The sequence below is a fragment of the Rhinolophus ferrumequinum genome, chromosome 18 (assembly GCF_004115265.2).
Source record: "Rhinolophus ferrumequinum isolate MPI-CBG mRhiFer1 chromosome 18, mRhiFer1_v1.p, whole genome shotgun sequence".
Lineage (NCBI taxonomy): Eukaryota > Metazoa > Chordata > Mammalia > Chiroptera > Rhinolophidae > Rhinolophus > Rhinolophus ferrumequinum.
Window position 1 is genome coordinate 40,592,714 of NC_046301.1, and position 121,378 is coordinate 40,714,091.

The 121,378-nt window shown below is 40.2% G+C and overlaps 1 protein-coding gene and 1 non-coding gene across 3 annotated transcripts; both read left to right on the top strand.

Annotated features, from left to right (window-relative positions):
• The first annotated feature begins 35,651 nt into the window (after nt 1-35,651).
• On the top strand, nt 35,652-111,447 carry ADRA1A (adrenoceptor alpha 1A). Of its 2 annotated transcripts, none has more exons than XM_033134266.1 (3): nt 35,652-36,963; nt 104,498-105,027; nt 109,388-111,447. In XM_033134266.1, the coding sequence occupies exons 1-2, from the start codon at nt 36,081-36,083 to the stop codon at nt 105,013-105,015; spliced, it is 1,401 nt and encodes a 466-aa protein (XP_032990157.1). In that variant the 5' UTR covers nt 35,652-36,080; the 3' UTR covers nt 105,016-105,027; nt 109,388-111,447. The 2 variants fall into 2 exon arrangements, with proteins under 2 accessions (XP_032990157.1, XP_032990158.1); XM_033134267.1 differs by having other exon boundaries at nt 104,498-104,883.
• On the top strand, nt 58,170-58,274 carry LOC117038594 (U6 spliceosomal RNA). The gene has a single exon (XR_004425687.1). It is a non-coding gene; the product is annotated as a U6 spliceosomal RNA (small nuclear RNA).
• Nucleotides 111,448-121,378: the final 9,931 nt, after the last annotated feature.

Below are 121,378 nucleotides of genomic sequence, written 5' to 3' on the forward strand. Positions count from 1 at the left end.
GATAACAGAAAATCCTTCTGGACATAGTGACATCAAGGAACAAGGGCTGGCCAAAGGTGGCACATATATGGAGTGATAAGTCTGACTCAACTGGACAGGCTGGAAAGTGTCTAATGTTAGTGGGAACTATCTTGACATAGAAGGTCAAGCTGGCTGGAGCCCTGTGATTTACTCATGCAAGTCCCTCAGAGGAGATAATTAAGACTCAGAGTGTGAAATGATTTGCTGAATTCACGTAGCCACTAGGGGAGACAAGGGGCTTTCTGATTCCTAGCCCAAATCTCTCCACATCTATTCACATCCCCCAGTGGATTAAATTGTGTCCCTCCCCCCGCCCCAAATTCATAGCTTGAAGCCCTAACCTCCAATGTGACTGTTGGAAGTAAGGCCTATAAGAAAGTAGTTAAGGTTAAACGAGGTCATAAAGGTGGGGCCCTATTCTCATAGGATTAGCACCCTTATAAGAAGAGACACGAGGGAGCTTGCTGTCTTGCTCTCTTCCCCAGATACACACTGAGAAAAGGCCACGTGACGACACCATGAGAAAGCAGCCAACTATCAGCCAGGAGGAGAGACTCACCAAGAACCGAACCCTGCCAGCACCTTGATCTTGAACTTTCCAGCCTCCAGAACTGTGAGAAAATAAATGTCTATTGTTTAAGAACCCCAGTCTAGAGAATTTTGTTCTGGCAGCCCAAGCTAAGACACTGCCCTCCCTCCTGTGCACTGCCTCTTGCTAAAACAGGAGTCATACTGCTAATCTATGTGGCCGGGGGGTTGTGTCAATCACTAAGAGGGGAATAAGAAAAAGAAATGGGCAGTGAATGATCTCTTTTGCAGGCCTAGCCATCTTTAGTCAGCTCACATTCTCAGACATAACCTTCACAGGTGACTCACTCAACTAATCCTGGTGGCTTAGTTTTGACATTTACAACAGCTGCCAGAATCACATCTACGTGAACATTTCAGAAGAGATTTAAACAGTGCTCTCCTGTTGTCCTGCTCTTTGGGCATAAGCTGGATATGAAGGTAGGGGCAGGAGCAGTCAGGGAACGATGAGCTGTTGTTTTCATTTTCAGTCTGTTGGCTTCCCAGGGTAATTCATCCAGTGCGAAGGCAATGAAGCATGGATTTCACGTGTAATGACACAGACCCAGGTATATTAACCCAATTATTTTATTAAATGACTTACAGAAAATTTCCCTTATCTGGTGCTCTCATATTACCTTTTCGTTCGTGAAACTGAAAAAGAAAACTGGAATCCCAATGGCATTTTTTAAAGAAATAGAACAAAAAATCATCAGATTTGTTTGGAACCACAAAAGACCCCGAATAGCCAAAGCAATCTTAAGAAAAAAGAACAATGCTGGAGGTATCACACTCCCTGAATTTAGCTTGTACTATAGGGCTACAATAATCAAAACAGCATTGGCAGAAAAACAGACACACAGACCAATGGAATAGAATTGAGAACGCAGAAATAAACCCCCATAAATATGGACAGAAAATTTTTGATAAAGAAACAAAAAACATACAATGGAGAAAAGACAGCCTCTTTAATAAATGGTGCTGGGAGAATTGGAAAGCCACGTGCAAAAGAATGAAACTGGACTGCTATCTGTCACCATGTACCAAAATTAATTCAAAATGGATCAAAGACGTAAGCATAAGACCTGAAACAATAAACTGCATAGAAAAAAACATAGGTACTAAACTTATGGACCTTGGGTTCAAAGAGCATTTTATGAATTTGACTCCAAAGGCAAGGGAAGTAAAAGCTAAAATAAATGAATGGGACTATATCAAAGCTTCTGCAAGCAAAAGAAACCATCGACAAAATAAAGAGGCAACCAACTAAATGGGAGAAGATTTTTGCAAACAGTGCCTCCGATAAAGGGCTAATATCCAAAATATACAAGGAACTCATGCAACTCAATAACAAAAAAACAAACAACCCAATTGAAAAATGGGCAGAGGACCTGAAGAGACATTTCTCCAAAGAGGACATACAAATGGCAAATAGACATATGAAAAAATGATCAACATCACTAATCGTCAGAGAAATGCAAATAAAAACCACAATGAGATATCACCTCACCCCAGTCAGAATGGCTATCATCAACAAGACAAATAGTAACAAGTGTTGGAGAGGCTGTGGAGAAAAAGGAACCCTCATCCACTGTTGGTGGGAATGCAGACTGGTGCAGTCACTATGGAAGGCAGTGTGGAGGTTCCTCAAAAAATTATGAATAGAATTACCGTTATGACCAGCAATCTCTCTCCTGGGTATCTACCCAAAAAAATCTGAAAACATTTATCCATAAAGACACGTGTGCTCCAATGTTCATTGCAGCTTTATTTACAGTGGCCAAGACATGGAAACAACCAAAATGTCCTTCGATAGATGAATGGATAAAGAAGTTGTGGTATATATACACAATGGAATACTATTCGGCGGTAAGAAAAGATGAAATAGGACCATTTATAACAACATGGATGGATCTTGAGAATATAATGCCAAGCGAAATAAGTCAGACAGAAAAAGCAGAGAACCATATGATTTCACTGATACGTGGTATATAAACCAAAAACAACAAAAGAACAAGACAAACAAATGAAGGGACAAAAACTTATAGACACAGACAATAGTTTAGTGGTTACCAGAGGGTAAGGCGGGAGGAGGGTAGTAGATGAGGGTAAGGGGATCAAATATATGGTGATGGAAAGAGAACTGACTCTGGGTGATGAACACACAATGTGATTTATAGATGATGTAATACAGAATTGTACACCTGAAATCTATGTAACTTTACTAACAATTGTCCCCCAATAAACTTTAATTAAAAAAAAAAAAGAAAACTGGAGACTCAGTTCGTATTTTAAAAGAATCCATGCCGGTAAAATATTGGCATTTAAAGCCTGGGTTTGGGGGTAGGAAAATGGAGGGATTGCACTGGAATTCAACTCAATTTGCCAGTGTTTATAAAATGTAAATGACATGCAAAGCACTGGTTACCTTGTGGAAAATGTAAGAAAATCTACAGACAGCTCTCTGCTGTCTAGTTAGAGATATGTATAAGACTCAACAGAAAGCATTCAGAAGCTTTCTGAATGTGGAGATCAGGCAAGATGATATGTATACAAACATCAAATTGTTCCTCCCTCATTCCTACCGAATGATCATAGAGATTATTAAGAGATATCCAGTGCTGCAGCTCCAATAGGCCAGAAGTAATGAAGAAATTCATATATAGTGAGATGGGATTAAATGAAAAGAAAGAACCATCTACTACATGCTGCCTGCCCAGAAAGCCAGTGGTAGAGAAATCAGCAAAACTGCATAAAAATTTTAGGATGCAAATGAGTGAGGATTGGTTCTGATGGGCTGTGGGGTGACGTGCAGGGAGATGGAGTGAATTACCTGCAATATTCAATATTCAGTATGATATTGAATATCTGGGTGAAACATTTCCACTCTCCCAGCACTTGTGGGATGTTCTACCGAGCTGGAGCCACACAGAAGGTACACATCAGGGACAAGCATTAGGGGAACTATTCCACTGGGGATTCAGCACAGGGATGGAAGGTCCCTGCTGGGATGCCTCGAGCCCTGGCTCAGGCTTCTAGATGCTGTACAAAAACGACTGGTGTTGAAGCAGGGCTGGAGTCCTGGCAGCAGGACCTGCAGCAAAGTAAACCAGAGAAAAAGAAAAGCTGATCTGTCCTTCCACTAGACTGAAAGATTGAGAAAGAGACAAAGCTATCCATTCTTAGATAAAGTGCGCGTGCGCGCGTGCAAACACACACACACACACACACACACACACACACACACACCACCCCATGAAATCCTAACTCTATAGGCCAACCTAGAGCAAACCTGGGCCTCTCTCCTGAAGAGAGAATAAACAGAATGTCATTGAAACCATCATTATTTCATAAGAAGAGGAACAAATGCCATCTTCTGAAATCCACAGTTATTATCAGAGACAGGAGCATTTTAAAGAAATTGTGTGATCTTTGCTCTCAGTTTCCAAGGGCACTGCAAGTATGAGATTAAAGTGGGTGCTCATAAAAACATTATTTGAGATCAAGAAAGAGAGAATGGTGATGAAAATGACAATTTTTAAATTCAAAGATTCAATGTAATGTGAGGTCGCTGAGTTAGATACTCTAGAACAGCTAATCAGTGAAGTACAAGCTTGAGAAAATACAAAACCCAAAATAAAAATCAAGGAATAGACACTGTAAAGACTACAATCTCTGATGATAATGCAATAAAATTAAACAATAACAAAAAAATTCACACAAACAAAAATATTCTCAAATGTCTCTTGGATATAAAAGGCAATGTTCTAAATAATTCCAGGGTTGGTTAAAGAGATCAGTACCACTATGACTGACTATTAAGATTACAATGACAATGAAAACACTACATACATCAACATTTATGGGATGCTGCTAACGTCATCCTCAAATGTGTGTTCTTCCAAAATTTCAAAGAACAAATGATTCCCATGTGGTAGCAACTATTCCAGAACACAGCAAAAGACAGAAAACTTCCCGATTTGTTTCATAAAGCTAACATACTCTGATATCCACTTCTGAACATGATAGCACTGGAAAAAAGATTACAATAAATACAAGTGAATAATAGTCAGCAATTATTCAAAAAAAATATTAGCCCATAGTCAAGGAAGGCTCAACTAAAGAAATCAAGGCTCAAAAAATTGGAGAACCTATTCACATAAACCACATCAATAAAGCCAAAGAGAAAACTCATGACAGTCCAATTAGAGGCAAAAGAAAAAAAAGATTAGATAATATTCAATATCTGTCCCTGACACAAACTTTAAATAAAAAGGTATAGAAATATTCATTAACATAATACAAATATTTATCTCAAACAAACAGCCAATATCATACTTATATAAATGTACTGAGATACGTTTGGCATTTTGTAAAGAAAAACAAACAATTTAAATAGTGCAATTTATAATACCATAAAATTACATTTTATGTATTTTATGCACTGTATGTTAATACATTCGCTATGTATTACTATATTACTGTACTGGGTTAAAAGCCCCAAGCTATACAAACTTATTTTATGGGCATTTTAAGAAATTCCCAAGGTTTAATTTTGCTTTTATTTTTGTCCAGTGCATTCAACTTTAGCACTGAATGTCCCCACCCACTATAGGTGACTCCTCTAGCATTTTGGCTTTGCCTTAGGAATCCATGTGTTCATCTTTCACGGATTTCCCAGGAACCCTTCTACAGTGGCTTAGCCCATAGCAGTAGTAGTGACCCTCTGTATTCACAAAATAATAGAAACCTTTAACCAAAACATTTCACAAAACTAGAGCATGACAGACACGCACCTTCTGGTTGTCTCTCATTTTACTTCAAGGGAGTAGCCGCTACGAGACCTCTTTTCACAAAACCTAATCAGGGCTAGGTTCCATCACAAGGGTGGGGCCATCATGCCCTTACCAAAAAAGAAAGAGACACAGGATCTCTCGCTCCATGTGAGGACACAGCAAGAAGGCAGCCATCTGCAAACTAGGAAGCAGGCCATCACTAGATACCAGATCTGCCAGCACCTTGATCTTGGACTTCCCCACCTCCAGAACGGTGAGAAATAACAGTCTGTTGTGTAAGCCACCCAGTCTATGCCATGTTGTTACAGCAGTCTGAATGGGCTAAGACAACACCTAACACACAGTAAGTGCTAAGTAAATGCTGGCAGCAACTCTCATGTAAATGTCCTGCCTCTATATTCTAGCATCTTAGAGAATGTCTCCACGACATTATGTCTCTTCCTGTACCTGCTTGGTTTGTCTCACCATGTCCATTTGTAGCTCCATTGCCATAGGTCTGGTTTTACCTCTCCTCAATCTTTTTTGCATTGATGCCTGATTTGGTAGCCCATTTGGTTCTTGATTCTTGCTTGCCTCTGGCAGGTGTCTCCTGACTCCAGGACCAGTGGCTGCAAGACTAGCTCTACACTATTCCCACTTTCACCCTCTGGCTCCTGAGACCTGAGCCTTAGGAAGACCCTACCTCCTAGGAGGCAGTTTAGGCAAAATATTTTGTACAAATTGTTACAACATTCATTTACCAGCAAAACATTAGAAAATGTAAATGTCCAACAATTGGGAATGTATAAACAGGTCATGGAGCGTTTGCATGGTAGAATATTAATGCAGCCTATAAGAAATAAGTTAAAAAAAATTTTAACAAAATGAGAAAAATGTTTGTTACAGTCAGAGTATATTAAGAGTAGATTTGGGGGGAAGAGGGGTCACAAAGACCTGTGTGTAATTCTGGCTCCACCATTCACTCACTATGTGACATTCAGGAGGTTGTTTCACCTCTGTGAGCCTCAGTTTCCTCAGTGTTAAATGGGGATAGTAACAGCCCTCTTAGGGCCATTCTGATGATTAGATTCGATAATATATGTAAAAACTTTAGCAATCAACATAGTCCAGTAAGAAACAACCTCAAATTCCCAGTGGCTTAAAAACAGCAAAAGTTTACATCTAGCTCACATTGCAAGTCCATCAAGGGTTGCCTGGGGGCTGTGCTCCAAATCACCCTTGATCAGGCGCTGAGGCTGACAGAGCCTCTGCTGTGTGGAACATCACCTGCCATCATGGCAGAGGGAAGGAACTTAGCAAATCACGTATTTGATCTTAAGTTTCTGTCTGAAACGTCTCGTGGCTATGCCTGATTTCAAGGAGCAAAGAACTGCAATTCTATCCCATGTGCAAAAGGAGGAAAACCAGAAGTACAGGCAAATAACACAAATGACTATCACGAGTCCCTGTGGCAGTGTGGCACCTAGAGGGTTTCAATAATAAATATATGTACATAACGCTATGCATGTTTACATGGAAACATTTTAAATGCATATAAGTGAGAACAAAATATGGTACCATTGTAATAGCAACGACTAAATGATCAGGTTATTGACGGTCCTTTTCTGCTTCTATATTTGTTCTGTAATTATTAATTTTACATAATGGGCCTATATTATTTTAATGAAGATAAATGAACGAGTCTGATATTTATTACTGTTCATGTTTCGTTGTTTTCGTCAAGTTTTTAAAGGCCTAAATGAATTTACAATTCATTCTTCCCTCTCTGTTAACCACAACTCTGGGAGGTCAGCTGTTCGGATGATGAAGGTCTAACCAGGGCATTACTAGTGGTGAACAAAAGGATATACAAATTGTAGGCAAAAGAACAAAAAAAGGATATAAGCAGACTATATGTAGATAGCACTAAGGATTCAAATGTTTGACTGATAGCAAATGACCAACTATGGAAGTTACAAACTACTACAAGTGGCTTTGTCATAATGAGAATCTTGTGTAAGGAGCAGACTCGTTCCAAATTGTTTGATCAAAGTTTAAAGTCCCCACAAAATCTCATCTTATTTTTGTTCAATAAAATCAAAAAACATTAGAGTCTTTGGTTAAAATATCCTTAAGAAGCATATTAAAAATTATAGCTTTTGTCATGGAAAAATGTAGCCAAATGTTTTTAAGAACTCCCTTAGGACTGAAGAAACTCAAAGCTTATATCTAATAAAACAGAAACTACTTTAAATGATATTGCAGATTTAACGTTCTCCATTAAATTTCTCCCCATTCAGCAAGGAAAACATTTTCTTTGTCTCCTTTTGTAGTGATCAGCCACTGACCTTGCACTCCAGTCTGACTCCCCGAAGAATTGTGACCCCAGAATCTGGGGACAAGAGCTAGGCTAGCTGCTTTGAGTCACAGCTGTCTGAGCCAGAGATGTCAGTTTTGTTCTGTTTTGTTTCTTACTGAGAACGGGGTTATTGGAAAGGGGACTCTGAGTTAGATGGTGTTTACAAACCAATCCAAGGCAGTACAATATTGCACCTGTACTAATGAAGAGGATATAGGCTAATAGCTTATTCGTCATCAAAAAAATTACTTTCAACAACTTAATGTCACGTAAAAAAAAAAGTGGAGGAGACTGCTTTGTACGAAAAGAGAATTTTAAAGCATAAAAACACAATGAAATGTGCAGACCTTAATTGGTTCAAATAAACCAAAGGTAGAAAATATCTGGGGAACAACTAGGTAAATTTGACTAAAGACTAGGTATTAAGCAATGTCACAGAATTGTTAATTTTATTAGTCGTGATAACAATACATAGTATGGTTAAGTAGGCAAATGTCATTATTTAGGGGTGAATGTCAAGATATCCGTCATTTTAAAAAATTAATTAAAAAATAGATACAGCAAATATAGTAAAATGTTAATAGCTATTGAATATAAAGAGTATTTAGAAGATTATTATAACATTGTTTTCTACTTTTCACTATGCTTAAAACTGCTTTCATTATAACAATTTTAAATTTCCCAGTGGTAGGAACATGAGAATACATCAATAATATCAGAGGCCTTTAGAGTAGGAAAAGATATTAGAGAATATTTATTTCAACTCCCTCACTTTGGAGATGTGGAAATTGCTGCCTTGCATGACTGACAAGTTACCTAGAGCAACATAATTAGCTGGTGACAGAACCTAAAGGAGAAACCAGGTCTCCAGATTCCCAAGTACAAGCTTCAAATTGCATTACAGTATTTAGATTCTGTCCCACCTACATGACTTGTAACTAAGCCAATAAAGTTGCCATTTCAGAGCCACCAAGTCCACCTTTTCTGGGCCATCTGCTGTGGCCTTGAGCACCATCCCCATAGCTGTCTCTGCCAATGTTACGGAATGGCAGGAGCTTTATGAAGAAACACCATCTCTTTGCCAAATCACACCTCGGATGCTGCTCCCACCAGCAGTTCACCAGTGAGAAACTAGTATAGTCCCCTCTTCCACCTCTCAATGCTTAGGTCCTACCAGAGTGAAAGGAAGATTTATTGTCATTTGTAACAAAGCAGATTTCCTTCAAAAATGCTTTACTCCCAAGAGATACATTAATTGAGCTATATTTGCATTTCTCTAATATAGTGACTCTACTTTTTATTTATTTATTTATTAGGACATGAATCTGTGAAAAGTGTTAGCAATGAATAGAAGAAACGACATGAATCAAATGGATGCTGTTGTGTGTGTTTTGGTTTTGGTTTTTTTAGCAGGAAGGAAATGCAAGCATTCAGGCAGGTTATCAAAATTACAAAATGCCTAAAATTATAAAAACAAAATTGGTTACACAGTTCATACTGATAGAATTAAAAGTTGTAAATTCAGTTCTCATTTCTCATTCTAGATTTACAATATGACCTTCCTTCCTTCTTTCCTTCCTTCCTTCCTTCATGCATTCATTTTTATAGTCAGAGTTACTGAAGGTAAAATAGTTGAAAGATTACGGAAAATACTGCACTGAGAGAGAGAGACTGAGATACTAAAACATTACTTTTATTATGCCTTTACCACAAAACTTTCATCAACCTAATGCTGTCTTTTGGCAAGGAATTTTAGCTCCCTTGTCTCAATTAGGGATTAGTTTCAGCTGTGGGATTTTTTCCTACTTTCTAGTTAGATTTAGCTCCTGTCCTCAGACCTGTGACACCCAACAGGCAGCATATAATAAAGGAAAACAGAAATCACCCTTTGTCTCAGAGCCATCCAACAATGATGAGGAGTCTGGCTCTGGACGGCTCTCTGGGATGATGGTTCTGAGCCTCATCTTTCTGCTCTTTCCTGCTTTCACTGGCCTCTTGGGACTTCCTTCCTCAGCTGTCAGAACTTGCATCAGTTTCCAAACGTCCATCTCCTGAACTTTTCCTGGTCCTAAACCCTCCTGAAAACTGTTTCACTGCTCCTTGTGCTCCAACATAACAAGAACACGTCATGGTTGAAAACAACCCCCATCCCCCAAATTCTAGAACTAAAAAATACAATAACCAAAGTTAAGAATTTAATTAGTTTGGAATTTATGCACTGTTTTACTACTATTTTAGTGGTTACCCTAGAAATTCACTAATTTAAGTGAATATGTTTAAACAGTAGATTATACACAGTTGAAAAGAGATAATTAGTAAATAGCATTTGGGTCAGAAAATTCTATGAAAAAAAGCATAGCGTGACAAAAAGATGAAATAAAGAATAGTGTATGTTGGAAAGAGATAGTGGAAGAGATGTTGGAAATTCAGTAAATAGGTCTAATATTCGAGTACAGTTGACTAATGTCCCAAAAAGAGAGAATGATGCTGACACAATTGAAAAGATAATGAATAGGAATTTTTCAAAACCAAGAAAGAGATCAATCTACAGATTTAAGAAGCTCAGTAACAACAAACATTTGTTTTCTTTTGGTATCTATGGGTTGGGAATCTGGGTGTAGCTCAACTGGGAATAAATAAAAAAGAAACCCAAACCTAGATGCATCACAGTAAAATTGCAGAAAACTAATGGTAAAGAAAAAAATCTTAAAAGCAGCAAGAGGTGAAAAGACAGACTGCCTTCAGAGGAGTTACAGAATATAAGCCTACGTCTCAGTAGCAATGTCAGAAATCAGAACAACAGAACGGAACACCTGCAAAATGCTGAAAGAAAATACCTCCCAACCTAGAATTTTATACTGACTGGAAATTCCATCAAGGACAAAGTTGCACTAATGACATTTTCAGATAAATAAAAAGGAGATTACTTGCCCCCAAAAGATCATACTAAAAGAAATCCTAAAGGAGGGTCCTTAGGCAGAAAGAAAGTAATCGCAAACAAAACGTTGGAAATGCAGGAAAAAAGGAAGAACCACATGGATAAGGGTAAACCTAAATGCGCACTGATGATACAACAATAATAATGTCTTGTTTGGATATTATATATATTAATATTATTAAAATAAGTGGCAACGATGACATGAAAGTGAAGAGAGAATAAAAAAAAGCAAAGTGTTCTCAGGTCCTTTTACTGTTTCAGAGGAGGCTAAAACAATTAATATTAGCCTTTGATAGGTCAAGTATACCTGCTGAATTTCTAGGGTATCTTTTGAAGGATCGTCAACCTGAGTGGCCCACGCAAGCTCTGGAATTTCAGTGTAAGAAAGCTTTTCATGACTCATTTTTGGTTGCCATTCTCTGGGATTATTAAGATGCCTCATAAGAGGGAAAGAATCAAAACCACCCAGGTCTCTCAAGATTCGAACTTAGGGAGCCCTGCTGTGTTAGACCAACACAGAGGGAACTGCTTCTAAACTCATTACCATGGATCTTCGCAGCCCTCACTCAGTTCCTTGTTGGCTGTTGACGGGAGGCCTGGCTCCGTTCCTTGCTCCACAACACGGCAGCCCGAGACAGAAGCCACAGTCATTTTGTGACTTAACTTCACAAATGCCATGCCATCACTTACCATATTCCAGTCATTAGAAGCGAGTCACTGGGCCCTTCCCACACTCAAGCGCAGGGGATTACACAAGGGGATGACTGACTACCAGAAGGCAGAAATCATTGTGAACTTTTGTAGACGCTTCTCACCACAGGGCTAGACCAGTACCATCTCCGTACGGAAAGGACAGCAGCCTCTGTCTGCAGAGAACAGACTCTCAACAGTGACACCCTGTGACATCATGACACTGTGCAGCAGGGAAGATGGTAATAATAGGAACCACTATTTATTGAACATTTACACCAAGCAAACACTGATCTAATCAATGTACAGTTTGTCCTGAAAAAGAAATGGCTGCCTCCCCGCAAATTCGTATGTTTAAGCCTTAACCACCAATGTGATGGTATTATGGGGTGGGGCCTTTGGGAGCTAATCAGATGTAGATGAGGTCAGGAGAGTGAAGTCCCCTTGATGACCAATTGGTATCTATAAAAAGGAAGAGAGACCAGAGCTCTTCCTCTCCACCACATGGGGAACCAGCAAGTAGGTGGCTGTCTACAAGCCAAAAGGGTTCTTACTAGACACCAGATCTGCTGGCACCTTAATCTTGGACTTCCCAGCCTCCTGAATTGTGAGAAATAAACGCCTGTTGGTGAAGCCTCCAATCTATAGTATTTTGTTACAGCAGCCAGAGCAGGCTAAGTAAGATACATGTATTAACTTATTTAATCCTCACAATGACCTAAAAAAGATGTGTTATTATTATCTATATTTCACCATTAAGGAAAATGAGGCATCGAGAGGTTAAATAACTTGTACAAGATCATACAGCTAGTAAACGGGGGCGTTGGCATTCAAACCCAGGAAGTCTGGTCACAGAACCCGAACCTTCCCCCACTATACTCCACTGAATGGAAAGCAGTGTGAGCATACTGAATGGACACTAATGTCCTCCCTTAAAACTGTGTAAAGCCTTGGGGTTTGGGAAAATTTGGGGTAGGGAATAAACACAAAGTTATCCAAATTCCTTCTAATATGGTAGGTGGGGGCTTGAATGTTAACCAGAAAAGTAAAGAGATACGACTGTATCTTTGCCTGGAAAAGAGCTATGAAGTGACTTGCTTAAGTTCACAAGCTAACTCTAGGGGTGTTTATCTTCTTTGGCTCGACCTTCAGATCCCTCTGCTTTTGGGTAATTGTGGTTTATCTCAGGGAGCAGGGAGTTTGAAAACTCCAGGAGAGGCCTCTACGGAACTCTGCAAAGATTAGCCCAAAGAAAGTCCTCAGAAGACAGCCAGCTTTCCTCAGTGGCTTTTGGTGGTCAGTTCTTCTCTTTCCCATAATCATTCTGAAAGTATATAATAGACAAGACTTGCCTTACATGAAAAACTGCCATAAAACCTGACTTGGAAAGAACTGATCTGAGTCAGATATAACCTAAAAACAAAGGAGATTTTTCAATTAGCGCCTCTGAATTTCTCCCTCTTTTCAAAGAACATTCTCTTGCAGATGCCTCTGCAGCTGAAGTCATGGTCCGTCTGTCAGTCACCACCCCTGTGTCTCCCTCACAGTACAAGCCATTTGCAGCAAGCATGGCATGGGATAAGCTTTCTTACAAAATGGGACTGGAACCTATTTGCATTTCTTCCTACAAATCTGGAAATTCCAAAATGTCTTAGATTAGTTTTGCTTTTACGTTTGAAATAGAGTCTGCTTCCTTTTCCAACTTCCTTAGTTCCATGTGGTCTTTCCTGAAGTGGAGGAGATTCTTAGTGGGCACATGCTGCACCCAGGAAATACTTGGGTGATAGAGTGAAGGCAGCCTTTCTCTGAATGCTTTGTGTAAACCTAAGTTTCCGTTGGCCTAAAAGGAGAATGACTATTTCCAGTTGAACTTGGCCTGGCATCCACACTTTCTGTTTCTCTGGTTTTGATACCACTGCTCCTTCTGCCAATTTCTCATAATTCATCTGGAAGCCTGTGACAACTCAAAATGCCCTGATAGCCAAAGTAACTCCAGAGCGTGAGAGAGTAAGTCTGTAAGCCCCAGTCAGCAACATCCAGGGACGTGAGGGTAGTTTAGATCGAAGCAAATGCCCCTTTTGGAATCACTGAGTATGGAGGAAAATAAATGGCAATGGGTAGATTTGTTTTTGGTGTCGATGATTATTTTGCTCCAATGTAAAGCAGACACTGTGACATCTAAAAATGAGTGGGCAAACCTGTCAAGTGCAAAAGCAGAACCAGCAGATAAACTTACACTTGCACGTGATTCCAAATGCTAAGAACAGAGCCACCCCATATAGCTATCACATTAAAAAATGTATCCATGTGCCGGTGCCCCAAGACGTTCCTCTGCCAAACCCTCCCACTTTCCCACACTCACTTTGATTGCCCGATGTGGATTGCCACTGGGCTCCTTGTAATTTTCTCAGGCTGACACAGCAAACTGACTTGCTAGTTGCCAGTGCCTGTGTAAGGTGCCATTAGGCAGTGGTGGGATTCATGGTTCAACACGTAATCAGAGGCTTACGTGCTTTTTGGTGTTGGTGAGACTTACCTTATTTGTAGCACTTTCTTAGGTCGGAATGAAATGGCCTGCCTCATATACAGTATGTTCCAAGGAAATGTAGAATTTTCTGGACCTCCACTGACAGATCCAGGCATACTCAATGCCAAAAATGCATTTATTTATTGCCATTAAATTTCTCTTTAATGTCTATAACATGTTAATGCAATTAACAGTCTACCCCCTGGCCAGTCCATGACGTCCTGTGGGCAGCTATAATGTTATTCATCTTCATATTCCTAGCGTTGGCACAGTCTTTCACGTAGCAGGTATTCCACCAGATTCTGTGGAAAAGCCATCTTGAGCAACTATACCTTTCAATTATGAGTCCCATATTAAATCTTTTAAATGATAGCTATAATAGGCTAAGCAAACATTTCTAATAGAAAGAAACCTATTCAACTCCCTGATCCCCTCTACATTCTCTCACACCACTGCTCTGGATGAGAACGTGAAAATGGGAAAACCACCCTGCTTGTGTTCTCAGTATTGAAAAACACTCCTTAGACTATCACCTTGACGTAGAGCTCTAAGTCAGACATTCCAAATGTTTTTGGGGAAGTTTAAAAATATAGGTTGACTCCAAAATTGCTCTCATACACACAGTGTCAAAGGCACACAGCCAGCCTGCCCTTGGAGGCAGAGCCTGGTGGAAGCCAGGACTGAAGGAATTACCCTTTTCCACTGGGTCCAGTTCACCAGCTTCAGAAGCTACATGAGTCAGTTCTTAGAGACCTTCTGGGAGGCACGGGCCAGAAGTGCCCTAAAAACAGCTAAAACCATTCTCCTCTGAAACTCGTTAGCCTGTGGGAGCATTTGCCAGCAAAGCTAGTACCTTCAGTTGTGCCTAATACAGACCAAGCCATAAAACAGGGATCAGCAAAATCTGTGTGTAAAGGACCAAATTTTAAGTATGTCTAGGCTTTGCTGGTGTGGACGGAAAAGGGGCCACATGTTAAATCTGACAAGTTCAGGAGACTGAAAATAACCACATAGGATGGCATGAACATAAAAATTCCTAACTACCATATTTCTAATAAGACTGGGTCTTATATTAATTTTTGCTCCAAAAGACGCATTAGAGCTGATTGTCTGGCTAGGTCTTATTTTTGGGGAAACACGGTAAGGTGGGCCCTGGTGGGAAGTCATATCTTTAGTCTGTAGCTTCCTTGACAAAAATCAATCTCTACCTTAAATGAGTCTGTCTATTGTCTTTTTGCATCTAGGATAGCATGCCCTTGGAATGTCAGTAATCCTTTTTTCCCAGACCAGAGCAGGAAATTTCCTCATTATTCCTTCATTATTATTCTTGTCCCGATTATCATCATTACATGCTGTAAAAAGTGAACTATTAACTATCTTGTATCCACCTATGTGAAAGAAGTACTTGTCTCTCCAATTTACTTTTATCCAATCCCAGAGATTTCCCGGCTTTGCTTTCTACCTCTCCCTTAATCTACCACCAATGGATTTCACGTAACCCTCCTCCTTTGAGTCTACATATAAGATAAGCGGCAAACCGCCATTTTTTGGAGCATTTTCTCAATCCATTGAGATTTTGCTTCCTGACAATTGTTTGTTTGGCTCAACTGTCAGTTTGGCTCAAATAAACTTATAAGCTTTCTCTTAGGCTGGATGTTTTTTCGTCGGCACTGGTCATGTGTATATCAGCAGCATATTCTTCTTTATTTATTTTTTGTTGACAAACCTTAGTAAGATGAAAAAACATTCTTAGCTGTAGGACATGCACAAGAAATGAGGCAGGGGAGCTGGATCCGGCCCACAGGGAATAGTTTACTAACCCTTGCAAAAGACCAAGTTGATGGGATACACATTAGCATTATTCTTTCACTTTGATGATACCTCCAACTCAACAATAAGTTCATTTTATTTTAGACATTTTCTTATTGAAAAGAGTGAAGATTTAAGTTTAGAAAACCTAGATTTTTTACCTCTAAGTCATTGTTTGATTTGGGCCAGCTCACTCGACCTCTCTAAGCTTCAGTTGCTTCATCTTAAATATGCGGGCAATAAATGAGTATCTTATAGGGTTGTTCAAAGACTCCAATGAGATAATGTATGTGAAAGTTTTTTGTAATCTACAAATTCCAAGTGTTTTTATTTATTTATTTATTTATTTATTTATTTATTTATTTTTATTTTTTAATTTTTTTTTTTTTTTTAAGGAGGACGCAGTTCACAGTGCAGGGATCAAACCAGCAACCTTGGTGTTATTAGCACCACGTTCTAAGCAACTGAGCTAACCAGCCACCCCATATTTAAGTGTTAGCTATTATTAACGTTATTGAACTCCTAGGAAATAGAATTATTCTGATGACATTATGATTTAGTTTGTATATATACTGTCCCAATGATAGAGTGTGGGAAAATCCCAAAGAAATATTTAGTTTGAACTATAAATTACTAGAAAGCCTCAAACTTTTCTTAGAAGCTAGTATTTTGTTTGCATGGGAAATTACTTATAAGGAAAAGAAATTGTCGTTTCCTAACTTTCTACATTCAAAGAAGAAAAACTACAAAAGAAAAAAAAAAATTTTTGTAACAAATATTTATAGAGATCCATTTTCAAATGCCAAAGATTTTATCCTTCTGAAGTTAAAGCAAGTGAAGACTAATTTCTTTCGAAAAAGAGAAATTGAGATTTTGCTGAAAACTAACATACTTTGGTCAGGAAAAGAGGCATGTTCAAATGCTATTGGCTGGTTGTGACCACAATGTTACCTTGTCTAATACATTTAGGAATTGAACAGCTGTTAAATGTCACCAAATTTTGGTGACAAACAAGACAATAAATGAATTTATATTTTTCCTATGAGACTTTTAAGGTATTTCTCAAAAAAAAAAAAAGTTATTTAAGAATGTCAACAAATGTGGTAAATGGTGATAGCAAATAGTATGTCCACTTCCAAAATGCATATAACTAATTATCTCTAATTCCTCAGTCTTTCTTTTTTAATTCTTAGCATCTGACATCAAGCCATACACTTCTTTTAAATAGCTTTGAAAATTTTGACATTTCAGTCTCCTGGTTCTTGATTCTCTGGTTACTCCTCTTTGAAAACATGTGCATTGCCCAACATTTTTTGATTGACCCCAACTCTCAGGGCTGTTGTCCATCCCTCAGACAACAAAATCATTCATGCTAATAAACAGCAGTCTAATAGGCCCATTCCCATTATATTATAAGGTATATGAGAACAGAAACTTTGTCTTGTCCCCTGCTAAATCCCTATGTAAGGAATATGGAACATGGCTCACAGCAGTAACTCCCAGTGCTTTAATCACCATTGTATTTCCGACATTCTATCTATAACTCTGCATTCTGCCACTAGCACACTAGCAAACTGAGTCAACAGATCCAGCCACACTTACCACTTATCAGCCACCTCACAAATCTCTCCTCCTGACTCCCTTCTATTAATGGCACCAATGATTTTGTTGGTCTCTTAGAGGTAGCCTACTCCATCAAACAATTTAATTGCTAAGTAATTATCAATTCTGTCTCTTCCCCCCCCCCTATTTTTGGCTTCTAACATGGGTAGAATGACAAATAACATCACATATAAACCAGGACAACGTTGAGAGTAGAAGGGAGTGCTAAACCAGATGGGCCACCAAGATAATAGCATAAACCTGGGCAGTCCTGAGGAAATGAAACATATAGTCACCTTAGCTATGGGCCAAGTACTATGCTAGAAATAACACATAATAGAAAGGTATATGCCATACAAATAGTTTCTGTCTCAGCGAAAGTAAGCCTTATTAGGGGAGATAAAATAAACACAAATAACTATGAAATTAAGTACAAAGTGATAATTATCAACAATAATATAAACAAAATTTTGGAAGTTTGAGAGAGGTTAATTTTAGCTGGGTGTACAGCAGGTCCTTGAAAAATGTTGTTTCCTTCAGTATAGTTTTGTTATAACTTTGATGGGGAAAAAAAAAAAAAAGATTCCCAGCAGGGCCTGCGTGTGGACTTTGCACCTTCTCCCCATGTCTCTGTGGGGTTTCTCCGGGTCCTCTGGTTGCCTCCCTCATCCCACAGAAGTGCGCGTTTAGGGGAACTGGGGTGTTTAAATTGTCCCCGTCTTAATCAGTGTGGGTGTGTGTGAATGCGCCTGTGATGGAAGGTTATCCTGTCCGGGGTGGGTTCCTACCTTGTACACTGAGCTGCCAGGAGAGACTCCGGGCACCCACAACTCTGAACTGGAATAAGCATTTTGAAAATAATTGCTTGACTTGTTTTTATTCATCTTTCTTAAACGTATGTATAGCTCACATTTATTTCAATGTTTAATATTAGAAGGACTCTAGAAATTTCACTCCTAGGTATACACCCAACCAAATGTACCAATAGACTGGTATAAGGATATGAACAGCAGTTTTATTCATTAAAGTAATTCTTATATCCATAAACAGGAGAACTGATGAGCACTTTGTGGCATATTCATACACGGATTATTCTAGAGATATGCTGTCTAACACAGTCGCTACTAGCCCCATGTGCCTATTTGACATTAGATAAAATAAAAATTTCAAGTACTCAGTAGCCATATGTGGCTGGTGGCTACCACATTGGGCAGCACAGAAAATAAAAAATTTCTATCATTACAGAGGTTTATTGGAAAGCACTGCTCTAGAACCTTGAGAAGAAATGAACTAATGCTACATGCAATAACAGGGTGAATCTCCCAGGTAAGGTTGAATGATAGAAACTAGACACAAAAGAATATATACTTAGGATTCCAATCATATAAACATTTTTTTAAAATGGTCAAAATTAACCTATAGTCTTAGAAGTCAATATCGTAATTACCTTTGGAGAGGAAGGAGACAATGCAGTCTTGTGCCATGTAACAATGGTTCGGTCAACAACAGACCACACATACCATGGTGGTCCCTTAAGATTATAATGGAGCTGAAAAATTCCTATCACCTACCGTAGTAATATAGCAACTGTCTGAAGTCGTAAACAAAAGCACTCCTGTTTTGTGCTGTCTCAGTCTATCCATAGTCAGGCTATCAGCTAGTAATGCCAGGGAGCATACTTCTGGGCTAAGTGAGCTTCCCACAGGCTTCTCCCCTTTCTAAACCAATGCTACAACTAGACCGACCCTTGTGTTTCTTATTACCATTACAAGCTGCCCTTCAACAATAACCATTAGGAAACTTTAAAGAAGAAAAAGAGCATATTACTCACAGGTTCTGGGGCAGAGGAGGCTCACCGGGGGCACACAGCCCAGGGAAGATTGGAAAAAGAAAGAGCACGCATGCGTGTGCACATGCGCGGATGCACCTGCACCAGCATCTGCACCTGGGGTTCTGCTTTTATTGGGATGGGGGTGGGGCCTAGGGCTTCCAGGCCTCGTTCTTTATCGGCGAATTTAAAACATAAGCTAGAATTTAAAGCGTGGAAAGAGCCCAAACGTCAGTTACCAAAATCAACCAAGATCTCTAAAACAAAGGAGCCCCACTCAGGGTAGAGAGGGGGCCTGGCTCTTTATCTAGTCCTCTGGCTGGCAATGTGATTATTCGAGATAGCCTTCGTGGAAGTGGACGATGCCTCTTTGAAGTGAATGCCTGAGGAATCAAAGCTTAAGTCAGGCATTACAAAAAAGAGAAGCTCACTGTCAGGGCTTACTCTACTGTTACATGTTTGAGAGGACACTGGTGTAAACAAACCTACTATGCTCTCAGTGGTATAAAAATATAGCACTATAATTATAGTAGTAAGCTATGCCATCTAGATTTGTGTAAGTGCATTCTATGGTCTTCACACAATGATGAATCACCTAATGATGTAGTTCTCAAAATATATCCCCGTTGTTAAGTGGCTATGACTGTAACTGGGAGTGGTCATGAAATGTCGTGCTGGACTTCTGGTAAAATTGTATTTCTTAATCAGGTAGTTTACTTGCTGAAAATCTATTTAGCTGTAGTGTACTTAAGATTCTACTGTTTGTTTTTGATATAGGTTATCCCTCAGTAAAATTTATACTTAAAAAATAAAGCTAATAAAAAAGATAAATCAACATAAATTTCAGAAATCACTTCACAAAAAGATAGTTAAATGACCAATAAACATGAAAAATTTCTCAACTTCATTAGTAATCAGGAAACTGCAAACTAAAGCCACAATAAGTTATTTCTACATACATGCCAAAATGGCTAAAATTAAGAAGACTGAAATAACAGAGACTCTTCTACCTCTGATAGGTGTGTAACTGGTACACCAACTTTGGAAAAGCCTGTATCCATCTCTACTAAAGTATAATATTTAGAATTTATACTTTGCCCTGTGATCCGGGCCTTCCACTTCTAGGAAATATAGCCAATGGAAATTCTGGCACATGTGCACCAAGAGACTTTTACATACTGTTCATAGCAACATTATCCACAATAGCTAAACACTGGACAAAGAAAAAAATAATAAATTCTGGTTTATTCATACACTGAAATACTATAAAGCAATGTCAATAAATGATCTACATGATTTATAGGAAACAGTATGATTAAATCTTACTAATATAACCTTGAACCTAAGAAGCCAGACATTGAATATGTACTGTTTAACTGATATAAAGTTCAAATATAGGCATGAGTATAAAATGAGACAAAAAGATAATGGTTACCTTTCAGGAAGAAGGTAATTTCCTATGAAGGAGGTTTCTGGGGAATTGGCAATGTTCTCATTCAAAACTTGGGCAGTTGTGATAATCCATCAAACTGTACATTTACAACTGGTGCACTTTTATGCATATGTATTTTGCTTCAATTTAAAAGTTTAAACAAAAAATAATAGGTGAGAATTGTCAGGAAATAAAGAATTATATGAGTTTTCACTTTGAAAGACCACAATAGAATCCAACAGAATAGAAACAAATTAACATTTTATGAAACTGCAGAACAAAAAGGTTAAAATAAAAGCCACTAGAGTGATAAAAGCCTCCTTACAAGTAAGTGCCAATTAGATTGATAAAATCATCAGCAGCAAAAACAAAGAACAGCAGAAAAAGGATTAATCTTCTAAAAACTAAAGAGAAAATAATGTGAAAGTTTATTACCAATAAAACTGTCTTGATTTCAAGAGTAAATATGAAATAAAGATGTTTTCAGGCATACACAGATTAAGGAAGTTTCATATCGCTTACAAATCTTTTGGGAGAGGACTATTAAAGATTATACTTTAACGAAAATAAATCTATAAATAAGGAGATTTTTTGTCTTCTCGCTCATCAATATGTTTCAGCTGTCTAAAAGAGTGACTGCTACAGAGGGAGTTCTCAATAAACATTTATTGAATGAAGAGGAAAAGTCAACTCAGAGGAAAGAACAGATGGCAACAAGCAAAGTGAGGAAAAATCAGAAAATATGCTGATAAGCTTAATTATACCTATTAATTGTTAATTTTATATTTAAAAGATGGAATTCTAATTATCAACAATGAGAGATTGGGAAGTGTAGCTCAATGGGTAGGTAAAGCCTGCTAAAGTGATTGATTTTAGGAGAACGAGAAACTCAGCATAACTTTAGCTTTTGCTTGAAAAACGTATTTTTAAATAGAAATGACAAAAATTTGATAATAACCACTAACAGAATAAAATATATATATATATATATAAATTTTCAAATGAAAATTAGATGGAAGAACACAGAATAACTTCATCAATAAAGTAGAAAGAGGGAAAATGGGAGAGGAAGAGGAGACAAAAGTGGTGATAATCAGAAAGCAAAATAATATGATTGAAATAACTCCAATTTTGAAAACAGAGAAATGAATACAAAGTATGATTATTGGATATAACAGTTTGTCCCTATAATTCTGACATGGGATCACTCTGTATTATTTCTTACAGCTACATGTGATCTACAGATACCTAAAAATAAAAACTTTAATTAGAAAAACTAATTAGTTAAAGAAAAATCTTGATGAAATTAATGTATAGTTAGAACTTAATCATCTGTGATTATAAAGCATGTGAATAGATGAAACTTACCCACTAAAATATAGAACTATCAAATTGCATTTAGAAAAAACAAAGCTTTATAGAAACTACACAGAATAGTCTTATAACAAAATGACCCAGAAAAGTTAAAAATAAAATGCTGGAAATAAATATGCTAAAATAAGGCTAATGTTCATTGGACACAGGGACCCCTATACACCTATTACATCAAACCATTAATTGTCTTGTGAAAATTTTACCCAGCCTTACTAACTTTAGATCTGCTTGATCTTCTAGTTTCTGACATGTGAACTAAGCCTTCCACTATGATTATGGATATAACATGTTCTCCCTATAATTCTGACCGTTACTGCATTGCATATGTTGATGTTATAGCTAGGTTCATTACAACTCATGATTATTCATTTCATAATATTCTGCGTTGAGAGGCAGACCAAGCAAAAGTCCCTGACACATCATAATGTGATATTTCTTTATTTTTTTCTGTCTATAAATAAATATCATTCCTCTATGTCAACAAAAGAAATTTTGAAAATTTAATAGGGAAAAGACACCATTTATAATAGGAATAAGAACTCTAAGATATCTAAAAATAACTCTATCCATAGTCATGCAAGATGCTTATGAAATATTGTTTAAATAGTATAGAAAAATATATTATGAGTAACAGGAGAAATATACCATTGTAGCTGATGGGACTGTCACACAGAGGTTAATTCTCTACAGATTAACTTTGCAATTACAATTAAAATTCCAATAATATTTTTGTTGGAAACTGACAAACATTAAAATTCAAATGAGATTTCTAGCTTCTGGTAATGGTGTAGTATTTTTCTCATAGCAATCCTTCTGAACATAATAATTATAAATACTGGAATATATATGTATATGAGGTCTGAGAATTAAGTTTACGAACTCATCCTAGAAAAAGTGCTACATACCTCATTGCTGAATATCACTATGGTCACCTTCGAAGTATTCCCCTTGGGAAGTGCCTAGTCCACTGTTTAAAGCAATTTTGGAACTCTTTCTGGAATGAACATCAGAGCTGTCGGCGTATTAACCTTGATGTCCTGAATGTCATCAAAATGACTTCCCTTCAATATTTCCTTTATTTTTGGGGGGTAAAGAAAGAAGTCACTGGGGGCCAGATCAGGTGAGTAGGGAGGGTGTTCCAATACAGTTATTTGTTTGCTGGCTGAAAACTCCCTTACAGACAGTGCCATGTGAGCTGATGCATTGTCGTGATGCAAGAGCCATGAATTGTTGGTGAAAAGTTCAGCTCGTCTAACTTTTTCATACGGCCTTTTCAGCACTTCCAAATAGTAAACTTGGTTAACTGTTTGTCCTGTTGGTGCAAATTCATAATGCATAATCCCTTTGATATCAAAAAAGGTTAGCAACATCATCGCAACAAGTTCGTGAACTTAATTGTCATACCTCATATATGTATGTATACAAACACACCAGGGTGCTAAAAAAATGTATACACATTTTAACAAAGGAATACAAGTCATTTTTTTGGTACCCCTGGTATACAGTGTGTATGTGCCTGTGTGCATGTGACTGACACATAATTTATTCTCATCTGTGGTAATTATGTTCTATGAAGTCACTGCAAACACTGAATTAGCAAATACTGAACCATTGCTACTACAGGAAATGTGGACTTAAGTTTCTGAAATCTTCTGGTCACATTTTCATCAACTGATCAATATGTAACCTTGTTGTATGTGTATTTCTGCACAAAGACATTTTATTTAATATATATTATTGATTCATTAACATTGACCTCATGGCCCAACAGTACTCGTGGGGCCAAGCTTATCGAGCACATGTATTTTCTCCATAAACCACATCACAGCCTTCTTGAGCTTAGAAACACTAGACAGCACTTTTAACCTTATGCTTTGGGGTCATTTTAAATTATTGCATCACCAACAAAAAGCACAAATATGTGAAAATGTAGCACAAAAGAGACCACAAAAGGGTACTTATTTAGAGTATGAGAGCTGAAAGAAGAAGGCAGACATCAACTGAGAATATGCACGTAGAGCAACTCAACATTTTTTGATGATCTATGCAAGAATGTGAATGACTGCAAAATGCAATGAACATTTATTTAAGGGTGATAAATTTTGGCAAGTAGATGTTTCTGCAAATCGTGAGGATTGACAGTCTACATATACCCTATTTGAAAGACTATAGAGGGACCAAAAAAGGGCTGAAACTGGAAGAAAGTTCATCTTTGAAAGATGAAAAGTGCACCAGGTGAGATTGTGTATCTGTGCTGTTTTGCCTGGGGCACATCCCAGTCATTGATATATAGGGTGACAGAAATCTCCAGTTTCATTTGCTTTAGGTGTCAGAGGACAGAATTCAAAGCTGGCCGAGCAGGTGGCAAATTAAGAGGGGAAATCCCCAAGAGAACGCAGCCACAAAGGTAGGCGCACCAAAATCTTCATTTAAAATCTGCTCAAATCCTTGGCTGAATGCTGAATTATTGGTATACAGGGGAGATTCCAGGGAACTCTGTGAAAATGAAGATGGAAACTAAAATAGCTGAGAGGAAATTTCAGCTACTGCCCACTACAAGGGAGACATAGCTTAGAACTGGAGTCCTGGCAAGTTAATTATCTGCTGGAACAAAAACCAACACTCTTCACAAGAGTCCTTAAAAATGTACCAACACAATGATCAGCATATAATAAAATTTACTGGACATATAAAGAAATATAACAATGTAATATTCAGAGGGGACAAGAAACGGTGGATAAAAACTAATCCCATAATGACCAAGGGTTGAAATTACCAGAAAAAAAATTAAAACAGCTATTGTAAATATATTCAAGCTCGTAAAGGAAAATATAATCACAATGATTGAATAGGTGAGAGAACTTAAAGAAATCAAGACTATTGGGGTGGTCGGTTAGCTCAGTTGGTTAGATCTTGGTGCTCTTAACAAGAGTTTGATCCCCACATGGGCCACTGTGAGCTGCGCCCTCCACAACTAGATTGAAACAACTACTTGACTTGGAGCTGATGGGTCCTGGAAAAACACACTTAAAATAAATAAAAGTTTAAAAAAAGAAAAGAAATGAAGACTATAAAAATATATAAATGGGAATTTTAGAAATAAAAAAGTACACTCACAAATTAAAAATTGCTGGATGGTCTAACAGCATATTGGAGATGGCAGAAGAGTCAGTTAACTTGAAGATAAAGCAATATAATATTTCTAATCTGAAAAGCAGAGAGAAAAGGAGTGAAGAAAATTAATGCAGGTTTGGAGATGAGGGAAACACCACCAAGTGAAGTGTTCTAACATACCTGCAATTGGAATCTCAGAAAAGGAGAGAGAGAGCATGAGGTGAAAAAATTCCTTTGAAGAAATTTTCCCGAAGATAGTGAGAAACCTACATTTACAGATCCAAGTAGATCAGCAATGTAAATACAAACAAAACCATAACAAGACACATCATAATCAAGCTGCTGAAATCCACAAAGAAAGGGAAAATCTTAAAATCAGCTAGATAAAAAACTATACATTATCTATCTAAAGACATTATCTAAAGAATGATATACATTATCTAAAGAATGATATAAATTTGCCTGACTTCTTGGACACAATGAAAGTTGGAAGACAACAGAACATACTTACTCTGGAAAATCATCTTGGTCTGTTACACATTTTACAACATTTGCTCCCAATTAGAATCATAGTTTAACCTTGCTCTTTTGTCCCTTTTATCCCTATTATCATACTGAAAAGGATTGAATATTGATGTAGTTAACTGTATCAATTTTTCTCAAGAATTCTATTTTTGTGTCTTATTTAAAAACACTTCCTAAATCCCAGTATGAAAATGTTCTCATGCATTTCTTTTTGTTTAAAATTTTATTTTTACATTAGATCTTTAATCTAGCATTATTTATTTTTGTGTATAGAGTGAGATAGAGCTCTAATTTGATTTTACCTTTTCTGTGTGGAGAGCCAAATGTCCAAGCACCAATAGGACTTTCATTTACCTTTCTTCAATTAAATCCTTCTCATTGTTCAATCTTTTTTTTTTTGCTTAAACCCTGACCAATACAGGAAATAACCAAATGAGTACCTCACCAAGAAATTTAACCAAATGAGTATTTCACCAACAATCATTTTGGATATTGTAATTTCCCAAATGTTTCCATTATAATCATTGCCTTGACAAAATAAATAAATATTTAACGAATAAAAAAAATGAAAAAGAACAAATAAAAAGAAAAAAACAAAACAGGGAAAAAGCAAAAAGAAGACAAAATACAATCATTGCCTTGATTATTCATTTTGCTTTTTATATGGGAACTAAGAAATGCAAATCTAGCTGTAAAGGAAGGCTAGGGTTCTTACCTTGAAGTTAAGTTTACATAGCAAGTACAGTTTTAAATTTCATGTTTTGGGGGCAGCCATGAAAAGAAGGCTAATGGAGAGCAAACTTCTGACACTAGTCTAAGTATTTAGTTTGCTTCAAGTTAAAAATGTACTTGCTTTCTCATATTTGGAAACTCACTTGCCACTGAAAATATCAAACAGATGCTCCGAATCCTCAGCTTGCCATTTTTTCCCCAAAATTTTCTGTTGATAATTTAACTCTTCTTTCCAAGAATTCCCCAATAACACATTGGTACTTCTGATAAAATCGATTGGCCTGCCTTCTGACATTTTTTTTTCTTATGGGCTTGTTAGAACGTTCCTAACTGGATTTGTTTATTACTATAAGGGAGTAAACAATATTGATTAAGGTGTTTCAGAAAGTGGGGGAAAAAACACAATAAAAATAGTTTTGTTTTGCTTTTCCTGATGCTAGACAGAGGAATAACACTATTTTATCAATTTCTCCTATGTCTCAATGAAGACAACAAAACTGCATTAATGGCAATTAAGTTAACAAGACTGAATAAAAATTCTGAATATTGATCCAGAACTTATTCTTCAATAAGAGAGAAGAGATACTCTCCTTTTATGAAGACTTTAGAGTAACCCTACATTTCCTGCTAAATTGCAGTCAGAGGAAATTAAGGGACCTCTTGTTTTCAATACTTACTGTAAGATTTTCATTTTAAAATAATTTTAAAAATTAGTGCAGACTCTTATCTACTTCGTATGGGTTAAATTCTGTCCTATCAGAAATTCTAAGTGTAGAAGGAAAATTACTAGGGTGGAGAGAAATAAGGAAGCTCCTGTAGGTTCTTTCATGACCAATCTGACCGTGGAGAAAAATCACTGGCCAGTGAAATCCTATAAAATATTCACACAATGTGGGCAGATTAGGTTCTTAGGTTCCCAAAGTATAAATAAATAAATACGTTCTTTTTGTTGATTACAGGGAACTTATGTGGAGAGCTTCTCTCTTTATGTAAATTCATGAAGACAAGAAGAAACGTCAATTTAAATTTAAATTCCTGTGAAAGGAAGAAATGACAAATATCATAAAGGGCTGACATCCTTACTGTATGTGTTAATTTTGGTCCTCCAAGAAGCAGACACCAAGACATGATTAATTATACAAAATATGTATTGAGGGAAAGTCCTGTGAAGGAAAAAGGAAGAGTTGGAGGAGAGCCTTCAGACTATGATTCAAGTCAGAATCTTATGAAGCAGAGGGGAAGGAAGGAGGATTGGGAAAGAGTCAGACTGTTGTAGTTATAAGAAATTTTTTGCCAACTGATGGAGAGTCCTTGAAATAAAGTCTCCCAGAAATCCCAGTGATAACCAGCCTGCATTAAAACCTCTGCCATGCTTAGCCACTCGTTGGGAGCAGCCTGTAGGAAGTGTGGCACAAGCACTCGGAAGTATCCAGAAGGACAAAATCTGGGCTGTCAGTCAGTTATGCAACAGGAGATGGGAGGGGCACATTGTCTTGGCTGCTATAATATATAGAGTTCTTACAAACCAATAAGATAAAAGGGGAAACACCACTATACAAATGGGCAGTAGACATACCAAATTACCTATTGGCCACTCAAAACCAATTTTCCCCTTGCTATGTTCTTCCCTGCGTTGCAATGGCTAGAAGAATCTCTATCAGCAGAATTCTTGGTGATAATTCACCAATGAAAGGAATTCCTGTGAGATTTCTGAAAGTAAAAGAGAAGCAGAAGCCAGTGTTCATCCTATAACAGTGTTGTGCAGGAATGAAGGCTTCAGCCAACAGTACGTGTGAGGTTTTACCAGGAGCATCTGGGAGTCCTGCATGTTACTGATGCTTCCATCAGCTGAACTCATTATTGTGATTTCCTGATATTCCTGTACTGCCAGGTTTCCTGAAAGCAAATAGCTTCTCCTGATCTGTGGCCCAATCTTTCACTGTCTCATAAGACTCTAATTCCTTGTATTAAATCACTTCCTGTTTGAAATACCTGCAGCAGTTTCTGACTAAATCCTGACTGATAGAAACATTGACAAACAAATCACACAAGAATAAATAAAAATGTCAAATAAATGTATGAAACTATATTCGTAATTAAATAATAAAAAATTATAATGAGATTTTTACTTATTAGATTGGCTGAGGTTTATTTCATTTATATACAGAGGGTGTCAAAAAAAAGTATAGACATTTTAAGAAAGGAAAAAAAACTGTACTAAAATTGTAATACTCAACATATACTGATAACAAAAGATGAGTACAAGTCACGTTTGACTTCTGCAATTACAAGAGGTGTTCAAAGTGGTTACCATCAGTGAAATTCTAATACAGTTTTTTTCTTTTATTAAAGTGTGTATACATTTTTTTGGCACCCTCTGTATATTCATGTATTTGTCTATTTTATTATAAAGACTCAAGGTTGTCAAGAAGGAAAAAATAAAAAAGGTTCTGTAATGCACTATAGTTACAAGTTTATACTTTCTGTTTACATTAGTAAAACCTTTCTAGAAGGTGATATGTATTGTAACCTTTCAAATGTTCATAATTTTTGATCCTTTAATTTCACTTACAGAAGTTAATCTTAAGAAAAAATTACAGTACAACATTATATATATTTATCACAGTACAAGTTGATATTTTTTAAAAAATCTAAATACTGAGTATAGCTTTGCTGAATTCCCCAGTATTTATACAACCCTGTGAAAGTTACTAAAAGTCAGTGGGTTTCATTTTCTATATCAAAAAACTCTGAATAATAACAACTAATCACACAGAATTGTTTTGAGCAATAAAATCATTAACGTGTGAAAAATAGCAAAATGCCTAGAACATAAAGTTTCCAAGGTAGAGATTATGTTTTTTTTTAATCCCTAGAGCCTAATAAATATATATATATATATATATATATATATATATATATATATATATATATATACACACACACATATATATATGTAGTATATTATCACAATTCACCTGGAATACATATTCATGTTAAGAGGAGTTTTTTTGGTCTTTGGTATTATTAATTTAAAAGTATTTCAATTTATATTTAGAATTCTGAAGGTGATATTTAATGTTTAGAGTGTATAAAATATCCAATATTTATTACAGTAATATTAACTGATTATATCATGCAAACCTTCAGTTATCTTAATCTTTAATTGAACAATCTGGATTAAAGTTTTCTGTATCATGAAAAAAAAATCTAAATACTAAATATCCAAATACTTAAATTTATCAACATGTACAAGCAATGGAATTGCTGTGCAGCTGTTATAAATCAATTTTGACAGAAATGTAATAATATGGGATGTGTTCATAAAATAATATTAAATGAAAAAGCAACATATATAACTGTAAATACAGTATGATCACAGTATTGTATTTAATGTATATATATATATACACACATTAAATACATACATATATTTCATCTAGCTATGTACATATTTCTACGTATACCATTTACACACATGGATAAAAAATGGGAAAATGTACCAAATATTTAACAATGGCTGTTTCTCCAATGGTAGAATTACAGTTAAGTTTTATTTTTACACACATCTAACTTTTCGAAATGTGCTATTATGAGTGTGTATTTTATAATGAAATACAGGTCAATAATCATTTTAATGTGTTTATGATAGTACATCAGCAGGTGGAGACGAGATAAAGAATGTCTACATTTGGTACAGATATTGATTTAGGTGTTTCACTTCCCTTTCAGATGATATTTGACAAAGGTATTGAAAGAATCTGATTGCTGTGCCTCAACTGACGTTTGCTATGCCAGAGCAAAGTTTTATCGTTTTGAAGGAATAATTTACCTGATCTAGCTATAGGCTGACTTGACTCCAAATTCCCACCCTAACACACTACTGTGTAAGGATGGGATACCACAGCTCACAAGACTTGGAAAAAGTTATTATCTCAGGGAGATGAGAATGAGCTGGAAGAATGATGCCAAATACAGAATTATCTCAACCAAGGATTCCTTCAGCAGTGTCTGTGTCAGTAGGCAGTTTTGTGAGTTCAATAAAGGATTAGAACACAATGTTTGTTTGGAGAATTTTGACTTGAGACTGTGTCAATATTGTTCTGAGCCACGTTTTTCATTTTTTTCCCACTTTAACTTTTCAAGCCCTAGGAGAATTAGTTGAAAGACTAGATCTTTTTGGTGAATATTAGCATTAAGCCCTCTACTTTGTCACTTGCAGTGGTAAGGCCCAGAAAACAGCTCCTAATCCCATTGCGGATTGTCTTCTAAGATAATAATTGACGGATTCTGAACTATTTTTCCTGAAAGCCTCCCACATTTAATGGCTTTCTGACTTTCTCACTAATCACTAACAGAGCCCTGCTGGTCAAAGCTATTGGGTGTATGATTATTGCAAACCCTTCTTCTCCAATTAGAATGGTTCCTCCAATGTCTCTACACACACGCACACACGCACACGCACACACACACACACACACACACAGAGCTACTGTATAGCTGTTGTTGACTTCCTTACTTTTGTCTACCAGACTAAATGCTGCTTATCCTGCAAGCCCTCAATCAAGCAATCCCATGAGCCATCCCGGAACCTCCCCTACAGGGGATTTTTCAACTTGCATTACACCTGAAGTCTACAGACTAGCTCCATTAAGTCCAGGCAAGAGGACCCCTGCTTTGGGTTTTGCGCTTTAGAGAGCCAACTCTGATTCCCTCTGGATGTGGCCCTTTCCATGGGGCAAAGATTCCATGAGACTAAGGTAATAATAGCCTTGCCTGAAATCTGCACCTTCCCTTATAGATCATGCTCTCAGACCCAGAATCTCCTGCCCCAAATGGCCACACAACCACTTTCAGAGCCTCTAGGCCTTTTTCCTTGGCTCATCCTCTCAAGGGCAGACCACATCACAGGTGTGTGTACCCCGAGGCCCAAGCCAAGGGACAGCAGCCTGGATGTACAGACTGAAGTTCACACATATTTGCATGGCCCTTCAAGATGTGGGACTAGGGGGCCTGAGAAGAAAAGGAGGAGTAGCCATTGGCCAGGGCCAGCTCTCCCTGTCCACCATGTTGGGTCACTCTGATTACATCAGTGGCCCAGGCATAATTCTCAGGTCATTTTGCACATTTCTCCAGCTGAATATATCTGTCTCATGTTAGATGTGGAATTTGGACCACTCTGGTTTAGAATTGTGTTTCACTTTGAAGTAGCACACAAAATGAGCAGAAAAGGAGGATTGATAAGCTTCATGAGCTATAAACTTACTCTGGCCTAATAACCACCTAGGTTTATTGTCTCCCTTTAAAAATTAGGAAACCAAGGCTCAAAAAAGCTGAGTTTTGCCCTGGTCTGGTAGGAGGGTAGGGCCAGGATCTTTATGACTCTACTCTCTATTCTTCACCTCTCCCCTCTTCACCTCTCCCCATGGGACTAACTCAACACTTTTGAACAACCATGTCAACTGTTGACCTTAAACAAAAAGTCAGCCAGATATTTCTCCAGCAAAATGAGTTTCTTCGGGAGGAACAAAGAGTTGCAATTTGGAAGATGCGACCACGGCAGGCCACGTGCAAGTCTCCTAATACAAAAAGGAAACTCTCATAGTGAGGAAGAGAAGTTGGGAGGGCTATTACAAAGATTTCTCCCTGTTGTGCTTTGTGACTGATGTAGGGCCTGAGAGCTCCCCCTTCTGGCCTCCCTACTTCATTTTAAATGAGGTTTCTGTTTACTAATTGATTAAACTATTCTTTAAAGAGTAACCAAGAGAGGGATAGTTTGCTGTTTATGGGTCTATGTGGGGGTGGAGGGGGGGGATTGGTTCTGGGAGTTAGTTTCTCAGAGTGATGTTTACAGGCTGAGAGCTGATTTGAAAGACTTACCTGACAGCATATAGGCTAGAAATAAGGAGCCACTCTTCCCAATCTTGGCACTAGATAGTTAGTTGTGGGGGGAGGGGAGGAATTGTGCCTACCGCTTGTTTTTTGGGGGATGGGGGGCTGGGAGTTCCAAAGACTTTTGTACATATTGACCTTGCAGAGCAGAGCAATTTTCAGTTGCATTTCTTGCTGATAACCCTATTTCCCTTATCTACCATGGAACAGATCTTAATAGAAAACTCACATTTGTCGTATAAGGTTAATGAATATGAAACTAAACAACAATATATTTCTCTGGTGGATGGATTTCTGAAGAACAGACATTATAAACACATTTGATGATACAATGTAAGAGTCGTAGGGCATTGTAGTCCAGACTTCTCCACCTGAGGAAACTGAATCCCGAGACAGCAAGTGATTTAGTAATTCAAGGGAATCCAGATTTCCTGTCTCCTCACCCAGTATGCTTTTCCTACAATATACAATTCAATTTGTGGATGAGCAAGCCTTTTGTGTATGTATTTTTTAAATAATATTAAAGTCAAATAAAATGATATTAAAGTCTAATCAAATATGACAAGTGTGGGTATTACCCCTATGGACAAGGGGCGGGGGGATTGTGTACAAGAGAAGTCTAAATATTAGGTCTTCAATGAAGCAGGGCTCCCTGATTCTCCCATGGGCATTTCTCCAAGGCATTTTGAGGTATGTTGCTTATAGAGCCTTCCAAATAGCTCCCTTGGAAAGGTAATAATATTAATAAACTTTTGTTCAAGGGAAGGAGTATACCACTGCTCAAAGTTATCTCTTTGTTACTAGGTTTAAGGAAATCTAGTAAATATTTTAAGAACAGTGTGGTTTGTCTGAATAATAAAGATGAACAAAGATGACTTAGGAGGTGGGAATCAGAGTGGAGAAAAATTTCTAGCATTTTCCCCCAATATTCCAAAACACATATGGCTTTATTCAATCGTAAGGCAAACAGAACATGGAATTTACCAGAAAAAAAAGTAAATAAGACTGGTGATGTCAGCTTTTCATACTCTATTAACTAATCAAAGTGAATTAAAGAGAAGTAACTCTCCTTTGAAGGATACATTTTCTTATGAAAACTGGAAAAGAATGGGTGGCATTTTTTAAACACTAAACCATGTAAGAAACTACAGCAGGACTATAAGGCTTTTTAAATCATTTGTCTAAAGAAATGAGAGATGGATCACGTTCAATAAGGTTTAGATATACTCACTTTATCTTCCTGGAAATATAATTTTATTACAATCAGATTTATTGAATTTTATCTGATTTTACTTGCATCTTAAAACATCTGCAAATAATATAATTTACCTGCATATTTGTCATAACAATATGCTTCTTCCTGATTTTAACAGAAGTTAGTGCAAGCGTTAATCGAATCAAGCTGTTCAAAGGGGCGTTTCTTTGAACACACCACACATAGTAATTAATACAGCTGGCGAGTGTCGGTTTTTCTTTATTTTTAAAATCAGATCATTTAAAGAAGTTATTTACTACAAATGAAAATTCCCCGCCCCCCATACACCTTTTAAAAAGCAAAGTGAGAATCCAAGGCAAGAGGGGGAAATTTTACCGCTATGCGCATGTGCTCGTGGTGCCGCGTACCCGGGGAACTGCAGGAGATCCGCTGCTCGCTGGGCTCCTGCCGGTGTTACGTCAGCGAGAGCCGCAAAGTTCCTTGCCGTTCTTTGCTCCTGTCTGGGAGCTGAATATTAAAAGGGTGAATGTGGAGTTGTCGGTTAGCTGTATGTTTTTTCTTTTCCTATTTTCATTCTTTGTTTTAAAATCTTTAGGTAAAGCGATACAGAACCAGTTGCTTAAACACATCAGTGGTGGAGGGGTGAGTCAGCTGGTGCAAAAGGACCAGGAATTGGTTCCTGGGAGAGAAGGTCCCCTCTCCCCACAGAGAGGAGGCGACAGGGCTGCTCCTGGGACCGAAACCCCGACCGCTCCCGGCCGCACGCGAACGGGTGTCTCTGCATCCGCGCTCCAGGTGAGTGCGCGGGGCGCGGGGACCCAGCAGGGCGGGTGGGTCAGGGCAAATCGCCCTCGGCCTCCGGTGAGCGGAACCCCCACTTTCCCCGAGCGCCTCCAGGTTGTTTTCACCTGTTCTGCCACCAGCATCTCCATGCCGTCCTGTTTTCCTAATATATTCTGAGAAGTTACCTCCTAGTTAACAAGTGTGCTTTTTAACCCCGTATTTATCGCCCCGAGGTAGGGAAAAGGGGTTTCTGCTGGTGCCTGCTTTTACTGGCACCTGTGAGATCCTGAACGTGTGGTTTTCACACTAGCCTTTGCCTGGATGTCACGCCCCGGCGCCTAACCCAAAGGCACGATGGGTCCCCACTCGTCGCACTTCTGGCTGAGTTCCTGTGGTAGAATTGCCGCGGTGGAAACCTAGGTTTCCTACGCTGGCAGTGGGCGTCTCGTGTTCGCTGGCGCGCGGGCTTGATTTGTACGCCTACAAAATCCGCAGTGACTACCACTTGCAAAGCCCCTTCTGAAGAGTGATACTTCTTCCCATCCCCCATACCAGCAGCCCACCTGGGTTGGCTCGAGGCTCGAATCCTCCGGGACCATTGACCCCGTGGTTTGGAATGGAATCCTGGACAGGCGCTCAGACCTCGGGACCCGCCAGGCTTTGCTCAGGACCTGGCTCTCAGGACAGCTTGGCTGGTAGACAGACACGCGCGCTCCACACACCCAAGTGTGAATTCCTCCGGCGCGAGCGTGCGTGTGGCACTGGCCCTGAGGTCCTGGGTCGCAGCGGTTCCCCCTCCCCGGCCGGCCTCTCCAGGTGACTGCGAAGCAACCTGTACAAGTGGCAACCGGTTAGATCCTCCGGTTTCCACCGGCTCAGCTCGGTGCCACACACTTGCCAGCCGCAGTCTCGCCTCGTGGGTTTCGGAGATACTAATTTCGCTGTGCAGCCGCGCGACACACCGTGGTCAGGTGCTGCAGTTTGGGCTTCATTTGCTTGGGATTTCCACCCCGCCAGAGGCGGCGCGGCGGAGCGCACCAGGGCAGCTTCCCAGCCCCGGCACCGCGCGTGGTCCCCTCTGGCAGCTCCTCTGCTGCGGCAAGGCCAGCCACTCCGGGACTGCAGAGTCCGCGGGGCTCCCAGCCTGGTCCGACCCGTCGAGCTCGGCACGTCCTCGCTCCTCAGGGCTCCTGGCTTACACCCTGCCTTTCTCTTTGCGCTGTTTCAGAAGGACGCGGCATGCAACGCTCCGCAGCCGCCTATCTTGGCAAACATTTCGCATCCATATCCCCTGGCCTGCGCGCCTAGCAAGAAGCTGGATCTAGCACGAGTCCACGGCGGGCCAGCCACACTGTGGATAACTGCGGGCCAGAAGAAGTGCCCAGATGCCAACGGTCCCCGCCTTTGAGAGTCGATGGCAGACCGGTACTTGCTTGTGGTTTGGAGGGAGACTGGCACTGGATTTTTGAATTCCAAATTACGTGCAGAATGCTGAATTTTCTAATCAGGAGGGATCAGACAGTGCAGAAAACCGGACTCCGGTAATTCTGGGAGTGCGTTTTGCAACGCGTCTCCTCCAGCTTGGCACCAAGCCTCCGATCCGCGGGGAGTTGGAAGCTGCGGCCAGCGCAGCGGGTGGAGGAGGTCCGCGGGCAGCCCCGCGCACCCCTGGTCATGTCGCCTTTCATGCCCTGCCCCTTTGCGTGGCTTTCTGAGGGTTTCCAGGGCTGGCCGGGGTTGCTACCCACCCGCGCGCTCTCTGTCACCCCCAGCCAACCCCAGCGGGCAAGGCTCCCCCGAGCCGAGACCTTTTGACTCCCTGGTCCCTCACTCCCGCCTCCGCCCCCGCCCGGGGGTGGCCCTGGAGACACGGAGCTCGCTCGCCCAGCAGAGACCATGGTGTTTCTCTCTGGAAATGCCTCCGACAGCTCCAACTGCACTCACCCTTCGGCGCCGGTGAACATTTCCAAGGCCATTCTGCTCGGGGTGATCTTGGGGGGCCTCATCCTTTTCGGAGTACTGGGGAACATCCTGGTGATCCTCTCCGTGGCCTGCCACCGGCATCTGCACTCGGTCACTCACTACTACATTGTCAACCTGGCCGTGGCTGACCTTCTGCTCACCTCCACCGTGCTGCCCTTCTCCGCTATCTTCGAGGTCCTGGGCTACTGGGCCTTTGGCAGGGTCTTCTGCAGTATCTGGGCGGCGGTGGACGTCCTGTGCTGCACCGCGTCCATCCTGGGGCTCTGCATCATCTCCATTGACCGCTACATCGGCGTGAGCTACCCGCTGCGCTATCCCACCATCGTCACCCAGAAGAGGGGTCTCATGGCTCTGCTCTGTATTTGGGCGCTCTCTCTCGTCATCTCCATCGGGCCTCTGTTCGGCTGGAGGCAGCCGCCCCCAGAGGATGAGACCATCTGCCAGATCACCGAGGAACCCGGCTATGTGCTCTTCTCTGCGCTGGGCTCCTTCTACGTGCCCTTGGCCATCATCCTCGTCATGTACTGCCGGGTCTACGTGGTGGCCAAGAGGGAGAGTCGGGGCCTTAAGTCCGGACTCAAGACCGACAAGTCGGACTCGGAGCAGGTGACTCTCCGCATCCATCGGAAAAATGTCCCGGTAGGAGGCAGCTCGAGGTCCAGCACTAGGAACAAGACGCACTTCTCCGTGAGACTCCTCAAATTTTCCCGGGAGAAGAAAGCGGCCAAAACACTGGGCATCGTGGTCGGCTGCTTCGTCCTCTGCTGGCTGCCTTTTTTCTTAGTGATGCCCATTGGTAAGTCTTTACAACACCTCATCTTAGTATTTAGGGTCTTCCCCCTCAGCCCCTTCTGCTGCTCGACGCACAGTCGGGGGTTGATGATAAATGATCTGCACTTCAAACGGCAAAGCTAGGAGGGCAGTTAGGAAAGCCTCCCTTGTAGAAAGGTGAATTTTCATTCCCTCTCTACGCCAGTCTCCTTTATATTATGTCCTATGGCACTTTTTCAACTACTGAAAGTAGCTTCCAACTGATACAGATTAATTGGTCTCTTTAATAAGAACACCAACTTTTCTCAATGCCTAAAAGTATGGGTTTAATTTAAATACCTCCTTCTTTCAAGTCCCAGAGTCTCCACCAGGCACCTAGGCAGGGGCTGTGGAATGCCACTTGCACCTTTGCTTCTATGGACCTCAGCTTCTCTTGACCTAAAAATAAGCACCATGCTTATTCTGAACAAATGTGTAATTTTATTATTAGGTTAAATTATTCCTAAGGGCCAGTTATAATGGTCTGCTTATGCTTTATATCTGTGTTAATTTTATATTCTGGATTCAGTGTGGAAGAAAGCATGGTGAACACTGACAAGAAAAAAAAAATGATTTTATGTCCTAACCAATTTAAGCTTTAAAGAATTCAACATAATGTTTCCAGTAAACATTTTTTCCCTTTATTTTAATAGTAAGTATTAAAGCAAACACTACTGTTATCCAAAATCATTTGGGAAGTTGCCGATGACACTGTTTGAAAATAATACAGTAATGCTACAAATCCAAATTTTGCAAATGCTAAATTAACTGTTGTCAAAACTAATTACTCATTAGAAGTATCAGCAAGCTGATCCGCTTGGAATAGTCATCTATCCCTGAAAGGCCTTCGTGGGATCCCAAAATGGTTGTTTGCTATTTTTAGTTTGTGAGCTCAAATATAGGCCCACACGTTGGTTATTCACTAACTCTAGAACACAAAAAAATGTGATAAAAATTTATACAAGTCTGTTTCTGATACTTAAGGGCCAAATTTAAGTGCTATGTACTTAAAGTACTTTAATTTGCAACTGTGTGTAATGAAAGCAGCTATTGTTTTTTGAAGGCCAGCTCTGTTTCAGACATTTGACAAAGCTTGCTATTTCACTAGTCCTCTTAACAACTCAGTGAGGTATACGTTCTTATCCTGAAATCACAAATGGGGGGAAGGAATTCTTCAAGTTCTAGAGTTTCACTGTCTAATTCTATAGCCCCATGTGGCTATTTAATGTGAATTAAAATTAAAGAAAATTAATGTTCAGTTCCTCAGTCCCACTGGCCACATTTCAATAGCCACATGTGGCCACTGGCTACTGTTTTCGACAGCAGAGATACAGAACATTTTCATCATTGTAGAAATTTCTGTCTGACAGGGCTGCTTGAGAGGCCCTTCCAAGTCCACTAGCTGACCTTCCATTAAGCCTGCCCATTATTCTTGCTTCCTCTGCTCCTGAAAGTACATCAGAGCTTTGAATTTACTTAAATAACACTCTTTACCTGAGCCACTGCCTGCTTACCTACCTTTCTGCATGCTAATTCTTACTTCCTCCTGAAATTCACACATTTGTTCATGTATCTATTCACTTGTCAAGTATTTATTGAGCACTTGTTCTAGACACTTAGGATGAAGAAGGCAAAAAGTCCTTGCCAGTAAGATGTTTGCATTCTTTTGTGGGAGATAGCCATAAACAAGTAAATGTGTGCCAAGAATTCAGGATTAATAAGCACTATTTAAAAAGTCAACAGAATAAGAGGATGGAGAGTAGTACAACAATGGGAGGAGGGTGGTCAGGAAAGTCCTCTCTGAAGAGGTGATGTTTGAGCATACACCCGACTAAAGTGAAGAGCAAGCTTGCAAAGTTTGGGAGGAAGAGCTTTCTGGGCAGAGGGATCAGCCAATGCAAAGATGGGAAAGAACCTGACTTGTGCAAGGCAGAGCAAAGAGGCTAGTATGGCTGAACTACAGAGACTGAGGGTGAAGACAAGTTTGAAAAGAGCCTGAGGAGATAGACAAGGTCAAAGTAATGTGGATTTGTTGGGTCAAAATAGAATTTACATATTATTCTAATTGTAACGGGAAGCCATCCAATCAGAAGGTTGTAAGCAGGTGAGTGGCTGGTCTTAAATTTTAAAGGATCATTCTGGTTGCTGGGTAGAGAGTGGGCTGTTTGGGGGTGAGAGTGGAAGCAGGGAGACCAGTTACAAGGCTGGTAGAGAAATCAAGGGAAGACAGGTCTTGATGCGCCCACTCAGGTGAGACAGGTGAAGGTGGTGAGAAGTGATCACATTCAGCACTCATTTCAAAGGTAGGGCTGACAAATTTGGACATAGGGTATGAGAAAAAGAGAGGAATTGGAGATAATTCCCAGGTCTGGGGCCTAAGTAATTGGGTAAATCATGCATTTTTACTGAGATTGGGAAAACCAGAGAATGACCGGGTTACAAGGGGCTGGTGGGAGAGTAAAGGACGAGTGTTTATTTCGTATAGCCTATGTTGAAAGGTGTCCATTAGACATCTAAGTAGAAATGCCCTATAGGCAGTTAGATGTAAACTGAAGCTAAGAGGAGAAGCTGGACTACAATATAAACGCGGGCACCTCAACATATTTAAAGGCACAGAAATGGAAGGATCTACAAGAGAAAGTATATAGAGAAAAGAGAGATAAGGACTGAGCCTCAGGGCATTCTGATATTTGAGGGTTGGAAAAAGGAGGAGAACCAACCAGCAAAAGAAATTGAGAAGGAGTGGCCAGGGAGGAGAGTGTGGTGGTGCCAAAGCCAAATGGAAATGCTTCAGGAAAGCAAGAGTAATCGGCTGTGTCACATGCAGCTGCCAGGCCAAATCAGAAGAAGACAGAATCAACATTAGATTTGGCCATGTGTTGGCCCATGCAGATATGAAGAGGTCCTTTGAGGATAATAGTCTCAGTGGAGTGGTGAAACAACAGCCTGGTTGTGTGCTTTCTAGAGAGAATGGAAGATGCAGACATGGAAATGGTGAAAATAGGCAACTCTTTAGAAAGGTTTTGCTAGACAGTGGAGCAGAGAAATAGAGTGTAGCGGAAAGGATCTAGAGAGAATTCTCAAAGGTGGGAGAAAAGATATCATGTCTATATTCTGATGGGAATGATGGTATAGAGAGATGCTGGTGGTATAGGCAGGGGAGGAGAGGGGATTCAGTGCCCAAGTGGAGGACAGGGAAGTGACGAGAAAACACAGTGGAGGGGGAAAGGTAAAGATCTCTTCAGAAAGTGTTTATGTCCTCAGTGAAATAAGTAGCAAGATCATTGCCTAAGAGAGAGGAAGGAGTAGGAAATGATGATGGTTTGAGGAGCCAAAAAAGATGTGAAATATTAACCTCTGAGGTCACGGTGTAAATAGATCATGGAAATTTAGCAGAGTCACCAGGAGGTCCTTTTGAGACTTACGGTCATAAATTTAAAGTAAGACCAGTCAAGAAGGTTGTGTGTGACAGCTGTCACAGGTTGTCTGACAGCTAGGATTCTAGGGACGGTTACTGATGACTGACTTGATCTTAGGGACCCCAGTGAAGAGAGGATGTTTGTGAAGGGACATAAACTGGATCGAATGAGGGGTCATACTGAACAGGTGGTGGAAGAAGCTCGGGTGATGATAGATGACCAGGAGTTTGGGACTTTGGGTGGTGACCGAGTGATTAGTGGGGACATGAGCATAATGGATTGGGTCGTGAGTCCTCTGGTGAAAGGGGTACTGGTCTAATCAAAGCATCCCACTTAGATCTGCTCTCTTGGGGAAGATGAGGTGAACACGTTATGATGGAGAGGAGTTGCGATAAGACAGGAGCACCCAGAATCACTAGGCTTCCTTTAAATCCTAATGTGGTGTCACAAGAGGAAAATAGAAAATTTAGAGTTAACTGCATCCAACCAGGCTACTCAATAGGGCAAAAGACCCCTAAACCTACCAGATATGTGGTGCACAATTTCTTCTTGACACCAAATAACTAAGAGACTATATCTTCCAGGATCTATTGACTGTATAATAAGTACCAGATATTGAGTTAAAAAGAATACAAAGATGAATAAAGCACATTCCTGGCCCCCAAGAGCCTCACAATCTAGTTAAGGAGACAAATTAGGAACAATTATCACAAGTTTGTGAGATTGGTCCTCAACGCACTATTACAAGTGCTGAGGAATATAACAGTTCACCCTGTCTGGAGGTCACTGTGGAAGCTTCTAGAAATATCGCTGTTAACTGAGCAGGGACTTGAAGGCTGACTACTTCTGTGGGGCCATCAATGACATTTTATTTGTTTTTAGTAAACATCTCAAGTACATTTTTCATGAAAAGGTGAACAGAAGAATAAACATGCCATTATATTATCATATACAAGGGACATGAGCTCTTAAGCACAACAAATACTCTCTGGGGAAGAAGAGGTTATGGGTCTGCTCTCTAGGTTGCCAGAACAGCGGGATTCGAAACTAAAACCAGGGCAGAGATGAATGTAGTATATAAAGCTGAAAAGTGAAGTACCCACGTGTGGAAGTCCTGGCCCAGGATAATCAGGTGAGTGAATAGTACTCTCCATTTCATCACCAAAGGCTGTTCCTCTATACAGTGACAAGGCTGTCTGCTCCCTGTGTCCACACACCCTCCCTCACCAGCCCTTCCTCACCAGCTGTGGACTGACTAGTGTGATTGCAGGTAGGAAACTCACTTGCCTGCTCTCGAGTCTAAATCTTGTAAGTCTTGTTTTCTCTCTGCATCCTAAATGTTTGGTTGAAATTCAGAGCCCCTTCGTGAGAGGGGGAATCACATTGGAGGTTGTTGTCAGTCATTTATACCTTGGAGTGAATGTTTTCTAACAAACAAGTTTGATCGTGGAGATGAAGAGAGAATCTGAAGGTGTTAGCCTTCAACATATGAAAGAAGGAAGGGTGAAAAAACGTGCATCCTTTTGTCTAGAGTCCACTAGTTCCAGAGGCAGTATGTTGGGTGGAAAAAGTGTTGGCCTGAGATTTAAACCAAGGCTTTCTTTTTCATAAAATAGGGGCCATGATAAAAGGCAGTTGGTGATTTTATCAGACTTCATATGATTCATAGACCATCACCGACATTTGTTGACATGAGGATGTTGCCATGAGCAATGGATATCCCTGGAGATCTGGGAAAGAGGGATCATTAGAGAAAAGGGGGTGAAAGAGGCAACATTTACTGAACGGGTAGTTATGTGTCTGGACATTGGATACATTATCTGATTTACATACAAAATAAGCATGATTATTGGACCTGGCCATTATTATTAACTCTGAATCAAAGGAGGCACCATTGGGCTGAGCTGTGACTCATGTAGACATACAATATTTGAGAATTATGTTAAAATAAAAAAGACAGTAGACAGCACAGTGGTGAGCAGGGAGAATATGTTTTAAAATGGAATGTTTTGGGGCGGCTGAGCTGGCAAGAGGCTTGTCAGGTGGAAGCAGTGAGGCAGAGAATAATTCATTTATTCATTGAGCAAAATTTCACTGAACATCTACTATATGCCAGGCAGCAGAGAACCACTGGAGATGAAGACAAACACGTCCCTGCCCTAATGGAGCTGAAAATCTGCATGACTAAATACAGAGCAAAGTTTCAGATGGTGGTATACGAAAAACTGCAAGGAAAAAGGGCAAGTACGTGTAGAATGACTTTGACTCTTGTGGATGCTCAAGAGATTGTGTTTCTTGCCGCACGTACAAAGGGATGAGAGCCCTCCCTGATTCCTATGGAAAAGGTTGATCTCTTGGAGATAATGGTGTGGATCTCTAAGAGCCATTATGATTTTAAGATAAGAGACCAGTTTTTCAGTTACTCTTGCTACACCGCAAACCATCCCAACACTTAGTGTCTTAAAGAAACACTGTTTTATGGCTGGCGATTCTTTGGGTCGGGGATGAGTCAAAGCCCAGCTCATCCAGCTGTCAGGGCTGGCTGTCAGAATTGGGGGCCTGTCTTCCTGCAGGGGTCTAGACCAGCTTTCTTAGAGTGTGGTAGTTCTCTCCAAGAGAGCCAGGGGCAGATGCTGCCAGGCTTTTGAAGAGCTACCAAGACCTGGCCCAGTGTCACTGCTGCCTCATTCTGCAGTGCAAGCAAGTCACAAGGCCCACAAGTCAGTAGGTTCAAGGAAATAGACTCATTTCCTGAGGAATGAGCAATAGAGAGCTGCATAGAGGGGAGGGGGCGGGGGTTACTGTGGCCACCTCGCACCACGTCTACCTCACAAGTATATTAAATAGCAGTTCTTTTTTATTTGCCTGTTATTTATCGAGAACTTCCTATATGCTGGGCTTCGTGCGATGATGCACTGACTAAAAGCAGTTGGGGTCCTTGCCTTCCTGCAGACTTCTAACTATCATGGGAAGACAGACATTCATCGGAGAATCACAGAGAAATCCAAAACTATGTGCAGAGGATGTGGGTGGTGCCTTGAAAATATCTCCGGGCATAAGGCTGCCTGTGCGCAGGGAGAGCAGAAAAGCCTTGCTGGGAAGGAGGGCTTGACCTATGGAGCTGAGATCTGTAAAATGAAGAGGCATTCAGTGGCTATAAGGCGGAGGGAGGAAATGGGATGGGCCTAAAGACTCAGCGCTGGCCTGACAGTCGTAAGGAGTTTCCACGGCCTGTGTGGCCAGAGCCGAAAGGCTAAGAGATAACTGGTGTCAACGGAAGCTGGAGAAAGAGGGTCCTGATCAACTACGGCTTTGGAGCCATTTTATGAGTTTTTGTTTTTATCCAAAGACGACCAGGAACAGGGATGACATGATCAAGTCTGCATTTCAAAATCTCAAAGGCTTAGTGAAAAGAAGACTGTGGATAGACCAGTTGGGAGACCTTTACGCAGGACAGGTGAGAGAGATCCTGCCAAAACAATCCTTCTCATATGCCGTTGAGAGCATTTATTTCCGTGAGCTGCCGCAGAGTTCTGGAATGCCTCTTTTGTCACTGCCTCCAGAGCACATTTACAAGAAAACCTTTCGCTAATCGTAAATAGTATAACCAGACTTGGCTTTAAATTAATTTTGGCTCTTTCCACAAGAGGAGTCTGTCAATGAAGATTTACCATCATATTCAAAAGCATGTGCTGCAGGCTCAGAAGACATCTACCATACGTCCTAACAATGCTTTGAACAATAGCTGACTCTTTCAAATCAGGCTGCAAACAGGCAGGTCATTACTTTGAAGGAGACAACGCTTGGTGACTGAGGCATTGTTGTGTTTGTGACTTCATGGTCTCAGGTTTGGATGTGAGGACATTTTTCTAAGGCCTTTTCCTGGTCTGGAAGGTTTGCTGTCTTTTAGCCCTGCTATTTGGTTTGCCAGCTGGGCACTTGCATAGCGGCTCCTCATTTTTAAATTGCATATGTTTTTACTATTTGAAAAATTTTCCCCCACATTTTTATGAGTAATTTATATTTTGCCTTTTGTGATATGAAATTGCTTGCCTGTGGTTTTGGGCCACATTTTACAAAGCTAATGATTTTTATTTATTTTCTATTTGTAAGCTCCTTTTATACATTGAAGTTACTTAGTCATTTTTGGGTAACTCAGCCTTTCAGATTTGCCTTTCAGTGAGCCAGGGCTCACATAGCTCCACGGTGGGGGGTGGAGAGACAGGAAATTAGGGCGCTCAGCTGACCCTTCATTTTGATTTTTTGTGTCCTGCACTGGGGAGGCTGGTTCAGTCTAGTGACTGGTTCCTAAGTACTAGTCACAGCCATCACGCTCTTGTCCCCTGATGAGTCTGAGGCTGCTCCCTGGGGACCACTGCAGCTGTCCTTACAGCTACAACAGACACTCAAGGTTTGTCTGTGACTCCATTTGCTTCCTGGCTGGGGTAACACCTGCTCTGTTGCCATTGGCCAGGGAATCAGTTTGTTCTTCCAGCGCCCATGATCGTCTTTCACAAGCTCCTTTGCCAAATCCTCAGCAACTTTCCGTCTCTGTCTCAAGGCATGGAGAGCCCTGTGTGTTCCTTCTACACCACACCATACATGTGCCAGCCCAGGCTTGCTCTCTGCTCACCTACATCGCTGTCACTTTAACAGATGTGGTAGCCCTTCTGTGTCATCTCCCAAAATGGAGAGTGGGAAAAAGCGACTTCACCCCCACCTTTACCTTCTTAAATACCTCTATAGTCCTCTTTGAGAGGAGAGCTCACGACAAACACCTGGCTGCCTCTTTCCACTGTCTCTTTCTCCATTTTCCCCACAGTCTACCTGGGGAGGGTAGATGCTCCTGTTTCTGGCTAAATGGAATCTTCTGAATCATGTCTTTCTCCTTGCCAGAGTGGTGTCCACTTTTTATGGAATCAAAATGGCAAATGGATTGCAGGCAGACAGAGCTAGGTTTACTAAGAAGGGAATCGAGATGAGGAGTATTTAACAGTATTATAACTCTTATACCTATTTAACAATTATTTTTCCCATTGGGTTTTTTGCATTGTATTGTTTTTGTGGCTTTTGCCAATATATGGACATTTAAATTTTTTTACGTAGTCACATATTTTAATCTGTTTTTTCATGGATTGTGCCTTCTCAGGGATTTTTGGAAAGATCTTTCCTGATGCAAGTCAGATAACCTCCGTTTTCTCTTAGTTCTTTTAGAGCATCATTTGTAATCTACCTGGAATTTATTTTTGTACGTTGGTAGGTAACGTCTAACTATATTTGTTTTGAAATGGTTAGCCAGATATTCTTAAAAGACTTATTTAGTAATCTATCCTTTCTTGTCTTATTTGGAAAACCACCTTTGTTATAGTAGAATCTTGAATCTATTTTGGGACTCCCACTTGTGTCCCTTTTATCTGTCTCTTTAGCATTGGTGACTCATTATTTTAATTACTGTAGGTTAATAATACATTTGAATATTTTCTGGTTTAAGTTCCCTGGATGAATATTCTTTTTCAAAATTATCTGGTCTGTCCTTGCATATTCATTCTACCAGAACAATTCTAGACTCATTTTGTCATGTTATGCCCCTCCCCCACGAACACCACACACACACACACACACACACACACACACACACACACACACACAGAGTCACATATTAATCATGTTTTAGGATGTATAGATTAATTCAAAAAGTGACATCTTTATCACACTGAGACCTCCTGTTAAGAAATACGACATGTCTCTCTATTTGCTTCCCAAACTACTTTGGAACTATTGTTTACAGTTTACTTTCAATCACACTTACTAACATGTGCTGGAAAACTGATTATGACAATGACAAAACTGATTATGACGATGGGAAATGCTGCTTTGGTATTTCGACGTTAGATATGACACTGATTGTTGGTTTTAGATTAATACACTTCATCATTTCAAGGAAATATCTTTCTATAGTTTATAGAACAATTTTATCAAAAATGAATTTTTAATTTTCTCAATGTTGCTTTTTTGATATATTTTTAATATTAATCTTTTTGTTAACATTGATTTGATAAATGGGATTTCATAAAATTATCCTCCGTTTTCTTGGATTAAATTCTATCTGGTCAGTTACTACTCTTTTTTATATTACTGCATTATACTAAATATTTTATTTCTGGTTTGCATCTATATATCTATGTGAAATTACTATGTTTTATTTTATTGTGCTATCTTTGTCACATTTTTTGTATCAAGTTTATGTTAATTTCATAAAGCGAATTGTGACACTATATTTTTTCCTGCAATCTGGAACCGTTTAAATAGCGTAAGAATTATGTGTTCCTTGAAGGTTTGAAAGAACTTGGCCATAAAACATTTGGGCATAGCTCCTTTTATGGATGCAATTCTTGGAGACCGGTTTCTATTTCTTCCATGGATAGTGGGCTATTATGATTGTCAGACTTGATAATCTATGTTTTCTTATTTTCCATTTTCCTTCTCATTGAAGTTTAACATTTTAGCATAGAATGCTACATGAAATTCTTTTTTTCCCCCTAATTATTTCCTTTCTTTTCTATCTTTCTCATTTCCCACATCATGTACTGTGTTTTCTTTCTTTTTGTCTTCCCTGAGATGTCCGGAAAAGTTGTCTATTTTATTGGTTTTTCTCAAAGAACCCATATCCTGGATTTATTAATCATTTTCATCCATTTTCCAGTGTACTAATTTAATCTCTAGAAATATCTTTCTTTTATTTTTGGGGTTATATTTGTTCTTTTACATCAGCTTGAGCAGAATGTTTGGTTTATATATTTTAATTCTTTCTTGTCTTAGATTAAAGACAATCACAGCTGTACCTGCCTCTCAAAGCAAACTTGAGTTCCTTCCCTATTGTTTTCCTAGGTAGCACTCTCATCCAGTTGATCTGTATTTCCACTTTTAATATCTCCTTTGTCCTGTGTAGACAGGAGAGAATTCATTGTGTTGTTGTTGTTGTTGTTTGTTAATTTGAAAATAATTGGTATTTTTATCCCCCATTTAAGAAAATTAATTTCAAATTTACTTCACTGTAGTCAGAGAATGTGGAATTTATTGAGGTTTTCTTTATGACTTAGTATATGATCAATAATTGGCATATTTAATATTTTTAATGTTTAATCGATATATATTAACTAAACTTCAATAGGAGTGTTTTTAAGATCGTCTTTATACATTATTCTTTATCTTCACCTTTATCCATCATCTACTTTATTTATCAAATATTGTGAAAGGTATGGTAAATCTTCCCACTGCTACTGGGAAGAATTCTTCCAATTATTTCTTATAATTTTAACAGGTTTTGCGTTATATACGTTGAGGCTGTTGCTTGATACTTAAAAGATTGAGTCAATAATATAATTTAAAGATAGGCTTTTTGTCCTGTTTATTTTTCCTTAATAGTACATTTTAAAAATATAATATTGTAATCACTAATATATTTTTGTTTGCACTTGCCAACATACTTTTGCCCATCTTTTTATATATCAGCTTGTGCATCTTGTATCAAATGGATTTTTTATAATCAATGTATCTAATCTGAATATTTATCTCTTAATAAGGATTTAACTGATTTCCACTGATTATAACAGATATATTTGGTTTGACTTTTGTCTTCTGGTTTTATACTTTCTGACTTCTGGCTTTATGCTTTTTTGTTTTCCTTTTGTCTCCTGCAAAATGGACCTTTTTGTTTGTTTGTTTGTTTCATTGCTTTTTAATTCTGTTTTGGAAATGTTGTCTCTTATTTTAAATTCTACTAGAGGTTTCCTTCGAACTTTGCAAAAACATTTTTTTAACCCTCATTTCTCTTATCACTATCCACCACCCACCTTTGCCCATCACGTAAGGGAAGCAGTGTAGCACACTTCTATTTTCTCTTCTCCCTGAAACCTACATCTTTTGGTTAGTAACATTTTGCATTTTAAGTCTAGAACATTTCAAATGATTGTATTACCTAGTCTGTCTTTTGTATCTTTCTATAGTTTAGTAACACTAATTGCCCTCTTACTATATGCTGTGATTTACTCATTCATGACCTCTGGATTTCATTTTACCATGTGGAACTGGGGCTAGCAAACTATGGCTTGTTTTTGTAAATAAAGTTTTATTGGAACACAGCCATGTCTCTTTGCTTACAAATTATCCATGGCTGATTCCATGCTACCATGGCAGAGTTGAGTAGTTGCTACAGAGACTGCATGGTTCACGAGGTTTAAAATATTTGCTATTACATTAAAGAAGAGTTTAATGTCAAATAAAATTTTCCCAATAAAAACGTAAGCAAAATACATTTTCTAAGCCTTTACATGCCGGAGCCTAAATACATAAAAGACCTTCTCTGAGTATAGAACTCAAGTTATGTATTTTTTTAATTTCAAAAAACTTGCTACTCCTTTGTCTCTTCCTATTTAGTATTTTATAAATGACTTGAGGCCAACTTGCTGATTGCTTTTTGTCGCGTATTCTCTCTAAGTATTTATTTTCTAGCCAAGATGCTTATAGAATTTTTTCCTAATTAAATTTTAAAATGTCTCCTGGAAATTTCTGTTTTGGGGGGTAAGCTTTCACTGCTATTTCCTGAAACCCTGTGCACATTTTTAGCACCCAGTGTTAACGACAGTGTCCTGTAGTGATCACTTCCTCTGTCTTATTCTTTCTCTTAGAATTCATATTAGCTATATTTTGGATCTCTTATATCTTCCCACTTCTTCTTTTGCTTTTTTTCCCTCATGTTAGTCAACATTTCACTGTTTTCTCCTGTGACTTCCATTTGAATTTCTTGTTTGTCTTGTATTTGACCTGGTTAATCTACGTAGTAGTAGACAATCCCCTCCACTCCACTCTATTTTATTGGCACATTGTTCCATCTTCATTATTGCTGACATTCATTTTATAAACCTAATAGCTCCTTAAGTCTCATTTAAACACACCTTCAAGATTTTCTCCATATCACTGTTTGAAAGGTAGACTTTTGCTCTGACTCCTCAGATTGCTAGCCTCTTGCAGAACTGCTGAATCTTTTCAAGTGAACAGTAATTCTCTTTTTGTTCAACCTCATAGAGGATGACCTAGTAATAAAATTTTAAATGGGCTCTGTTTGGAACTGGGTGGGTCCCTGCCCAAATCTTTCAGATTCAGATTAAAAGGAGAAGGAAATAATTGTCTTAATTGTAGTTTAAATTTGCCGGAGTACAGATGTATTTATCCCCAAGGAGCAGAAAAGGAGACAGAAGGGAAAGGTCTCACTTTCGTGCAGCAGACTTTCTTCTGTTTGTGTGGCACAGTGGGTGAAGTGGCCTCTCCTCTGGGTGGCATGACTGGCCCCCTGGGACCCATGTCCTGCACAGCCTCCCTGCTGTGGGCTGCTGACGTTGCCTGGGAAACCAAGGGGCTTCCCACTGTGTGGACCTCAGCATCGGTACTCTTCCCAGACACTTGTGTAGAGCAGATTTGTCTTCGGCAAGCTACCCCTGAGTCTGCTGGTGTCCCGAGTGTCTGTTATTCTAAGCCCCTGGGGTTGTCACTGAGCAGCAACTTGGAACCATCTTGTCTTTACTCCCTGTTCTTGAGGTAACGGAGGACTCATCTGTTCTTCATTCAGGCTGTTCACGTCCCAACTATAGTTTCTATAATTTTCTAATAGGTTCTGGCTTATAGATAGTGCCCTTTCCTAGCGTTTTCAGCAGTGATGTAAAATTTCACCCATTGGTGTATTCTTTAAGATTTATTAAGAATTTAGAAAGGGAATGAGGAAGTTCAGCCTGATCTCGAAATCACCCTCTCAGCTCAGGTACCTTTTCATATGGATATCAAGGTGTGAAAGAAAATGAGAATAACCTGAGGTGTGATAGTTTCCTTTGGTACCATGGCAGTTTGTGATTTAAGACAAAGTAGTTAGAAGAAGATACCTATGGGGACAGGCAGTGACAGAGTGTATGTGTCAAAAAATGTATATACATTTTAAGAAAGGAAAACTGTATTAAAATTGTAATACTCGATATATCCCAAAAACAAAAGATGAATACAAGTCACATTTGACTTCTGCAATTACAAGAGGCACTCCAAGTGGTTACCATCAGCGTCCAGACACTTCTGATTATGGCGAACTACCGCTTGAGCAACGTTGACCAAAGTGTCCACTTTTATACATTTTTTGGCACCCTTGGTATATAGTATATTTTAGTAAGCTAAGCCTTCTCTTGTGGCCCTGAGCACAAGAGGATGATATGAAATCATGTGAAGCATTTAACACTTCTCTTTCTAAGGAAAAGATGTGAAATAGTTCATATATCTGATATGATAGGTTGTTGTCTAGTTCAAGCTGCTATAGTGCTATAGTAGAATACCACAAACTAGGTGTCTTAAACAACAGACATTTACGTCTGACAGTTCTGGAGGTTGGAAGTTCAAGATCAGGATGTAGCATGGTCGAGTTCTTGGTGAGGGCCCTCCTCCTGGATCACAGATGGCCATTTTCTCACTGTGTCCTCACATGGTGGAAAGAGAGCCAGCTCTGGTCCCTTCATCTCCTTATAAGGGCACTAATCGCATTCTGGGGGCTCCACCCTCATGACTTCATCTAAACCTAATTATCTCCCCAAAGCCCCACCTCCAAATACCATCACACTGGGAGTTAGGGCTTCAACATATGAATTTGAAGGGGACACAAACATTCAGTCCAGAGCAGTGGTGCTGGCATGCCACTTATTGCGTCTAATTTAATTCCTGGAACAAGCCTGCAAGATAGAAGTTGCTATGCTCATGTAGAGAAGCAGAAACTGAGGCACAACAGAGATAAAGTGACATCTTGCTGGAGCTACTTGGCTGCCTTTCCTGAAACAGAGGAAAGGGGTCTGGCCATGAGTTAAAAGCCTTGGCTTCCGTCTCCTCATCTGTAGAAAAAGGTTCTTGCATGAGGCCAGTGGCTTTCAAACTTCTCAGCTTCAGAACTCCTTGTTCAGATAAAATCCTACTCAGAAGCCCAAGATATAAAACTGATAAAAGTGGCGCTGTGCCAGTTGAAGTGGACCCTGGGTCCTGGATGCTCAGCTCTCACTTTCCTGCCAGCAGTGGCCACTTAGAGATTCTGGAACGCAGTTGCTATCTGTGTTGATGGTATCTGATTCTAGTGTCAGTAAATGGTATCAGAAGTTCTGGAAGGAGTTGGGGTGCACTTTCAAAGGAGAACGGGGTGAAGATGACAAAAAGGACAAAACAGCTGACATTATTCTGAAATGCTGGCAGAGCAGTAGTCTGCCCAAAAGGGGTTTGAAAAAGGAACATTACATACTAACTTTCTTCCTCCCTACTTTCTTTCCTTCCTTCCTTCCTTCCTTCCTTCCTTCCTTCCTTCCTTCCTTCCTTCCTTCCTTCCTTCCTTCCTTCCTTCCTTTTTTTAATGTGCCATCCACATTTAGCTTATTGCCAGGGCATTTAGTCCCCAGTGAGAAACCTGCTGCTTACAAGTTGATCGTGTAGTTTGATTCATTATAGTTAGAAATGTTTTTGAAATTTATCTACAATCGGCAACGTGCTGTTTTTTAAAATGATTTTGCTGTCATTAGGAAATAACTAAAGGACAATCTCAGCAATGGATTTTTTAAAAAAGGAAACTCTAGGAGAGGATACAATCCCAGAAGAACAAACCATTTGTAAAGAAGACATAGCAATAGTTCTCAACCGGGGCTGGGTTTGCCCCCAGGGAACATGTGGCAGTGTGTGGAGACATTCTTTGTTGTCACAATGTCACAGGTGGGGTAGATGGTGCTACTGGCCTCTAGCTAAATATGCTACAGTGCACAGGACGACCCCCATCACAAAGAATTGTCAAGCCCCAAATGACAATTGTGCCAAAATTGATAAACTCTGGCTTATATTAGAGGAATTCCTAAAATCTGTCAAAATCTTTAGAAACACCACATTTAAAGCAGATCACCAATTCTGATTATTATCCAGATTTTTTTCACTGTGTTTCCAACATCTTGGCTAGTGATTACAAATAAAACGAGGTTTCCAGATGCCTTAAGATCCCTAAAAACATAATAGTTGCCCATCTACTACATTTTTAGTAAAATGTACATAATAGAAAATTCACTATTTTAACCATTTTAAAGTGTATAATTTAGTAGCATTTAGTACATTGACAATGTTGTGCAACCATCACCACTATCTACTTCCAAAACATTTTTATCCTCCCAAAATGAAAATCTGTACCCTTTAGCAGTCACTCTCCATTTCCCCCATCCCAAGCCCTGGACAACTTTCAATCTGCTTTTCTCTGTATGGATTTGCCTATTCTTAATTGTACATGTAAATGGAATCATACAAATGGAGTCATACGTATGTAGCCTGTTGTGTCTGGCTTCTTTCACTTAGCATGTTTTCAAGCTTTGCCCGTGTTTTGACATATATCAGTACTTTGTTCCGTTTTATGACTGAATAATATTTAATTGTATGGATACCATATTTTATCTATACATTCAACAGTTGATATGGACACTAGAGTTATTTCTACCTTTTGGCTGTTGTGAACAGTGCTGCCATGAATATTTACGTAAAAGTTTTTGTTCAAGTACCTGTTTTCATTCTTTTTGGTATATACTTAGGAGTGAAATTGCTGGTTCATGTGGTACTTCTATGTTTAAATTACTGAGGAAACAACAAACTGTTTTGCACAGCAGCTGCCCCAGTTTACATACCTCCCAGCAATATATGAGGGTTCCAATTTCTCCACATTCTCTTATTTTTCATTTTTTTCCTTTTAATTATAACCATCCTAGTGGATGTGAAGTAATATCTCATTATGGTTTTGCTTTGCATTTCCCTAATGATTAATGATGTTGAGCATCTTTTCATGTACCTTTTGTCCATTTGGATACCTCCTTTGAAGTAAATGCCTATTTAAGTCCTTTGCCCATTTTTAAACTAGGTTTTTTTTCTTTTTGTTGTTGAGTTGTAGGAGTTCTTTATATATTTGAGCTACTAGACCCTTATCAGATATATGATTTGTACATATTTTCTCACATTCTGTCTGTGGGTTGTCCTTTCACTTTTTTAATAGTGTCCTTTGATGCATAAATGTCTTTAATTTTTATGAAGTCCTAACAATCTACTTTTGCTTTTGTTGTTTGTGTTTTTGGTGTCATATCTAAGAAATCACTGTCTAATCCAAGGTCACAAAGACTTGTCACTCTGCTTTCTTCTAATACAAAGGGTAAACACATTTTAAGAAAGGAAAACTGTATTAAAATTGTAATATTCAATATAAACCAATAAAAGATGAATACAAGTCACATTTAACTTCTGCAATTACAAGAGGTTCTCAAAGTGGTTACCATCAGCGTCCAGACACTTCTGGTTACTGCGAACTACTGCTTGAGCAACACTGACCAAAGTGTCTACTTGAATACATTTTTTTGGCACCCCTAATAGTTTTATAGTTTTAGCTCTTGCAGTTAGGCCTTTGATCTATTTTGAGTTAATTTTTTATACATGGTGTGAGATAAGATTTCAACTTCATTCTTTTGCATGTGGAAATCCAATTATCCAACTACTATTTTGTTGAAGAAACTACTCTTTCTCATTGAAGGTTCTCGGCACCTTGTCAAAATTCCATTCACTATAAATATATGGGTCATTTCTGTCTATTACTCTCATGCCAGTACCACACTGTTTTTGTTACTATAGCTTTGTAGTAAGTTTTGAAATTGCTACTCCCTAGTTTTTACATTTCCAAAAGCTTAATGGCAACTTTATTTAAAAAAAACAAAAAATACATAGACTACTACTGGTACACAATTCCTTTGAAATTCCTAAGTTCAAAAGCTCTGAAGACAGGAAGTTCTACATTACTAATTGGGGGCCTGTACCTGACCTGATCAGAACTTATTTGACAGCAAATCCAATCTGAACTGACATGAATCTATAGATGCTATGAGATCTGTAAGAACAGAGATTTCAAAATAAAGAGGCTATAGAATACAGAATATAAAAATTTATATTCTATACAGTGCATTAAGTTGCAGAAAGAGTTATGCATTTGATTGTGGGGTGCTGCCCCACACCCCACTAGTGGTATTATACAGTGTACAGTATGAGACCCATATTACCTTCATAACATCTGGAAAATCCTGAATTCCAAAACACACCTGACTCCAAAGATTTTGGAAAAGGAATGATGGACCTGTATCATTCTCTGAGGGGAACACTGGTTATCTCACGATGCTCAAAATTCTGATGATTTTCTCTCTTTGATTGGAAAAACAGGAGGAGAAACAAATCATCACAATCTGTTTTATGTAACTAACATTTATGGTACAAATGGTCTGTGTTAGGCAATGTATTAGGCACTTTACTTACTCTATGTCATTTTAAGTCTTTCAAAATACAGATTCTGTGGGGGAAAATAATAGTGACCCTTGGCAGTGAAAAGTTGAGCGTGGTTTTTCTGAGCCTCTTTTTATAAATCAGGAGAAACTAGAAAGGCACGCTCTGCCCTGAATTCAACGTCCTGCTTAGCTCCTCTAGGTAGAGAAACAAAGAAAGTTTTCCTCCTGCTCTTGGGTAGCTGATGTCCAGTCTGGCCTCTGTGTGAGGACCACTCTTCTTCCTTTTACAGTTTTGTTCCGCCTCACCATTCCTAAGAGGAAGAGACCTGCCCAGATTCCCACTCACCTCTGTGTGGCCCTCTGCAGCCAGTCTGGGCTGCTTGTGATTGCCAGATAATTCTCCTCCTTCATATTTGTTTACATAGTCTAGAATTTTGCACTTTCCTTAGATTCTCTGGTTTAAACATTGCCCTTCTGGATCATTTTTTAAAATGAAAATGCCTAGGCATACTGCATGCACTTCTGGTTCATCCAATCCTATATCCTTGGCCCATTTTTCAAGTGTTATTTTATTTAACTCCCCTACAAAGTTATAAGGAGACATTTTTTGGTCCTTGTTTTACCCTCCTAAGAAGTGAGGCTCATAGAGGTCAAAGAGTTTATCCAGTGCCACCAAGCTAGTAACAGAGATGCATCATGATTTTTCCTCTATAGAGTGTTGACTTCCTCAATAGAACCACATTGAGTTAATGACAAACAAGGCAAAAGCCATGGCTACCATGTCCAGGAGAAAATAAAAAAATCCTACACTCTTCATCTACTCTGACCCTGCCGTGATTAGCTCCTATAATTTCCTGCATGAAGGGGAGAAATAGACATATGAGAGGAATCAAAGCTGGAAAAAAGCCAGGACACATAGAGTCATGAGCAGAGAATGACAGGCAGCAGGAAATAAATGATTAACAAGGTAAGTCTAATGTTCGCTGAGTTCTAAGATGTTTTCCTGTTCAGTCCTTATCCTGAACTGGCTGATTAGTCAAGACATGTTTGTGAGTCACTCGGTATCTGCTATGTGCTCAGTTCTGAGCTAAGTCTGGAAGGTACTGAAGAAAGATGACCCTCTGCCTTCAATTCTAATTAGGGAAGACAGGATAACACCCATGAAACAATAGTTATCAGGACAAGATAACACTCCTTATAAATGCTCTAGGCATTCAGAGGCAAGATATGTCAGGCAGGGCTTAGATAGTCGTGGAAACCTCCATGGAGGGAGGCAGTCTTCAATGGGGACTTGAAAAGCAGGATTTGAAAAGCCAAGCCCCAAGGCGGAGCGAACATGGCATGTTCGTGGGCTAGTGAGATGCACCTCTGGAGAGGGTTGGCTGAGTGTGTGAGTGCACGCAAGGAGGGCCACAGAAGACAATACCGACCAGGCTTGGTGGGACAACATTCTCCTGGGTCTTTTTGTAAGAGAACATGGGAAGCCACTGAGTTTGGGACAGGCAAAGTAACACGATGGAGCCATGTTGGAATAAGGTTAGTTTAGCAGCGACGGCAAGATGTGTTGAAGCGAGACACTCAGGCTGATCGTTTGCTTTGAGAGAGGACCTGAACAGGGACGGGGTGGGGCCATGAGACACAGAGGGTGGCGCAGGCAGCCAGGACATTTAAGGCAGAGTCGGTGAAAATCAGAAGCTGCTTCTCAGGAAGCAGAGTAGGATAATTAAAGGTAGCATTTGAGCTTTGAGTGTGGGATGGAGTTGTGGTGCCCTGGACAGAGCTGCTGGAAGGAAGAACGTGCTCTGGAAGGCCTTTGCTTTTTACCATATTCAGCCTGAAATCATGATGTTTAAGTGAAACTATCTAGAACTGTGCTGTTCGATACGTAGCCTCTAGCCACATGTGGGGAATTAAATTTAAATTCATATTCACTGAGATTAGGTAAAATGAAAACTTCAGTTCCTCGAGGATTCCAGCTAATCACATTTCAAGCGTACAATAGCGACATATGGCTACTAGCTACCATATTGGACAGGGCAGGTATAGGACAATTTCCATCATCTCAGAATGTCCTATTGGACAGGACTGATCTAGGGATTAGTAGTGAATACACGTATTAGCATTTTGGTGAGGAGAGAGTTCTTAAGATGAAAATAGGGAAATGGTGGCGCTAAGTGAATGGGTTATCTCTCAAGGAGGGGGGCCGAGGGCTAAATTTTAGGACATGTATGAAGTTGGGAGAAACAGGCAGAAAAAGAACAAACAAAAATTGCCTGAGGTTTTGGAAAAGTGGGAGACTCAGCATGGCATAAAATCCTGGCAACAAAAAGAGGAGAAACTGTCAGTGAGAAAGGAGTGGTGCCAAAGTCAAATGCTGCAGAAAAGTCAAGGAGAAAGAAAACGAGGGGAAAAAATGGTTCAGTGACCTGAGGTCACGTGGCCTGTCAAACTCAATAGGGGAGTGAGGCAGAGATGTCGTTAAATAGGAACATCACCAGCTGAGAGCCAGTAGAAGTTCAGGGCCAAGGAACAGTGTCAGCAGAGTGGCAGGGTGGGAGCTTGTGAGGGGAAGAAAAAGAAGGCAGAGAGCAGAGCAAGCCGCCTACCAGGGGAAGAAGGGGGAGGAATGAAGGAGACTGAACGATCACCACCAAGGGCTTCACGGTCGATTCTTTATTTCTTTTTCCCAAAGAAAAGAAGATAGGTTTAAAGAGAGAGACAGAGAGAGAGAGAGAGGGAGAGAGAGAGACAGAGAGAGAGAATTTTCAGGGGTTGGTTGAAAGGAGTGGAAGAGGGTGCTTGTGAAAGCCTTAACGTTTGGGGTGGAATGAGAAAGGGGGCACAAAGAGGAAGTTATACTTTGGGGGACTCGGGGGAGGAGCGATAAGGGAAGCTGTGGGTGGGCTTGTGGCCCTTGTCCTCTGAGATTGGAACAGTTACTTGAAGCCAGAGGATGGTTTAGCCTGGTCTGCTCGCTTTTGTCCTCCTGTCTTCCCACTTCCGTCTCCCAGGGATTCTTCCTTTTGATTGATTTACTGTTGATTTGTTTTTCTAATGCATCGGACCTTAACACTGAGGCAGTGTTACTACCTAGCTTTCTAGATTTCCCTAAAACCATTGTGACTATACATGTGCACCTGTTATTTGTCTGTGTCATTCTCACCTGTCTGAGATTGTAAGGATAAGGACTGTGTTTAACTTGTAACTCTACAGGGCTCATCGTACTCCGATGAATTAATTGCCCATATGAGGCAATTTCCTCACATGGGCAATTAATTCAATACGATTTCATTGTAAAGATCACTAATTACACTTGTATTTGAAAAGCTGCTTTTAAAAATAGATGTGTATAGTTGAATATGTGTGCGTACGTGCATGTGTGTGTGATCCAACACCATGGATCAGAGCTAATCTGTCCTCACGCTCCCTTCAGCAGCACATATACTAAAATTGGAACAATACAGAGAAGATTACCATGGCCCCTGTGCAAGGATGACACACAAATTCATGAAGGGCTCCGTATTTTTTTTGGAAAACGGTACGGCTTTATACAAGGAGACCCAGCAATTCTATCCCCTGGCACACACTCAACAGAACTGTATATACATGTACACCAAAAGACAGACGCAGACTATCCACACCACTGTGTGACATATAGGAAAGTTATGAGAGTGTTCTCTTAACTCCTTGTAAGTGTTCTCATTACAAGGAGAATTTTTTTCCCCTTTTCTTTGTATGGTATCTACGTGAGATGATGGATGTTAACTAATCCTGTTACGGGAATCATTACACAATATTTGTAAACCAAATCATCATGTTGTACATCTCAAACTTAATATAGTAATGTATGTCAATTGTATCTCAGTAAAACCGGGGGCAGGGGGGTAAGATAGTCCATCTTCCTTGACATTAGGGTAAAGGGTTGTTAGAGATTGATTTCATTTTGTATTTTAGTTTATGATGGGCTGATACTAAATACTTCCTGTGCATGATTTCATTTAGTCCTTGCAAACATTTGGAGCAATAGGTATTCTAATTCTCATTCCAGAAGTGAGGAAATTGTGGCAGAGGCTGGTTAAGTAACTTGCCCCGGGTCACGCAGCAAACACAAGTGACAAAGTAGGAATTGGAACCTCGTTCTCTCTGGCGCCCAATCTCGTGCCCTTAATGTCCTCTGTGTTCTCAGGCAGTGTGCTAAAGTGACCAGTCTATTCCTGCTATCGTGACTGGATTGGCCACAACTGTGATCATGCCCACATAAGGATGTGTTTGCTCTCGACAGCCATAAATCTCCTCTCATTCCTCAGAGGTGGAAAAACGGTTTGGGGGAAATAACACAAATAACACCTCCTGGTGTCAAACCAGCCTTGCTGGGGGACCAAAATGCTTAGCAACTCTTTCAAAGTATCCAAGACAAAACTTGACCTTTAAGCAGTTTCTCCATTTAGAGTTAAATTTGTCTTCGACGAATATGGTTTGAATAAATCAAGACCTCCTGTTTTAGCTATTTAACTGGGAAGGTAATATTTCCAATCTGATTTAAAATTTTTCTTTTGCCAAATTCCGCAGGGCAGAAAAAAAAAAAAAAGGAATGCAAAAGTTCAGGACAAAAAGAAACTTCCCAGGAAGTGCATTGGTACAAACCATAGCTGTGGTCATCGTAAATAACACTTTTACTTTCCAAACCCAAGTCTGTGGTTACCATGGTAACTGCTTTTACCCCAGCTGGTTTGCATCATGTTTTTTGTACAAAAGCCAGTGGAGCAGAACCCAACTATGTCACAAAGTTCAGGTGTCACTATCAAATGGAACTCCAGGGACAATTACCAGAAAGAAAAATATTGTATGCAACATCCTCTCCCACCCACCTTCCCAAACCCCTGCTCTTTGCTACTGTGTTGACCAAGCGCCCAGAGCATCCCAGAGGGGGCCATCGTCTCAAAGTCAGACCATCAGCTGAATCCAACTGTAAGTTCTCTAACTGTGCGCATCGGAAGGGAATTATAGCTTTTGATTTACTAATGTTGCATCCATCCGAGTTCTCTTGGGCAATAGTGTTTCATAAGGGTTAGAATGTAGATTCAACAGTCCCGGCCAAATGCAAACTGGAGAACTTGCATATTGCCTTCCTGGGACTCACCCAGGCTTCCAGATGGAAGTGATTTCCCAAGGTCACCGCAAAGCTCGGTACAAAGGTGTCTTGTATGGAGGACATATGGCATGAAGGCGCAAATGAAGTTGTGCCCAGAGTCAGAACTTCTGTTCCTTTTCTTGTCCTTGACCTTGGCAGACTGAACCTGCCCCTGAGAACTTTTCTCCAATCATGGGACAATCCTAAGAACCTGTGCCTCTCCTCTCCCCGACGCCCTTCTCACCACCCCCACCCCAACTTCCACTCCTATTTTCTAGGCGTAGTGAAGGAAGACATATGCCTCTTTTCACTTCTTATGCCTCATTTCCATTTCTTAAAACAAATCCCAGCTTTCCTCTTCTGGAAAGCCACCCCAGAGTGGACTAGGATCTCAAATATCTTTCATTCCCTTTGTGGAAAGAAACATATTGACAGCCTCTTGGGTGGCCAACACAAGCAGACCCTCCACCTGACTCAAGGTAGAGACTGACAGGTAACAGAGCCCAATAAAGGGCTATGATAATTACACAGGCATAGTGTGAGAAGAGGTTGCTTTCCCAACTTTAGGGACAGGCTGTCAAAAAAGGCTTCATGAAAGAAGTGACTTGACTAGCTAGCGTTATCCATAGTCTATTAATATAATTAGCATGCATATAATTATAGCATAGTTCTTAAATACCTCTGCATGCAAATCTGTTTTGATATCTCCCTAGATTATAAAAATCTTGAATGTGAAAACATGGACTTTATTACACTAGGTGAATATTTGACTTACTTAGAAGAGAGCTGAGAACATCGTGAGGGATCATCGTGGCCTTGACTCTGTCTTCAGGAAAAAAAGGACATATTGGAGGCTCCACAGGCGGTTTATATGAGGGGGTAGCCCTGGGCAGACTGTGCAGACAGCTGAGCATGCTGCCTCCAGGGTGAGAAATGGGTTGACAACTGAGCCTGAAAGTTACCAGGGTAGGGATATGCATACCATACTTACATATTCTACCATTTCTTTGATAGTAATAGCGCCTACATATTAACCCTGATTTCAAACTTTTGAATTACCCTGGTTTAGAAGTATAACTTTTGAAGGTTCATACTTGCTTATTATGTGACTCTGGGAAGGTTCCTTCCCCTAGGTCTCAATTCTTCATCAGCAGAATGACAGGGTTGGCTTAGATGATCATCTCTTAAGCTCTAAATTGTATTCCATGGGCTTAACCTGCGTCAGTCTAAGTCAGCTTTGAATCCGCAGGGCCTAAGCACAGTAGTAATTGCGGAATAAATATTTGTTGAATTAAAGAAACTCAAAGTCCAGTTCGACATGTGAGGTGATAAGTCTGGTCTCAGTGAAGAGTGCGAGATCCTGACCAGCTGTGTCATATTTTGGATGAATAGCAGAACCAAGCATTTGGGTTTTCTACCTGTCACAAAGACTTGGAAGGTGACCTGGATCTCTAAACTCATTGAACTTTGCTTCTTTAGATGTAGATAAAGTCAGGCAAAAACCGGCCTGGGCCTCGTGTTGTTACATATTTAAATATAAAAGGGAAAAAAATTCAATTATCCCAAGTAGTTAAATGTGGTCTTATAAACTAAAGAAATTCTCCAAGTTTCTTTTGGTGCCGGAAAAGAAAACATGGTGTGAAACATCTGTATGAACGTCTGTCCTGCTTTGTAGGCAGTTATGGGCTTCACTTTACACAGCCCTAAGAAACAGGAGTCTTGTGATCAGTATAGACAGCCAACGGGAACAACTCAAGCCAAAAACAAAAAAGAAAGAAAGAAAAAAATCTGAGTTGTCCTAATTCTACATTGCATTGCTTCCACAACTTAAAGACGCTTCTATTTCCCTGTCCTCTGAGTTGCTTTGACAGAGACTAAAGTAATATGTCAGGATAGGAATCAATGCCAGCAAAGGTGGGAACATTCTGAGCCATAGATACGATACATCTTGTCCATATACGTTAGCTCATTGGGGTGAGCGAAGAGACAGCCATTGCAAAATTGTTTTATAAAGTGAACCTTTGTTTTCTTGTCCTGTAAAACATGTCCACTGTGGATATCATTCAGCCCTCAGGCTATCCAGTGGAGTACCCGAGGGCTATTGCAGACTTGAACGTGACTCTTAGCACTTCTCCTGTTAACTGTGTTTTTTTCGGTAGAGATTCTGTTTGAAATTTCAGAGATCTCATTGTAGTTTAATTTGCAAACTTGGCATACAAGAGGCGACTCATTAGCTCTTGCTTAATGCACCTACAGTTTTAGACAACAGCGAGAAAGTGTGCGATGCCACATTGGTTATGGCCATGTAGCCTGAATAATTTGCTACACTTCTCTTCTTAAAGAGCTGAATGAGAATCTTTATAATAGTAACATTGCTGCAGTTTGATATTTGCTACTGTTTTGGAGAACTATGGAGCATTCAAAAATTTTCTACTAACGCAGCTATGCAGTCTAGCAGTATCATTAGCCCAAGGGCTCTGGACAATTTGGTGGGCTTTCTCTTCAAGGATGTGGGCTCAAGGAAGGTAGAAAGGGACTTTTCCGGTATTAGCACTGAAAATGCATTGTTGGCCAGGGCCGTGGGAATAGACTCACTGAGTAGATCAGCATCCAGTTCATCGACCCAGATATGGCTCAGTTAAGGAGTGGGAACAACCTGAGATCATGAATCAGAACACCAGGTGAGTTCCAGCTTCGTCACTAACCACTTTGGGCGCATTACTGAATATCTCCACAAGGATCTGCATTTCTTCCCTGACAAATGGGATTTGTTTAAAAGCTGCTCCAATTACCTCAGAAGAGTATTGGTGAGTCATGTGAGGGAAAAGATTTGAGTGCAATAAAAAGTTAAGTGTTATAAAGATGTAAGATCATCTTGTTACATAGACGACAGGGTGTGAAGAATCCTTAGCTAAAGTGGTAGCCAGTCTGTCGGTGATGAGGTTAGAACAGTGCAGTCGGTGGACAGGTGCCCAGCGGCCAATGGCTTGTCAGTGGTCTGTGAAGAGAGTGTTTAGAGACATTTATAGCAATGTGGCCGAGTCATTTTATGTCTGTTGAATATAATAATAATAATTGGGCCTTTTATTTCCTTGTGTTTTTAAATTTCATTTTTAGTCATTTAATTTTATTACATTTTAAAAAGTACTGGTGCACAATGGATTGGGAAAAAACTGGCCCTACACACAGATGGTGCGAGAAGCTACGGTATGTGAGATATCAAAAGACCAGGAGACAATTGGGAAATTACGAGTCCTCATGTTTTACCTAAGCAGAGAAAGGCCAACAGGAAGTGGAAAACATGAGTCCGTTCCAACTGGATGGGTTACTTCTCTCCCAGATGGTTGATGTCCTGTAGACACAGAGGACATGCTCTGATGTCTGACCTTGGAAACTCACTCAGTATCATCAAAAGAAATAAAAGTCCAACGCATAGGGCTACAACTGCTTTTCCTAAGATGGGGCCACAGACCACGGAGCTCATGGATCTTTTCCTGGGCTGATGGGTCCAGGGTGGAGATAACCATGAGATGAAATAACATTCACAAGAGGCCATGGCCAACGGAGGAAGGAGAGAATGCCAATTTCCACGTCTGGATGCATCAGAAGTGGCTGAATGATCAGCAGACAGCCTGCTTTCTGTTTTGGTATCGATATTTATAAGTTAATATAATTTAAAATATATCCTAGCATCGAATGGGACACTTCCCCATCTCATTTTGGCTTTTCATCCACACGTAACCCTCCAGATGAAATTTAGAACTGTCTAGTTCTAAATAAACTTGGTTGGAATTCTGTTATCTTATATATTAAAATGAACAAAATTGATAAAGAATTCCCATAAAGAATGAATCACTTCACTTAAGTCAGTTAATTTTTGTAGCTTTCTCTCTGTTCATTCTCTGCATTTCTTGTTAAATGTTTTCCTGGGTATTTTATATTTTTATTGTCACTGAATGGAATCTTGTCCACCACTACATGCTAATTCTAATTATTGCTGGTATATAAGAAAGCTATAGATTTTAATATATTTAATGTTTAACCAGTTACCTTCCTGCTTTCTTATTACAGTTCTAATTCTTTTGGGTTACCCAAGTATAAAAAGTTATTCATCTACACTTACTAACTCTGGTCCTCCTTTCCAATATGTCTAAATCACCTTTTTCTTGGCTAATTGCGTTAGCTATTGTTTCCAGAACAATGTTAAATGAATGAAGATGGAACATGGCAAGTGGCTGAATCTTCCATTTCAACAAAAACACAGAACTTTGAGGCTCTGTGCCTCTCCATTATTCCTCAAACACTTGCTGATAGAAGTAAAATCTCATTCAGATGACTGAAAAACAACCGTGGAAGAAAAATGCAAGTTGAATACCTTGTCTCTGTTTTGCCTCAGTTATATGGTGCAAGAAAGAGAAGTTGAGATTGAGTGACTAATTGTATGTCTAATTATGAAGTTCCTACATTTTTTAGAAAATCTTAATTGGTCTCAAGGGTCCCTAAGGGCTTCCTAGTTAGTGCTGGGTCAGAGCAATTGCCTCAATTTTACAGCACCCTATATCACTCAGCAGGGTGTCCTTCTGAGTTCTTGACTTGGTATTTTATGCTTAATTTCAACTTGAACCCATATTCAAGATACCCAACCCCGACAAGCAAAAGGCAGACAAAATATATCCCTTGGTTCTATTTCCAACCCGTTCAAAAATAGAAGGCGGTCAGAGTTCTCAAGAGCGGAGGTTAGCTCAGCTGTGGGGCTGGGCGCCTGGTTTCCATTGTGACCAGGTCAGGGGAAATCATCAGGCAGTATTACCACCCGAACTGCCCAGGCTGGAGTCACCTCTGTTTGCCCTTGGTATGGAGTCTGGTGAGGCCTAGAATTACCGGTGTTAGAGATAAACGTAGAATCCAAGAGTGAAAGAGGCTGCTCTTTCCTTCTGCTTATTCTTTTTCTTTGTACAACTGCACGCACACACTATAGCTATGATTTCACAAACATGCATAAAAGTGACCACGCCCCCGTGCAATGGATGCTGTGCTATCGGGTCCCTTCTCTCAATGACGGCAGTGCTCATCCCCCCAGAGCTGGGCGTGCCGATGGCTCACAGCTCACAGTTCAGTCTCACCTCGTGATCACCTGCTGCTGATGGGAGCACGTGTGCAATGCCTGGTCTTCATACTAACTTGGGACAACCACTCAGAGCACTCTCAGCTCCACTGGGATTGGCTGAAGCCCAGCTTGCTCCACTCCCCACAGGTGTGATCCTGAGGGTTCATCCCATAAGCCTCCTGCAGACAAACCTCCATCTTGGAGTCGACTTTCCCATAGTCTATATCTCACTCCACTTCCTTGACGTACACAATCTACTTAAAATTTTAGTGTCATCTTTGTGGAGTTGTTTTTTTGGTTTTTTCCCAACTCCTCCACCATCTCTTGTCTTATACACCAACACCAGCCCCACTGACTTCTCCCAAGAAAACACGTGTTCACAAGCTGTTTTGTATCTGCCTGCACTTTTGCTCTGTTCATTTACTTCTCTAGGAAAGCCATCTGTTGTCTGTTGCATTCATTCGTTCCTCTGTCAATGGGCAGTCACTCAGTTTCCAGGCTTCTGCCCCCAAATGGTGCATGTTGCTTACAGAGACGCTTCCACATACAGGTGCTTTAGCTTCTATGGGACAGATTCCAAAGTGGGGACTGTTAGTTTAAAGGGGGTACGTGCTTTGAATTTCACAGGTGTTGCCCTTCTTAAGCTACCCTTCTTAAGACTCTGTTATACCATTTCACCAGTAATGTAGGAGACTTCCCTGCTGCTTATGTTCCCACCCTAAGGTCAGAGGTTTAATCTTTGATCAGGTCTTCGTTCAGATCGTCATCATTTCTTGATGCAGATCCAACTTGTCCCTTCCCTGTTGAAAGGAAGGAGAGTTTCGTGAGGGGAAAACAAGGTTGATGGGCTTGAGAAAGTCCTTTGGCCTCCAGGTGGCTCCTTCCTCCAGATGGACGAGAAATATGGAGTACAGACCAGCAGAACCTCTTCTCCTGTTCTAACCAGCCTGGAACATGTGGCTGCACAGGGCAGGGAGCACACAGCCCAGGGACTGGTGCTGCTGCCAGCACAAGCCAAGGCCATGAGAAGGCTCTTTGGAGGGCAAAGGTGGGGCAAGGATGGGCAGGGGAGGAAGCTGCATGGGGCCTGCTCCCCCAGACCCCCACAGCGTCCTTAGCTAGTTCCCTACAGGAGGAATTATGCTCTTCTTGTCCCTAAAAACAATCAGGAAGAGAACTGGCCTGTCGCTGATGTGCCCAAGCCGGAAAGGGGGAAGACTGAGGTAACTATTCTTAAACTGAGGAAAATCCATCTAGGATATTTGGGCAGACACATGCACCTCCTCCAATATTCAAGACATCGGATGTGAACGGGCAACCCTGTGACTGCACCCTTTCCAGACTGGCCACGATCAGTGATGGTTTGTGGTGGGGAGCTGGTTGCCTGGAAGATGTGTCTCTGCTGCCTGGCTGGGTGCTGGGCCTGGAGCGTTGCAGACGCTGTCCCTCCCTGCCTCCGCATCGTCTGTATCTCCTCTCCTCTTTTTGGTGTGTGGAATGAAGCTGACCCTATACGCTGTTATTGTGACACAGAATTATTATCCCTAATAAGCATTTCATAACTCAATCTATTTTTACCAATTGTTTTAAATCTTTCTTATTAGCTGTGTTAGGCATGCTATGATTTTAATCTTCTTAACATCCATGTTAGAGTTCGACAAGTCAGCAGCGGATCTGGCCTTAGCTGCCAAGGATACGTGATTGGGTTACAGCTCTAGAGACCCATGCTCCAGAGCCTCCCCTCCTCCATCCCAGGCTCCTCTCTGGAGTGGTATAAGAGACCTCAGTCTCCCGAAGTTCAGGAAGTACCAGTGTATCAGTGAGAACAAAGTCACTGATGAAGACCACTATCTTGGGCTTTCATCAAATCCTTTAATCTTGTGAAAATCATAAAGAGGCTAATGGGTGGGTGTGTGTGAGAGAGGGACGGGGGTGAGAGAGAGAAAGAGGGAGGGAGGGGGAGAGAGAGAGAGAGAGAGAGAGAGAGAGAGAGAGAGAGAGAGAGGAGCTGACCCTATCTGGAAGGCTACTGCAGCAACCCAGGTCAGTTCTGAGAGGCTGCAGAATCATAATTTAATATTCTGAAGGAGGTAACACAATGTCCAGAGGGAGGAGTTGGCCCTGTGGTAGAACATGGTCCATTGTTTTCCTAGGATCATCGCAGGGTAGGAAAATAATTGGAGTTTTGGCAGCTGAAATGCAATGTTCTGTGGGCAGAACAGCTTACTTCTCAGTTAATTCCTTAAGTAAACCATCATCTTTGCAAACTCTTGCCATAGATATACTGATGAAGGTTTGGCTGCGCTGTCCCTCTAGCCAAACCATCTTTGGTTTTACCTTCGGTTAATTCTTCTCCTTTTTGTGTTAAAAAAATACTGTCTGGCTCCAGAGCTTCATTCTTTCACGGCCATTTCCCAATGGTCCAGACACGTGTCATCTTCACACTCAAGAACAAAGGAATCCTGATGACTAAGGTTTGGGGTTATGGAGATAGCAGAAGAATGCAAGGCTCAGATCCAGTCTGACAAGAGTGAGATTGTAGAAGCGTCACAATTTCACTGCCAAATTCCTTCAGTTCCTCCCCTTTCTTTGAAAGAAGGGTATCTATCCATGGCTGTCTCCAAGGTTTGAAGACAAGTGCAGATGAAATAAGCCATGAAGCATCTTTTGTTAATAGTGGTCGTGAATGTTGACCCAGCCTTCCATCTCCCAAAATGGGACCAACAGGCCCTACCCAAGAGCACCCCTTGGTGTCTGGCAGGGACAGCTCTGGATGGGAGGAGCTAAAGTGGTGTTTCTCAAACTTTGGTGAGGAAGCTTATTAAATGCATAGCTCCCCAGCCCCCAAAATTCTGCCTTATGGGGCTGGGGTGAGTCCCTGGGGTTCCGACATAGATCGTCGAATCGAGTCTATGAGAGGCTCTTTCATACACACTGATGTTCTCCTCAAGCATCTGGCATTCCTTCTTTCTGCAATACCCCAATCCAGCCCTCCCTCCATACTCTGGGCATTTAAGAACATGGAGCTACGGCTTCCCTAATAACTCAGTCTCTGCTCAGCTTACCCGCACCTTAGATCAGGATTTTTTAGTATTTCCTCTGAAGACACTTACGAGGAGGAGTACGGAGGATTGTCCATAAGTGGAGCGACGTGTTATGGAATCACTGATATTTTTTTAGGCTTTAATTTTCTGTGAGGCTCATCTGAGTCTCGTTGCTGCCTCTGTGCCCATGTTCATAATAAACTCCAAATGCGGGCTCCCTGTGTTCAGAAGTGGGGTCAAGGATCATGGGATTTCCAGCTGCATTGCTTTGATACGTGATTCAGCATTTTATCATATTGCCTATTGTTCATTTGTTGTCATTGTTGTTTTCTTTCTCCATTTATTGAATCATCCATCTTTCCCTTGCCATTTTTTTCTTCAGGTGTAATTTGTACCATAATTTTAAGTGCCACGGAAAACTGCATTCGGATTACTATATTTATTAAAAATATGAGATTAATTGGAATCTTTGCAATATTTGTTCTTTGTTTTAAGGAACGTGCCTATCTCTTGATTTTTCTCATTTTTTAGAATGTTCTTCGGGAACTGTCTTGTCTTCCTGTTGTTCCTTTCCTAGGCATCTTTGTTTTATGGATACTGTTAATAGCCCTTAGAATTTGCCCTGTTTTGTGGTCATTTTCTTGTTAGACCTATATTTCCCCCTCGTCATAAGGTCTTGAATCCAGTAGGGTTTATTCAGACTCTGGATTTGCCAGCAGGGAAGGCAGGCAGGCTGCTGGTGGCTCTACAGATCACTGTGGGTGATGGTTCAATTCCCAGCTCAGGTGACAGCTGGAAAGCACCACCATTCTTAGTGTGTTTCACAGCTTCCAGCAATCATTGATGTAGTGTGGCTCTGCTGTACTGAGATATGATGCTTTTGCAAAATTATTATGTGCCAGACACCATACACTTGACATGCACTGCCTCATGCATACAGCCCTATACGACAGGTATTGTTATGATTCAAATGTAAAGAAAGAAACAGAAGTGGAGGGATCCTAAGATTAAGTGATGCGGCTCTTAGAGCCGGTATGTGGCAAAGGCAGGACTAGGATCAGGTCCCGGGCTTTCCCTCAAGGTGTCCTACGTGTGGTTATGACGTGTCCCTAGCAAATATAAGTGCTCACTAGGCAACAGGCATGACTGGCATTTCCAATGTTTAGGTCCATTAACTGTTAGGCTGCTGCCCGCAAAAACTTGCAGAATTGACATTCACACCCTATGATTTCATTTGGTCGAGTAGAATTCTACAGGGAATGGAATCACTGTAAAATTGGGAGGACTTCAGCATACCATGGCAATGCCAGTATCACAGGAAAATGACAACAACAACACACATATATTTAAAGAAAGAACAAAATCAGTCCTCAGCATCCCAGGCTTTCTGCCCCCAGCCCTGCATTTTTAAATCCTCCCTCCACCAGCTGATGGAGCCTGCAGACAAGAAGCACATGCATGTGAAGTCGTTAATGACTGAGGAAGGACTGAGGCTTACCCCTTCCAGGTGTACAGTGTTTTTATTTTAAGAAAATAGGGACCGGGGAAGGAAGCTAGTGTTCTTGAGCTTAGCACCAAATCTTCTGGTCTCCTGTGAGGACTTAGAGGCTTTTGTAACACCAGGCAAGTGGCAAGTATTCCTTTAGGCACTAATCTTCCTCAACAAAAAGGAAAGGCGGCCTGATGACAGGAGACCCAGGGCAGTTTTTCAGTACTTGTGAAGTAAGTGCTATTATGATTTAGGAGAAAACAAAGTCTCAGAATAAATATGTGTCACATGTCACCCAGCTCGGTGAGAGGCAGAATAGGATTTAAATCCACATCGGTCTTATTCCAAAACCTTTCTGGTAAACCTCTACATTTTCCATAAACAAGCTTTGGCTGCAAGGAGACATGAAAACTACCGCTGTGGTATCATCCTATGGCAGTTCTTGGAAATCCCAAGTATTGTATAAGTTATTGTCACGTTAAATCACGATGATAAATAATGTGAGTATTCATTTAGTGCGTACCATGCGCTGGATGCTGTATTAAATAGGAATCATCTCATTTCATCCTCACATCAGTACATTGAGAGGGATTCAGTACCTTTAACTCCCCTTTACTGATGAAGAAACTAAGGTTCGTGAACTAAGGAGGTTCCCAAATTGTGCACAGCTGTGTCATGGATACATCCAGAGCCTTAGCTCTAGGCAAGACACTCACTGTGCAACGCGTGCGATAGCACCAAAAAGCTCAAAACCCTGCTGTCTGTCTGGTGAGGCTGACGGGTGCATATCCATGGGCAAAGGGAGGCAGCATAAGCTGGGTGCCCAGGGCATGGGGCAGACCAGCACTAGAGAGGTTCAGATCAGGAAGACATAAGCACAGACTTACATGAGTGCCATTTCTAGGAACCATGATACTTTTAAGGGCTTATGGCCATGTTTTAATCTCTTTAAAATCAGAATTACAAAACAAACGTTTAGGTCAAAGAAAATGTATGAATACACAACATATTCATCTTCATACCCACAGAATCATAATTATAATCTTTAATGTTTTGTATGGAAGAAGAGGCCCATGAAATCAAAAGTAGCTAGAGCCACGAAAGTCATAAGGTAGCCCTGCCATTGCCTCCTAGATGCAAGTCACCCCCAGGCCTCAGGGTGTGGCAGAGTCACAGGTGGAAGGAGCCTGGGTCCCTGAATGTGGCATGCACAAGAGCTGCTTGCGAACCAGAAGCATCCAGCTGCCAGTTGGAAATAGATTCAAAATATCCCCTAAAACAATCATCTCACTCAATTACTCTAACATTCCTAATTTCACTGTCTTAGGAAGCACAATCTGAGGTTACACAGTCTGATGGTTACACAGTCTGAGGAAGGTCACAGAAGGTAATTGAACTTGACAGCTGAAGTACTGGCTTAGCTGGAATGCACCCTGTTTACACTGATGAGAATAAGGCCAGCTTGTAGATTGGTTGGCTATCTTCTTACAAAGAGGTAAAGACTGCTCCAGGATGTGTTTCTGATATGGCCAGTGGCCAACTCAGGACCCGGAACATTGGAGGAATTCAGGAAGTGTGTCCTGGGTTAAACTGAACCATTGCACCATAGAAAGCTGTTTCTGTGTGTCATGTGGGGTCTCTGGTCCTGCTCCCCACATAAGAACGCAGGATATGGTGAGGCCAAAAAGGAACACCCACGGAGCCATAGATAGGGGAGTCATACCACTATATTCTCGCTGGCTGCTGGGTTGGAGACACAAGAAGCAGGAGCCACACGATCCGCAGCCTACTGTCTGCTTCTCTGCCAACCAACCTTACTTGCTAACTGCAATCCACCATGCTAACTGCAATCTGTTCTTGCTAGCTCAGCCACCATCTTCTTGCTAGCCCCCCATTTTCTGCTAGCATAGCCACGGCAGTTATATTAGTGGCCAATGGCTCACTGGTTACAGCTGACAGCCAACTAGCCACAGCTGATGGCCATCCAGTCCAGTTGATGGCCATTTACTACCCGAGTGAGCACCTTTCCACGTGAGGGCGAGAGCCTGGAAACTGCACTCCTGGCTCCGTCCCCACACTGTGGTTTACCAAGCTCATGCCCTCATGCAAACACCAGTGTGTGGAACTCAGAAATGGGTTTTCTGTTGTAAGCAGGTATCAAACAGGGAAACTGCTCTGTGCCTAGGATAGAACAGGACACCTGCAGAGCATACAGTGAGATGGGAGATTTGGTCCCCTCCCGGAAGGATCATTAAGTCAGGACGGGGAGTCTCAATTACATGACAATACAATTTCTATATAATTATGAACTAAACTTTGTTTTTTTCCTAAAGAAGTGATGGGAGTTGTGTGAGGGCTGATGTAGTTAAGGAAGATGTTTTGAAGAGGTGGTACCTGACCTTGGACTTAGGGAATAAATAGGACTTAAGTAGGAGGAGTTAGAAATTTTGATGAGAACGGCTGACAGTTGTGGGTGGGGCTGAATAGGGCATTGGGGGAGTGAGAGACCCTCGGACGACCCGTGCGAGGTGCTCATGGTCACTGTGCAGGTAAGAAAGTAGAGCAGAATTAAGAAACGAAGGAAATCAATCTTCTTTGCCTTCTACCTTTCGTAAAACAAGCAAACAAACAAACAAAACAACCGAACTGTCATTGTGGTGTTGAATGGAAGTCTGGTTACAAGGCAGGACGGAGAAGAGAAAAGGAAAAGAAAGTGCAGCTGCAGTAGGGAAGTGGCAGATAAGAAAGTGGGGCCAATGATGATTTACAGTAGCCCTCAGGGAAGAGATCGCCTAAAACCCTCCTAAAGGAGCTCTCCCCTGCCCCTCCCTCAGCATAGAAGTGGGGACAGAGGCCCTGGAAGGTCTAGCAAGCTGAAGGTGAGACGTGTGGGTGTCGCTGGCTTCTCTGCAGCATGCAGGCGTCCCTGTTTGATCCAGGGCTTGAATTCAGAAAAATCAAACGCTGACAGAATGGAGCTGGCACATTGTTGTGCTGGTAATTCAGTTCCAGGCCATGAATCTGCCAGCCAATTAAAAACAACCATGAATGCGATTGAAACCCAACGTCCAATCGGAAATGGAAGCCGCACTCTCTTTCTGTGGAAGATGAAGAAGCAAGCATGCCCATGGATCAGAGAGCTTTTCCCCAGAAATGAAGATGGGCTCATTTCACGTGATTTCTACCCGTTCTCCTGCAATTAGCATTTAAGTGACTTTCTCTGGGTATTAGTCACACCGAGGAAATGAAATGATGCTGTGGTAATTGCCCATGTGGGTTTCTTCACTTCCCTGGGGATTTCACTTGGCTCGGAGAGCATTTTTTTTTTTTTTTTTTTACATAGGTCCTGTCTGCAGTCTTTATTTAGCTAATTAGAGGGCTTAAGGGAATGAGCTGGCATTGGGTAGGAGGCAGGAAAGAGGAGGGGTCGCATGTTATCAAGGGAAGATCACTTGGTTGAAACAGAGTATCTGGGTTCTAGTCCAAACTAATAAATTTTTCTCTTCTATTATGTTCCTATCTTGGACAGCCATGGTACACACATTGTCTCATTTAATCCTCACTATAACCCTATGATGTTTGTGTCCTGAGCCCCTTTAGAGAGATGAGAAAAATGTAATTCAGAAAGTCTGCCCTGACCAAGGTTCCCCAACTGGAGAGCAACAGAGCGGGGATCGGAAATCTAATTGGCAGTAATTCACAGGATCTGCTGTCCATTGTTAGTGTCTTCTTACTAACCAGACCTGTGTTACCTTGAACAAGTCACTTCACCTCTCTGTTTTCACTTTCTTTAAGTGTTTGTGATTCTGTGAAGATGCTGGCTCTTCCGGAAAATAAGTGCCTTTCTTTCTCTACAGATTAAGCATCCTTTCTACCCTTTTCTCCCTTTTTTATTTTGCTTCCTTCCTCTTTTATTCTGCTTTTCTTCTCTTTCCTACACATCCAAACCAGAGCTTGTGTGAATAGGTGTGGGGGTTGAGCAAGGAGGGGCAGTGAAAGGAGAGGGAAGCAGATCTATTCATTAGGCAGTCTGTTTTTCATCCCTGAGCAATACTTTCTGCCAAATAAGCTCAGAACAACATGGTATGGGGCAAAGACCTGAAGGCTTAGAGTTCAAAGATTTTGTTTCCAGTTCTGCCGCCATCTTACTGTAAGGCTTTGACCAAATCATGGTCTTATTGCCTCTCATGGTTCCTCATCGCTACATCTGCAATCATAATATACGTCAGGGAGTGATTTCCTTGTAGTCCCCAAAATGTACCAAGGTCAGGTGTAAATAATGGAATTATAATTTTGCTGAGGGTCTTGGGCCATTGAGTTCTGATCCTCCATTCTGTACAGGAAGAGAGGGAGCTGAGTTTCCTGCTGTCATGTAGATCATTTGTGGCACAAATATTTTGAGAACCTTGGCAGCCTGATATCCATCCTGGTCTATCCCTTGTCCTCATTTCCAGGATGAAGGGAAGGTTGTCTTGCTTCCTGGAATTCACATCTGTCATGGGGGAATCGTGAGCTACCTGTCAATGAACCCCATCTTCTTCCCTTGGATACTTTTTTTGGGGGAATCAAAGATAGGACGCACCAGGTAGCAGTTTTTCATGGCAGAACACATTCCCATTGGTGACATATCTCCATCATGAATTCTGTGAAGTGATGGCCCAGGAGGAAAGAGATGAAAATTGCTACCCATGCCCAGCCCCTAGCAGAGCCGCCATGTAGGTTGGAGCTCATCGAGTGACAGAGTGTGAAAGGTAGATGCCGTGCTGTGTGGCCATACGAGTACGTCACAGAAAGAAGCACACTTTGAAGAAAGGCTAGCCATATGTTTTGCTTCCTGTGGCCATTCTCCCTCATTTTATTCATGTCTTGCTGGTATTAATATTTACTCTTCTATTCATGCCTATAACAAGAAATGTCAGTTCTCTTTCGGAAAGGGGAAAAAACTTTCCTGACGTGTACCCAAAACTTCCTTGAGTTATTGTACTGACTACAAATATCAATTAGATTGTATATAACAGTGTCTTCAAAGCAGTTTTCCATATTCTTACTTACTCTGCATTAACCCTGAGAATTGTTGTTAACCGTGTTTATAACAATGTAAGTCCGTGTTGTCTAATATAATAGCTACATGTGACTAGTAACTTTAAATGACTTAAAGTTGAGTAAATTAAGAGTTTCACTTCTTCAATCATACTAGCCGTATTTCAAGTTCTCAATAGCCACATGCTAAGCACTTTATGTAAGATTCTTGTTTAGCTTTCAAAACAATTTGTGAGACAGCTTTACAGATGAAGTACAGATGAAGTACAGCTTTACAGCTTTATAGATGAAGTCTTTTACAGATGAAGAATGTAAGCTGTTTGCTCGTTTGCCAAGATTAGATATAGCACAAGAGTGGTGGATGTTGGTTAATCTGACTCAAAAATCTCCCTCTCTACACCAATACTGTACTGTACTTCTCATGGAGAAATAGCAACAAAAAATGCTTACAAAATGTGACTAGAGACTTCTAGTTCTTGGACTATGGAGTAGATATACTTTTACCTATTCCTCCCAATAATTACAACGAAAAATTCTGAGTATTATGTATAAAATAGACATAAGAAAATTCTGAAAGATGGAGAGAAGAAGCCAGACCCGTCAGAGATCTTCAGACCCAAGGAACAACGCAGTGATAAGTTTCCTCAGTTTTATTTTTTGCCTCAGATGTCACAGACTTGGCAGAGTGAATTTAAAAAAACATGACCCAACTATATGCTTTCTATAAGGAACTCACTTCAAATAAAATGATATGTGTTAGTTGAAAGGAAAACAATGGAAAAAGACAGACCATATAGACGTTAATCAAAAGAAAGCAAGAGTGCTTATATTAATATCAGATAAAGTATATTTCAGAGCATAGACAAGCAGGTCAATTCACAAAGGAGACATAGGAGTCCTAAATGTTTATGTACCAAACAACATAGGTATAACATATGTGAAACAAACACTGATAGAACTTAAAGGAGAAATAGACAAATCCACAAATATACTTGGAGATTTCAACACCTCTCTCTTAACAATTGATAAAACCGCCAGACAGAAAATCAGCAAGCATTTAGAACTCAACAGACTATCAATCAACATTGTCTAATTGACATTTATAAAATATGCCACTCAATAACAGCAGAGTACATACTCTTTTCAAGCATCCACAGAATATATGTCATGATAGGCCACATTCTATACCTTAAACACACATCAACAATGTAAAATTAAAAATCATACATGTAGTCTCTGACTACAATGAAATTAAATAAATCAATAACAGAAAGATAACAGGAAAGACTTTAGACACTTGGAAATGAAACAACACAGTTCTAAATAATCCATACACCAAAGAGGAAGTCTCAACAGAAATTTAAAAAATATATATTGAACTGAATGAAAATGAAAATAAAATATATCAAAATGTGTGGGATACAGCTTATATAGTGCTGAGATGGAAATACTTACATTATAAACACATTATAAAAAATTAAGTTTATAAACAATTAAGTTAAAAATGTTTATAACACATTATAAACAATAATTGAAAAGTCTCAACTAAATAATCTAAGCTTCCATTTAAAAAAACAATAGAAATCCAAAGCAAGAAGAAGGAGCAGAAATCAATGAAATTAATACAGGAAAGCTATACAGAAAATCAGTGACATGTGAGCTGGTTCTTTGAAAAGATCAATCAAGTTGACAAACATCTAGCAACACTGACCAAGAAAAACAAAAAGAGAAGATGTAAATCACCAATGTCAACAATGAAATAGGGTATCACTACATACCCTGAAGACATCAAAACAACAAGGGAATGCTATGAACAACTCTACACACATCAATTTGACAACCTAGATGAAATGGACTAATTTTATGAAAAAAGCAAAATACAACAACTCACTCAATATAAAATAAATAATTTAAATAGCCCTGTAACTATTAAGAAAATTGAATTCATAACTTAAAAACTGTCAGAAAAGAAATCTTCAGACCCTGATGGTCTCAGTGAAGAATTCTATCAAAAGAAGAATTAATACCAATCCTACATAATCTCTTCCAGAAAACAGAAAGGATGGAACATTTCTCAACTTACTTTGGAGCTAGTATGAAAGAAAGAAAATTAAGGAAGGAAGAGAAAGGCGGGAGGGAGGGAAGAAAGAAATAGTCTCATATCCTTCATAAATATAATTCAAAAATCGTTAACAAAATAATAGCAAATAGAATTCAGCAATATATAAAAAGAATTACATATCATTTCCAAGAGGGATTTATTCCAAGGATGCATGGTTAATTTATATTTGTAAATCAATAAATGTAACTCATATTAACACACTAAAGAAGAAAAGTCATTTATATCAATTGATGCCAAAAAAGCACTTGACAAAATCCAAAAACACAGTTATGATAACTCTGAGAAAACTCGGAATAGATGGAGGAACATCCTCAATTTGACACATATTATCTACAACAAACCTACAGGCAACATTAATATAATAGTGAAAGAGTAAATCCTTTCTACCTGAGGTTAGGAACAAGGCAAAGATGTCCACTCTCATTGCTTTTATTCAACATATTGCTGGAAGTTCTAGCTCATGCAGTAAGGCAAAAAAAAAAAGGAAAGAAAATATATACATATTAGACAGAATAAAATAAAACTGTCATTATTTGAAGATGATATGATATCTATGTTGAAAATTCCAAGGAATCTATTTTTTTAAAAAAACTTTTAGAACTAAAAGGGGGGTTCAGCAAGGTCTCAGGGTACAAGATAAACAAAAAAATTGTATATTTATATATTAGTGATAAGCACATGGGCACCAAACTGAAAATATAATACCATTTATAATTGCTCATAAATATGAAATACTTAGGTTTAAATCTAACAATGCAATACAGTATTTGTATGCTGAAAACAACAAAATGCTGATGAAAGAAATCAGAACACCTGAAACTTATGTAACTTTACTAACAATTATCACCCCAATAAACTTTAATTTAAAAAAAAAATCAAAGATCTAAATAAATGAGAGACATATTGTGTTCATGCGCTCAACGTAGTAAAGATACCAATTCTCTCCAAATTGACATACAAGTTTAACATTATCACTGTCAAAATTCTAGCAAGATTTTTTTGTAGTTATACACAAGTCTTCTAAAATTTATACGGAAAAGCAAACGAATTAGAATAGCTAAAACCATTTGGAAAGAATTTTTTCAAAATTTATTTTTTAATTAAAGTTTATTGGGGTGACATTTGTTAGTAAAGTTACATAGATTTCAGGTGTACAATCTGTATTACATCATCTATAAATCCCATTGTGTGTTCACCACCCAGAGTCAGTTCTCCTTCCATCACCATAAATTTGATCCCCTTTACCCTCATCTACCACCCCCCTCGAAATAAATCAGAGAGAAAAAGCAGAGAACCATATGATTTCACTGATAGGTGGTATATAAACCAAAAACAACAAAAGAACAAAACAAACAAATGAGAAACAAAAACTCATGGAAAGAATTTTAAAGTGAGAAGAATCACTCTATCCAATTTCAAAACTTATTATATAGTGACAGTTATTAAGACTATGTAGGTTGGCAGAGGGATAGAAACACAGATCAATGAAACAAAATGAGAACCCAAATATACTCAACGGATTTTTGACAAAGATACAAAAGCAAAGTAATTCAATGGAGGAAAAACTGCCAGTTCAACAAATGATACAGGAGAAACTGAACATCCATACATAGGCAAAAATTGACCCTTGACTTAAACTTCACACCTTATATACAAAAATTGACTCAAAATGATCGTGGACTTAAATGTAAAACATAAAAGTATAAAACCCTTAGAAAAACACAAAGAAGAAAATCTTTGACATCTAGGTCTACAAAAGACTTGACACCAAAAGCACTGCTCATAAAAGGAAAAATTAATACATTGTATTTTATCAAAATTAAAAAATTTTGCTCTTCAAAAGACCCTGTTAAGGAGATCCAAGATGGCGGAGTATATAAACACTGTGCCTGCTTCCTTCCATGAACAAATTAAAATTACAACTAAATTATAGAACAATCAACCTGGAGAACCATCTGAAGTCTGGCTAAACAGAAGTTTTATAACTAAGGACATAAAGAAGCCACATCAAAACTGGTAGGAGCGGTGGAGACACGGAACTGGCTAACCCCAAACCTCTGAGCGGCGTTTGAGAACTGGGAGGGATATCACAGCAGTGGAGGTTTCCCCAAGAGGAGTGAAGGACCCCAGCCCCACACTGGCCTGCCCAGACCAGAGTACTGGTACCAGGGCCCCCCACAACATGTGGCTGTGAAAAATAGAGGGGATTCCAACCATCTGGGTGGGATGAAAGGTGGTGAGAAAACCAGGTGTCCTCTTAAAGGGCCAGCACACAGATTCTATCACTCCCAGGCACTCACCTTGGGATCCAGTGGAGGGACAGTAACTCAGGGTGTTTCGGAGACATACGAGGAGCATTCTGAGTTGTGTGGCTGTAGGACAGACTTGAGGAAAGTCACCATTTTTCCAGTACGAGGTCCTCTTCCTGTGCAGCAGGCAGGGTGATGCCCTCTTTCCTGTGTTGAGTCCTTCCCCTACGCTGACGGCCAAATCTAAATCTGATTGGTCTGCTGAGATCCACAGCTCAAACCTGCTGACTCACTGGGACCACTTCCCACCCAACTCCCCCACCTACAGAGGCACTTTCTCCAAGAGAAGCCAGCCCCATCCAAATCGCACTCTTGGAAAACAATCAAGAGTTCCACAGCTCACTTGTGGGCAGTGACGGGCCATGGTGTGCTCTGAGATTTTTGCAGAGTAGCTCCACTAGCCCCAGAATTTACATGAACCTGGTGACCACTAGTCTTCCCACTCTTGTGACTCCCTGAGACCCTGCCTCACCTAACTTGCATACTGCACGAGGCTTCATCAGTGGCTAAACCTTAAGGGATCTAGCAGGTGGCAGCCAGCCTCAGGGTGTCCTGGCATTTTGCAGAGCTACCCCAGGCACAGTACTGGTGGCAGCCATTCTTGGTGTGCTACATGGCCTTTCCCACATGCCTCCAGGTTTAGAACAGGCAGCAAAAAACTGCGGATCACTTTGTACCTACTACCAAGTAGTCCCTGGCTGGTCACAGGCAGGGCTGACCTTAGCCTGCACTGGAGCCCCTCCCAAGAAGCTCCAGAACCAACATACCTGTAGGTTGGCTTTCGACTACAGCAGAACACCACCCACTTAGCCCCACAAGCAGCATAAACAAAGGGCAGTCTCAACAGGAACCAGAGCCTGCTAGAGCAAATTCCACTCAATGGGGTAAGTCCCCTGCATTGCAGTCCATGAGCTATGGATGCACCCAAAGCCCACAGCAAGTCAGCATAAGGGCCAATCTCACACACTGACATGCTAATAGCAATCAAGGCTCAACTATAACAGAAGGGCATACAAAATCCACACAAGGGACACTCCTAGAGCCCCCAGTGCAGGTGACCAGGGAGACTGTGCCACTGGGCCCTCAGGGCACCTACAACACAAGGCCACCTGGCCAAGACTGGGGGATATAGCAGATCTACCTAATACATAGAAACAAACAGAGAGGCAGCCAAAATGAGGAAACAAAGAAATACATCCCAAATGAAAGAACAGGAGAAAACTCCAGAAAAAAAGAACTAAAAATGGAGGCACTCAATCTACCAGATACAGAGTTCAAAGCAATAGTTATAAGGATGCTCAAGGAACTTAGTGAGAACTTCAACAAAGAGATAGCAAGCATAAAAAAAGACTCAGAAACCATAAAAGATTTGGAATCACCAGCAGACTAGATGAAGCAGAGGGTCAAATCAATGATCTAGAAGACAAGGTAGCAGAAAATGACCAATCAGAACAGCAAAAAGAAAAAAGAATCCAAAAAAAAAAAAAAAAAATGAGGATAGTTTAAGAGACTTCTGAGATAACATGAAGTGTAACAATATTTGCATCATAGCAGTACCAGACAGAGAAGAGAGAAAGCAAGGAATTGAGAATTGATTTGAAGAAATAATAACTGAAAACTTTTGTAACCTGGCAAAAGAAATAGACATACAAGCCCAGGAAGTGCAGAGAGTCCAAAAAAAGATTAATTCAAACAGGTCCACACCAAGACAGATTAATTAGAATGGCAAAGGTTAAAGACAAAGAGAGAATCCTAAAAGCAGCAAGAGAAAGGCAACTAGTAATTTATAAGGGAGCTCCCATAAGATTGTCAGCTGATTTCTTAACAGAAATTTTGCAGGCCAGAAGGAATTGGCACAAAATATTCAATGAGTGAAAAGCAAGTAGCTACAACCAAGATTAGTCTACCCAGCAAAGCTATTATTTCTAATTGAAGGACAGATAAAGAGCTTCCCAGACAAGAAAAAGCTAAAGGAGTTCATTACCACCAAACCAGTATTACAAGGAATATTAGAGGGACTTCTTTAAGATGGAATATAAAAAGATCAAAAGTATGAATAATAAAATGTCAATAGCTACATATCTATCAACAATTACTGTAATGTAAACGGATTAAATGCCGCATTCAAAAGACACAGGATGGCTGAATGAATAAGAAAACAAAACCCTTACATATGCTCCCTACAAGAGACTCACTTCAGATTGAAAGACACACACAGACAGGGTGTAAAGGGATGGAAAAAATTATTTCATGACAATGGAAATTTAAAAACAAAAAACAAAAACTGGAGTAGCAATACTTATACCAGATGAAATAGACTTTAAAACAAAGGCTGTAACAAGAGACAAAGAAGGACCCAGTAATTCCACTTCAGAGTATTTATCTGAAGAAACCCAAACTCTACTTTGAGAGGATGCATGCATAAGTATGTTCATTGAAGCAGTGTTTACAATGGCCAAGATGTGGAAGCACCTGGGTGTCTGTCGATGGAAGAATGGATAAGAGCAGGTGGTACATATATACAATGGAATATTGCTCAGCCAGGGAAGGGAATGGGTTCTTGCCATCTGTGGTGGCATGGATGGACCTGGAGGGACTTGTGCTGAGTGGAGTATCAGAGAAAGACAGATGCAATGAAATTTTGCTTATATGTGGAATCTAAAGAACAAAATAAACAAACAGAAACAAACTAATAGATACAGAGAACATTTAGATGGTTGCCAGATGCGAGGGGCTTGGGGATGAGTGAGTAAGAGGAAGGGATTAAGAAGTACAAATTGGTGCCCGGCCGGTGGCTCAGGCGGTGGGAGCTCCATGCTCCTAACTCTGAAGGCTGCCGGTTCACTTCCCACATGGGCTAGTGGGCTCTCAACCACAAGGTTGCCAGTTCAACTCCTCGAGTCCCACAAGGAATGATGGGCTTCGCCCCCTGCAACTAAGATTGAACACAGCACCTTGAGCTGAGCTGCCGCTGAGCTCCCAGATGGCTCAATTGGTTGGAGCGCGTCTTCTCAACCACGAGGTTGCTGGTTCGACTCCCACAAGGGATGGTGGGCTGCGCCCCCTGCAACTAACAATGGCAACTCGACCTGGAGCTGAGATGCGCCCTCCACAACTACGATTGAAAGGACAACAACTTGACTTGGAAAAAATCCTGGAAGTACACACTGTTCCCCAATAAAGTCCTGTTCCCCTTCCCCAATAAAAAAAATCTTAAAAATAAAAAGTACAAATTGGTTTTTATACAGTAATCATGGAGATGTAGGATATAGCATAAGGAATATAGTCAATAATGTTGTAATAACTATGTATGGTGTTATATTGTTATATTGGTACTAGATTTGTTGGATGATATATGGGAAAGCATTGGCAGAAGGGTGAAAAAAGGTAAAGGGATTAAGAAGTACAAATTTGTTGTTACACAGTAGTCATGGGGATGTAGGATATTTCATAAGGAATATAGTCAATAATATTGTAATTACTATATATGATGTCAAATGGGTACTAGATTTGTTGGGGTGATAAATGGGAGGGCTTTGGGGAGCAGGGTGTAAAAGATGAAGGGAGTAAGAAGTACAAACTGATAGTTTCAAAATAGTCATGGGGATGTAAAGTAAAACACAGGGAATATAGTCAATGATATGGTAATACCTATGTATAGTGCCAGGTGGGTACTAAACTAGTCAGGGGGATCATTTCGTAAATTACACACATGTCTAACCACTATGCTGTACACCTGAAATTAATATAAAATAATATGGAATGTCAACTGTAATTGAAAATTAAAAAGGGGGAAAAGGTGAAGGGAAATAAGGGGTTCAAGTCGCCAAGTATAAAACAAATAAGTCACGGGGATGTGATGTACAGCATGGGGAATATAATCAATAATATTGTGACAGCATGGTACGGTGTCAGATGGTTGCTGGACTTATCATGGTGATCACTTCTTTAGGTCTATAAATGTTGAATAACTATGGTGTACCTCTGAAACTAAGATAATGTTGTATGTTAGCTACATTTTAATAAAAATCTTTAAAAAAATAAAATAAATTGAGAAAAAAGGTAAATAGATCTGAAAGTTAAACTCCCTGTTAAGAGGATGAAAAGATAAGTAACATAATGGGAGAAAATATTTGAAAACGTATTTCCAATAAAAGACTGGTGTCTAGAATATATAAAGACCTCTCAAAGTTCAACAGTAAAAAACAAACAAAGAACAATCCAAGTAGAACATGACAGACGACATGAACACACATTTCACTAAAGAATATATACAGATGGCAAATAAGTACATGGAAAGATGTTCAGCATTATTAGCCATTATAGAAATGCAAATTAAAACAATTAGATAGCATCACACAACAGTCAGAATGGCTAAATTTAAAAAATAGTGACAACATCAGATGCTGGCAATGATGCAAAGATACTGGATCACTCATAAATTGCTGCTGGCCCATGTAAAATGATCCAAACACTTTGGAAAAGTTCGACAATTTCATAAAAATCTAACCGTGCAACTACCATTCAACCCAGTAATTGCATTTCTGGGCATTTATCTCAGAGAAGTGAAAATCTATGCTCACACAAAAATCTGTACAGGAATATTTATAGCAACTTTATGTGTAGTAACTCCCAACCAGAAACGACCCAGATGTTTTTCAGGGAATGAATGGTTAAACACGCTGTGACACATCCCTACTCAGCATTAAAAAGGGAGGCACTATTGGTACACACAACATTCTCTGGATGCATCTACAGAGAATTATGTTGAGTGGTAAAAAGCCAATCCCAAAATTATTGCATCCTTTGACTCCATTTACATAACATTCTTGAAATGACAAAATTATAGAAATGGAGAACAGATTGGTGGCAGCCAGAGGTGAAGGAGGAAGTGGAGCTGGGAGGGAAGTAAGGGTGTCCTTGCAATGATGAAAGTGTTCTGTATCTCGACTGTATCAACATCAATATCCTGCTTGTAATATGGTACCACAGTTTTGCAAGATGTTTCCATTGGCAGAAACCTGGTGATAGGAGATCTCGCTGTATGATTTCTTACAATAGTAGGTGAATCTACAATGATCTCAAAATAAATTTTGATTTTTTAAATTTTTGACCACTTCTTTTTCTTTCTGTTTTGCTTAAAAAAAAACGTTTTTATTAGCTTTATTGGGTTAACATTGGTTGACATTATATAAAGTTCAGGTGTACTACTTTATGCTACTACAGCTGTACACTCTGTTGTGTGCTCACCGTCCGAAGTCTAGTCTCCTACTGTCACCATATTATTTGACTCCATTCACCTTTCTCCCACCTCTTCCCCTCTGGTAACTACTATTCTGTTGTCTGAATTTCCGAATTTGTTTTCTATTTGTTTCGTTTGTTCACTTGTTACTTTTTTATACACCCATTACTTATAGAAGCGGCATGTTTCCCGAATCTCTGTGTAATGAAGCCATTTCTTTTTTGTAACAGTGTTCATGTATTGGTGTGTGCAGGTGGGCATGATTTGGTAATGATGTAGGAATATTTTTCTGTGAGTCCCCAAATGATGTAAATGATGTTGGATCTGCCGGCCGTTTCTGGGTGTGGGCCGGATCGTGTCTCATGAAGCCGAAGAATGGACACACAGACCAGGGAGTTGTAAAGGAAGATAGTTTATTAGAAGCAGGAGAAGAGGTTGCAGCTCCCGAGCGGGAGAGGGTCCCAAATGGGGGTGTCCAGTGACTGAAGGAAACGTTCTTACTTTTATACCTTCCCTTGCCTGTTTGGGGAAGGGGGCTGGAGCCTTCTAATACAATTCGTCTGTTTGCCTGTCCTGAAGGGATTAACGAACCAACCCATTCCTATCTATCAGATCTGCTCCTTCTTCCGGCCAGAAGGGATTTGAGATTATCTATTAACCTCAAGGCTTATTCTCATGTCTCTGTCCTGGAGTGAAGGAGACATTCTAGGGCCTGGAGTTTCAGGATATGGTGGCTTTTTTGTTTATTCCATCAGGGACCCCACTGTCTACCTAGCAACCACACTAACTAACCTGTCTCAGTAAGGTTGTAGGTGGTAGCAGAGAAGCAGAGAATGTTTGGTATATACTTTAGGGAAGATGGTGAAAAGACTAACAGAGAGAGAAATGTTTGTACTATCCAGTTGAGTGGACATGAAGTTGTAGGCCAAAGGAGATCAAGGACATTTCATCAAGAAATTACTCTCAGAGAAGAGATTTAAAGAATTTTTAAAAAATAATTTAACCAACTTTAACTAAACATTTAACTAAATGATTCTGTCTCTCCTAATCTTTTTCACTTAATAATTATAGTATCTGTTTCATAAGATGATTGTAGAAAAATTAAGTGAAAGGATGAATATAGAAATGCTAATTACAGTGCTAGGCACACACAGAGATTAATAACGGTTAGTTATTCTTTTTTAATAGAAAGTTCCCTGTAGGCATTATATTGAGGTATAATTTATATACAGTAAAATTCATTCTTTTTTGTTCCACAGTTCTGTGAGTTTTAACAAACACACACAGTTATGTAACCACCAGCATAATCAAGGCACTAAAAAGTTCCACCATCCCCAAAACTTTCTTCATGCTCCTCGGTAGTCAACTTCCCTCCCCACCCTCAGCCCCTGGCAACTACTGATCTATTTTCTGTCTCTATGGTTTCACCACTACAAGAATGTCATAAAAATGGAATCATACAGTATGTAGCCTTTTGAATCTGCTTTCTTTCACTTTGCATAATACATTTGAAACTCATTCATCAGTCAGTAGTATATAAATATAAAACAAGGCCTGGAATTGATTTTTGTGTATGATATGAGATTGGAATCCAATTTAACTTTTTCCCCCATTTAGATAACCAGTCGTCAGGACAGGTTATCAAAGAATCGTTCTCCGGCCCACCCCCCACCATCTGTAATGCAGCCTTGGTCATACATTAAGATGACATATAAATGGGACTGTCTCTGAGGTCTCCATTCTTTTCTCTTAATCTATTTGTCCATTCTTAAACCAATACAGCACTAGCTTATTTTATAAGAACTTTATAATACTGCGCTATTTAGGAAATTGAGTTCCTTCTTCCACCTTCTTCTGTTTGAATTTTTTTTTTTGGTTATTCTTGGCCCTTACCTTCACTATGAAACAGTCTGTTCATTTTCATTATAGATTAATTTGGAGAGAATTGCTGTCTTTGCAATAATGATTCTTTCCATACAAAACCATGATATATATCTGTGATGGTTAATTTCATGTGACCACTTGACTGGGCTATGGGATGTTCAGATAGCTCAGAAAGCATAAAGCACTTCTGAGTGTGTCTGTGAGGGTGTCTCCAGAAGAGATCAGCATTTGCATTGGTAGACTGAGGAATGAATATCAACCTCACCAGTGCAGATGGGTATCAATCATCCAATCCATCGAAAGCCCGAATTGAACAAAAAGGTGGAGGAAGGGTGAATTCAGCCTCAGCTTGGGCTGGGACGCCAATCACCTTCTGCCTTTGTTCACGAGGGATATTTGTCTGTAGTTGTCCTTTCTCAGAAAGTGTTTATCTGGTATGAGGATAATGCTGACCCCTCAAAAAATAAGTTGGGAATTAGTCTCTATCTTCTCTACTTTGGAAGAGTTTGTGTATAATTAATACTATTTACTACTTAAAAGTTTGATAGAATTTTCCACTGAAGTCCTCTGGGCCTGGATTTTTCTTTGCTGTAAGGTTTTCAACTGCAAATTGAAATTTTTTGCAGGTAAAGACTAGTTAGGTTATTTATTTCTTCTTGGATAAGTTTAGTGGCTTGTGTTTTTCAAGGAATTTGTCCACGTCATCTAAGTGGTTGAAGTTACAATCACAGAGTTGTTTGTAGAATTTCCTATCAGTTTTTAATACCTGTAACTCTCTCTAAGTACTGCTTTAGCTTCCAACCACATCTTTTTCATGTTATGTTTTCATTTTCCTTCAGATAAAAGAGTTTATAGATTCTCTGCCATTTCTTCTTTGGTTCATGAGTTATAAGTGAGTTTTTTCTTAGATTTGTATATTTTTCAGTTACCTTCCTGTAATTCATGTTTATTTCAATTCTATTATGGCCTGTAAATATGTGTAGTATATTTCCAATTCTTCTATAATTGTTAAGGTTTATTTAATGACCAGAATACAGTCTATCTTTGGGAATGTTCCATGCACACTTGACAAGAATGTATATTTTACTTTTATTGGGTAGTTCTTATAAATTAGGTCAAGTTGTTTGAAAGTGTTATCCGGGTCTTTTATATTCTTACTTATTTTCTGTTTACTTAAGAGGAGTGTTGAAGTCTCCAATTATAATTGTGGATTTGTCTTTTTCTTTTATTTCTATCAGTTTTGCTTATGTATTTTGAAGCTCTGCGATTAAATAGATACACACTTAGGATTGTAATAGCTTTTGTAAAAAGCAACTATGTAATGTCCCACTTTATCCCTGGCCAAAAGCCACTTTTTCTGACATTAATATATTATAATTCCTCCAGCATTGTTTTGATTAGTATTTGCCTAGTGTATCTTTTTCTACCCTTTTACTCTTAACATACCTTTGTCTTTATATTTAAAGTTGGTTTCTTATAAACAGCATATAGTCAGGTCTTGCTTTTAAACAAATCTGATAATTTGTGTGTTTTGTTTGTTTAGTCTTTACATTTATATACTTATTGATACGTAGCTATTAAAATCTGTTACCTTGCTAGCTGTTTTCTGTTTCCAGAAATGGAAGCCTATATGTGATCTTTAATTGTCTTTAAGAGTGTTATTTTACTATCTTTTACCATAGAATTTAATCCAGTATGTCTTGAAGAAAATTTGGTAGTGAAAAACTTTTGACCTGTTGGCTCATGTGTCTAGATGATATTAACCGATAGAAAAAATAAAATGCATGCCTTTCTAAATAATTAAAATGAGTCAAATACAGAGGATGCCAAAAAAAATGTATACACATTTTAAGAAAGGACAAAATTGTATTAAAATTGTAATACTTAATATATACTGATAACAAAAGATGAATACAAGTCATGTGTATACATTTTTTTTTTTTTTTTTTTTTGGCAGCCCCGGTATTAAGGATTGGTATTACAGGAAGATGCTATCCAATAGAGAAACTCTGGTTTTAAATTTTTCTTATAATCTGAAAAACGACATTCATTATTTAGATTTCACTGAATCACATCCATTAAAAGTTCAGTTCAAGAGATAAACGAGATGTATTGGAATTTTTAAAACAATTTTAAAATGACAGTGACTATTGTGTAGCGATGATGTGTGGATTTTCAAAATGACAGCAACTTAGAAAAATACAAAAAAGAGTTAAAGTCCACCTAAAATTCCACAATCCAGAAATAACCACCATTATCATTTGGTCAACACTGCCTAGGTGGATGGATAGAAGGATGGATGGATGGATGGATGCAAGGATAGTTAAAATCCCTTTAGGTCACAGGTTCCCCTCTAGTAAGGAATAGGATCAGTGAGCCAGAAAGTTTGGAAAGGGTAGATTTGGGAAAGGAAAAACCAAAGGGAGCCAAATATTTATTTTTCCTTCTTTCTAATCTTGCCTTAAAAAGCCTCACCGTAGTCATGTCACTGAAAATCATTTTACCTGCTCCTTGGTGGTCTGGACTACATTGCCTACCATAGATATAACAGGAGGAAGCAAATATTTATCTTTCAGAACAACCAGACAGCTTTCAGTACCCTAAAATTCTAACTGAAAAATACCTTTCTCTAGTATGTTTCACTATTAAAGCAAGTATAATATTCCATTACGCGTCCTTTGGCTGGCAATCTGTAGTGAAGATATGGTTGGAATTAATGCTTAAAAATTGTAGTTAGACTATGTTTCCTCTGTTTCCTGTTACTATGCATGTATCATCAAGAAAGTGGTATCATTATTATTTAAACCTAAGTATTAGTTACTTGATTATAATTTTTTTCTCAGTAGATATAAGTTGAAGGAGTATGGAGAAAGTATGGAGAAAGCCCCCGAACAGAAATGGGTGAGTAGGAGCTGCCGTTGCTAAGAATGAAGGCAGAAGCGGGTGGGGGAAGAAGGAGGAGTGGAAACATCAAAAGCAGAGGAACACAATTTTGCAGAGGTTACCTCTGGAGTCATCTGATCAGAGTCCAGTTTCCCAGCTTCCCATTTCAATAGACCGCACTGTCTTCTTCTTCCAAAAATAAAATACGTAAAATATATCTAATTTATCAAATCAGACATCTTTGTTTTTTCTTAAAGGCTTATATCTGCCAAAATGTATATTTATAAGAATGTTCATAACTGTTTTATTTGTAATAGCCCAACAACAAGAAACAATCCAAATGTCTGTCACCTATTAAATAGGTAAATATATTGTGTCATATTCCTACAGTGGAATACTACACAGCAATGAAAAATGCAAAACAGACTGGGGATACCTATAACAAAATGAATGAATCACACAGACATAATGTTGAGTGAAGAAAGGCAGGCACAAAAGAGTACAAACTGCATGGCTCCATGTCTATGACGTTCAAAAACAGGTGAAACTAAGCTGCAGTGTTAGAAGCTGAAATAGTTGTTACCTTTGTTGACTACTGACTGAGAGCAGGCATGAGGGAGCCTTCCAAGGTGCTGGAAATGTTCTGGATCCAAATCTGGGTAGCAATCTCCTGTGTTTATACATACTCGTACGTATGTATAAAACCACTGAGCTGAACACTGAAGATTTGGACACTTTACAATCTTAAGTTATATCTCAAATGTTTAATGTACAAATGTTGAGAGTCGATCCCCACTTAATTGCTCCCATGGGTTGATGAAAAGTTTTATGAGTGGGCTCTGTGTGCACTGGAGTTTAGTGGCAATGATGAAGAGAGATTGGTATAAGGGCTCATTTGTCTTTGGATAGCTAGATGGTGAGTCCGCTGCAAGCAGAATTCAGCCTTCTGTCTCTGTTTCTTCCTCAAGGGCCTCACACAAAATGATGATGAACAATTAAATGCCCCCAGAGTGAGTCTATGCTTGTTGGCTGATTTGGTGTTTGATGTAGAATGTCCCGTATGGATTCAAAGCATTTTCTTTAAATTCATGTTTTCATATGAGTTAACTCCAAAAACTGGTTGACCATAGAAGCACGTTCGGAGAAAATGATGAAAGAATGAAATGTCATGCCAGGTGAATCATGGTTGATTGGTTGGTTTGGGGTACTTTTTCAAATAATTGGTTAGTCATAGTTTAAATTAAGTCAACTCTTTTTATTTTACTTTCACACTATTTAGGATTGTGAAGTAGGAAACATAATAGTTAAAAATAATTGCAAAACCTGCTATCCAAGACACAAAGCTGTGTTGGCCATCCATGATTGTATGGGAGTGGGTATGTCAGGTTTGGAAGGTGGACCTTAAATATGGGTTCTGGTCTCTGCTAAAGTCTCCTTGCCATCCCTCTAATGAACTCACTGATTTTCTGCAAGGAAAAATCTCTGGGTGCATGTTAGGTGGGGAAGTGCCAGGTCTACCACACCAATGTAACTTAGGAGCAGGTATGGATAAGGGCTCGCCTTCTTACTTCAGATCATCCCATAAATACTCAGTTACCTTTCACTGCGCTTCTTGAAAGATTTTCCACCATTTCCTTCCTTAGCACGCTGCTGGAAGATTCGAACAGATGGTTTCATTTAGAGTACACATGCAGCCTCTCTCCCGAGTGAAACAGAGTGGCTGTTTTAAGCTTGTTGCCTGTCACCAACTCAGGATGGAGCAAGAAAAAAAATCTGCAATCATGATTACACTCAGTAGAAACTGCAGGGGGAATTCAGAAACGCAGCGTGAAATTAACCTAAAGTGCAAATTTGCCTGAATTACTAGAACTTGTATGACCATTCTATTGTAAAAATTGCTTCGGTCCTTGAGATGACCACATCTCAAGCTGGTCAAGATTTTGGCTTTACTGTCCTGACCTCCGAGTTTAAAGTACTAAGAGTTAACAGTGAAGACGTGAGCAGGCCAGTGGGGCTCGGTCGAGGGAAGGGCAGCCCCAGCGGAAGAGCTTCCCTCTTAGAACCTCTTTACACGGCTGTGATAAAAGTTGCGAGCTGAGACACAGAACAGACTGTACGAATCCTGTATTAATCCAGGAAAGAAGTTTCATTAACTATCTAGCGAATCAGACGACCAAATTGCTCAAGAGACTTTGCAAAAATTATACAGCGAGCCATTTACAGAGGTTTGTCACTCCTTTGTCTTCATTTTGCATTTTATCAGGCTAACTCAGTGGCTGTGACTATCTCTCAGCCTTTTAAGGGAAGCGACTCTTCCTGCCCTCTAGGGATAGCCCCGTGTATAATAGAGGTAGGAGCTTAACACATGCTTATTTATTTGAATTTAATTGTACTATATTCCTTCACTAAAGGAAATAAAATTTTGTGTTTTTACCAATGGTTACTATCTCTTATTCCATGGGCTCCTCCCTATTCTCCAGTAAAAGCTGGAGCAAGTATCAGTCTAGCCTTCTCGGGCAGGATGGCATGGCTCCGTGGGAAACAGAAATGAGTAGTTATCAATCTTACAGTCCTCCTGTTTCTTTGCTCATGGATGCTGAGACATCAGGATACTGGTTCGGTTTTCTCTACTGAGTAAATTGCTTCCGTTGGGGCCTCAGTGTTCTTAGGATAATCAGATAGCACTTCTCAGGGATGCTGGGCCTTGGAAGCTAAAGGTTTTCAGTATGTGGCTAGAGTGGCATATGAGGGAAGAGGGAAGAATATGCCAGGCAGAAAGAATGACATAATCCAAATCATGAAAGCCAAGAAGGCATAGTTCACGGTAATTCAAGGTGGCTTTGGTGTAAAGTTCATTTGGGGGATTCGTGGGCTAAATGGGAGCGGGTATGGATAAGGGCTTGTTTTCTTACTTGAGACGCTTCAGATCATCCCATAAATACTCAGTTACTCTCTCCTCTTATATTGATATCCACCCAGTTACAGGAGCCAAGGGCTGCTGAAATTATAAGCTCATTCACTGAACACATTTATCTGTGTAGCATTTTCCCCTACATAAGTTCCACAGCAGGAACAAAAGCAATGTCAAGTCCCTGTAAGCCCTCAGTAAAGAGGCAGATACTCAGTCACATATCTGAGCCCAGGCCAGCCTCCCGCTCCCACACTCCCAAGTGTCTGCTCCTTCCCATCCACTCTGGTGACCTGAGCTGGTGGGCTCTGCCTGTTTCTCCCTTTACTCCTCTCAAGTCACTTTTCTTTCTCTGGATCCATGACCTGTTCTTTTTCCTTTTCCAGGACTTTCCTTCAGGCCATTGCAAACCAGGGCCAACTGCACGTGTTCTCTTATTTCATCCTTCAAGGCATGTGGCAGCTTTATGTAATGATGGAACTCTCAGTTAATCCAGAGCAGAGACTCAGGGAATAACCCAGGATTCTTTGGCAATACCAGCAGCTCCACTTAGACATGACATCGCCCCACTAATTAATAGCACCCCTTCTCAGTGGTTAGTTACTATCTGGATTCCCAAGCACCATCTGGAGAAGAGCCTGGACAGCGCAGTTTCTATTTTTATCAGGCTCTGGCATTGCATTTGCGTTCGGTTAAAACTGAGCCAGAAGCCACAGAAAACTTCAATTGTGCTCCTTTTCTCCACCTAAGGCCACTATATTAAGTTGATAAAGAGGTTTTACACCCTCTTATCTATCATACTACAAGGGAGAAGCAAAACAAAATCCTGCTTTCAATTTAGACATAAACTCTTTCTGTAAACACTCGGTTTCTGGGGTCTGTTTTCCTGCATCTGAAGGAAGGCTATGGGGAAAATTGTTTTGCTACAAACACAGTTAGGAGGCTGAGTGAATGGCAGTCCATTTAAAAATAGGACAGTAATAATTCCCCACAGCAGGTCATGTTTGGGGTGGGAGGAGAGGAACGGTGGCGGGGAGGGGTAGGAGTATGGTAGAGATTTTCTTTCTTCCTTTAGAGGAAGAAAAGCCAGCTCATTCTCTAAACAAAAAGGATGTGGCCACCTGTGGTAAGGTGAGGTGTAGAGGCTGAGAACTTGTGCTCCAGGGCTGGGTTGCAGGAATTTAAATCCACTTCTTCCATTTCCTTCTTCCACGGTGTCAGTCAACGTACTTAGCCTCTCATGCCTGTTTCCTCATCTGTAATAATATTTTACCTCTTAGGATTTGGGGAAAATTAATGAGAAAATACATGGAAAGCATTGAGAAAGTACCAGGCACCTAGTGAACACGCCGTAAGTGTTAGGTCTTGATTTCCCCTCTCTACAGCCAGCCGCTTGCCTCATCGTTAACGTGGGTTTATACCCCCCTTGTAGACCCCAACCAGTAAATAGTCATTCAATGTTAAGTTGTTGTCCAGCCCGTGATACTTTAGAGAACAAAAGTACTATAAATCATGTTGCCGAGACAACAGGCATGAACTGACACTGCCCTGGGCAAAGGGAGGTGACTTTAAGAGAGAAGTAGGCAAAAGGGACCCCCATTTTCAGTGGTCACAATAAAGTGACAACTAACAATCTCAGGATTTGCTTCCTAAGCCTAAAATGAGCACCCACATCACCAGCGGCGTTAGAAACAAATTTCGGAGCCATTTCCCAAATCTCCAGAATCAACAGCTATGGAATCCAGCAGAGGGGTGTGTGTGTGTGTGTGTGTGTGTGTGTGTGTGTGTGTGTGTGTGTGTGTGTGTGTCTCCAAAACTGATTTTAGTGCCCACTTGCGGTTGATGCTCCCTGATGATCTATGAAATCCCAATTTTATGGCTTCTCTCTGTTAACAATAAACAATAAGAATAAATTAAATTTCTGTCAGACCTTATCATTGCTATTATTTTCACACATCATCTGATTTGATCTCTAGTACAATCAACTTCTAAGGGATCAGATATTCTTCCTATGGGACAACACAAAGGTTACCTGACTTGTCAGTGGTCATTCTGGAATTAAAACCCAAACTTTCAGTTTAAAGATTTTCCAATTTGGATGATTATTTGTTCATTAAATGAACAATGACATACGTTAGCAGAATTCAGAGCATGACTCTGGGTGCCCATGGGGTCATGGACTTCTGTCCCCAGGAAAACACTGATCTGTTTGCTATCACTATATATTTAGCTTGCAATTTCCAGAACCTTGCATGAATGGTATCAGACAGTATGTACTATTTTTTGCCTTTTCCTTTCATTCACCATGATTTTTAGATGCATCTACGAGTATGCTGTGTTTATCAATAGTTTGTTTCTTTTTATTGCTAATATGTTTAATTTATTTACACATTTACCTACTGGCGAAAATTTCAACTCTTTCTATTTTGGAGCTATTACAACCAAAGCTGCTTTGCACATTCATATATAAGCATCTGTGTACACATATATTTTCCTTTCTCATGCATAAATATCTAGGAGAGAATGACTGGGTCATATGATAGGTGTGTGCTTTACATTTTTAACTCTCAAAATATTCTTTGGCAAAGTGATTACATTCCTACCAACAGTGTATGAGATTTCTGGTTGCTTCACCAACATGTACTATGGTCAATTTTGTTTTGTTTTAGCTTATTATCCATTGTAATGGGTGTGCAATAGTATCTCATTGTGATTTTCCTTTATAGTCTCCTGTTGACTTATAATGTGTATTACCTTTTAATGTGCTTAGTGGCCATTTATTTCTTGTGTGGCAAAGTGTATCTTCAAATCTTTTGCACGTTTTTTGGGACATATATTGTCTTATTATTGAATTATAAGACTTCTTTGTATATTCTGGACACATCCCCTTTGTCTGATTTTAATAGTCTCTTCTAAAAACAAAAGTTTTTGTTTTTTTAACTTTGATAAAGCCCAATTTATTAATTTTTAAAATTATGTTTCATACTTTTGGTGTTCTAAGTAACCTTTGCGTACCCCAAGGTAATGAAGATTTCCTGCTATGTTTTCTTCTGGAAATTTCATGGGTTTAGGTTTTACACTTAGGCCTATGATCCATTTTAAGTTAATTTTTGTGTATGGTGTGGATAAAGGTTAATGTTCATTTTTTTTTTCCATATAGATAACCAGATGATCCAAAAACATTGTTAAAACATTCCTTTACCATTGGCTGTGTTTGGCTATTATGAATAATGGTGCTATGAACATTCATGTACAAGTTTTTGTGTGGCCATATTTTCAATGATCTTAAGTATATACCTAGGAGTGAAATTGCTGAATAATATGGTAACACTGCATTTAACTTTTTAAGGAACTGCCAAACTGTTTTCCAAAATGGTTATACCATTTTACAATCCTACCAGCAATATATGAGAGTTCCAATTTCTCCACATCCTCACTGACACTTGCTATTGTCCATTTTTTCTATTATAACCATCCTAGTGGGTGTGAAATGGTATCTTGTTGTGATTTTGATCTGCATTTCTCTGATGACTAATAATGTTGAGCGTCTTTTGATGCTTATCTTATTGGCCATTTATGTATCTTCTTTGAAGAAATGTCTATTCCAAGCCTTTCCCATTTTTAAATACGTTTATTTATTTATTTATTTTGAGTAACTCTCTGGTTTTGAGGTATATATAATTTACATACAGTAAAATACTCCGAACTTAACTCTACATATTGATGAGTTTTGGCATGTGCATATATACCCATGTAAATTATACCCTGTAGAAATATATAGAGTATTTCATCACCTCCTCTCCCTTCTTAGAAAATCCCTCACCTTCTTAGTCAAATCTCAGTATTAATTTTCATCTTCATAGATCAGTTTTGTCTGTTGTCAAAGTTCATGTAAATATAAGGTATATATAATCAACATCACTAATTTTGCCTATTCTCAAAGTTCATGTGAATACAGTGTATACTGTTTTGTGCTCGGCTTATTTCCACTCAGCATAAAGTTTTTCTGAGATTCATTCTTGTTACAATTATCAGTAGCTTGCTCCTTTCCATAGCTGACTGTTTTCCACTGTGTGAATATATCATAATTCATTCATTCATTTTCCTGTTGATGGACATTTGGGTTATTTTCAGTTTGGGGTCTATTATGAATAAAATGGCTTTGAACATTCATGTATTAACCTTTTTTTGTGGATATATATTTTTCTTTCTCTTAGGGAATACCTAGGAGAAGAATTGCTGAGTTATATGGTAGATATAAATTTCACATTATAAGAAGTTGCCACAGTTGTCCAGTGTTTTTACATTCCCACTAGCAATGTGTGAGAATTCTGGTTGCTCCACCAAATTATTATATTGTTTATTATAGTCAATGTAGTGGGTGCAGTAGCATCTCACTATGCTTTTAAATGGCATGTTCCTGATGACTAATTATACTGAGCATCTTGTCATGTACTTATTAGCCGTTATATATCTTCTCTTGTTGTGTCTGTTCAAGTCTTTTGTCTATTTTTTACTGCATTCTTTGTTTCTTATTATTGAGTTTTAGGGCTTCTTTATATATTCTGGATACAAGTATTTTCTCAGACATTTATATTGTATATATTTTCTCCAGGCTATATTTTGTCTATTTACTTTCCTTTCTTTTCCTTCTTTTTTTTTCTGAAAAAAGGAGACAGTTTACTGAGAAGGCTGGTGTGTCCCTAGCCAAAGGGAACACACACAAAAAAGCAATACCTTGCGTACAGATTAGATGAGGAATATGGCATCAATGATAAAAAACTGGTATTTTATTTTGATCCAGTAGAAACATATAAAATATGACACGCATCAATTTCAATTAACCTTGAAAACAAGTCTCACGTGTTTACCGGCCCTCGTCTTCTTAATCTTATCTTCTGATGAGTAGGAGCTTTAATTTTAATGAAACTTATTTATCTGCTTTTATGGTTATTGCTTTCTAAGCCTTCTATGAAATGTTTCCCTAGTCTAAGATCACAAAGGTATTTTGCTGTTGTTCTCTAAAATCTTTATACTTTTAGATTTTATGTTTAGGTTCATAATCTATATCAAATTATTTTTTGTGTATGATGTAAGGTAAAATCAAGGTTCATCTTTTTTCCACACAGATATCCAATTATTCCGGCTCCATTTGTTGAAAAGACTTTCTTTTCTCTCATTGAATTGTGTGTACCTTTGTTGAAAATCAGTTGATTGCATGTGTGTGGTTGATTTCGGGAGTCTCTGTTCTCTTCCATTTATCTATTAGTCTATGCTTACACTTATACAATACTGTTTTGATTACAGTACCTTTGTAGTAAGTCGTGAAGTTAGGTGACATAGCTCATCCAACTTTGTTTTTTTCCATGTTTTATTGGCAATTTTAGATTATTAATATTTCCATATAAATTGATATATTCAAATGTTCTATTTCTTTATACATCAAGTTTGAAAATTTGTCTATTTCAAGATTTATGCATTTCAGCTACATTGTTTTATTTATTGGTATAAAGTCCAAAATATTCACTTATTATCCCTAGGCTCAACAGAGATTCAGTGATCACACATATGCAGAAACATTAAAGATGAAACCAGTTAGAGTGGAGACTTTGTTCTATGATCTGGGTTCAGCTGAAACCCCCGAAAAGCATAACTTAGGAGCAAGGTTACTCTAGCCTTAGAAGCAATGACAAAGCTTAAACCAACTCAACAAAATCAAATGGATCTGCCTGCCAATCTTCTTACAGGCACCTACCCTATGCTTGCACAGCCAAATATTTGGCCATAGATTTAAGGGGACCCATCTGCAAATTGCTGGGATTTCCCCTGCACAGCTTTCTTCTGTCTGGACCCTGCCTTGCAGATTGCATCCATGTCAGTATCCTTGAGTAATAACCTGTTTCCTCCACCTAGAGAGACGCTCTCTGTTTGAGCTTCACTTCCCTGCACCACAGTTTAGAAAATGCCCCCGGGAGAAAGCCAGGGTGAATGTGGAACATTATTTCCCGCATTTTCTTCTGTCAAGGATCAGAACCGAAATGCCTAAAAACAAGGGCCTCCTACATTGTGTCCAGTTCTATCATTCTTCACAACACGAGGCCATGTTGATACCTTTGACTATGAAATGGCTGGAATCCAGTAATAAATTTGTGAACAACTATGTAATTAAAGAAACAAATGCAATGCAGATAACTCTCAGGATGTTTTTAGCTAATCAAATTCCATTATTGAAACTCGGCACCATGTAAGTCGTTGGGAATCAAATATGAGTAAAGTAAAATACCTTCTCTGAAGGATCTCCCTGGGCAGGGAGATAAAGCAGAAAGAAGCATAACAAACTGTCACCTACCAGAGGTTAACAAATGCCATAAAATGAAAATCCAAATGCTCAGAGGAGCACAAGGAGGGTGCTTAGTTTTGACATGGGGGTGGTGGTGGGTGTGTAGTGTTTTGGAAAAGTTTCTTTGAAAAGTAATCTTTCATTTGGGTAGAGAAGAATGGTAATCTACATAACCCTTTTTGTAAACTTTAGAATATTTAATAAGCTGTGTGTCTTTTTTTTCAGGCAGATACCATCCTAGTTCTCTTTTTCATTAGACTCCAGACAGTCAAATCAGTTGGGCTTTCCCTATACACACATTAAATGACATGTCAAGATAACTGAGTTATTATCTCTGTCTGGAGAAATAATTTGAGAATGAAAAATGTCCTCAGAACAAAAGTAAATGAGAATAAGCAGAAGGTAGGTGAGAGTTGACAATGTTTATGACTTATGTAAGCCAAGGGGTGAGTATATTTGGATCTGTTTAATATATTAAGAGTCCTTTTGAGAACATAGTCTTGACATATGAGTCAACAGAGCTATGCTTTTCTGAGTGAGAGAGGGTCAAACCGTTGCTTATCCACTCAGCTGAAAGAGAAGATACGAAGTTCTGACAATTAAGTTCATGAACTCATCCTAGAAAAAGTGCTATGTACCTCATTGCTGAATATCACTACGTCACCTTCGAAGTAATCCCCTTGGGAAGTTATGCACTGACACCAGCACCTAGTCTGTCCTTCAAAGCAATTTTGGAACTCTTTTTCTGGAAGGGCTATCAGAGCTGTCATCGTATTACTCTTGATGCGCTACATGTCATCAAAATGTCTTTCCTTCAATATTTCCTTTGTCTTCAGGTAAAGAAAGAAGTCCCTGGGGGCCAGATCAGGTGAGGAGGGAGGGTGTTCCAATATAGTTATTTGTTTAGTGGCTAAAAACCCCCTCACAGACAGTGCCGTGTAAGCTGGTGCAATGTTGTGATGCAAGAGGCATGAATTGTTGGCGAAAAATTCAGGTCATCTAACTTTTTCACAGTCTTTTCAGCACTTCCAAATAGTAAACTTGGTTAGCTGTTTGTCCAGTTGGTACAACTTCATAATGAATAATCCCTCTGATTATTCAAAAAAAGGTTAGCAACATTGTCGCAACAAATTAGCAAAATTAATTGTCAGGTCTCATAATTTGGAGCATCACTACAAGTCATTCAGAACTAATTTACTTGTCAATGCAGATGACAATTTGTGTCTGACTTTGAATCAGACGGCCACCTTGACAGCCTGGAGACATCTTTTATTCTTTCTGTTTCATTTCAGTACCTTGGACTGTGACTGCTTAATGATTATTTATTGAAGTAATCACTATGTCTTGACCACTTTTCCCTTGAAATTCCCCTTGAGCCCCCTTTTTTTCCTCCATATCCTTAGTAAATACTCAAATGCAGCCGTTCTCATATTTTTTGGTCTCAGGCTTCCTTTACACTCTTAAAAATTATTGACACCCCTAAAGAGTGTTTGTTTATGTGGATTACATCTGTTGATATTATCATGTTAGAAATTAAAACTCAGAAATTTTTTAAATACTTATTTTTTTAAGTGACAATAATAAAGCCATTACATGTTGACAGAAATAACATACGTTTGTGCAAAGAAACTATATTTTCCAAACCGAAAAGAAAAAGTGAAAAGAGTAATATTGTTTTACAGTTTTGCAAATCTCTTTTATCTCTGGCTATAAAAGACAGCTGGCCCCTTATATCTACCTCTGCATTCAATCTGTCAGAATAACACACATCATATCATCTCTGGAACATTCTACCATACTGTTGTGAGAGGAGGAGAGTGACAAGGCAAAGAATGTCTTGGTCTTATGATGAATATGTTTTCCACTTTGCAAGCCCCTTTGGAAGAGCGCTTTGAGAACTGATGCTCTAATGTGACTCTATTCCAGGTTTGATTCTAGTCTCATCTCTATAAATATTTGCTCAGTGAGTGAATAAACCCGTCCAATAGACCTTGAACTTACCTGCCTTAAAAACAAGACTGTATCCAAGAGTTTTCTGTGATCACACAGTGCAGAGGCTACTGCATTATCGTCGTATCAAATTAAATGCCTTGGCCTGATTTCCAGGGCCTCTTTTCAACTGGGCCCACCCTTTCTCATTTAATCACCCAGGTTCATTGTGATCTTACTTTTCCCTTCACTCGAAACGCCCTCCCTTCCCTTGTCTCATAGGTCCACGTGTTATCCATTCTGAGACCACGGGAGGGGTATATTTGTCTTCGAGTCTGTCCTCCATGAATGCTTTCCTGCCTCACTGCCGGTCTCCTCTGACATCTCCATGGCATTCTATGCTGTGAATCTCTGGTGGAGTCTTGGCTCAAAATGGATCCAGGAGGTTGGAACGAAGGAGGGACTTTGGGTCCCTCACAGTTCCAAATGTGTTCGGTCTTCAAGCAGGATGAATTAAAAAGCAAACTTATTTAAGAGAGTTTTAAGTAATAAGTAAACTGTTTTTATAAGTTATATGCTTTCATCTTTTTAATTTTTATTATGGAGAGTACCAAATATACACAAAAGTAGAGAGAATAGTGTAATGAGGCTGATATATCTAGCATGTAATTTGAACAATTGTAAGTAGCTATGGAGACAGTTTTCTTTTATTCAAATTCCCCACTCCACGCAGATTCTTTTGAAGCAAATTCTAGACAACACATCACTGCATCTGTAAATATTTCACTATGTTCCTCTAAACAACACTCTTTTTTGAAAACCATAACCATTATCATTTCTGAGACAAAATGTCAATAATACTTATCAAATATCCGGTCAGTGTTCACATTTCTCCAATTTTCTTATAATACTTTTAGAATCTTTTTGTTCAAACTGAGATCTAAATAAGGTCCATGCATTATAGCTGGTTTTATATCTCTTAAGTCTTTTTTATTCCACAGCCCCTCACTTCATTTCTCTCTCTCTCTCTCTCTTTCTCTTTTTCAATTTTCCTTGAGATTTTTATTTTGTTTAAGCAGTTTTCCAGTCTGTATTTTTCTGACCTCATCCTGTTGGTGTCATTTAATATGTTCCTTTTCTCTATGTATTTCTTGGAAATTGGTCATTAGATCCAGAAGTCTTCATCAGATAGATGTTTGTTTGTTTGTTTGTATTAAAATTAATGTTTAGATAGTGTCTACTTTCATCAGGAGGTATATAATGTTTTATTGACTTTCTTTTTACGATATCAATAATGATGACTTTTGCCTAGATTTGTCAATTTGCTTTATTAATTCGGATTGCAAAATGGTAACATCTGCCATTCTATCTTCATTTATTATTAGTTGGAAAACATCTATAAGGACAAATTCCACTCATAAACTATTTGACTAACTGAAGTATAGATTTTACAAGAAAAGAAGAATAAATGATTGATTCTCTACTTATTTACTGTTTTAAAAATAATAGAGGGGTTATTTAGCTTCCTTCAAAAGTAATCAACGAGGATCGAACCCCACCCCACCTCCAGGATCATTAAAACTTATGATTGAAACACATTATTAATCCTCACTGTGATCATTAATACTTCTTAAACCCTTATTGAGTCTCAAGCGGTGGCAACTTAGGCCAGTGGTAACTTCTTCAGGCTAGCTCTCGAGTCCTTTAGATGCGATCGTGCAGTCTCGCATGGCTACCCTACTTGTGTCTGTTTTTATCTGTTTGTCTGCCCATACCTGGAATCAGCTGTTTCTCCCCAAGAATCCTTGGTTCTGTTTAGTGGGAAACACTATTTAGAGAACAAGATCTACTGGGGGATTTATTACAACTGCATCGATCATTATTTCCAGGTCTTTTTAGTGGTCAAAGCTAGGAAATACGATTTTTTTAAAATATAAAATACACCTTCTGTTTTCCAGGTAACAAATCATTAGTATACAGTACACAAATGACAATAAGTTGTCTTTTCCATCATTATCTCTTGTTCTTTTCTCTGTTATTGCATTGACTTAGTCTTGTAGAACATTGTTTATTAATTTTAATTTTAGACATCTTTGTCTTGTTCATAATAAACATTTATAATAATCAATGGATAAAATGAAGACTTCTTTCAAGCAAATTCCCCTTAAATTGAGGAATTAATACTATTTAAGGTGCCAGCACTCTATAGCCCATGGGTCAAATCCAACCCACCTCTTTTTTTTGGTAAGGCCTATGAATCAAGAATGGTTTTTACATTTTTATATGACTGAAAAAAATTGATAAAACTATACTGAAAGTAGAATGACTAAAATATATAGACACAACAAAATATCTATGATAATTTTTCAGTCCAAGAGTAAATCAAAACTGCAATGATAACTTAGAAAACACTGAAATTTGAACTTCATATAATTTTCATGTATCATGAAATATGTTCTTCTGATTTTTTTTCAATCATTTGAAACTGTTTGGGTACAGATCAACAAATTCCAAAAAAAAAGTCACTGTGCATTTTTATGTTAGGAAGTTTCTAGCAATTTCTGAATAAGCAATTCAATACTGCTTTGCTTTTCTTGTCTAAATCAGGATCTAATTTTGTCTCTGACAATTTAGCAGTAAGCTCTGCACAGCGGTAGAGAAACCAGACAGCCAGTGGTGCCAATTTTTGGCAAGTTCAGTCTTAGAGGGTGCAGTACAGGATCCACAGCCAGGCACAAGTGGGTTTGAACACAGCTTCATTCTTACTGACTGATTGTTCTTGGCAAATTATTAAACTCCTTAAGTCCCATTTTCCTCATCTGTAAAATGGGGATACACAGTATATACCTTCTAGGGTTGTGATGAGGTAGTGAAGCAATGCATGAAAAGCACTTAACACAATGCTGGACATTTGAAAATGCTCAATAATTTATATGTATTATTACATTATTACTACAGGAACCATCACCATCACCCTCATGATGCCCTAAAGAACTCTTGTAGGTTTTATGGGATCATGAAGCTTTAAAACCTTTAGAACTTTAAAAACAAAACAAAATACTATGTCCAACTCCTAGGAGCCTTTTCATCTAAAAGAGACAAAAATAAAAGAGACAAAGTGCCAGATGTGGTAGAGGGGACAGATGTCCCTACATGAGGAAGGACATCCAGTGAGGAATTCGGGACCCAACTCAAGAGGACAAAAAGAAAAAAAAAAAAAAAGAGCAACAACTTGGAGAAAAGTTTGTAGTGACTCTGGTTAAAGTAAAAGTATGAATGTTAGGAAGCTAGATGAGGCTGAGTTCTGTGGAGGACCCTGATTATCAAGCAAATGACAAGCATTTTATAAGCACTCGGCAGCCATTGGAGTATGTTGAGCACTGTAACATCAAAAGGCATCATCAAAGGAAAATACAGATGCTCCTCAACTTACAATGGGGTTACATCCTGATAAACCTAAGTAGAAAAAATCATAAATCAAAAACGCATTTACTACACCTAACCTACTGAACATCAGAGCTTAGTGGAGCCTACCTTAAGTGTGTTCAGAACACTGCATTAGCCTACAGTTGGGGAAAATCATTCACTGCCTGCGCAGCCTCACGAGAGAGTAACGTACCACATATCACTAGCCCGGAAGATGATCAAACTTCAAAATTTGAAGTGTGGTTTCTGCTGAATGTGTATCATTTTCACACCATTGTAAAGTCGAAAAATTTAAGTCGAGACATCATAAGTAGGGGATTATTCTTACAATGTAATTGAAAACCACTGGCCAAAAGTTAGCAAAGCCAGTATTTTATAAATTTGAGATTCTCATTAAAATATACAATTCCAATATTCAGGAGAGAAGAAATTCATAATTATTAGGCAGTCAATATGACATTGCTTTAAAGAAAAAAGGGAATATTCGGATAACCCCATTTTACGTGGATTATTTGAATGAATTCCAACTTATTTTTAAATTCAAGCAAAACAATTTGCATATGTAGACTCAGCCTAAATTTCATGTTTTCATTATTTAAAGATTCACAGCAAACAGCAAGGCTGTTTTACTGCTGACAACCAATGCAACCATATCCATTGGGTCTGCTCCATAATTAATGTTGCACATGGAGATCAGTGAGAATGGTCTTGGAGCCTATTACAAAGAGATTACACTCACAGGGGCTAGTCAGTCAAATGTGAGAAACTCAAATGCGTTTGGCATCATCTGAAACTTTTAAAATAGACAAAAGGATGTTTGTCGTTTGCTTGTTTTCCTAGCCAGTTGGCCTGTTGGCTTGCAAATAACATGTCTGAATCTTTGTGTTTTCTTCCAGGGTCTTTCTTCCCTGATTTCAAGCCCTCAGAAACAGTTTTTAAAATCACGTTTTGGCTTGGATACCTAAACAGCTGCATCAATCCCATTATATACCCATGCTCCAGTCAAGAGTTTAAAAAGGCCTTTCAGAACGTCTTGCGAATGCAGTGTCTTCGCAGAAAGCAGCCTTCCAAACGTGCCCTGGGCTATACCCTGCACCCACCCAGCCATGCACTGCAGGGGCAGCACAAGGACCTGGTACGCATCCCCGTGGGCTCAGGAGAGACCTTCTATAAGATCTCCAAGACGGATGGGGTCTGTGAATGGAAGTTTTTCTCTTCCCTGCCCCGTGGAGCAGCCAGGATTACAGTACCCAAAGACCAATCAGCCTGCACCACAGCCCGGGTGAGAAGTAAAAGCTTTTTGCAGGTCTGCTGCTGCATGGGGCCCTCGACCCCCAGCCATGGAGAGATCCATCAAGTTCCAACCATTAAGATCCACACCACCTCCCTCAGTGAAAACGGGGAGGAAGTCTAGAGGACAGGAAAGGTCAGAAGGAAGGGGGAATAATCTTAGGCAGTCACTCCACTTGCTACTCGAAAGTCCAGTTCACTCTTCCTGGATTTCAAGACAGGACCCTCACACCAGGGACTATCTGGGAAGGGGTGGGGGAGGAGAGCTGACTCTCGGGCCATGGGTCGGGCTCAGGTTGAAGGGAAGATGTCACAAGCACTCAGTTCAAAATGCGGATAAACAGCACTTCTTTGAGGCTAATGTTCTCTCGGGCATCCTTCTCCACGTCTGGCCCTTTCAATGAACAACACCATGGGAAACAGAATTCCATACAGAATCCAAAAGACTATAAATACAGGATCATGATTTCATCATGAATATTTTCAGCACACACTCTAAGTTTGGATCTATTTCTTGGTGGAGTGAGGGGATTTTATTTTCAGGCTACACTTACTGACAGCCACGCTGGATATTTATGGGGAGAGGGCCTGGAGAGGAAGAGCCTTAAGATGGTGGCTGATATCCAAGCACATTATTTTTAGAGCAAGTTCTAAACTCCACCATTTTTGATACATCCAAGGTATCAGCTTGGGTGAACCCTGACAGTGAGATTTACCTTTTGCTACAATGTGACTGGATACTGCACCTGATGCCTTTTAAGGATGAGGGTGAGGGGCACTCATTATGTCTCTGAACTAATGGAGACACATCCTCTATGCTTGGGTCTTAGAGAGTGTTGAAAGAATCCGTCAGTGAGAGGATGGCTTTTTCTAATAGAAGGCAGTAGAGATGAGGGTCATTTTTTCAACTTAACTACTATGGACAAAATTCCACCAAGCAGTTCCAAGATCAGATGGAAGAAGTCTTTTCGTATGACATAGTTAATGATCAAGCAGTTGGGGTGGGTGCTAATTTCGTGCCAAAGTAGAGGCTTCAAAATTGCCCCACAGCCTTTTTGACATGGCCTAGTAAGGCCTTTCTTGGTAAATCACTTACATTTTTCTAGAACTCGTCTAGAAAATCCACAGTTTATCATATTTTGAAAAGTACATCTTGACTTCCATTTTTTCTCAGCTGCTTCACTATTACATATTGAATGAGGTTCAAGGTCCCCAGGGCCTCTATAGCATGTTGGAATGAACTTTATAATCCAGGTGTATCCTTCAAAAACTTTGGGAGATACACATGCTTAGCTTGGGAAGATACTGACTAATCACCAAAAACCCATCAAAATTAGGAGTTTGCAAAGAGTTTTTTCAACCATTTATTCTGGTAAAAGATCCAGTCGCCTATTCAATTTACCTATTCCCACTTTCTACAAGAACTTGAGGAACACGCTATTTTTTACTATGTGTGCCAAATTTTGGTAAACCTTAATAACTCCGCATACTACTAAATATGAAGGGGGTAACTATATGTAAAAATTAAAATATTTTTCACATTCCACAATAAGAGTTTAAACTAAGATTTGTGTTTTGGGAATAATTCTCGACTAGAATCACTGGTCTAAAACCACTGACCAATTTGGTAGCCTCTTCTCCCATATTTGGGTAATTTCCTCTAAGAATTTTGAAGCGGATTATAGCCATTATTTAACCTTGATGACAAAAGGTAGTGGTCTCATCATCTTTTCCTTCTTCCCTTGCAACAAAATGATAATTTCCTTACATCCTTCTGGAAAGGTTACTATCTTTGCATAGTGCCATGGAGGCGAAGGTGGCGTGTGGCTTTGAGTTGGGTTGTTGTTGTGTTTGGACACAGAATATTACTACTTTCTGGAGGGTGTCTTCTTGCTGACCAGATAGATAGACACTCTGCCTGTGCTCATCATTTGGATTCTGGCGTTAGATGTTGGTTGGATATTTAGACTCTTCTGGTCTGTCTGTATGTTCCATAACAGCTCTACCAGATGTGGGTGTCCTATTATGGATGTAAGCACCAGGGAAGGACTTGAATATGAAAACCTCACTTCTCTTCTGCCTTAATAGGAAGGATAAGATTCATTGTTCAGAGGAGCTTCTTTCAGCATCTGAATTTAAAAAGAAAAAAAAAAATCTCTTTTGCCAGCTCCCCTTATCGGAAGAGCATCCTCATGAAATAATGGTAATAGTTTTTCTTCACCAAAATATGGTTCCATGTTTAAGAGGATCTTTAAACATCTTTATGGACAAATTTAAATGTTAGATATTAGAAAGCTTAAGATCACCAGAAAGTTAGCATTGATGCCACTGCTAATCAAAATAAATAACTAAAGAATCTTTCCATCATCAGATTAAGAACCATGAAAATTATATTCCTGCTAAACTATCCATAAATAATTGTTTGCTACACTCTTCTTTAACCCCACTCCCTCCAGGGAGGCCAACTTTAACATTATTTTCCTTTCCCATAACATGATATTATGTATAAACATGCCAATTTTACAAGAAATTAGTGATGTCACCCAAGATTTAGTCAAAGCGGAATAAACAATATACAAGTTATTTTTTACTCATCCACAAAAGTCTCTGTACCTTTGAGCATGCCAAAAACTATCTAAAATTGTCACAGTTAAACAAATGATTGTCATATTTATACTCACATATTTACTGCTTCTATTTAGAGTTTGAAGAATTTACCCAGAGCCACAGTGGTCAAAATGTCTTCTCTAAGTGTTCTAAGAGGCAGTTGCTTTGGGATTGTCTCAACATCACAAAAAGTCAACTTGACATTATGGGACAGGTGAAATCTGAGTTTCTTTTGCAATTCAAATTGCATGCATTAAGAGAAACCTTGAATCTCTTTATCCAAAAATGTCTCCAAACTTTTGCAAGGATTTCATAAAAGCATTTTGCTTGTCACAGTTTTCTTCCTTTTGCCTCTGTCGTGTCTCATCCAAGACGGCTTCTGCCTGTAACCACTCAACCAGGGCAGGCTAATACTCTCCAAAATATTAAGACTTCTAGCTCTCTCACCACGTTCTTGGATTGGTCCATTCATCGTAGAGTGATATTTGGGTAAATAAGTATTTTCTTAAGGTTTTTTTGTTAGGTGTGCCAGGCATCTTGTACCCATTGTCTCTAAACCTCATAGCAATTCCACTATTCATATTTTACACGTAAAAACCGGTAGTTAAGAGTAATTAAGGATTGGCCCAAGGCCAAGAAGGAACCAGGATTCAGTCCCGAGTCTCTCTAACACTAAACTCTGCATGTTTCTTTTTTTTTTCCAGAGCACCCCTGCCTCATAAACAGTGGGGGTAAAAGTCCCCCATTTGGGACTGGGTATGCTGAGGATACTAAACCATACCCAAACTTTTAAATGTTTTGCTTCTTTGGGATTCGCCTTCTAATTAACCTTGGTAAATACGCTGTCAAGTCTTCATTCCAGCCAAACCCAAGAGCAAGTGATGAAGGAAAGGGTTTGTACGCACAATTCCATTAGCCGGCTCCACTTTCTTGGGGCTTGTGGCCTGGAATGTTACTCAAGCCTTGCAAGAAAGATAAATGATATCCAATTGGGAGAAGGTGGACATATAAGAGAATGAGGCTGCGTTGCGTTGGCCTACAAACAGCAAAGCACAGTTCTGGATACGAAACACACTGTGTAGTGCGCTGAAGTTGTTGATTACCAGGCACAGTTAACCAGCACACTTCCAGGAAGTATATCCCTTTTTAAAGTAAATAAAAAACAAATATGACACCACTCTTCTCAGCTGTAGTCCAGCATTTTTTTTTTTTTTTGAGTTGGAGAAAGAGAGAAGGAATTATAGGCATTTCACCAGGATTACACAGAGCTCAGAGAGTGTGTGTCAAACACGTGAGTGTCACGCCTGTCACCGTAGGATCATGGTTCAGAATGCTGATCTCCAGGTAGCCCCAGACCTAGGCAATCTTTACGAATGAAAAATCGGTTGGCAGCTGTGGTTCCTTATTAGATGGCGTTCCCATGCTCCTGGATTTCCTTTCACAAATGAAAGCTTTATGCCCTTTGCGTCTTGGCTCCCAGATCTCTTCACAGTAAGCCATCCTGGAGACCTTATGGCCCAGTAGGTTTTATGGTTATGGCCTGGGAGTGAGAACATTTCAGGAACTATTTGCTTAGGAAGGTGATTATCCAGTCTTTAATCACAGCTACTTACTCACAGCTTGACACACACTCTCACTTGTTTCTGGGGCTGGTTCTGCTCAGGTCCTTTTGCCAAAAGGGATGCTGCCTCTGCATAAGGGAGTACTTGTTGACTTAATTAAGGAAACAGCTCTACTCATCAGCAAAGGGAGAAGGGAGCCCAAGCACAGAGAAGGTAAACTCTGCAAGCAAAAACAGGGTGACAGAAAAGAAGGCAGAGGTGCTAACTATGGAGACCACATCAGAAGTATGCTCACTTGTTGCTCTGATTTCTTTTTTACACTACTAGGACTTTTAAGCATGAAACCACCTGCACGCAGCTCCAGTCGAGCCTGGTTGGAACACTGTTGGCATCTGCTCCTTGTCTACAAACTGTGCTGTGGAGCAGGGCTGAGCCCAGGCTGCTGCGGGGTCCACCATCTTCAAAAAGCAATGGCAGCAGTGGCCTCCTGGCCTCCAAAGTCCCTGCAAGTTGAGTGAGTGGAGATGACCATTGGGGGACGGGGCTGGCAAAAGCAAGTCAGGATTTCAGCAGAGGAACCCCCAGCCCCGGACCAGTGCTCCCATCAGCATTACCTCATTCATGCTCCCCCAGACTCAAATGCTAGGAGGGCTGAGAATGGACCTTATCTGCTGTGTGCAGGAAAGTGTCGTTTCTTCTTCGTTCCTGCAATGTGGATTACTGAGTCTCCCACCTAAAAAGGTTATGGTGGTTGGGGTGGGGGCTGTTGAGAAGGAGAAGGAAGACCTACCAAGGACACTGCTCAAAGCAGTGGAAAGATGGATGGTTCTGTAATATGTTGCTGCAACTGATAAGCAAGGAACTGCCATAAAGCTGATGCTTATTCATTTGCAAAGACAAAGTAGTTGCCTTTCCTTTTCGTGTGACTCAGGAGTGATTACATTACTTTCCCTCCCTACCACAGTCAACATGGCCGCGTTACAAACTGGACAGGATTATTGATAAACTATAAGAAATACAAACTTAATTAGGCAAAAAAAGAAATCTAAGAACAAATTTATACTCTATCTGGAGAGGAAAAATAAAATAAAGGCACTATTAAAAAGCCTGCATATAGTAGGTGCCTATTAAAGAAGTGAACACAGATAATCCCAACAGGAAAACTCCAAATACTCTCTTCCATTTATACAATACTTCATGCTTGTCAAAGTACTCCTGCCAATCTCATGTTATTCCTGAGTATTATGCCATAATACAGATTATCTGCATTTAGCATATGAAGAAATGAGGTGGGGTGGGGAGAGGCTTAAGGATTTCTTTGAATATCCCCATATCCAGCCTCTGACTCCTTTTGCCATGAACCTTCAATATCCCCAAGGTCCACTGTGTTTCTTGAGGCCCTGACTTTCATATTTCCTTCCTTCCTCGCTGATCTATATTTTCAGCTTGATTTGTACCTTCTCTCCTATTCCAGCTCTGCCAGACGCTGGGTAGTACAAGTTCTAGGAGCTGCGTGCTTATTTGTCTATGCTTCTCTCATTGGCCAAAAGACAAGATGATACAATTCTGCTCTTTCTCCCTAGATAGGCAGCAGCTGAGCTAAGGAAATAAGCAGAGTGGGGGTCTCTTGGCTTGCACTAAGGGTGACATGTAAGGCAAAGCCAGCACTGATTGACAACTTACGGACCTCGGGAATGGAAAGGGAGTTTCAAGACACTCCCTTCCCGGGGAGCCTGGGGGTCCCTGTACACACCCTGACCATGACTCTCACTTCCTCTCCTGCACCAGGATGCACTTGGCAAGAAAAATACAGAGAAGCACAGACAGTTCCCAGCTTAGGAGCTGGGCGTGTTCCAAGCTCATCTGCTGCAAGTCAAGAAAGCGTTCTTCCAAGAGGCATTGTTATACATGGAGGAAAGGGAGGATGCTTCCAGATGAACCAAAGAATAAAGACCTACTTAGTGCACACCAGGGAGTGACGAACTTTTCCTATAAATGGCTAGAGAGTAAATATTGTAGGCACTGTGGGCCATGCAGTCTCTGTCACACATTGTTTTTTTGTTTAAGTTTGCGGGGGGGCAACCCTCTAAAAATGTAGAAACCATTCTCAGTTCACAGGCATCGGCCAGATTTAGCTGTGGGCTGTAGTTTGCCATCCCTGATCCACGTGTCTCTCGCTTACAAATAATAGTGCAAATAATGCTGAGCAGTGGATTTTCGTGTTCAACACACAAGCACCTTTTTAAAAATATGCCATTGACACATCCCCACTTGACGACAGGAGTGTTCCCAACCTGCATGAATTGTTAGGTAAAATGACAGGTTCATATTCAGGGGTGCGACCTGTCTACCCAAAAGATACACTTTAGTATATCATTGTGATTTTCTTTCTTTTTTTTTTTTTAATTAAAGTTTATTCGGGTGACAACGGTTAGTAAAGTTACACAGATTTCAGGTGTACAATTCTGTAATACATCATCTATAAATCCCATCGTGTGCTCACCACCCAGAGTCAGTTCTCCTTCCATCACCATATATTTGATCCCCTTTACCCTCATCCATCACCTCCCTGTGATTTTCAACATAGGTATCAGGATAAGAGAGAAGCACCCACCACCCTCTCCCACTGTTGGCAGAGCCCAGGGGAGTCCACAGGGTCTCTCAGCTCTTTACCTCGCTGGCAATATCCCCCAGCACAATCCGGCTGGCTCTGAGAGCAGAAATAGCTAACAGGGACCATCTGACCAGGGCCAATGGGAAGTCCCTCCAGGCCCCTGCCGATAGCCACAGGCTTTCAGGCCACACTTACCTTCTCGGGAAGGTTTACTGACCACAGCGTCCATCCTCTCCAGCCCCACTTTCAATGCCCTGTGTTGTGGTGAGCTCCAGGGGAGGCTCTCCAAGGCCCCGGCACAGGGCGCTGGGGTCAGGCCTTCCCAAGGGGCCAGGGTGGCCTGCAAGCCTGTGGTGGTCAGCAGGCTGCAGACATCTGGGAGGGACGTCAGGACGTGGTCCCAAAGACAAACATTGCTTTCTAACAGCTTTCTTCTCCTCCTCCTATTCCTTCTTTGTTTCCTGTTTTTCCTTTTTGTTTAAGTCTGAAATCACCTAAGTGGACTCGAAACGGCATTACTATGGGAAAACATAGTGAGCCCTCCCCTGGGATGATGACGCCTTATTTCTCTGAGCTAACACTTTGTTGGAGGGACCTCCTTCCCCGTCCTCGCCCCAGTGCTGACAGGCAATGAGGGAGAGGAAGACGGTCTCGGTTGGAAACTAGGTGTGCCGTTCCCGTTCCCATGACCCAGGGAAGGGTGTCTGCAGCATTGAGGAATGAGACTTTCCAGCCAGCTCGGGCTGGGTCTTGAATGGTAGTAGGTGCAGAACTGATATGGAAAGCCCTGGAAGGATAGGGGCCAGTAATAGCACCCTTGCCTCCACTGGGCAGAGAAAGGAGGGCTTGGGCCACCACTGTGTGGCAGCTTCCCTTCCCTTCTCCTGTCTCCTGTCTGGCTTGATCCTTTCGCTTTCTTCTTTCCAGCCTCCTTTCCTTATCCCTTCCACTCTGTATATAATTCCACCCTCTACTTCTTGCCAAGCTTACAGGCAACGACCGATGATGGGGTGAGTTTCCTTGCTCCAGTGGGTGCCAGTTCCCATGGGATAGTGTTCCGTACATAGCCCTGCATGGCTAGATGGGGCTTCCCTCAGCACCTCCGTGCCCTGCCCACATCAGGCTGCGAGCTGGGGCCTTCCCCTCCCCCCACAGTCTCCAGGGAGCCCAGAGCATGAGACAGGCCCGCAGGGTGCAGGCACACTGAAGGCCCTGGACCAGGCCTTTCACCCTCTGCCCATATTGCTGTCTTTCTAGTCTTATACTATTAGTCATGAAGGGTACAAACATATGCGTAGTTATGTTTTAGAAACAGCTGGTCCTCAGGAGTGAAGTGGTGTCTGTCCCTTCCCCCAGAGGTGTACCTCTTCTTCCAGCTGCCACCTCTCATTCGCTGACAGTTTAAAACCCTCTGACAGCTTTCCAAGCCCCACAAAGTCACCTTCTCCTTCTCCTCTTACTCTCTTTTGCCTCTTGCCTTTGTGGTTTTTTTCCCTTTCACTTTCCCTTAAGTCCTTCAAAGCCCTGATTAATCTCGTAAAGTAAACTTGGTTTCATGTTAGCATTGAGCAATGACTCATCTGTCAGAAGCAGGAGCGTCTTCTTCCCTGGTGCTCTGGCTCCGCGTCCCTCTCCCACCAGCCCATCTGCTCCTGGAACTTGTTCACAGACTCACTCCATCCTCTTACCGTTGGCTTGCACCAGGAGCCTTTCTACTCCAAGCCCAGGAGCCTCTCCTCCCAAAGGTGCTCCTGCTTTTGCTGCCACAGCTCCATGCATCTGCAATCCCCCTGTATTAGGCTGTCATAGCCAAGGACCACAGGCTAGGGGCTTAAACAGCACACATTTCTTCTCTCACAATTCTGGAGCCTGGAAGTCCGAAATCAAGGTGTCGTCAGGGTTGTTTCCCCCTTGGCCTCTCTCCTTGGCTTGTGGATGGCCACCTTCTCCCTGTGTTTTCATATCACCTTCCCTCCTGATGTCTGTGTCGTAATCTCCTCTGCTTGAAGGGGCACCAATCAGATTGGATTAGGGCCAATCTAATGACCTCATTTAACTTTAACCACCTCTGTAAAGACCCTATCTCCAAATACAGTCCCACGCTGAGGTCCTGGGGGTTAGGATTTCAAAATATGAAATTTGGAGGGACACGATTCAGCCCATAACATTTTCCTCCGCACTATTTCCTTTTAGCCCCCCAAAATTTATTTACAGTTCTTTTCCCAGATAAGAAGTTCAAATTCAGCCCTTCCTAATCACCCTGTCTCAGTTTCTATAGCAATTGTCTGCAAATTGCATTTGGCAACTAATTGTGCACTTTATTATAATCTTTCTGTTGCTTTTTAAAATGTGTGTGTGTGTGTGTGTGTATGTATGTGTGTGTGTGTTTGTTTTTTCACTTTAAAACATACTTCACACTGTACCTATCCAGGTTCTGTCTTCTCAACTAGATTAAAACTGGAGGGCAGGAACTGTCCTCTCATTGCTTATGCACACAGCAGTGCTCAGCCCTGGGTGGTCTGAGGACAGAGACCCCTCCTTAGCCAGGAGAGAGGGAAGAAAGAGGAAGGAGGGACAAGATCCAAGCATCAGTTACAGGCAGGGGCTGGAAGATGAGGTCCACAGGGACTTAGAAATACCAGATGACCCACCAGCACTTCTGATACCAGATGACGCCCTGGGCTTCTGAGAAGTTACAGGGAGATTCTCATCAGGGGTGCAGAGCACAACCGTGGAGAATCCCAGGTTAGTACCATCTCGAGCCAGGGAGGTCCAGGATTTCCCCAGGAGACATCTGCACCCAGAAAAGCAGAACTCCATCGCTGAATGAGACAGACCCGAGACCCTGAGCTCAAGGTGAGTCAGCAAGACGGGATCAAGAACCAATGGCAGAACTCAGCCCCGGGAGATGGGTCACTGAGGAGCTGCGATCGCCATGAGGCCTCAATCCCAGTGACGGGTGAGTAAACACTATTTCAATGACATCTGCCTTACATGGGGATTAGCTTGGAAAGTGGGTGCCAACAAGCCTTCGGGTAGCTTTTCTTCTCCTTTGTCTCACAGTCTAAGAAAGAGTAGAGGAAAGGGAGCTACACTGACTTGGTTGGAGGTGAGGAGGCAGACAGCCATCTCCTACTAAAAGGCATTGCATGCAGACCGTCTGAAGACCGTCTGCCCCTAGGACCTAAGCCCTCGGTGGCTATAATGGTACCGTCATAACTGCTGCTCTGCCTGTCTCTCGGGTGCAGCTGCCCGTTCTGCGTGGCTTTAGGGTACATTGGCCTGATCACCTTGCTTTTCTGAAGAAATTCTATCCCATTCCTGTTTCATCAAACCACCCGATCCTCTTACTGTAGACAAATTTACTGCCCACGTGATGCTTCCCTGACAGCGGCAGACTGATGTCTTTTCTTTGCCTGATTCCTACTGAGAAGCAAAGAGCATTTATCCTCATTTGGAAGACTCGGGACTGCACTAACTGCATTGTATCCGCTGTCCTGCTTTTGGGGCAGGGAATAATGCTGCTTTGGTTTCCTGTCCCCTCCCCAGGGACCCTCACATTGGAAGGGTTTCTGGTCCCACAATATCCAGGGAATGCCCTTGTTGTTTAAAATAATGTGGTTCACCAGCTTCAGTACAATCTGGAAAAATAGCATGAAAAGGCAGGGCCTACAAAACTAGTAAGCATAGTTAGGCCAAAACCATCCAAAAACGGTTTGAATGATTGTAGCAATGGTTTGTTGATTTATCCACTAAAAAAAACAACTTGGTTTTCTCCGCTACTCCTGTCCCCATTCCTTTTGCTAACCCCCGCCTTAACTTTCATAATGAAAAGATTTCAGCTCTGCAGCTTGGCTAATTAAAGTCTCAGGGGTTGGAAGGCCCTTGGCTCATTAATCAAAAGCTGAACGCCAGGATGAATGCTTCTCAGTCCACAGTGCCTCCCGCACCCAGCCCCTGTGTCAGAGCAGTGGTGACAGTCATTGTAAAGAGCAGGGAAAGAGGGAGCATGGGTGAATAGGTAGGCACACGACCCTCTTTAATCAAAAATAAGCATACCCAAATTCAGTCTGGCAAAATAGGGAAGCTATTAAAAAGTAAGCTGATGAGGTATTCTAAAAAGCAAACCAAGCAAGTAGGACCAAATATTTAAGTAACAACTCATGACTAGTTTTCTATGTACTTCCTTAAGGGGGGTAAACATGTATTGGGGAGCCACTGAATTAAAAAAAGTGGGGTCCCATGTTTGCTGTTGTCTCCAGCAGCTCAGCAGACCCTCTGCCTCCTTATTCTGACCATCACACACAACCCTCAGCCCTAAACTTCAGCCCACGAGCACTGACATTCTGCAATAGAAAGGTTGCTTCCGCTTTTACAGCCCGAATCCAAACACATGCTATCTTCATCAGATGGGGAAGGAGGAAAATAGTTTGTTGTCTCTGGGGTATAACAAGTCACAAGCAGTTCACTCTCCAGTATTCCCACACCTACTTAACCCAATAGTGCAGACAATGAAATTAGTTTGCATATACTGTGACGAAGTATGCAGAGAGAAACTTGAAATAGTAAAAATTACATTTTGGAGCATCTACTCTGTGCCAAGCCCCTTGCACATTTTGATATGGTAAAATGTAAGGTGTTACCGTTATACTACAAAAGGAATGTTTTCACAGAGAACCCATACAGTGATACGGTGTGAGAAGAGGAAAGACAGGAATGTCTGGAGGGAGTTCAGGGAAAAGAGAAAACCTGGGAAAGTTGAGGCTCCTGTGGACCTCTTCCTGGAGTGCATCTGTGCTGCCCACCCAGCTTGCTGAACCCTTGGCCTGACCTTACCAGGTCCACCCAGAGCCCATCGTAGGACAGGGTCTTGTGAATCAGTGTTGTGGGAAGAGCGGAGGCCTGGGAGCCGCAAGGCCTGGGCCTAATTTCGGGCTCCATCTCTGTACCTAACTAAGTGATTCTGGACCAGTCATTTGAGCCCTCTGGGCTTCATTTTCCTTGCCTGTGAAATGGGGTAGTCGGCAAATGAAACGGAGTAAAACATATGACATCACAGTAGACCCCAGTAAATGATAGCACTCTTTCCTGCTCTCAAATGTTATGTAAATGCTATATATTTCCCCTCCCAAGTGCTATATAAATAAAGCGTTATTATAAATGCGGTCACCTTTAAAGGTATCTTAAAGCACTGAAAACTCCACATGCAGGAAATGACAGAATAAGTCTTTCCATTTCCTTCGCTCTTTCTCCTAGTTCAGGGTAAGTGTCCCAAAGTTAGTCATCACCACCACTTCGAGACACAAATTACCCTTTTATCAGAAAGGAAGGACTAAACGGGCGTTGTATCATTGTTTGGGCGCTATCATTCCTAAATTTACGGTACTAGACACCAAATTCCAAGTTTCAATCATTTCTTCCCCACCCCCGACCCCCCACTATGTTATTTTCTGGAGTTGGAAATATCCCTTCCAGAACATTTGTTTTAATTTTTAAAAATCAGACTCCCTGTATGACTTTGAAACTTTCCACCAAGCTCTCAGATTATAGACGGCCCTGAACAAGGGTACACTTTGCTGGTGTTTGACATCTTTCTCACCTTGACTACTTACTTGGCATTGGAAGTATTTTGTTATCGTCGTTGTTCTATGAAAGACACTATACAGAATGCTGTCATTGTGTAAAAGATGTATGTGTGTTTGTAGAACCAATGTCAGGGGAAAGAGAAGTAATTTTGACCACTGGAAGACAATAGAGCATTTCAAGGAAAGCTTGGGTTTAAAATCATCTCAGGAAATAGGTCTGGGCAATGCTTGGCCTGAATAACTGTCAGAAGCAACTGTTTACAAGACAAAACAGCAAATTCCTAGGCATGACCCAAAGGCAGTTTTGATTTCAGCTGGAGTCGAAACCCACATCATGGAAGCACCAGCTCACAGTCTGAATTCCAATTTCAAGTGCTGCCAGTGAGAGCTTGGGCATTTCTGTGGACCCCTTTAAATGATCCCCAGGACCCTTCTGAGCAGGTGCCTCAGAAGGCAGTCCATACTGCAATCCCGCTTCACCATGACTCAGCCTGTCTAGTGCAGTCAGCCGTACTCAAAGGCTGTGTTTGGCAGGGATCTGCTACCATCTCCCTGCCAAATGGTCTCTCAGAATCTCAAACTTGTTTTAAATGGAAGGGAAAACTCACGTTTGGGGACGAGGTTATTGGCCCAACTCTGCTTTGTACAAACACAGTTTATGTCTATTTTGGTCTTCTGGGTTTGGAGAAGCAGCAGCTGAGTTGTGGCAAGGGTGAACATGTCCGTGTTGGCCCAAATTAAAAAGAAGAGTTTTCCGTCCTTTCAGTGCTGGGAGAAGGAAAGCAGAGCATCACCTCATAGGGAGCAGAATGTGAGTGGGATGACGAACAGGGAAATAAGTATGGGCCTCGGTTTACAAAGCACCAGCTCTACCAAAGTCTGAACTTGTAAAAATGGGTACATTGATATTGGAGTAAGAATGCTTACTGTACAGAAGGATAAAATTTTGGTCATGTTGATGCATGATGCCTAGTGTATTAAAAGTATTACTATAATTCATTAAAGGTCAATGTGTCTTGATTTTTGAGGAGACATATGTCCATTACATGAAGCCAGCTTCATGTCTGTGAGTGCTGTATCCAGCCCAGCCTCCTTTCCTGCTACCCAGTGTCTTTTCAATCCACTTCAGGAACCTGTACATCTTCCCTGACCCCTGGATTTGCTTCTTTATCAAGCATTCTTCTAAGACACAAATCTAGCAGACGGCTGTTGTCAACACTGAGACAACAGTGATTTAAGGACGTAAAGAGAAAGGAAAACAGGGTTGGGGGAAAATACTCAATATTTTGAGAGTCAGCATAGTACAGCTCCCCCTGTTGCATTCTTCAAACTTAAACACTAAAGTTCCCTGCGTATTCCTCAAATTCTGGGACATCCATAGAAGTAGAAAAAGTCACGCTGCGAAACAAAATCATCTTCTTCCAAGGGAAGCTGCAGCCGCACACAGCGGCTCTTTCATTCATTTATCCGTCTGTAATATCAGTGAAGGCTCCAGGCACAGGTCCAGAGGGGGGAGTGAAACACCGATGCACACCTGGTTCTCACCCTCAAGGTTCCTGTGGTTTGTGGAGAGTACAGCCCAGCCAACAATTGTCGTAGAGCATGGTAAGCGCTGTGACACGTGTATTCACGCAGTACCATGGAAGTTTTGTGGAAGGTTCCCAACCCAGCCTCAAAGTTAGGCTTCTCAAAAATGGTGACCTCTGAGTTGGATCCTGAAGGGCAACATGGAGTGGGACAGAAGGAGTTGTTCCAAGCGAGGAAGGAATGAACCTGTGCAAAGGCCTGTGCTGGGGTGGCCTTCTCCTCCAGGCTGTCAGGGCAGGTGGAAGTCAGCCGTGCTTAGCGTGGTGGCCACTGGCTTTGCAAGCCCTCATCCCTCACATGCCCTGCGGGCAAACCACACCTGCTTTTCTTTTCACTCTTTTTTTTTAAGCCGAGGAAAGACCGAGGATGAGCCTGTAAATGATGAGTTCAGGGGCTTTCCTCGCAGAGCTCCATGTTTGGCTTGGCTGAAAATGGAAAGGCCTTGGTTTCTCAGTTGTCTGATTCTCTTTGTTCTCAAGGCTTAGCGCAGGATTGTGGTGGGATGGCTAACCAGAAAAAAACGTCTATTTCTTTCTCATCATGCAAAGAAATATTTGCTCGAACATGAAGTGGCTAATTCATAAGAATAACTAAATGCTTTGGAAGTCTTAACACACAAATCTTATGCAGTGCAATTCAATGTTTTTAGAAATTGAGGAATTGCTTTTTGCAAGAAAGTGTTGTGCAATAAGTTTTAAGAGCATTTTTTCCTACTAAAAAAAAAAAAAATCCAGAAAATAATTGGATCACTACAGTACCCCAGAGGCTGACTTTCACATCACCCATCATTAAAGGGTCGGTATCTTACGCTCTATCAGGGCACAGTAGGGGTAAAAGGAACCTGGTAGTTTATCCCAGACCAAAGGCAGCAGAGGTGGTAGGAGAAACTGAAATAAAAGTGAAAGCCTTAGAGCAGCTCTTTTACAAATCAGCTAACAATTAGGAAGGGCGGTGACTGGTTGGGCCTAAGGAAAACAAATTTGGAGGTTCACTTTATCTGTGAAATTAAAACTATTTTAGTAAATAAAGCTGATGCTGTTTCAACATGAACCCCGTGACATTTCCTGGCTTACTGCAGCTTTTCTGCTTGTCGCCTCATTAGATTTGTTCAAAATACAAACATGGCATTTCCACATTACAGAGGAGCAAATGTGGGCTGACTGGCTGATTTTAGCTGCTGTGGTTTTCCTATAAGCTTAATGATTGTTGTGGCAAATAAGATCCCTGTGAGATACAACTTCTAACTGTGCCATGTTTGTGAGACACAGCCTCCTCCAGGTTTTGATATTTGGTCTATTGAGTGGATCTTACCACCTTTCCCTCCATATTACAAACAAAGTTCATCTGTATCGTGCTAAGAGTTTGGGTTGTGCTCTATGCTACAAGAGGGAGAATATTCTCCTCAGTCAGAAAAATATATCTGTGTGTGTGAATTGCTCTACTTCAATTTGCTGCAGTATGTTGTACTGACGCGTGTCTACGACATCCAGGCTGCCTACAACAGCTTCTAAAGCATTAAATTCCTTTTAAATGAACTCAGTATCTTTGGAATGTGCTGTTTAAGTGTTTCTGAATTTTCTACATGCCATTTTTACAGGTCCATGTGTTTATGATGTGATGTGGTGAAGAATCACATTCGTTTTCGTTTTCTCTTTAAGAAAACAAATGTACATATTACTAAGAAGATGAATAAATTATGGAAAAATATACTTTATGGATCATGCAGCCCACTGTTGAAGAGGAATTTATTTTATTTGTTTAATAAAGTGACTGTTCAAATTATAAGCATTTATATTGTCCTTCTAAATATGGATGCCATAATACTTAAGTGTTGCTCAATATTGATGTATGTTCTCTAATAAAATATTTTAAACCTCTTTCTTTAAACACATAATGTTCTAGTTCTTTAATCATAATGTTTTGTTAATATGTCTGCTGAGAAGTAGAGTGGGCAGTCAGAGAGGAGAGTTGGTGTCTCTGGCCAGCTGAATAAGATAGATTGTACATGGATATGCTGGCTGACAACATTCAGGGCTCAGGTAAGAGCCCAAACACAACTGCATTGCCAGGTTTAGAGGCAGGGGAAGATGATACTGGACATCAGACACCCAAAAATGCTGAATGTGTTCAAGGCTGGATGTATTAGTGACCCAAAGCCAAGGCAGTAGGTTAGGGGGGCTAGTGGTCAGTGAAGGTCACGGTCAACACAGTTCAAGGAGAGTTCTTCGGTGCAGATTCTTGTGTGACCATGGTCTCAGAGCCTGGAAGCCCCAGCACTACCCTGTTAGCCGATTCCCTCAGTGGGTGTCCTCAGCAGCATGCTGTTACCATGGGGGACGAGATCTCTCGAGTCAAATTATCACAGGTTCCAAGTTCCCTGAGCCGTTCACCACCTAGGCTATCTCAAGCCAGTTATTCAACATCTCTAAATCTTATTTTTGTCTTCTCAAAAATGGGGACAATTTCTGTACATCCCTCAGAGGTTTGATGGGATAATAAAACAAACCAGTGCATGTGCATTGCTGAGAAAAG

Coding starts and splice junctions, on each gene's coding strand:
- ADRA1A (XM_033134266.1), top strand. CDS start 36,081: ATGGTGTTTCTCTCTGGAAATGCCTCCGACAGCTCCAACTGCACTCAC. Junction 36,964..104,497: donor TTTCTTAGTGATGCCCATTG/GTAAGTCTTTAC, acceptor GTTTTCTTCCAG/GGTCTTTCTTCCCTGATTTC.